The 121896-nt window shown below is 41.8% G+C and overlaps 2 protein-coding genes, 1 long non-coding RNA gene and 2 pseudogenes across 5 annotated transcripts; 2 read left to right on the plus strand and 3 right to left on the minus strand.

Moving 5' to 3' along the window:
* The first annotated feature begins 890 nt into the window (after positions 1-890).
* On the plus strand, positions 891-4601 carry six3a (SIX homeobox 3a). Its single transcript, XM_029685320.2, has 2 exons — positions 891-1729; positions 3185-4601. The coding sequence occupies exons 1-2, from the start codon at positions 1038-1040 to the stop codon at positions 3375-3377; spliced, it is 885 nt and encodes a 294-aa protein (XP_029541180.2). The 5' UTR covers positions 891-1037; the 3' UTR covers positions 3378-4601.
* Positions 4602-35438: 30837 nt separating this feature from the next.
* six2a (SIX homeobox 2a) lies at positions 35439-38720 on the minus strand. 2 transcript variants are annotated; one of them, XM_029685322.2, is made up of 2 exons: positions 37668-38720; positions 35439-36235 (listed from the first exon to the last, which is right to left on the minus strand). In XM_029685322.2, the coding sequence occupies exons 1-2, from the start codon at positions 38225-38227 to the stop codon at positions 35932-35934; spliced, it is 864 nt and encodes a 287-aa protein (XP_029541182.1). In that variant the 5' UTR covers positions 38228-38720; the 3' UTR covers positions 35439-35931. The 2 variants fall into 2 exon arrangements, with proteins under 2 accessions (XP_029541182.1, XP_029541181.1); XM_029685321.2 differs by having other exon boundaries at positions 37662-38720.
* LOC115144360 (uncharacterized) lies at positions 37962-83767 on the plus strand. 2 transcript variants are annotated; one of them, XR_010459337.1, is made up of 4 exons: positions 37962-38247; positions 42045-42143; positions 79557-79655; positions 83169-83767. It is a non-coding gene; the product is annotated as an uncharacterized LOC115144360 (long non-coding RNA). The 2 variants fall into 2 exon arrangements; XR_003865807.2 differs by lacking the exon at positions 37962-38247 and adding an exon at positions 39435-39638.
* Positions 83768-86524: 2757 nt separating this feature from the next.
* Positions 86525-87645, minus strand: LOC115144496 (immunoglobulin superfamily member 10-like; annotated as a pseudogene).
* Positions 87646-88325: 680 nt separating this feature from the next.
* LOC115144497 (uncharacterized) lies at positions 88326-118964 on the minus strand (annotated as a pseudogene).
* Between the last annotated feature and the right edge of the window lie 2932 nt (positions 118965-121896).

Genomic DNA, 121896 nt, shown 5'->3' on the forward strand with positions numbered 1-121896 from the left:
TGGCAGACTAATTATTCTCACCATAATGATATAAACTGATACATGGTCGTCAAAACTACTAGGCCTATAGCGAAAGAGCTGCATCAAAGAAAATAACATTGGAAAAACGTTCTTAATTGAAATGGTCCGGTTGATCAGCATTTAATTATTACAATGCACCCCATCGATATTCATTTGACATGAAAACAATGTTTGGAAACACCCGCGCTGGGCAGTGGGCCAGGGTTGCACCGCTGCGTAATACCAGCCGAGGCCAAAATCGACTAGAGGGTGAGCCACTGCTCATTACACCCACACCAGCCCCGGTCTGCTGGTCTCTTGAGCAAAGCTAGTGCCCAGACCCTGTCACGAAAATATTGACATATAGCATTTCCCGATTCATCTCCGGAAGTAAAAGTCAGACAGACATATCAAACGGTAACAAATTGCCAATACTATGTTTCAGTGGTTTAAGATATATATATATTTTTACATATGTTGCGCAATATAGCCTAGCCTATTGTGAGAAAACCCTACCCGAAAATAATTGACTCTGTTATAAGCACATTTTTTCAAAGGTGTATTCCGGTGTGCCCCCCCCCCCCCCCAAGCATCTCTACCCTACATATCTTCTTTAGCTTTAACGAGCCTCGTTAAGATCGCAATAATATTCCACCCACTAATTGCTCATTCCATTCAACAAATAGGCGAGCGTTGGCTTCTACTTCACGAGAGCCGTGCAGTGGGAGGGTGGTGTTGAGATTGGAGTTTGTGATAACCCCCTGTGCTTGCAACAGAAGTGGTGAAAGCCCTAGTCTACGTAGTGGCTAATGATTGGCACGCTTGACAGTGATTGGCAGGGCTGCCATGACAACCTCACAACGACACCAAGAAGACCAATAGAAAAGCGAAACAAAATGTTTCAATGCTACACTCACGGTGGATTTAGGGGGAGATATTATGAGGCTGGTGTCATTATAGGCGATAGCTATTGAATCATACAATCTTTACTCGTCGTTCTTTTTCTTGATAATTTTCTTTCTCTCTCAGGTCATTCCATGGTTTTCAGATCCCCTTTAGAGCTTTATCCCTCCCATTTCTTCCTGCCAAACTTCGCTGAGCGCCCTGTGCTCTTGGCGAGCAGCACTCCCAGCACCAGGTCTCCAGAAGACTTGTCAATGTTTGCGCTACCGACCCTCAACTTCTCTCCGGAGCAAGTGGCGAGCGTCTGCGAGACGCTGGAGGAAACCGGAGACATTGAACGGCTGGGACGATTCCTGTGGTCCCTGCCGGTGGCACCCGGAGCATGCGAACAGATCAACAAGCATGAGTCGATCCTGCGAGCTCGCGCAGTGGTTGCTTTCCACACGGGGAATTTCCGAGACCTGTACCACATCTTGGAGAACCACAAGTTTACCAAGGATTCCCACGGCAAACTGCAGGCCATGTGGCTGGAGGCACACTACCAGGAGGCCGAAAAGCTGCGCGGTCGCCCATTAGGACCGGTTGACAAGTACAGGGTACGGAAGAAGTTCCCCCTGCCCAGGACCATCTGGGACGGTGAGCAGAAGACGCACTGTTTCAAAGAGAGGACGCGCGGTCTGTTAAGGGAGTGGTACCTCCAGGACCCATATCCAAATCCCAGCAAGAAAAGGGAACTGGCACAAGCCACTGGACTCACTCCTACACAGGTCGGAAATTGGTTTAAAAACCGGAGGCAACGAGACAGAGCCGCCGCAGCAAAAAACAGGTCAGTACGCTGTTCATTTGTCATAGTATATGCTACATAGCACAATAATTCCTTTAATCGAAATGCAAATATACCATGTAAATGTTCAACTTCATCGTAATAATACACAAGGTTATAGAGGGGTTACAAATGAGCAAGTTGGGTGTATAGTTAGGGGTGGGGAGGGAGCACGACGACATTTTACTTTTTGATCTCATAGGCCTATGCAATCATTGCCTAAAGAAAAATATAACTATTATTGTTTTCCAAAATAATCCCCAAAATAGTATACTGCGTAAAACATTTTCGTGCGTAAAGCTAAGCTTGTAGGCTTCAGGCTACGCTGGTATGCCAGTATCCCTGATAAGCAAACTAAAAACACCAAGGTATGCGTTAGATAACAAAACAGGAAATACACACAAAGAAAATCATCAACAATGTACATTTGAATTTGTCCTATATTCCAGACAATAACGCAAATAATTATTGATGAAGTCTGTTAAACTTTGAATACAGCATATTATGATGATACTACAACAGTGCACGTTTTCGATTATCATCTTGTATCCCAAAGAGAGTGTTGTTATCTTCAACAAGTGAACGTTTTTGTCTGGAAACATCACATACACTGCAGGGGTGGTATAGATATGGATCCCAAACAGGAAACAAAACACCTACGATCAAATACTGTAGGTTATTGGTTATTTGTTTCATCAAAATAATATTATATGCCTATATATTCAAAGGTTGCACCTGTAAAATGACACTGTAGACTAAGATAGGCCTACAACCAAATGCTAATGTTAAAACACACAAAAAGATGGGGTAGTTTTGCTATATTAATATGAGTTCAGTTACCAATTTTACATTTTTATTCGTGGTGCTTTTTACACATAAGAAACGCATACATTAGGCTATAGACGTTTGGAAATGATTGATGCATAACACTCTTGATATAAATCAACATAAACATAAATACAAAATAATTATTCTACAATTATGGCCTGTTTTCGATTCAGTGTGTAGCCTATTATTTATTTGCAATGCAATAATTTATTACAAATTGGTGAACTGAACAAGCCAACTGAATAAAAACAGTTGGTGGTAAAAACAGCTATATTTCTTCATCTGCATTTTCTCAGTGATAAAAGAGTACATCATGGATTAATTCATTTAGTAAATCAAAACAAATCATAAAAATTAATCAATCTTTCATTCATTTGGATAGGCCTTGGCCATGATTTAAGTAGCTAACAACACGCCTGTTACTTTAACATAGACTGTTATATTTCTCCCACATGTAGTATTTGTATCTGTTTTGCTTTAGCCAATTCTTACCCCCATTATGTGTAGGCTACAGAGCTGCATTTGCTAAAGGCTTGTCAGCGAATGAATGACAAGCAGGCTGAACGCTATTTTGCGGAGCAACACTGTGTTTAATTGCTATGTTATTTTCCCTTTCTTTTATTTCTCCAGGCTTCAGCACCAGGGAATAGGACAGAACGGTATGCGGTCCCTTTCAGAATCCGGGTGCACTCCACGCAGCTCGGCGGAATCGCGGTCGACCGCGGCCAGTCCTACTACCAGCATCTCCAGTATGACAGAGCGAGTTGATACTGGAACGTCCATTCTTTCAGTAACCTCCAGTGACTCCGAGTGTGACGTATGATATAAAAAAAGAGAAATATTTACAGGAAATATGGACCTGAAAAAAAAAACTATGAAATATCGGGATGAAAAAAGGACCAATTGATTTAAATATTTAAAAAAATATAAAAGCACGTCTTTTTTAAGCGCTTTCAATGGACCCACCAAGCCTTCCCCTACCCCCCACCACTACCTGCATGATGTTTTTTGGTATCTGGGGAACATACCCTGTTCAATATTTCTACAAGGATAATCGAGAAGAGGGAATTACCAGAGGGTGTTTATCGCCTTTTCATCTCTGTTTTAGTCCAAGTGATGATGCCGCTCAGCCAAGATGCAATCCTGTTTTACTTTATGTTCATCAGACAATCATTTACGTCGTAAGCACCTTTTTACTATACACTTCTGTCACTGCCTGTGTGGGGTAGGCCTACATGGTCAAATGTGGAACCCAATCGTTATGACTGTATCAGATTTTTATTTTTATTTTAAGATTTTATATTGAATTATGTATATCTCAAATAATGCCATCATTCTCCCGCGGTCTGTAATATCCTATATGTGTAGATATGCTTGTACATAATATTGCTCTCCCATCTCCATCCTCTTTTCTATCCCTGTTCTTGACTTGGTGTTCCTATACATAAAATATTTGTCAAAACGTAAAAAAAGTGCTCTAGGCGTTTCTTTGTTTGTTTGTTTTGATAGACTACCTAACATGGGATAATGACGCTATATAAACGTGTTATCGGTCACATTTATGCAAAGGTATATAATATAAACATTGGAATACTCTTCAACAATTCAAGTCCTATACTTCCCCGTGCATCACCTAAAGCGCTTATTATTCCATGTTAATTTCTTGCGTGTTTATGTTAATGTACATTTCTAAATCAAATACAGTATTCCATTTTCTTATATATTCTGCATTAAGTCTCTCTTTTAAGTGAGTGTTCATTATCCACCATCAAGCGTTTATGAGCATCTAGGCCTATGTTGAGAAGTGGTTATGTTTATGCTCATGCAAGCATAATGATTCTGATACACATGCTGTGGTCCTTTTACGAAACTACACATAGGTTGTAGCCTACGATGTTAAAAAAAGTATTTTGCCCCTAAATATATGCATGTGTTATGGTAAATGTCAACGTCATAGTCTCTTAAACGAGAGTCCAGTTTCTCCTTTTGTTTATGGTTGCCAGTGAATACAGAAATTAAGTAAACGCGCCATTAAATGGACTAATCATGGTGGACTCCTCCCCTGCCTCAATCTCTCATTGTGGTTCGGTGAAAGAGCCTTTCTTCACCCAGGGATGAGCATTCCCTACAGAAAAGCTTTCCCCGGGCGATTTATCCTAAAATCAAAACCAATCGTAATAACCCTTATACTTACAAGGGAACTGAAAATAATTATTATGGTAGATTATTATTGTTCCTCGACAGAGTTCCCGTTCTCTAAAACCTTACCAACATGTTTTATAGCTGTGAAAAATAAACGGTATAGTTTCAATGTAACTGTGAGGACAGGACGTCTCCTTTGAAAGGAGGAAAAAGTAGGCCAGGGAGGCTACAACTGTTTTACTCTGGGCTCAGGGAGGCTACAACTGTTTTACTCTGGGTTCAGGGAGGCTACAACTGTTTTACTCTGGGCTCAGGGAGGCTACAACTGTTTTACTCTGGGTTCAGGGAGGCTACAACTTTTTACTCTATGTTGGTGGAATAATAACTAACTGCTCAATTCAACAGTTAAACATCATTCACTTTTAAGACACACAACAGAATGCGTGTACATGCATGCAGTGTATCAATTCTATTGGCATTGGAATTGACATATATCGTTGACACTCGAGATATCTTAATGAGATGCAATCCAAAAACAAAGTCTAGGAAACATCTATTGTACATATCTTGAAAGTGTTGATCATTACCCTTAGTCCAACCAAAGGAGCTAAAGGACATTGACCTAAAGTGAAACGCATAAACGAACATGCTGACAAAGGAATACATTCCGCCGCCAAGATCCTCATTGCTTTGACATCGGAATGTCCGTAGACAAAAATATGGGTATTTTTTTCGACAATATCCCAACCCAGAATTTTCACATGGCAACAACTTAAACTAACTGCAAAGTTCACCAATAACCCACTTGTAAAACAATGTTACTCGTTGACTTAACTCGGCAACTGTGTGTGTTGTTTTTCTTCTCACCTTTATTTAACCAGGTAGGACAGTTGAGAACAAGTTCTCATTAACAACTGCGACCTGGCCAAGGTAAAGCAAAACACATTAACAAACGTACAGTCAATAACACAATAGAAAAATCTATGTACAGTGTGTGCAAATGTGTGTGTGTGTGGGTTGTGTGTGTGTGTGTTACTGAGAAGCTGTCTCCATTTGATGGGCAAGAATGCAAGGTCTCCTAAAATTGAGAAACGAGCATAATTCGAATTTTACGCATAGGCTTAACCCCTTTAATGTAAAGTTCTCAAGATCTTATTCGGTCTTATTCATGAGTCGCTACATCAGTTTTCACTAAGGCTACCTAGGCAACCTAAGCTACTCATATAGTTTTTCTCGTCGTGAGATGAATAGGAAAACAACCACTAAACAAACACTAAACATAGCCTAGTGCAATATCGATTAAAAAAAATAACTTGGCCCTAATGCAAACTAGGTGCAGAAAAACAAATATGAACTGATTAGAGTGCACTCATTGGGAGTTGTGGTTGTGGTAAATCTGCATTTAAGCCCGTTTTAACTGGTAAATCCATCTGCAGGAGAAAGATAGGGCCTATCACCCGCACCGGGCAGTGGAAACCATAGCTGATCTGTATCACCGCAGCAGACCCTCTCAGACCACATTAGTTTATTGGCGACGACAAGTCCCAGCCATGATTAAGATTACATTAATCGGAAACTGAAGAGCATTTTTATCAATAAAAAGGATATGGGGGATTAACTATAACGCAGATGTCCGCTATAACAATCATAGTAGGCCTAGGATAGAGCCTCAATGAAAGTGATTTGCATATTTTCCGATACTTAAAGCCGGACCATACGATTTGTAAAGATAATTTAAACGGAAGTTAAATAAACTGTATGTATTATTTCTAAATTTAATCAGCAAATAAAACTTTGTAGTAGTAGCTTAACTAAGAATAACTTTAAACAAATAGCTTATGTATTAAAACAAATGTAAATGTACATTTTGCAGGTGGTTGACATTTTGCAGATGGCATTATAGGCCTATATATAACATAGGACATATATTACCTCTAACCATTAAGTAGACGAGGTCTTTTGTTTCATCAGGGATCATTACTGGTGCAGCGTTTTGTTCGTGATCTGTCAAGTCATATATCATGAGACAAAATAACTTTGCCAGGAGTAGTCGCCGTCTCTGATACTCACATCTAAATACGTACAGAAAGTAAACGAGAATGTGAGACGAGCGCAGCAACAATGGACGGGCATGTTTTTCTTCTTCACTCCATATCTGTGCCTGGTCTATAGTGCGTGCGTCAAACAAACAGAATAATGGATTATTTGTCCTATTCCCATAACCTTGCGAGCGAGGCAGCCCACAACTATTTGGCCATGGTCCGCAGTGAGAAAGGCTTGCACTGCCCCGTTTTTTCTCTGATTTCATCGGTTAACTGAACACAACTTTTCTATTCGTGTGTATTCATGCAGCTCTCAAAGAGCGGGCAGTTCCCTCTGACCCGGATTCTGCGCGTGTAGCAGTGGCGCAGCCTCACAGTGCACAGTGCAGGCGTTCTTGTCAGGACCGGGTCTTTTGGTTTTAAAAAAGCAGGCCTTGAAAAAGGTAAGACGTCGGACAAACAGTTAGTAGACTATATTCTTATTGTTGGAGAAAGCTACCGGCCTACTGCACCATACTAACAGCATTTTAGAGAGGTAACTAATTGACAGGATTTTATTTTTTACAATTTAGGGTGTAGGTCTATTCAATTGCCATTTGGAAACTACAGCTGGATATATCATTTTTTATTTGAGGAATTCCAGGCATATGTTGGATTTCAAAGGATCATATGAGAAAAGGTAGGAAGGCGGACGGACTATAGGTTTGCACAAAAATGTGTGTGTGCGTGTGTGTTTAGTAAGAGAGAGAGAGAGAGAGAGAGAGAGAGAGAGAAGGGAATTTCCATGCAGTTCAAAACTAAAAAGGGAGCAGTCTATGACTTGTTCTCAGAATGCCACAAAGCACCTGTCTGATGTAGTCTCCATGGCATGCAGGGCCCGTGATAAACATTCTTCCCTCTCTAAAACTACTGGGATTTAAAACTGTAATTCTATTAAATAGTAATTGAAGGGTCACGAGAAGCTATGATACAGGATCAGTGGTGTATAAGCCAACCGTTTGAACTTTAATTTGGAACCATAGGCAGATGGGATCATAGCTCCTCTGATGCTTACCGTTTTAAAACTGGTCAGCACAGGGGAAAATGGTTTAATGGCGATTAGTACCATTCCATAACCCCTTTTAAACAAGCACAACATGAAAGCAACTCAACTTTAGCTTGTTCATCCGAAACACACCTCTCTACTACTCAATGGAGGGTGTGAGGTGCTGGGCATAGCTCTGATCTCGCGCCTTCTGCACACTGGGCAGCTGTGTTTTCAACAGCTATTCTCATGCCATGGTAGATGGGATTAGAAATTAAATAGTTCATTCTATTTATATGGTTCTATTTCTAAGGGCATTGCTGTATGCACTATAAATAGAAAACACAAACACATGGAGAGAAATAGGACTATAAAATTAGTTTGTGAAAACCTGTGCACAATACGATTTTCATAGTTTAGTATGATTCATTATATGATCTTTAAATAATTTCATTTTTTTTCAAGATGACTAAACACAATAAACTTTTACCAAAATATAAAATATCTTACACACATTTACACATCCGCATTTGCTATCGACTTGCTTATTAGCCTCTTGATTAGTACCATTTTTAAAATAGACACATTATTATTTCATAGCAGTTTGCTTAATGTCCCTCAGATTCAATCTTAGATCATCTGGCCTACGTTTTAAGACATTTTTTTATTTGAAACGAAATAACCGCTTTCAATTGATATTAAGGATATAATGCTACCCAAAACTACTCCATATTTCCAATTATTTTGACATAGTGGCGTAGTCCTGTAAAATAAGTTGCGATGAAAATTAAGCGTTAGCACGATCGTACCAGATGCATCGTTATTTACGAGGCACACTTTTAAGAGCGTTTCCCAAACAAGCACGTAGTGAGAAAGTGCGTCGTTAGTGTGTCGATATTGATAGATGGGATTGAAATAAAAGCAAGCTCCACTTAAATATTTAACATTAGAATTCTTCCACAATACTGACGACGTTTCAGCTCATATAGAGATATTACCACCTATGGCTGCACATATTGAGTCCCGTTTATTATGATAACCCAATAATAATGCACTAAATCACAGATTGGGCACATCTTGTCACACATCATGAAACATATTGAGGCACAAATTACAAACAGTAGCCTAGTGGCAAAATACAACTTAATATGATTTCAATAGAATTTAAATATAGGCCTCTAGGCCCATGTAGCCTATTTATCTTTTAATTCAATCATCTCTGTTTTCATCCGAAGCATCGTTTTGTCTTTCACTTGTTTGTAACATATGCAAATACTTGGTAACTTTGTACCTATGAATTTAGTTCTGAAGTTATCAGCGGTCAGACAGATACCTAGCATAACATCTTTATTCTATGTTTATTGGAGATCTTCAGTGAATAAAGTGACGCTGAAGGGCGAAAAACATCTAAAGATGCACTTTGGCTGAACGTTTTTAAGAGCAACATTACTAACAAAGGCTCTGGGAAACAGATCGGCTACTAAAGATAGGCCTATATCATAAAATGGTTCTAACGATGATCTTAACGCTACGAAGGATCTGGGAAACGAGGCCCAGTCTAGTTTCAGAAGCAAGAAATGTCCACTTCATTAATATAGATATTGTCAGGAGGATGTGAATTGGTAAAACATATATAAGTAAACTGAGCAGAGAAAGAGAGAGGAAGAAAGAGAGAGAGATTGATGAAGTTTGGTCTCATATCTCATATCTCCTGACAGGATGCTGAAGTCGTCCCCTGGCTCCGCGTGCTCAATTAGCGCCGCTGCTTGCGGAGCCCTGCTGCGCCGGAGAGGTCAGCACCGAGCCACCAATAGTCTCCCGCGCCTCCTACGGCGACTCTGCCCAACAATCATGAAACCGTTTAGAAATTGACTCATTTTGTAAATAATCTTTGACTTCCCAACAAAGACATCATTCGAGAGGGGTTTATTAGCAAGAAACCATTTACACGAATGTCATGTAAACTGGAATTTGGCGATTTGGTGACATCTCCCTTATGAATTGGCGATTGTTCCATGGTCTGTCAGTGAACGTTCGGCTCTATTGTTTGACCAGAGGGAGAGTTCTAGGCGAAACGAGTCCCTTCACTAGCAGTAGCATTGAAAGGACCGGATGGACTCGGCCACACACCCAAACCTGCTCAGCCGAGGACGAATAACGAGCGACAGATTGGCCGCCAGTTGAAGCCAGTAAACACCTTTTCATCCTCTCTTCGTCTATCCTCGGGATTTGACACCTACTGACCATTTCTGAACTGGCTTAGAAATGGCAATGAATGGAAGGAACAACGCAACAAGTCTGTAGCCTACGTCCACGTGTAAAAACAGCTAAAAACACAGAATTACATATAGCTTCTAAAAAATACTTTTTATTTATTATAAATATGCCCGGATAAATTAAAAAACGTTGTTATTTTTTTTTAGGCCAAATGGTTCAAAATGTATTTTATAAACGTTCACAAAACATTTATGAAACACCTTGTATTATTTTAAACAAACACATTTGGGAACTATTCGTCTACAACTATGACTATCATAGACATATTAGTGTACATTGTATTTGTTGTTTTCACCTAACACATCCTATCATATTATATTTGTTGGCATTGATAACATACAACTACAGTTAGGCTATATATATTTAGAAATATTTTGTGTTTTGGTTCAAATAGCCTAGGTCAACAGGTAGGACACAACGAATTACCACCAATAATCACTGCCTATAAATTATCTGAATGGGATGAAGCTAAATAAAGACTGACAGCAAGATTTCATAATTTGAAATTAATCAGTACAGGTTTTTAGAGAGATTCATGTTACTAAAAATAACGTTCTTATCCAAGGGACCATACATAAGCAAAATCCTGATCCTTACTCCAGCACCCTTTCCAAAATGACTTCCAACAAAAATATGACTGTCAGGGCACATTTGAGAATTATTCAAATAAAGCAAAATCATTTTTAGTTTATGTACATATGTGGAGCACACCTATAGTGTCATAAGCAGCCTATAAACCCAGCCTGCATTTAACAAAAGGTTGGAGATTGACTCGAGCCTGGTTGCCCTTATCAATTTAACCTCCGTTTAGCCCAGTAGAATGGATTACCCACGGATCTGAGCTCGGGCTCACAAACAACCCCTGACAGTGTCGATTCCGAGCACAGCGTTTCTGCACAAAACCATGTGCATTGACACAAGTTCAACCTGCCACCATTACACGTGCTGTTACTGCCATCTACCGGAATTTGCTTGAAGTAAAACAATAACAGAGATGTGATATAGGCCTACAAGATACTGACTCACTGTTGGTTGCAAGATGGATAACAGGCATCGAAATATTTTTAACTGCGTGGGCTATCCAAATGTCGTCATCGTTGAAGAATAAGCCGATTTGAGGTCAGCACACATCTAGTTGATTATGAGTTTACATGTAGTATTTTAGACTACAGTGAACAAGCAGGCAGTGAGGCTTATGATAGCCTTTACTCTGGAGGGTGAGGGTCAATAGCACATAGATATCTAAATAAATGGAAAGGCATGGCATCTTGTCCTGCTTGGTCCCAAGGTTATTATAGTTTTGTGTTTTTATATAGTTTTTTTATTTCTATTAGTTCCAGTTAGTTTTCAGATCCCCTTTACTAGTTTTTATTTTGTTTAAATTGTTTTTTCGTTTTAGTTTTAGGACTGGTTTTCTGGACACAGATTAAGCCTAGTGTTGGAATAAAAAGCATGCTCAATAGAGAATCTCAATTGAAATAGCTTTTTAGTCCAGCACTACACTTAAACTGTGTCCGGAAAACCAGCCCTTAGTGTTAGGGACAAAAGTAGCCATTTATGTGTTGTATAGTTTTTGTGTATTTGGGGATGTCACTTCTTGCCACTGTGGGGCAGTAATGCATAAGGTTTTGGGTCAGGTCACATAGGTTAGGTTAGGTTAAAAGGTAGACTCAGCGAGATGATGTAGATGAAAAAAGCAAACCGTAGTAATGGGTCAATTGTGGTTAAACTTCTACTGGGTTTTGGTCCCATAGCTACCACGCTGTAGCAGCGTGAAGCTTACCCATACACATGCTCTGATACTCAGTGTGACTGTGAGCGCAAAGTCTTGCATCATGCTCATCTCAGTGGGTGTGTTCAAGCACATCACCTTTGTCAAGTTGGTGATAACGCATTTGAAAGTGTGTTGCATTCTGGGGAAAAAAATTGTCAGACTTCTGCCTACATGTCAACTGCATGTCAACTTACCAAAATCATGTGATCGAAGGTCATGAGGTTTTCACTGCAGTCAACTGCAAGTTTGTGCAGTTGCTCTTCACCAACTTCCTCCTGCAGCCACTGTGGGAGGCTCTACTGTCAACCAATCATGAGGGTGTTTTTATTTGACCCACACAAACTTAAACAAAGACATGACTGAAACAGGAACCAATTTGCGTGGATTTATGTGTACAGTGGATATATACAAATAAATGTGATATTTTAGGTTCTTTCTCACTAAGTGATTGTACAATGTACACACATGATATTATGATTTCAGTTTGTGAGTGTGTGATATTGGGGTTAGAGACATGTTTTATAAACAATGGCAATACTGCCATGTTGATCTGAGCCTTGCTGTAGGAAAAACACATTAGTGTCCGACTTTGGACTGTTGCAGATGCACCTCCCTGACTTCACTTCTCCACTTTTATCTACAGTCGGTTGCTTTAGCCTTACCACTCAAACTCGCCCGAAAGCTGCAGTGCTGCTTCTGGCAACTTCATCTAGCCGAGTCCACCTTTCAATTATAAACTTCATCTCAATTCAACCTGCAATCTAGAAAACCCATTAGATTTTCATTTTGGTTTCAGTTTTAGTTTACTATGACAACCTTGCTTGGCCCACTGTGACCAAAACAATCATGTTTAGAGGGGGGGGTGGGGGGGTTGGAGGCCCCCAGAGAGGTCATAAGCCATGGCAAAAACATTGAATTACAGGAAGTTAGCTGTAAAACTTGTAAATGTTCTCTCAGCCTCATGGCAAAATGTGTAGAATAGCAAGAGGTTAGCTATAAAACTGCACATTTTTCTTACTGCCCCATGGCAATGTGTAGATTTGCAGGAAATTATACAGAACATAAATAGAAATGCAACATGCAACAATTTCAAATATTTAACTGAACTACAGTTTATTTAAGGAAATCAGTCAATTGAAATAAATTCATTAGGCCCTAATCTATGGATTCCACATGACTGGGAATACAGATATGCATCTGTTGGTGACAGAATGTAAAAAAAAAGGTGCAGACATAGATGTGGACATAAACCAGTCAGTATCTGGTGTGATCATGCAGCGCGATTCATCTCCTTCAGGCTGTTGATTGTGGCCTGTGGAATGTTGTCCCACTCCTCTTCAATGGCTTTCTAAAGTTGCTGAATATTGTCAGGAACTGGAAAACGCTGTCATACACATCGATCCGAGCATCCCAAACATGCTCAATTGGTGACATGCCTGGTGAGAATGTAGGCCATGGAAGAAGTGGGACATTTTCAGCTTCCAGGAACTGTGTACAGATCCTTGCGACATGAGGCTGCATATCATGCTGAAACATGAGGTGACGGTGGTGGACAAATGGCATGACAATGGGCCTCAGGATCTCAGCACGGTATCTTTGTGCATTCAAATTGCCATTGATAAAATGTGTTCATTGTCCATAGCATATGCCTGCCTATACCATAACCCCACCGCCACCATGGGGCATTCTGTTCACAACGTTAACATCAGTAAGCCGCTCGCCCACACGACGCCATACACATGGTCTGCGGTTGAGAGGCAGGTTGCCAAATTCTCTAAAATTAAGTTGGAGGCAGCTTTTGGTAAAGAAATTAACATTTTGTTCTCTGGCAACAGCTCTGGTCGACATTCCTGCAGTCAGCATGACAATTGCACGCTCCCTCAAAACTTGAGACATCTATGGCATTGTGTTGTGTGAGAAAACTGCACATTTTAGAGTGGGCTTTATTGTCCCCAGCAAATCGAATCAAATTCACATGCGCCGAATACAACAGGTGTAGTAGAAATGCTTTACTTACAAGCCCTTAAACAACAATGCAGCTTTAAGAAAAATAAGAGTTAAGAAAATATTTACTAAATAAACTAAAGTACAAGGTGCACCAGTATAATGATCGTGCTGTTTAATCAGCTTCTTGATATGCCACACCTGTCAGGTGGATGGATTATCTTGGGAAAGGAGAAATGCTCACTAACAGGGATGTAAACAAATTTGTGCACCAAATTTGAGAGAAATAAGCTTTTTGTGCGTATGGAAAATTTGGGGGATCTTTTATTTCAGCTCATATTTTTGTTCAGTGTAGCTTTAAAAATACAACATTTTCTCAGCCTCATTGCAAAATGTGTTTAATGGCATGAGATGAGCTATAAAACTGCATATTTTCCTAGTTGCCCCATGGCAATGTGTGTAGAATTGCTGGAAATCAGCTTTAGAAATACAAAATTCACTCAGCCTCATTGCAAAATGTGTATAATAGCATGAGATTAGCTATAAAACTGTTTTTTTTTCTGCCCTATGGCAATGTGTGTAGAATTGCAGGAAATTGGCTTCAAAACAGCATAATTTTCTCGCAGCCTCATGACAAAATGTGTAAAATAGCATAAGATTATATATAAAACTGCACATTTTTCTCTCTGCCCTATGGCAATATGTGTAGAATTGCTTAGGCCTACCGTCTGGCCCGTTTCGCTGCAGCTTCTCGTGCTTCAGTTAATGCTCAGCACCATGGGGACAGCCGCCGAACAAGCTCGCGCATTAAAGTTTTATCATATGAAAGTCAAATGATGTTGGAACACTGAACTGGATTTCCATTTGTGATAGATCAAGGATTCAGTCGGCAGCGAGTGTAATGGAATCTCGGCTCCCTAGTTAATTTTTCACTACTGATACCCAGAGTTTCCGAGCTTCCGATGAGACAATCTAATGGGCTCCGTTGGAGCGCTGCCTTTCAGAGTTAAACTCCGGTAAGAGCATGAGACCGAGATGGGCCGCTGTAAATGGACAGTAAAACACTGCTTATGGCTACAGGACAACCATTAATCGCAGTCCTGGAAGCAGCTTTGACGGTACTGCGGTATCAACTTTTACATTTCCACTTTATGGTCACTATACTCAAACAGTTATGATCCTATTTTCTTGCGTAAAGCATGCCGGAAATAGATACATCTCCGTCATGGGATGGATGTTGACAAATAGCCTACAAATAGGCCTACCATGTATGTATACAAGCTTATAGCCTATACATTTCTCCACAGTGTGTAAAACAAAGGCCTATCATGGTACACCTGAAACCCCACCTCTTTAAGGAATACCATGGATAGGATAAAGTAATCCTTCTCACCCCCCCCCCCCCCCTTAAAAGATTTAGATGCACTATTGTAAAGTGGCTGTTCCACTGGATGTCATAAGGTGAACGCACCAATTTGTAAGTCGCTCTGGATAAGAGCGTCTGCTAAATGACTTAAATGTAATGTAAATGTACAGTTGAAGTCGGGAGTTTACATACACTTAGGTTGGAGTCATTAAAACTAGTTTTTCAACCACTCCACAAATGTCTTGTTAAAAAACTATAGATTTGGCAAGTCAGTTAGGACATCTACTTTTTGCATGACACAAATAATTTCCAACAATTGTTTACAGACAGATTATTTCACTTATAATTCACTGTATCACAACACCAGTGGGTCAGAAGTTTACATACACTAAGTTGACTGTGCCTTTAAACAGTGTTGAAAATTCCAGAAAATGATGTCATGGCTTCTGATAGGCTAATTGACATCATTTGAGTCATTTGGAGGTGTACCTGTGGATGTATTTCAAGGCCTACCTTCAAACTCAGTGCCTCTTGCTTGACATCATGGGAAAATCAAAAGAAATCAGCCAAGACCTCAGAAAAATAATTGTAGACCTCCACAAGTCTGGTTCATCCTTGGGAGCAATTTCCAAATGCCTGAAGGTACAACGTTCATCTGTACAAACAATAGTACGTAAGTATAAACACGATGGGACCACGTAGCTGTCATACCGCTCAGGAAGGAGACGCGTTCTGTCTCCTAGAGATGAACATACTTTTGTGCGAAAAGTGCAAATCAATCACAGAACAACACCAGAGCACCTTGTGAAGATGCTGGAGGAAACAGGTACAAAAGGATCTATATCCACAGTAAAACGAGTCCTATATCGACATAACCTGAAAGGCCGCTCAGCAAGGAAGAAGCCACTGCTCCAAAACCGCCATAAAAAAGCCAGACTATGGTTTGCAATTGCACATGGGGACAAAGATTGTACTTTTTGGAGAAATGTCCTCTGGTCTGATGAAACAAAAATAGAACTGTTTGGCCATAATGACCATTGTTATGTTTGGAGGAAAAAGGGGGAGCAGGCAGAAGCAGAAGAACACCATCCCAACCGTGAAGAACGGGGATGGGGGGTGCTTTGCTGCAGGAGGGGCTGGTGCACTTCACAAAATAGGTGGCAGGAAAATTACGTGGATATATTGAAGCAACATCTCAAGACATCAATCAGGAAGTTAAAGCTTGGTCGCAAATGGATCTTTCAAATGGACAATGACCTCAAGCATACTTCCAAAGTTGTGCAAAATGGCTTAAGGACAACAAAGTCAAGGTATTGGAGTGGCCATCACAAAGCCCTGACCTCAATCCTATAGAAAATTTGTGGGCAGAACTGAAAAAGCATGTGCGAGCAAGGAGGCCTACAAACATGACTCAGTTACACCAGTTCTGTCAGGAGGAATGGGCCAAAATGCACCCAACTTATTGTGGGAAGCTTGTGGAAGGCTAACCGAAACGTTTGACTCAAGTTAAACAATTTAAAGGCAATGCTACCAAATACCAATTGAGTGTATGTACATTTCTGACCACTGGGAATGTGATAACTATTATTCTGACATTTCACATTCTTAAAATAAAGTTGTGATCCTAACTGACCTAAGACAGGGAATTTTTACATGGATTAAATGTCAGGAATTGTGAAAAACTGAGTTTAAATCTATTTGGCTAAGGTGTATGTAAACTTCTGACTTCAACTGTATATTACTGTCTGATTAAAAGACTAGTTTTTAAAACAAGATAGGCCAACTACCTTAAAACAAGATATATGCTAGCTAACCAAATAGGCCTGCATAAGTGTAGTGAACATGCACACCACATCTAAACATACTATAGTTCCTCGGAATGGCCAAATATCTTTGTAGAAACCCCTATAAAAAAAGATCATCCTCATGTTTTCTATTTTCCCTGAGCAGGCCAATCCACAGCATCCCAGTGATTTATCTTTGACTCCCAACAAATCACACAATCTAAATCCAGACATGAGGACAAAATATCCACCAAGTGTCTGAAGCACCAGCGACCCACTAATCCACACAAACACTTTGAGGTGGGGCTCTTCAGGCCTCATTCAGAGGAGCCTGGGTGGAATTGAACGCTGGACTGCATCTACTATTTGATGTTTTTCACATGAGGTGACTCACTGGATTTTTAAACCAAACTCTGTAAAAAGGCATCTGCCCCAAGGTTCCCCTCCTCGTGCATTTTTAAAGGGTGCACTGTTCCATCCACTTTGCTCTCTCTTCGAGCCGAGTTCAGCAGCAGAGCTCCAACCAGAGAAGAGGGGAAGTAGATTCAACTCTACTGTGGGGACTGCTCTGCTGTCCTGACCGACTGCAGTTGATGTGATGTGTTATCACTGCCTCGCCTCATCCCACCTCGCCACTACAGGTCCAGATACAGATGATGTCAGTTAGACTAAATGCAGCAGCCGTCCTGGGAATATATGCACACGCACTGAATATGGTGTTATTATACAACTGTAATGTGACACACTGGTGCGTGTGGGACTGGCTTTACGAGGCAGCAATTCAACAATTCTGGTTTTTCAAGACCAATTTGAAACCGTTGATTTATTGAGATCATTATGGGATTGCATTGTGAACATGGTGTAATTACACATTTATAAAGGTTTATTTACACATTTTTTATATTTAGTTTCATAAATCAGTACCACTCAGGATTTCAAAATCACATAAGACAGTATTAAGTAAATGGTCATAGCCACTACAATGGTAACTGCATCAAGGTTGAAAGTTTCAGGAGGGTGAATATTTATATGAACTTAATTAAAGTGATGCAACACACACTCACTATATCTTAGGATGGAATGACAACATCCATGGTCAAGAACCATATATACGTTCAGAATGTCAAACTCTGGCTAATGACTGAACCATATAACTATTTTTCTGTCTGTATCTATGTCTGTATCTATGCAGTGTATTGTACCATGCACCTTAAGGGACCACAATGAAAATACGTCATTTATTTTCATGTGTTGTCCCTGTCAAGTTTTGAAAATGTATGTACTATTTGTGCGTATGTATTTTTTAAACTGTCAAATAAAATCAATCAGTCACAAGCATAGCCAACCATACAACTACCATGGACACACACACAACAAAATGTATCTCTATATGAAGGGCCCACAACTGTCACAGAGATCTCAACCCCAGACATAAACTGGTGCACCTGGGCTATGAGCCGAAAGGATGCCATGTCATTCCTTAAGTGCTTCATCACAACCCCCCCTCTTTTCACAGGTTTCTGCATTCATCAGTCAGTTTACTGGATCCAATGAGCACACATTTCATAAATACAGTGTGAGAAATGTCTGAGGGAGGGCAAAGTGGAATCTGTGCTCTGAAATTGATATCATAAGTACAGAACAAATATACTCATTGTTTTTTTCTAGGGGTGACTGGTGCTGGGGATAACAGTTGGGAAAGCAAAACAAGTTGCCCATTGACATTCTAAACCAAAGAGAGGGACCTCCAGTCAAGCCGTTCGACCGTTTCTTTCTAGATGACCTCAAATGTCACGCTCGTGCAATATCGTCCTCTAACATCTCCCAGTGAGGTCCACAGTGTTGACAGACAATTCTGTTAGAATAGACTATCATTCTGTGAGAAGTGTTTTGTAAAAATTTGTTCACGTAACAGTGCAGAGCAATTGCACATCCTCTGAAGTAGTCCAGTATTTGGTCAGACCTACTTATTGTTTAATGGTGCCATCTACTGGACACGCCAGAGTTCCAGGTGACTTTTTTACAGATGGTTATAGTGATTGTCTTACAATACTAAAATAAAAGTAATTTCCTCATTGCCCTTCTCTCCAGACAGACCATTTGAAATCTATAGTTTGTATTATGTCATCAAAAAAGGGAAAGGGGGAGACCTAGTCAGTTGTACAACTGAAAGCCTTCAACTGAAATGTGTCTTTCGCATTTAATCCAACCCCTCTGAATCAGAGAGGTGCAAGGGTCTGCCATTATCAACATCCACATCTTCGGTGTCCGGGGAACAGTGGGTTAACTGCCTTGCTCAGGGGAACAGTGGGTTAACTGCCTTGCTCAGGGGAACAGTGGGTTAACTGCCTTGCTCAGGGGAACAGTGGGTTAACTGCCTTGCTCAGGGGAACAGTGGGTTAACTGCCTTGCTCAGGGGAACAGTGGGTTAACTGCCTTGCTCAGGGGAACAGTGGGTTAACTGCCTTGCTCAGTGGCAGAACGACAGATTTTTACCTTGTCAGCTCGGTGATTAGATCCAGCAACCTTCCATCAAGCATGATAGGAAGGAACCACTAATGACACATGAGCCTAAATTCATTAACCATCAGTGTGGAAATAATATGATGAAGTGTAAACACTAACCTTCACCTGATACTTGCTAGTGTTATCTTCCTTTTCCTCACCCACATCTTCATTGTCTCCTGTTCAAATAAAGGTTACATCAAATGAAATACAGTATATAGGCCTGTGACGGTACCTAATTCATTTTGATCAGGTCAACCTTGGACATGATAAACATAGGACAGAGTTTAAGCAATAGGGGGTGTAAAAAAATGTGCAATTTGACAGGACTTTTATGTTTGAAAGAACTGTACTACTGTATTATAACACAAGGTCTGAATACACATTTATAATGGAGAAAAACTAAGCTAGCATTCTGTTCCTATTCCATTTGATAATTATAGTTATGGTTAAAGGTGATCCTACATGTATGTACTCTACTGTATCCTGAATTAAATCAGACCAAGCAGCTAAATTGTTCATGAAAAAACTTCATAGCCTACATCATTTTATCAACTCAACAATCCCACCCTCATTTTGAACCCTCCACCTTCCAAATTTGAATTTGAGCCATTCTGTACAGGCACACAAAAGGCAACGTTCCATGTGTCAACTGAACTATGCATTACCAGTGCAATGGCTTAAGGTCACTGACAAATACTCTGACTATCCCTCTCTCTTTCTCTTTCCATCCTCAGTTCTGTGGAGGAAAATTATACCCATGGCATGTTTTCAGCATCTCTCAGTCACTACACAATTGTTCACCATTCTTGCGGGTGCCTGGAAGCTAAATGGAGAACTAAATCAAGCAGCAACTGAATGCCAACAAAACAAGAAAGACTTCAAACGGCTGCCACTGTAAAATTTGAGAAGACCTCAGCTTGGAAACCAGTCTGGTGTAAGTTATCGGAAGGGAAGGAGGGAGAGAAACAACAGAGCCTGTGAAATTGTGAAATTGGGGGAGGGGAAGGATAGTGAGAGGGAAATAAAACAGAGGGAGGGAGAGAAAGAGAGAGAGAGCAATCTGGTTTGCCAGCAGCTACTGTGCAGAGCAGCTGAGCCACGAGTACTAGAGTGTGAATGAGATGTTCAGTTGTTCATTCAGAAAAGCATGTGTGTATGACACTAGAACCCTTTTCACACTATTACGTGACCCAAACTGTACTGTGCTGCCAGCCACCAATTTGTCTCTGTTCCCTTTCAGTCAGTCAACTTCAGTACATACTATGGGGAGTATGTACTTGGCGTGGGGTATGTGGTGGCTGCCTGGGCGTGGGGTATGTGGTGTCTCCTGGGCGTGGGGTGTGTGGTGTCTCCTGGGCGTGGGGTATGTGGTATCTGCCTGGGCGTGGGGTATGTGGTGTATCCTGGGTGTGGGGTATGTGGTGTCTCCTGGGCGTGGGGTGTGTGGTGTCTGCCTGGGCGTGGGGTATGCGGTGTCTCCTGGGCGTGGGGTATGTGGTGTCTGCCTGGGCGTGGGGTGTGTGGTGTCTCCTGGGAGTGGGGTATGTGGTGGCTCCTGGGCATGGGGTAGTTGTGTCTCCTGGGTGTGGGGTATGTGGTGGCTGCTTGGGAGTGTGGTATGTGGTGTCTCCTGGGCGTGGGGTATGTGGTGTCTGCCTGGGTGTGGGGTATGTGGTGGCTGCCTGGGTGTGGGTTTGTGGTATCTCCTGGGAGTGGGGTATGTGGTGGCTCCTGGGCGTGGGGTAGTGGTGTCTCCTGGGTGTGGGGTATGTGGTGTCTGCCTGGGTGTGGGGTATGTGGTGGCTGCCTGGGTGTGGGTTTGTGGTGGCTGCCTGGGTGTGGGTTTGTGGTGGCTGCCTGGGTGTGGGGTATGTGGTAGCTGCCTGGGTGTGGGTTTGTGGTATCTCCTGGCTAAAGCCTCCTGGCTAACATCGGCTAACATGCTTAACTTCCGGAGAGTGAAACTTACTATCTTTCCTCCAGCGTTATGGTAACCCCATTCCTATTTTCAGTTTCTGGAGTTGGAGGGAGTGAAGGAAACAAGGTTTGTGTGCACCTCCAATGAAGAATCAGCCCCCCGAGCACTTGGCTGGGGTAACTCCCTGAACAAGGGGCCTTGGCACAGGTCTGAGTGACCAGTGCACCCCTCCGCAAAAACATTACTGTGACAACAGTAATCAGCCATTGCCAGAGCCCCCTGTGCCCATAAAGGGGCCGGGCTTCATGCACGCTATACAGTCTCACAACGTATGTTGGAAGCAGGGGGCAAGCAGTGTTACACACATCCATGCTACTGTCCCATATTCAGTCTCTAGGCGTCATAAGAAACCAGAAAAAGAGCTATCTGCCTACATCTCAGCGCATTCTGTCTCTAGGTCTCGAGCTATGCTCGCTCACGTATCGCTCATTTCTATCCCCTCTGAGGGTGTCCGGGTTCCAGTTCTGCTTAGACAAATTTCAGCTTGGTCACAGAGTGTTTTAGCCTGTGCCTATGCCTACGGGGGAGGATGTCTTCTATGATGAAAGCCGTTCCTGTGGGGCTATTGTTGATACGGCCCTTCCAGTGCTGAGTGCTAGCCACTCACTTGGATGCATCTCACAGCCTAATAAGTCGGTGGCTTCAGGTGTCCCTGTCAGACCTACGGGCCATGGCACAGTGGTGAGACCCTCTGCTAATGTCACGGGACTCCCATGTGCTGAGTTGTATCCTGCAAGGTGATCACGACAGACGCATCCCCCCAAGGGATTCAGGGGGTATGGACACCGGAGCGGAGCGCACTGCATGTCAATTACCCAAAGTATCTGGCACTCAGGCATGCTTGTGCTGGTCAGAACCAACAATATGTCAGTGGTGGTGTGCATCAACAGATGGGGAGAGACTGTATCTCTCCCTCGTAACCTTGGCTTGTTCCCTATTGCTGGGGAGCAGTGCGCATATGCTTTCACTTTGGGAGACGCATATCCTCGGTTGCCTTAACTTGGGTGCAGATATTTTATCCAGGTAGACCCTCTCTTGCAGGAGTGGAATCTCTCCCAGGTATGGGACATTTTAGTCAGGGCGCATTGCGAGGAAGCCTTGGTTTGCTGAGATCTTTCGCCTTTTAGGCGAGGATCCGTGGAAAATTCCGTTGTGGGACCTGTTGTCCCAGGCGCATGGGCAGGTTTGGCAAGCGAGGCCGGAGATATGGTTCCTATGGGCCTTGTCACTAACAAGGTCAATCTGAAGGCTAAAGCTATCATTCAATCTGCAAGGGCTGTATGCGTATAAGTGGCAAGCGTTTGAGCTCTGGTGAATCATAAAGGACTTGTTCCTTTCAGTGCTTTGTGAGGGACATCCTTATGTTCCTACAGAAGCTTTTCAAGTATTCTCCACTTTAAAAGTGTACATGGCCGCTGTCTCAGCGTGTCATGTGGGAATTGATGGAACCTCACCCGGGGTTCACCCCCTGGTGGTGCGGTTCCTGAAACGTGTATGTCATCTCAGAAGGTCTCTAAAACTATTGCGCCCACATGGGACTTGCTTCTGGTTTTGGAGGCACTGTGTGCGGCCCCCTTTGAGCCTCTGGAGTCAGTAGATCTGAAGATCCTTTCATACAAAACCTCCCTGCTCATTGCTTTGACTTTGGTTAAACGTGTTGGGGACCTCCATGCGTTATCCGTACACCCTTCCTCTACTCAGTTCTCCCCTGGCGACTCTAAGGTGATGTTGCGTCCAAATGCAGCCTTCGCCCTGAAAGTGATGACTATGTCCTACAGGTCCTTAGCTGTTGAGCTATTTCCCTTTTCACCTCCTCCTTTTGGTACTGAAAAGCAACAGAAGTTACATGCCCTGTATCAAGTGCAAGCTTTACACATGTACATACGGACCGGGACATCCGGTTATGTGACCAACATTTTGTCTGTTTTGATAATCCAGCTGGTCGCAGGTCGCTCTCTTAGCAGCGTCACTCCCACTGGATTGTGGAGGCTATCTTCCTTGCATATAGCAAGCAGCAAGGGGCAATGGTTACTTAGCGGTGTACGAGCCCCCTCCACCAGGGATCTGGCAGAGTCTTGGGCGATGTTTAAAGGGTTGACTAAAGGAGATATTTGTGCTGCAGCGAGTCGGGCATCACCACATACTGGGGTGAGGTTTTATCGCTTGGATGTCACTGCTCCCGGTATAACACACAGTGTGCTTACGGCTGGGACAGGGGAACGTCACTAGGCAGCACACAGTATGCTTACGGCTGGGACAGGGGAACGTCACTAGGCAGCACACAGTATGCTTACGGCTGGGACAGGGGAACGTCACTAGGCAGCACACAGTATGCTTACGGCTGGGACAGGGGAACATCACTAGGCAGCACACAGTATGCTTATGGCTGGGATAGGAGAACGTCACTAGGCAGCACACAGTATGCTTATGGCTGGGACAGGAGAACGTCACTAGGCAGCACACAGTATGCTTACGGCTGGGACAGGGGAACGTCACTAGGCAGCACACAGTATGCTTACGGCTGGGACAGGAGAACGTCACTAGGCAGCACACAGTATGCTTACGGCTGGGACAGGGGAACGTCACTAGGCAGCACACAGTATGCTTATGGCTGGGATAGGAGAACGTCACTAGGCAGCACACAGTATGCTTACGGCTGGGACAGGGGAACATCACTAGGCAGCACACAGTATGCTTACGGCTGGGACAGGAGAACGTCACTAGGCAGCACACAGTATGCTTATGGCTGGGATAGGAGAACGTCACTAGTCAGCACACAGTATGCTTATGGCTGGGACAGGAGAACGTCACTAGGCAGCACACAGTATGCTTATGGCTGGGACAGGGGAACGTCACTAGGCAGCACACAGTATGCTTATGGCTGGGACAGGGGAACGTCACTAGGCAGCACACAGTATGCTTATGGCTGGGACAGGGGAACGTCACTAGGCAGCACACAGTATGCTTATGGCTGGGATAGGAGAACGTCACTAGGCAGCACACAGTATGCTTATGGCTGGGACAGGAGAACGTCACTAGGCAGCACACAGTATGCTTATGGCTGGGACAGGGGAACGTCACTAGGCACTAGGCAAACCGTATGCGCAACACCCAGACTGTCGCATCTGGCGGGGTCAGGTCTGGGTGGCCTGCCATGGGCCGTTTCATCTAGTATCCATTGGGGTCGGCTTGGGGCACGATTATATTTCTCCAAAGTAGGTTGTACCGAAGTTGACTGACTGAAAGGGAACATCACATTATGACTCTAACTACACTTCCCTGAAGGACGGAAATTAGGTACAACCCCTATTTGGCCCCGCATCCTCCATTCCTGGGCTCGGTGAAGAGCGGTATTAAATTGAAGGAACGAATCCGGGCCTCATGCTTATCACCTTGGGAAGGCGGGGCTTCCAGCAAGGCACAGATTTCATTGGCCTTGTCAGGCGTGATTGTTAATCCTTCAACCTATGTCGCAAGATTGTGACTCCCCATAGTAAGTTGTACCTCATTTCCCTCCTTCATGGAACAGTAGTTATAGTAATAAAGTTATGTTCAGTAGTGTGAAAAGGACTGCTTTTAAATGGATTCTAACCACTTCAAAAGCAAGGGAAATGAGTGACCATGTGAGAACAAGAAAAAGGTCATTGTATCTATATATATTTATATTGGACTTTGCACGATATAGATTCAGTCATTTATCCTGTAAAGTCTTGTGCATAACAAAACCTCCCTATCAACAGATACTGTATTGCGATGTAAAGTAATGTATTGGATTATGGGTGCTGGTTAAGCTTCTTTCCTCTAGAGGGTGCAAGTGTTCAATGCATCACTGCCAGGATGGCTGCAAGCGACTCACCTTTGAATAAAATATGGTATTTTGTCAACATTAGACTAGAGGGTGCTGTTACTCAACTGTGTGTGTGTGTGTGTGTGTGTGTGTGTGTGTGTGTGTGTGTGTGTGTGTGTGTGTGTGTGTGTGTGTGTGTGTGTGTGTGTGTGTGTGTGTTAGAGTGTGTGCTTATTAAGGATTCCACACTTGTCTGCAGTGTTGAGGTGTAGTTGTTCTGGTTTCCATTGCAGCAGGAAGACAGACACACATGCATCCTCCTCCTCATCGTCTTAGGTTGACCCTGGTTCACTTACACAGTCACCCTGTTTAGGCTACCACAGTTTCCTCCTTGTCAGAGTAGGGAGGGACTAGCTGTATCTAAACCTAGACCATATTATTTACCAATGTTGAAGATGAACTGCATCTCACTAGGTTACCTTATAATTACCCAGCCCTCGTTTATGGAGCCAACTCAGACATTTCATAAATTCACTACAGACCCTAAGTGACACGTATCCATCCTCAATGATAGTTTATATTTATGTTATTAGCATTACAAAGTGCTCTGCGCAAATGCACAGACCACTCTTTCAGGTGTTAAAGATGGTCATCCTCTCTTTATATCTTTGAAAACTTGCCTTTAAAGCACCTAAAGCCAAGTACACTGTATATCAACATAATACACTCATATATATTTTATTTCCAAAACCAAGCCAACCAACATTGTTTTTGAGTGACAGTGCATTTGATGAGGAACACAGTTGTTCTGGGCATCAGTTTGACTTACTCAGTCTACCTAGTAATACCTGTTTGGCTGTTTAGCTGGAAACAAATAAGAGCCAACTGTACACAAAAACTATAATGCTCAGTGATCTGTGATGGAATAGTAGCTATTCCACCTGTTTGTCTAGTAGTATCAAGGCTGTAAGGGATGTTGTGATGTCATAATGAGGTGGAAAATGGATTCTATATTGATTTAGAATCCTATTGTCTATTATGCATAACAATAGGAACACTATGATGAGTATTAGACATTCTGGTCTATGGTGTCACAGACTACAGTCATACATTCTAGCTGATCTCACACTTTGGCATGTGACTTGTTCTATCACAAGAACCTATCATCATCCCCACCCTTATGACACTTTGTGTGTGACATCGAATAAAAATTATATATTCTATGAAGTGTAAAAATATAAATCATATGATATACTGAACATTCTGGACTATCCTGTCTATCACAGACTACTGTGATATTTTCTATTTGATTTCAAATGTGAGTTGTGATATCACGAGAACCTACCATTATTACCCCTTTGTCCAGCCATGACAACCATCTATAGAGAGGCTGTAAAAACCAAACAGCATCTTCGACAGTTTAGTAAGATACTGTGGATGACATTTTGAAAGCAGCATCGGTTAGATGATGCCATAGATTGTTTGTCACTATAAATGCAATAAGTATAATCAGAGTAACTAGCACCCTTCCTTACGTTATCAAAAGGGCCCCTATTACAGAGACTGATTAGACCACAAAGACGGGAACGGTACACCTAATACTGACACACTCAACGTTAAACCCGAACTAAAAATGTTTATAAAATGTTCATTCAAATGTTTTGGGTCTGACAGTAATTTCAGGATAGTCCTAACATAGGCCTATGAAGAATAATTGGACCTAGCTGCTGAGTGTAGATGTAAAACATGGTTATGCTGCCAGTTGATATATGACATCAAAACATCAGCTAAATCCGTTTGAAATATTTTTACTTTCCAATGTAGAAAATACTGTGTGCTATACTTAAAGGTCTGTGAATGATTTAACCTGTCCATTGTGTTCCAAAGAATGGTGTAGTTATTCTCTGGAGTGGAATGATTTTATGGTAGGGTGTCATATGACACCTCTGGAAAAACTATTGCTGCTGAACTTCATGGATTCAACATGACCAGCGACATCTGAATTTCTAAATTTACAATTTACATGAGATGGAGTAGTTTTTCATACAACCAGTTTTTCATACAGCCAGTTCAACTTCCACTCCACTCGTGACAGGGTTCCCATTGTGTCGCAATAAGACTCAGGAGGAGTAGGCCTGAACAGTGACCTTTTACTCAAGCAAAGGTCAGTGTCTGTGACAGGCAACAGAGGTGTACTGTAACTGTATGCGTCCGGTACGGGGGAGTTCGGTGCATTAATGCTTAGCCTCTGGTTATAGCCTACTCCCCTGCTCTTTGTTGACCGTAACACAACACCGTCCGTTTCCCCCCCCCACGGGTTTCATTTGTTTTATGGGATGCACCTGATACACTCAAACTGCATTATAAGCCAAGAAATGTTGTAATCAATGTGTCCATCAATACACATCCCTCTGTACCTCACTCCATGGAACGGTTCTCAACTCTGCACAAAACATTCCATCACACCTATGTAACGGGTAGTTATTAATGAATGTTGATGACTAGTAGACTAGGACAATAAAAATTAAAAAGTATAATTAATATTATAAACCTGGTAGTTTGGGTCCTGGATGCTGACTGACTGAAAACCGTGGGGTACCAGACAATATACCACAGGTATGAAGCACATGACTTGTTTATTGTTCTAATTATGTTGGTAACAAGTTGATAATAGCAATAAGGCACCTCGGGGGTTTGTGGTATATGGCCAATATGCAGCTACGGGCTGTATCCGGGCACTCCGCTTCACATTGTGCCTATGAACAGCCCTTAGCCGTGGTATATTGGCAATATAACACAACCCCTCAGTCCTTATTGCTAAATATATAATGACAGCAAGAAAAACAATGGATTATTAAAACAAATATTACTACTATCACTACTACGACTACTATCACTACCAAGACTACTATCACTACTACAACTACTATTACTATCACTACTACAATCACTACTACTACTACTACTACTACTACTACTACTACTACTACTACTACTATCACTACAACTTTTACTATCACTACTACTACTACTACTACTACTACTACTACTACTACTACTACTACGACTACTATCACTACCAAGACTACTATCAGTACTATGTCTACTACTACAACTACTATTACTATCACTACTACTACTACTACTACTACTACTACTATCACTACCAAGACTACCATCACTACTACGTCTACTACTACAACTACTATCACTACTACTACTACAACCACTACTACTACTACTACTACTACTATTACTATCACTACTACTACTACTACTACTACTACTACTAATACTACTATCACTACTACGACTACAATCACTACCAAGACTACTATTACATTTACATTACATTTAAGTCATTTAGCAGACGCTCTTATCCAGAGCGACTTACAAATTGGTGCATTCACCTTAAGACATCCAGTGGAACAGCCACTTTACAATAGTGCATCTAAATCTTTTAAGGGGGGGGATACTATCACTACTATGTCTACTACTATCACTACTACTACTACTACCACTACTACTACTACTACCACTACTACTACTACTACTACTACTACTATCACTACTACTACTACTACTACTATCACTAATACTACTACTACTACTACTACTACTACTATCACTACTACTACTACTACTACTACTATCACTACCAAGACTGCTATCACTACTACATCTACTACTACAACTACTATTACTATCACTACTACTATCACTAGTACTACTACTAGCACTACTACTACTACTATCACTACTACTAATACTACTACTACTACTATCACTACCAAGACTACAACCACTACTACTACAACTACTATTACTATCACTTCTACTATCACTACTACTACTACTACCACTATCACTACTACTACTACTATCACTACTACTACTACTATTACTAGTACTACTACTACTACTACTACTACTACTATCACTACCAAGACTACTATCACTACTACGTATACTACTACAACTACTATTATGATCACTACTACTACTACTGCTACTACTACTAGCACTACTACTACTACTATCACCACTACGTCTATTACTACAACTACTATTACTATCACTACTACTATCACTACTACTACTACTACTACTATCACTACCAAGACTACTATCACTACTACGTCTACTACTACAACTACTATTATGATCACTACTACTACTACTGCTACTACTACTATCACTACCAAGACTACTATCACCACTACGTCTATTACTACAACTACTATTACTATCACTACTACTATCACTACTACTACTATTACTACTATTACTACTACTACTACTATCACTACTACTACTATCACTACTACTAATAATACTACTATTACTACTACTAATATCACTACTACTACTATTACTATCACTACTATCAATACTACGACTACTATCACTACTACGACTACTATTACTATCACTACTATCAATACTACGACTACTATCACTACTATGACTATGACTACTATCACTACTACTACTACTATGACTACTACTCCTAATATTACTATCACTACTACTATCACTACTACTACTACTACTATTACGGTTACTACTATCACTATTACAACTACTACTACTACTACTACTATTATCACTACTAATACTATCGCTACTAATACTATCACTTCTACTACTACTACTACTACTATCACAACTATCACAACTACTACTATTACTTTCACTAGTACTACAACTACAATCACTACTACTACTTCTACTATCACTGCGCCTACTACTATAACTACTGTTATCACCACTACTACTACTTCTATTACTACTACCACTACTACTACTTCTATTACTACTACCACTACCACTACTATTATCACTACTACTACTACTACTTCTACTACAACTACTACTAATAATAATAACAATAATAACAACAACAATAATAATAATGAATAATAATAATGAATAATAATAATAATAATAATAATAATAATAATAAAAATAATCATTCTAATAATAATAATCATCATCATTCTTTTGGCGTTTCTTAGTCAATGTAAAAGGACATATTTATATAGCCTGGAAGTTTTGGGGGATTAGAATATTCCTTAGTTGTCTTGAATATAATTGGATGTTCTCCTTTGTCAACAGAAGTCCCATCTGTGTGACTTTATAGTCCAATAACTATAGGAACAACGACTGAAAATAAACTGAACAGTTGAAATTCCATCCGTCTTGTGCCTAACGTTATCTAGCTAGTATACTCTGGTGACTGGAGTCTGTCAACATGCATATAAACAAACATTTGTGAGTTTAGTATCAGAACACTGTCTCAATTGTACTATAGAAATAGGTAGGCCTAGCTATAGGTCATGTAACATCCTCAAATTCCTATATGTCAGAGAAAAAAATGAAAGGCAACACCTTCAAATAACTTTTGGTGAAGATTTCAGTGATGATTGTAAAAATCTCTATGTTCTAAATGAGTTTACAGGTAATAGGTTGCCTTTAATCCGTTGACGGCCATGGAGTGTGGCTATATTGGGAGTTTCTTCCATTCTTCTTTGCTGATCCTCTCAAGCTCCTTCAGGTTGGACCGGGAGCGTCGCTGCACAGCTATTTTTAGGTCTCCAGAGATGTTTGATCGTGTTCAGGTCCGGACTCTGGCTTGGCTCAAGGACATTCAGAGACTTGTCCTGAAGCCACTCTTGCATTGTCTTGACTGTGCGCTTAGGGTTGTTGTCCTGAGCGCTCTAGAGTAGATTTTCATCAAGGATCTCTCTGTACTTTGCTCAGTTAATCTTTCCCTCGATCCTGACTAGTCTCCCAGTCCCCGCTGCTGAAAAACATCCCAACAGCATGATGCTGCCACCACCATTCTTCACTGTGGGGATGGTACCAGGTTTCCTCCAGACTGAACCTGGCATTCAGGTTCAATCTTGGTTTCATTAGATCAGAGAATCTTGTTTCTCATGGTCTGAGAGTTCTTTAGGTCCCTTTTGGTGTCATGTGCCTTTTACTGAGTAGTGGCTTCCGTCTGGCCACTCTACCATAAAGGCCTGATTGGTGGAGTGCTGCAGAGATGGTTGTCCTTCTGGAAGGTTCCCCCATCTCCACAGAGGAACTCTGGAGCTCTGTCAGAGTGACCATCGGGTTCTTGGTCACCTCCCCGATCAAGGCCCTTCTCCCCAAATTGCTCAGTTTGGCCGAGTCTTGGTGGTTCCAAACTTTTTCCATTTAAGAATGATGAAGGAAATTGTTTTCTTGGTGACCTTCAATGCTACAGAAATGTTTGGGTACCCTTCCCTAGACCTGTGCCTTGATACAATCCTGTCTCGGAGCTCTACGGACAATTCCTTCTCACTCATGGCTTGGTTTTTGCTCTGACATGCACTGTCAACTGTGGGACCTTATATAGACAGGTGTGTGCCTTTCCAAATCATGTCCAATCAATTAAATATACCACAGGCGGACTCCAATCAAGTTGTAGAAACATTTCAAGTATGATCAATGGAAACAGGATGCACCTGAACTCAATTTCGAGTCTTATAGCAAAGGGTCTGAATATTTATCTAAATAAGGTATTTCTGTTTTTTATTTTTTATAAATGTGCAAATATGTCTTCAAACCTGTTTTCACTTTGTCATTATGGGGTATTGTGTGTAGATTGATGACGAAAATAACAAAATGTTGAAAAAGTCAAGGGGTCTGAATACTTCCCGAATGCACTGTACATGCCTAGAAATCAATACTGTCTATGCTTATTAACCCCTATCATTTATTCACGTGTAATTAAAAGCTAGCTACGGGTGAATTATACCAACATGTCAGAAAAGGTTTTAAGTGAACATGTTGCTTGGTTAGGAGACTAGCCCAATCACAATCAATAGCATTTTACAAAACAACAGCTTTGTTTCCATAAAAATCTAGTCCTTAGTCTGTAATTGATATTTTGTTAAAATCTCAATTTTATCAGGAAAACTATATCAGATTAAATTACAAAACAAAAATAAAACCATGAGAAAAATGTCATCCCCAAATCTTGATGAGCACTATGTTGTCTAGAATTACATTTCAATTGACTAAAATATTGCATTTAAATACATATCGGACATACATAATTAGTCATATTTGACAATTACAGAACAATGCAAATGTCAATCAATCCTGAATATGAGTAATTTGACGCGTGGGCATGAACAGAAGAATTGGGCCTACAGACTAATCACATATTCCAATCATTTCCACGATAAAGGCCAGGCTAAACCCATAGTTAAAGTATAAGGGCCCACAATATATTACCTGGTGTAAGGTCTAACAGCAGGCTACACCAGTGCCTGTGTGAGCGAGCTTTCCGTTTGCGTAGAAAGACATTCGCCACTGGACCTGGTGTGGCCATTGACCCATAAAAAATATTAATCTGTCAACATTCCTTGGTGGAAATAGAATAGTCTCACTTGGTATATACGCCATAATGTTATACAATATTGGCAAAGGGGTGCACAAAGATAACCTATGCGTAAATATTGCATTGCGTAAAGCATGCGTTGGTGTCGATGTGATATATGCGCTAAAGTAATGCGTGACTCAACCTTGAACTGAATAGTCATTCTATTTATGATTATTGACATTCTCATTTACTAATTAAGCACTTATTAACTGGCTACTTGGAGTAGGCTCACGTGACCTATAGTGCTTTTATCTACAGGACAGTCAAAGCCATTGCGCAAGTCCCTGTGTATAATATTTTAACAATGAAAAACGGATGGCTAAACTTGTACTATTACAAGTACTGCAAGGCTGTTATCTGCACCAATTTAGTCGTAATTGTTACAGTCAATATAGGCCTAATACCACAAAGAGAAAATTGCTTACTAACCACAGCCACAGAAATTACACCAGCCTGTCTTACGCAGCTTTGGAAAATTCGAGAGAGAAAGAGAAACAGTGGAATGTGCAAAAATGCACTATTGTTTATTCTGTTTCCATTACTTTTCGTCGTTGCAGTTTGAGTAATGTTCCTATAAACTGGCTTCCCAGCATTAAATCAACATGTTGCATTGCATTTATAACCAAGGGGTCTGGTTAGCCCAGCTCATGCCGAAAGAGTTTTGTAACATTTTATGCCCAAAAGTTGAACAACCTCTCTGCCACTCTTAAGGCACACATGCTGCACTCACACAAACGAGTTCAAATTCAGATTTCAGCTGTTGGAGAAAGAGAGAGAAAGTCAAGAGCAGAACCTTGCACTTCCCAGGAATTAAAATATTTGTCTTGTGAGAACCAAGGTATTTGGTGTTACGCCTATACCCAAACACAGACGGTATTATGGGGCATGGTTGTTTTGAGTATCCACTGAAATGTTTGCTAATTATAAAGTGAGAGGGCTGAATACCAGCGTCAATAACTTCATGGTCCATAAGCCAACAAGGTGTGATGCTCACCACTCAATACAAACGTTTGGTTATATAGCCACAATTATACGAATGCTATGTACAACCTATAAATGCACACTTTAAGCTAGCATCTTGCATATATCTGAATACGTAGTCCAAGGCCACAAAGCAGCAACAACAAAAATATTGTAAAGATCATATTCAGTACATGGAATTGGGTCCATAGGGCATACATTCAATTCAACGTATAATTGCGTAAGGTATCCATGCCTAGGACTCATGGAAGGGGACTGATTTAAATAAAGAGATACAACTATCATAAACTATGTAAGGACTAAAACATTGAATATAAAATACCGACAATTCCTGAAAAGAGGAATGAATGTCAATGTTGTTTTAGAAATATTCTACAAGACTTTGAAAGTAGAAGAGATTGGATAACGGCAGGTTGTGGGTTGAAATTCTTCACACAGTTCTTCACACACGTTTCTAGTTTTGTGTTTGTCTCCGTGAACACCGCAATTTTGTTCTCATCGACAAGAAGAAGGAAAAGTGTCATCACATGAACATCAACCTCCGTTATGGTCTAAATAATTTGTGTCAGATTTTATTGATAATTGCCAATGCACTCTTCAGTCCTGTTTTTAAAGAATGCCATAGAATGACAGCCGTAGTCAGGTTAATACTTTAATTCTATTCCATAGGCATATGACATAGTACTGTAAAATATCGTAGTGTAAGAAATATTATCTTTAGATGAGACATAGATGAGTAGGCAGAACTGACCTGACACGCATAATAATAAAAAACGCTAGACCCTACCCACTGGGCACACACTGGTTGAATCAATAGGGTTTCCACGTCATTTCAATGAAATTACCTTGAACCAAAGTGGGACAGACGTTGAATTGAGGTCTGTGCCCAGTGGGTATCTACACCATACTGCAGTCCATGCATGTAGTTAACACACACAATGGACAATGTCCAATTTCAGCAAGTTGCAAAATGTCAATAGAGTTTTCATTATCTTTAGCCTATATTGGAAGGGGGGGGGGGGTAATATGTCACGAAATCACAGCACATCAGTAGGCCTAGAATATAGGCCTACAGAAAACCTTTGGGTAAAAGTGTAATACGCATAGGCACTGGGGTTTTGGGCCTATACGCGCCATACACCTTCATCATATATCTTCAAACACGAAAATAACAAGACAAGGAAAGCGCAAAAAAACATATAGGCTATAAGAAAATATATATCTTACGTTTTCAAAGACTTTGTAGGCTACTTTGAAATGTTGTCTGGTCACATTACATTTCGAGAAATGACATACACCCAGGTCTAGGCCTACAGCAAGAAAGAAAAAAGAAAACACAGGTCTCATATAGCCCGATATGAGACCTGTGTTTTCTTTTTTTTTCTTAGGTCAAGTCCCAGGTCTAGGCCTACAGTAAGATGCCTTTGCATCCGGTTTAATGGCTACCTTAGCCCACTTGATAGCCCAATGTTGCAACACGATTACTATCGAAATCGGAATCATAACGCGGAGACGTAACACAGATGGACACAGATTTCAGGTTAGACATTCTGTCGCCTTTCCAAAATAATGAATCAACGAAAATCATGCTCATCCTATGCTACTTTACGCACTGGTTGACATTATGGTCAACAATATAGTTTAAAATGTGAGTGTGGTTCTAAAGCGTTTTGCAAAAAATCACAAGTGGTGTTTTCCATCGTATGAAATATATCTTAATGTGCAAAAACAAACTCCACACAAAAAATGAATTGCCATTTTTCAAATAAAAAGCTGAAATAATATAAATCAAACAAGTTCTCATTTTAAATGAATGCATTTCTTTTTTTATTGTAAAGGGTATATGAAACTATAGTGAGATCGATTTGTTTATGTTTTATTATTCATCGCAGAGTTAACATGCAGTCGCTTTCCAAATGAAAATACAAATAATAAGATATTATAATCTTTAATCGTTCACATACGGCTCTCATGATAGTAAAACACTTTAAGCGATAATACCCCAAAACAAAATCAAACTGAATATGGCTCTCTTGGAAAACCTATGTGTAAACAAAAGGTCATGGGGTACCTGACTTTGAGTTTACGCATCTGTTGATATCTATCCCCTAAAATAATAACGATAATAGTAACAAGAATTAAGACATTTTATTGTTATTGTTTTCAACAATATAACATGTTATTACATTCCGGTAAAATACCTTTCAGCTAAACGCCTACCATCTCACCTCTCACCGTGTGAGCCACATTTTCCTGACTGTCCTTTCGCCTTTGCACCTCGCCTCAGGTGCCTGAAGCTTTTCTCAAACATCCACGTAACTCAGAAAGTCCCCTTCCAACCAGGGTCTCGTGTTTAAGAGCCGAGGTCGACCAGGTTAGACGACATAGGGTTCAGTATAGTATCGTGCAATGAGTGATGATGGTGCACAGAGTCATGGCTGGACACTGGCATGGCGCTAGGCCCGGGTGGAGGCGCTAGGCCGTGCATCTGCAGCCCCGAGTTTGAAGCGATGAGCATTGCCGGAGTCGACGAGGTGTTATCCGGAGTCCCTGAAGGCGTTTTGTCGTCGTCTGAGCTCCCCAAAAGTGTTTTATTTCCATTCATGGAAGAAGTCAATGGGTTGTGGCTGTTGGTGTTGGAGTTTTCGTTGTTTTCCCTGTGGAAAGGAAATATGATAATATGGTAAGTAATAATGAACCCTATATTAGCCCATATTGTCAGGTAGCCTATACAAACATGCATTCGCTTGCAAACAACACATAGTCTTATCATAATTATACCGAGCTATGTTTGGATGAACAATTTAGTACAGATTTTAATATACAACTTTTAGGAACTGGTCAATGGGCCGTGGGGGATATTTCGTCACCGCCATTGGTCTCTCCAGTATTTTTAATAAGAAGTTCTCATAGTCTATGCAAGTTAAACAACAATGTGTGAAATTCATGAGACAAGGCCTATGTGAACTAGTAACAATGTTACATTTTCGTGCATCATCTAGTTTCATTGTGCAGATCTTGTTTGCCCGCATAATAAAAACGGGAGAATCTAAGTTCAGGAAATACATACAGGGTTATTTATACCTATGCATTTGAGTGTGCATGCAACTTATTTTTGAATTCACACAGACGCAAACGACACACCCCTAAACAGAAATGCAATGTGTGTAAGATTTATATTAGTACCTTTACTGTTGCTGTATAATTTATATAATTAAATTATTATTAGAAATTTGCAGTGGATTTAACCGTTTCTAAACACATTTGTATCAATCACCACCCTACCCTTAATGAGGACGAATAGTCGAATTTGTCACTACTGTATTTCACCAAGTCAATGTTAGAAAAAAAATATGTTTAAGCCATTTGAACTATATCTAAACTGGTGTAGGCTATTAGTTTGGACCTATGGGTATGAAGGCATAATGGCAAACCTTAACTGTGTACACACAAGCTGGCAGGCGCAAATGACAGGCCTAATTATTGCTAAACGTGTATTAGGCATACATTTACAGTCTGAATCGCAATGACTCATGGTTTTAAAGTGGAAAGACATGATTTACGCAGTGGTTTCAGTTTGAATTAGTCGCCAGCGGGAGAAAGCAGACACCCTCCGAGTGAACACCTGACTAAATACATATTAAAGCTCTTCTGTACAGTATAATTTCGAAACTTGAAATGTAGGCATACAAACAGCTCATTAAGCAATAGCAAAATAACTACCACCCTCAAGCAGAATAAACACGTCTTGACATTCAAGGAACTTTTTTGAAACTAAATATATTATCTACATTTACATAAATTCAGATGTGATCATGAAGCCAGAGTTAATATTTGGCATCCGTTGATTATGGATAGTTGAAATGGCAAAATAAAAGCATGATATTAGTTTGCTTTTGCTTTTGCTAGAATGATTATCAATGGTAGCTTATAATAAATTATACTATAGTTTACCGTACCCTGATTTGAAATGAGAGGTTAGCATGTATAAATCAATATTTCCTAACAAATAATCCAAGTTAAAATCAGCGTCCAGACTTTTACGCACACAAGCAATAAGACAAGGAGTAAACATTCACTTACTCGTACCTTTCCTTCGCTTCTGCCGCGCGGTCTCTTTGCCGTCTGTTTTTGAACCAGTTACTGACTTGCGTAGTTGTTAACCCGGTGCCTTCGGCGAGCTCCCTCTTCTCTCGCGGGGAAGGGTAGGGGTTATGTGTGTACCATTCTCTGAGTACGCTCCGGCTTTTCTCTTTGAAACAGTAACTTGTCTCCTCGCCGTCCCAGATAGACCGAGGCAGGGGGAACTTTCTGCGAACGCGGTACTTTCCCACAGCCCCGAGAGGGCGGCCTCGGAGCTTCTCCGCCTCGACGTAGTGCGCTTTGAGCCATAGCTGCTGCAGCTTCGGGTGATTGTGAGGGGAAAATTGGTGGCTCTCAAGGATCTTATAAAGCTCTCTGAAATTTCCTCTGTGGAATGCGACCACAGCTTTAGCTTTGAGAACACTTTCATTTTTGTGGAGGTGCTCACACGCGGGTAAAGACCACAAAAAGCGCCCGAGCCGTTCAATGTTTCCACCCTGTTGGAGGACCTCGCAGACGCAAGCAACTTGCTCTTGCGTAAAGCCAAAAGTTGGAAGCATAGACATGGTTGCAAGTTAATAAACAGGTATGTTTTTCTCTACTTACACGTCCCCTTTTATGGCTAAGACATTAAAGCAAGTAACCGACACTGTAAGTCCACAAATGACCATGAAAGTCTCCAAAAGTAGGCTGTATCAAAAATGACGAGGATAAAATCCAATCGAAAAGAAAAAATGAAAGTCCCGTTTATGAATAGCAGTACAAAATGCACAGCATTCCCCTCAAGGTACACCGAGAGAGAGTGTTTACTCCTTCCACAGTCGTTCTCCACCTTTTCTATGTCGTTTCAACATTACCTACTCCTGAAGACCAGGCTCGCTCGCTTGTTTTAATAATATTATTCTAAACTGGCAAGAAAAGCGATTATGTGAACTGTGATTGGTTGGTTATCTGACCCGGGGATGGTGAGGATAAGACAATAGTTTTAGTCAAATTATTTGCCATGGTTACGCTGTCATTCAATGTAACCCGATATGGTTTGAGGTGGCTCCCTGGCCTCACTGACTGATTGTTCCCTTCTATTCAAGCCCTCCAACCAATAGAAATATTGCCCAGATTTTTTCCTGTAAATGGGATTTTTTTCTCTCTGATGTTTGACAGACACTCGAGGCAGCCAAAGAGCGCAAGGCTGTGTAGCAGTGATCCCTCTTTCTGGGGAGGATGGCGCCAGAGCGTGCGACAGATCATGCTACCCAATGTTCATGTCCATAACGAGGAACCACATGTGTATGCACAGTTTCCACAATAACTGCTTATTCATTATATGTCATCTAACGCTTATTACATTGTAATAAGGAATTGTATGGAGGCCTAATTCACCTGGAACATCATGGTATATAAATGATATTTAAACTATAGGCTAGGCGTGAATAACATTGCTGGGGGACAATACCTATAGTTTCACCACATATTTTGCATTATTTGCCATGTTTTGACACAGTAACAAAAATCTATAGATACAGTATATCTCCAAGTATGAATAACTTGGGCAATCTTGGGCCACTGTTGACACGTGTTCCAGGAATGGGAGACAGTTGAATTAAATAGATTTCTGTTAAAATAAAATCATAGAAAAGTGCCCAGTTTTGAAGACAGTTCCCTCACCTTCAAATCCTAGTTTAACTCCTGTTAGATCATGTGCGCATTGATAACCTCTGGTGTAATTAACCATGCATTGTAGAGTATTTAATGCACATGCGGATATGACAAATTAACAAGGCAGGCAGGCAGGCATCCCGTGGGCACACATCCCCGGGAACTGTACAATGTGGAATACTGTAACATTAGAGCAAACGCTCAAGGTGCCTGAATAACAAAACAAAGGTTGAGAGAGGTGTCTTCTGCTATGAGAGCGCGGAGAGCTCGCGCTCTCTATGGCTTTCTGAGGGGAACGAGAGCTCCTACTTGATGCTGCCGGTAAGACAAATTAACCTCTTGTTTGGAGATGATATAAGACATATATTAGATGTTAATAATTAAATATGCCCATGATGTCTTTTTAAACTACCAATAATAATAATTGTTCTGAGTGAGAGTGCCATAGCTACCTGTTGTGAAGATGTACTTTTGTATTGACCGGTGGAGTGAAGAATTGACCAGTTGATAGATTTATATTGCATCACAGAGGGACCTCTTCATTAAGTACATTTACACTCACTAGTATCATATCACACGAGGCCAGGTCTCTTTCCATCCACAGATCTTAAACGCATCTCTGGTATCTGCTTTCTGTAAAATATAACGCAAAAACCTGTTTCAGCTTTCATCCGAAAAGCTTTTTGATCTAACTTAATAACACCTCAGACCACAAGAAAGCTTAGCAAAATTACATTTTGTGTGAAATTATAGAATCGCTGACGCTTGTAGTATAAATGGAAAGGGTGGTAATATGGCAAGAGATGAAAACGTGTTCTGCTCTGTGTTGTTATCCCTTCAATGAAAATGGACCTCGGTTGCCTTCCCTCTTTCAGGCGAGCTCGAGCTGCTCCAACCTGTGGGTCAGTGATCACAGGGTAGCCTGGCGCGGCGCGGGTGCAGCCTGGCGGGGCTCCTACATAGGTTTCGAACAAAAGTGTAGGCAACTCGTCTAGTCAACAAATTAGATGCGTGGGCCTATATTTTTGGGTAGAGAAAAATTGTCAACGACGAATGTTTCCTCGCATCAATTACTTTTTGATGTTAAGATTGATTGCAACTAGGCCAATGGGCCTACTTCGAATTTAGGTAGGCTAATCACGCATCCAAAATCATTTGGATATATTTGTTCAAAAAGCTATAATATTTATGGTAGCCTTTGTCTCTATTTCTCTTTAATATTGTAGCCTAGTTTAGTTTACTCTTAATTCAGACCTATGTGCTCTAAATAAGACCCAGGAAACCGAGCCACTTAATTGCAAGAAAATCAGTCCTTAGTGAAAGGACAGTGGTCTGTCTCGTATGCACCTGTAGGTTAAAATGCATGCATAATGTGTAGCCTATAGTCATACACGAAATCATGCATTTTAACATGCCGATCGAAGGAAGAGGTGTTAAACAAATGAAAAACGCACACTGACTATTTTCCATTTTATCATTAAGATGAATTATCTTGTAAGAAGACCCTTATCCGTTTTCATGTTGTGTTTTCACTCGCAAAATGAACGTGTTTAATAAATTGACTTGGGTTTCGCCTGAAGCCAGTTTGCAGAGTGGTATTTCGGCATTAGCTTGACTGATGCTAATCATCAGGGGACAAGGCTGCTGAGATGGGTATTAATAAAAACAACGCTTCGATTTAATCGTGTAAACGAGTAGCCTATATGAAAAATTCATAATTTAACCATATTAGACTGAGCATTAATGAGTTATATATTCCCCGTCTTCGTCCACTTAAAAATAAATTCTCACAAAGGGAATGTAATAATAATAATAATATTAGGCTAATAGGCTATATGCGTGTAATAATTAAACAATTATTATCATAAATCCAAGGCTACAAGATGAAAGGGAAAATGTGTAATAAATATTTAATAACTATGTTTAAAAAATAACCATTGCATATAACTTCCAATTGCCTATATCAAATGTATAAGTTCAATCAATGACACGAAATAGTGCTTCAAGACGGATCTAAAGGAGGGGTTAAGAAAACCCTTTTCATGGAGCAAAAGTGAGAACCCAAACGTTGTTTGACAGACCAGCCACTTCGAGCGCTTTTAAATTCGCGTATCTTCTCTAACGATCTAGAAGAAACAGCTAAATGTCTCCGAATTGAACCATAACATGCATAAAGCTCCCAAATCGTTTATGATAACTTTTGCGATGACCGTGACAATGGTCGTCTGTCCCCCCCTTTTTAGCACCATGTCTGATAATGACTGCTTGTGGGTAGACTATTTGACTATTGAGAAACGTTATTTTATGATCGTGTCTAATAGGTCATAGACTGTATAGGCATATAAATACCTAGGCCAATTGCTCTAGCCACCATATAAAATAATATTTCATGAAATCCATTTGAAATTCTGATCTGACATATAGGCATTATACATTAGCCCATGTGAAAATAGTTTGAGTTATTAGGCCTAGCTATATGCTACTAAAAATAGTAATTTCACGAAAATCACATCAATCAATACGTCATTCTGTTTGCTAGGGTCTTTGGGGATCATGAACTGAAAATGCTAAGAGCCAACTAGGCGTAGGCTACACATGGCTACAGTACAACTACAGAATAGGCCTTTGGCCTATTGTTCCAGCTCCTTGTCAACAGCAACGCAATGTCATATACAGGCCTAGTGCTCCTTGCAGCTAAAGATGCGCCTATTAATTTATTCCTTGCAGGCGGAAAGTGCGCGCTGCAGGGCGACGGCGCAGTCACATGCGTCCATCAAAGTCTCTGCTGCAAGCGGGAGGAACCTGGCAGTGACAGGCCGAATCAAGGTACCCGTCTCGCCTTGACAGTGTTTGTAAACCTCTTGTTTCCATGGATCATTTTGATCAGAGCTTCGCTGGGCCCGCGTGGCTCGTCAGAGCGGTGATTATTACAATGCTGATGAATGGGGATCGCGTTTCTTCTAATAGCCGCCCCCTATTTTCACAACCTCCCACCGCTAACCCGAGAGCTCTCTGCCACGACCTCCACTAATTGGACTGATTATTGCAAGATGTTTTGGGGGAGCGCAGGGTGGCTGCGGGACGTGGCTTTTCCGTGGCCTACCCCGAGACAGGCCCGACGCGGGTTGATGAGTTACATTCTTTCAGACATGTCATGTTGGGCAGACAGAGAGAACGAATTAAACCCAGGCGTTTGGTGTCTCTGCTGTTTAAGGATCTATGAATGAGGGCCTATGCAATAATTAAATGTTTATATCTACCTTGTTACCCAATAGGCCTACACAGGAAGGAGTACTGGAAGGACTGAGGAGATCTTGTCTTAATGTACAGACAGACCAGGAGGCAAAGTTGGTCAAATATGGTTCACGGAGTAGATGATAGGCTATCAATAACTCAGACCTAGCTGATTTTTAGAGCTGTTTTGAAATAAGACCTACGCTACTCACGAATATGCCAGGATATTCTATATTCTCATTAAGAAACACATATCGAACAATTGATTATGAGTTTACCCTATCCATATAGGCTATGTAGCGTAAGATTTAGGCTACTCTGATTTACAGAATTACGCATGGACATTCTCTTGGGCATTGTGTACAAATTTAAATCACAGATTAGATTTGCGCCCAACGCAGGTGTGAGCGATCACTCTAGCAACAAGTGGCTTTCTTCAACCTTTCCACAGGGGCTGGAGTGTGGGCCCTGGGCCGCTACTGAGACTAATTATTTCAATCAATCATTTGATTTGATTCCTGTTTATTTTCAGTGCTCGCTTAGTTACTTCACCCGTACACTGAATCTATTATGCATTTTCCCTTCACATCCATAGCACGAACTATAATTTGAAGTGGAGTGCTACTCCAGCACCCCTGATACTTCACGCTTGGTAACCTTTATTGTCCCCGGAGACCCAGGCTGCGCGTGACATCTCATGGGCTGCCTCTTGTCAAGGCGCTAGGTGAAAGCGCAAGTAGCTGTGTGGATACAGCTACCTTATGTAAAGCGTGTGCAGTTTTGGAGACCAATTTAGGCCCATTAACTCTAGTCTTATAGGCCTACATACACAGACAAAATATAGCCTATTCCAGAGCCTCTCAAAGTGTGATATTATTATTTGTATTATAGGCCAGCGTCTGCGTAAATTGCATTTAAAAAAATGTTTAACAACAAACACCGTCTGAACCGCGGGCGTCACTGTTTTGCCAGGAAGAAGACCTTTGAAGAGAGGAGAGCACCTGCGGTCTGTATTTTTCCCTGTTGATAGGCCTATCTTCTCCAAAACAGCCAAAAGGGTTTTAAGTTGTTTAATAAGAAAACAAACTATTGTCCACATAGATTCTCACAAGGGCTAGGGTAGTCTTTATAGTTTATACTCACAGTAAGTGCAAAGTAGAGTGAAACATGTAAAAAAAATTATCAAACATTTTAGGTTAGGCTTAAATGAACTTGCCACTACGCTATAGAAACAACGGGTCAACTATCGGTGATTTATACAAAAATATTTGATGATAGAGATAATGAAGGAAAAAAAGAAATTATTATTATTATTTAGATGGTTGGTTATACAAAGTGACGAATTAATTATAGCAGTAGTCACTAGCATTAGTACAACTCAGTAGCCTATTCAAATTGTGTTGTTTTGCAGGTAGGTCTATTGCTAATCAGAACATGTAATTCTGATGACACTGCAGAAGGCAGCACTGAGGCAACATGGCCCATAGAGCGAAACATCAAACCTCCTGAAACCATGTCCCACCCAGCCACTGTATAACATTTCTCAGGACCAATGCACTTTATTGAAATCGTTGCTTGTGATTTGATTGTCAGCTTGTTTTGTCTATTGACCTCTCTCACCCTTCATGGCATCCTTGTTCTTTAAGATGTGAGACTAATGATATACACACTATAGATGATGAATCTGGACACAAATGTTAAATTCCCGGAAATATTGGTAAATAAACACGATTTTCTATTTCGTTCAAGAAAACCAAGCAAACACTTTTTTAGAATTACTGAAAAAGTCTGCTTCAGACTTCTCCCATTTAGTCAAATTGTATTTCAGCATTATCTGCCAACCTTTCTTACTAAGCTGTACATTTATTTTCTCAGCGTTTTGCCATAGACTCAATGACTATTTTAATAATTTTAGTATTATTTTTGAATGATCATGTAATTATTTAACCCTTATCCAAAACATCATCCATTCAGATTCTCAAACAAGGAACAGGCAAGTTGGAGATACATCCTATAGCTCGTTTCAGTGCTTATTAGAATTTCACATTCAGATTCAAATTCAGAACAAGAAAATCAAAAATGTATCTATTTTCCTCCTGAGTTGATGTTATTGTTCAATGAGCATTAGACTAGATGAATACACTGGGCGATAGGGAAGGGTTTCTTTACAGTGCCCTCATTACCTCTGCTTCCCCATATGGGCATCGGATAGGCTGGATAGGTGTACTGCACTCATCTGCTGTGTGGGACAGAGAAAAGGCTTTTACCTGGCCACCTAACAAGGAGTGTAGGGTCAGCTAAGATGGCTTCTACCGCAGAGGATGTTGCTACAATCTGATACCTCTCATCAACGAGCTTGTGCTCTTTTCTCAATCCCTCCTCTCACATATACTATGACTACAATGGCCTGTTACAGTCTGGGAGGGTATCTCTTTACGTATACTGTAATGCAGTTCGCTCTCTGGTCATAGAAACCTGCAACATCGCTTAATGTTTTCCCCTTATGCAAGGTTCCTTTTATAGCACATGGACTTTATATGTCAGGAAAGATTTTATTAACATTGATCCACAGTAATTAGTTATGTGCTAATGCTGAGTTTGTATCCATTCCTGTCCTCTGGATTTTTACTGCGATTTGTGGTTTCACTTGAAACTAGGAGTTCATGGGGTGTCACAAGCCACATGGCCAGTTAATACTTCCACGATACAGTCAGTTGTAGTAATGTATGATACTGCTGCACCATATAAGTACAGTACAGAATGCAGGACATACTGTAGGCCTACATGTTTTTGTCATATACAGACCATTGACCAATTGATCTTGACTCATTGCTAGCTATTATCATGTCATGCTTTACTGTACTTTGAAGGACTGTTTTATGTTTTTGCGTGCAGCATTAAAACATGTTCACCTCCTTCCAGTACAGTAAGTTCATGAGTTCAAGCAGTGTTTCCCCTAGGATTTTTTCCAGCAGCGATGGGGGCTTCCCCGACCAAAATATTTAAAGGCCCTCCTCTTGGCCCCGGAGACAAAATGTTGCTGTTTTGAAGCTAGTTTCCTGCAGTTCTACACATTCTGTCAAGGCTTATGCAGTGTTTGTATGCTATCTGAGTGACTCAAACATGACAAAATCAATGGAGGCCCCATGCCATGCTATTCTTGGAATTTTAGATTCTCTCTGACTGTCTAGTTTTTATTTTGGTAATTGTTAGTTCTCAAATATGTTCTTATTAACAAATATATAGCTCCATTATATTTTCTACATACTATATTTCTGGTTTTAGTCTTTTAAGTTTACACTGAAAACGTTTAGCATCCTGAATTATTAATATTTATTTGAGTGGCAGCAATGATTTTATGAACATAGGGGGAACACTGAGTTCAAGACAATGGCAGTTCTTGCCTAGTTTTCTCTATGTATAGCAGAATAGCGTACATTAGAATCAATACATTAGAACTTCTATAGTGTCTTACACCAATCCAAACTATGGCTGATCCATCCTTCTGAACATGTGTCTTTAGCATCAGAAAGAAAACTCTATAATTGTATTCTTTTCATAATTATGAGTTCCTTCTCAAGATCTCAGATTGTCAATCAAGCATGTCAGTATTTAAAGTGGAGTGCCTTTAATTGTGTTATATAAAAACATGTATAGATTAGCCAAGAGATATTTGATTTGTAAATAAACGTATACATACTTGTTTTTATATGGAGGAGTGGAATTTCATGATTGTTTTTTAATTCGGCCAGTCTGGCAAATTAAACGCCTGCAAAATTCAGGAAGCTAACAATTACAATCAATTTGAGTGTGCAACCACAGTATACACCAGGAAATGGCCCATATGTGTCATTACAGATCCAGTAGTTTTCCTTTCTACTGCTGCTTTTGCTAATGTTAACATGGAAATTAATCATTTTCCTGTTGACCAAAACATTAGATATTTTTTAACACAACTCATTTAGATGAATTCCAAGAACGGATCCTTCTTTGTAACAAACTATTCGATTCATCAAAATGGACTTAAACTTTTCCCATAAAAGTTCAGATGTTCTGAGTCAATTATGTAAGATTTCTTCACCTTGTTTCTTCCAAAGTAATAACATATGGCTCTGTAACTGACCTCAGATATTTCACTTGTTTCTCACTTCTGCAAGTCAGTATCACGTTCAATCATCATTGAGCTGGCATAATGTGTCAGATTGTGCGCTTAATAGTCAGTCGGCCTTTCAATGTGGATAAAACTCAACACACTGGTGTGTGGTTCTGGGGTGAAATACCATGACAAGTTTTATTATGATATTTTAAGAATGTTACTCATTTTACATTTGATAATATTGACATTATATTGTTATTCTTCACCTTGTGTTATTCAAACTCTGATTGTCAATGAGCAGTATGAAAGAAAATTACATTTACATTAGTTGAAGGTCAATAAATGATACTGTACTGAAAATGAATTCTTAAATGGTTCTTTCTCAGCTCTTAATGTTCCTTGGAGAACTCTTGCCCAACAAATAACCGTTGAGTGAAGTGTGGGGTTCTTGATGTGGCATCTACGGTTCTTGAAATGTATGGAAGCCTGGAGATGTGTCCCTTTCATAGGACACTGAAAATTGGCCAGTGTTAAATAGTGTTGAGTTTTCAGTGTAACATTTCTACTGTTGATTCAAGAGTTAAAATAACACCGTAAAGAGTTAAATTAACACTCAGTGGTGTAAAATAACCCCAGGGTTGGTGTTAATAACCAGAGTTGAACCAAAACTACAGTCATCATTATCATATTTCCCAGCATGCTCTATTGCCGGTATATTTTTTTAAATTGTTTTTTCAATATCAATGTTTTTGCATGTACATTGATTGGTTAATTCATCGTATGCATCTCAAATATAAATAACAAGCACTTTTCTGAAATATTCCAATCTGTTACTTGGCTTATTGCACCTGATCCTGAAATGGTTGTTCCAGTTGAGATGTTTAAGGTCTCATATCTTAGTCTTTCCAAGCCTGGCAGTCATTCTTGATGCAGGTTGCGAGTGAATAAAAATTCTAAATAATATGACTTGCAGGCCTGATGTGGCCTGTGAACTATGAGTTTCAGGCCACTATATTAGGGTCAAACTAGACCCTCAAAAGAAGGCCTTGTAAAATGTGCTGAGTGTACAAAACATTAGGAACACCTGCTCTTTCCATGACAGACTGACCAGGTGAATCCAGGTGAAAGCTATGCTCCCTTATTGATGTCACTTGTTGAATACACTTTATTACGTGTAGATGAAGGGGAGGAGATAATTGAGACCTGGATTGTGTATGTGTGCCATTCAGAGGGTGAATGGGCATGATAAAATATTTAAGTGCCTTTGAACAGGGTATGTTAGTAGGTGCCAGGCGCAATGATTTAAGTGTGTCAAGAACTGCAACGCTGCTGTGTTTTTCACGCTCAACAGTTTCCTGTGTGTATCAAGAATGGTCCACTACTCAAATGACATCCAGCCAACTTGACACAACTGTGGAAAGCATTGGAGTCAACATGAGCCAGCATCCCTGTGGAATGCTTGACACCTTGTAGAGTCCATGTCCCAATGAATTGAGGCTGTTCTGAGGGCAAAAAGGGGGTGTGCAACTCCACATTAGGAAGGTGTTCTTAATGTTTGGTATACTCAGTGTATGTATTGTATTGTCTTAAATAATTACATTTCAATTACAACATATTCACTTAGGATCTCACTTGGTGAAGGTCACAGGACTGAAAATGAATGAATGCAACAACCATGTCTTTGTCACAAGCAAACACAGTCATGGGTGGTACTGGTATCTAAACTCCACTCGAATGGCACACTGGGGAATATGCGAAAATGGCCCTACAGCAGGGCTATTCAATTCTGGTCCTATTTTGTATGGGGCTTCAGAGACCCTAAAATGGTTATCCTATGGCATCGCTCTCAAGAACCTTATATGGTTCCAACTTGCACCTTTATTTTTAACAGTGTGATATGAAGGCAATGCTAACTTTTTTTAAATGGTTTGTTTCTTAAAGACTATTTTCAGCATTATTCAGTTAAAATCAGACAAACCTGTTTTAGCAAACATATTTATGTATAATTAATATCTCAGTAGAAAGCCCTTCAGTATTTCAAAAACAGGGATAGTTTATTAGGCCCAAAAGGAAACGATATTGAACTATGATTATTTCCTAGAAAAAAAGAACACACATACAACTTCCGAATGTGTAACAACATCTAACAGCACAAAAATGTAGGTGTATCTGTTTCTGACGTTTTAATGGGATTGATTAATAGTTCAAAAACGTCTATTGTAAGCATGTCTCTAGCTGTCTACAGCAGAGCCATACATTTTAATATATGTCTTTGGTCTATAGTATATACAGTATCATGGTCTGTACATGAAGTACATATAACGGGGGAGTATACATTTTTTGTAGGATGAGGTTTACTGAAGACATGCTTCCCTGCATGCAGAGGAAAATATGGCCTTCACTGGGAGAGGGGGATTACTGTCAGTTGCTCACAAATTGCAATAATACCCGGAGCTCGGCCACCCACACACGTGTTGAGAGACAAGTGATAAATTGCTACATGTGTCCATTCCACATTGGCAACTCGTGACCCTTAAACGGGCAACACTATATCCATTCTTTTCACTGACACTTAGAAAAAGCATGTGTGAATTACCAACCCCTCTGAAACCTGTTTATTTATAATTGGTTATAACATGTATGAAAATAATGAAATATATTTTTCTTTCATTTAATGTATTTATTTATAAGATGACTTTGTATATGTACTGTATACCATCTAATGGGTATCTTTAATGAGTATAAACAGCTTCAGGGGAGCAAAAACACTGATCAGGCTACCATACATGTACAGTAACATCCCCACTCCTCTCCTCTGTTCACTCTTCTCCCTCACACCCACCAGATGGCTAATCGAGTAACAGAATTTAATGAGCACTGCTGAAAGTAATAATGAATTATGGCCCTTTTGTCTTCATATTGACATCTTAACTGTCAGGACCTGCATCCATTCAGCATATAATATTAATCATCTAGGAAATGGGGAAGCTTATACCATATTCATATTTATTTCCTGTCTTGGCTAGTGGAAATGCACCGTTTTCAAATTGTATCTCCCCTCAGTGCATCAGTGAAGGAATGGAGTGTGGGTGGACTGCATCTGTGGGGAGGGGGGCTCTTTAGCTCCAGTAGTGAAGACAGTAGAGAATTCAATGCTCAGGCATTAAAGCTGACTTAACACCCTCAGGTCAGGGCACATGAAAGACCTAATCACTGGGAGTAAGATCCGTCTGTCTGCACACACTCTGCAGCTGGCGCAGGAGGAGAGGCAAGGCGGCAGGCTATGTGTGTGTGTGTGTGTGTGTGTGTGTGTGTGTGTGTGTGTGTGAGAGAGAGAGAGAGAGAGAGAGAGAGAGAGAGAGAGAGAGAGAGAGAGAGAGAAAATGACTGAGCCTCCCCGTGCTACAGAGCATGTGTGCAGTACACTGTACCGACCAACAGTACACACGGTGTCTTTAGGAAGTATTCACACCCATTGACTTTTTCCACATTTTGTTGTGTTTAAGCCTGAATTTAAAATGGATTAAATTGCGATTTTGTGTCACTGATCTACACACAATACCCAATAATGTCAAAGTTGAATTTTGTTTGTAGAACAGTTTATAAAAAAATAAAAAATAAAAGCTGAAATGTCTTGATTCAAAACACACTTCACTCCCGCATATACATAGAGTGATGCTTGTGCTGCTGGTGCTGAAGAACTGAAGTAATTCATACAATCTGGCCAGGTTAATATCAAGATTTTAATTTGGTAACATCGCACAGTGTGACGTGATAATCGTAAAATACTGAATCCGATGTACAGTCTGCAAAGGCCTTTAACAAATTGCATAATAAGTTGCATGGACTCATTCCGTGTTCAATAATAGTGGTTAACATGATTTTTGATTGACTATCCCATCTTTGTATCCCACACATACAATTATCTGTAAGGTCTCTCAATCGAGTAGTACATTTCTAGCACAGATTCAACAACAAAGACCAGGGAGGTTTTTCAATACCTCAAAACAAAGGCATTCAAAATGCCTTGATAGATGTGAAAAAAAGCAGAAAAAAAAGCAGACGTGGAATATCCCTTTGAGCATGTTGACGTCATTAATTGGGCTTTGGAAGCTGTATCAATATACCCAGTCACCACAAAGATACAGGCGTCATTCCTAAGGTGATTTTTTAAATGGCTGTGATAGGAGAAAACTGAGGATGGATCAACAACTTTGTAGTTACTTCACAATACTAACCTAAACGACAGAGAGAAAAGGAAGCCTGTACAAAATAAAACATTTCCAAAACATTCATCCTGTTTGCAACAAGAGACTTAAGTAAAAAATGTAGCAAAGAAATACACTTTTTGTCCTGAATAGAAAGCATTATGTTTAGGGCAAATCCACATCACTGAGTACCACTCTTCATATTTTCAAGCATGGTGGTGGCTGCATCATGTTATGGGTATGGTTGTCATCGGCAAGGACTAAGGAGTTTTTTAGGATAAAAAGAAACAGAATACAGCTATAAGCAAAGGCAAAATCCTAGAGGAAAACCTGGTTCAGTCTGCTTTCCACCATACACTGGGAGACAAATTCACCATTCAGCAGGACAATAACCCAAAACACAAGGCCAAATCTACACTGGAGTTGCTTACCAAGATGACATTAAATGTTCCCAGAGTGACCTAGTTACAGTTTTGACTTTAATCCGCTTGAAAATCTATTGCAAGACATGAAAATAGCTGTCTAGCAATGATCAACAATCAACTTGACAGAGCTTGAATAATTTTTAAATAATAATGGGCAAATATTGTACAATCCAGGTGTGCAAAGCCCTTAGAGACTTACCCAAAAATACTTACAGCTGTAGTCACTGCCAAAGGTGCTTCTACAAAGTATTGACTCAGGGATGTGAATACTTATTTAAATGCGATATTTCTGTATTTCATTTTCAAAACATTTGTAAAAATGTCTAAAAACATGTTTAATTTCAGGCTGTAACACAACAAAACGTGGAATAAGTACAAGGGTATGAATACTTTCTGAAGTCACTGCCCTTTCAACTCTCTAGTAGCAAATGAAGCCTGCAGCCCCATGATACGGTTCTGTGTGAAGTTATGGCCCAAAATAAAATAAAATCAATCTATAAAGCAGTACAAAACCTTTGTCAAAAAAGCAGGAGGATATTTATTATGGCGAAAGTCACTTATGCGCTTCCTGCAAGCAGCAGCCTGTGCTGTGTGCTCCACCTCGGGGAGCTGTGCGCGGGGGTCAGGGTTTGGTTTGCAGGCCAGCCTCGACCCACGCTGAGGAGGAAGGCCACCGCAGTCATATTTACATCAAGTACTGTAATATTATCAATAAAAGCCTGGAGCCAGGCACCTTGCTGTAACTCACAGCAGACAATTGGCTGTGCAGCTGTTCTGGCCTCATCCTCCTCAGGGCAACGGGGGGAGGACGCTAGGTCGGTGAGGAGGAGAGTAGGGAGGAGGGAGGATGGAGGTGAAAAGGGGAGGGAAGGGGAGAGGAGGGGGTGAAAGACGGGCGTCCCAGCTAAGACTGTGCACGAATCTAATCCTCAGGTCAAATTGTGGCTTGTTGTCCTTTGTGTGAGATTTGGCAACACGTCCAGGGAGTTGGGGAATATTAATGAGAAGATATACAGTAGTGACAACAAGTGAATTTGTGAGTTTATTTGGTTATAATGAGGCAAAACAGTTGTACTGATCTCATTGTGTATTTGATGAATTCATCATTAGTTGAAATTATTGGATAACAAACAGACAGTAGCTTTAAAATCAAAAGTAGAAATATTATTTTACATCATACTGCAGTGACGTTCCACTCTGTCCCTGGTAGACACTGTTACTTGGCTTCCAGCAGCTGGTTATCTATATGACCTCATTACATGACCTCATCAGCCAGAGATAACAGCAGGCCTCAGTCCACCTGAGCTGGACCAAATGAAGAGCATGAATAATAACCAGTCTCCTTGTCTCCCTATCTGAAAACACACCCCTGGTACTGTAACACCGCATTGTAAACAGATCATTTTTCAAATAGTTCCACGAAGTGAACATAAGGATACATATACAAATATTTAATGAACAAATAGATTTCATGAATAAATATTTGTGAGACAATTCAGAGAAAAAGTTTGGTAGCGAGTTTGGTTGAAATTCTCACCAAGTTGGAGGAATTGGGGTGGGAAGGTTGAGTGTGTATCATTTACATGTTGCGAGGGGAAGTGGCATGAGATACTTAAAGACTAAAATTGCCCCACTTAGCCAAACAAACTGCCCTGCGTTAACCTAAGCTCTCTAATGGCCAATAAAACCAGGATGTTCGTCTCCCTCCTTGGTCTTGCAAAAACGAGGCAGAAATTAGCCAGCGTAAATAAATTCCAGTGGAGGTCGAGTTAATGACTGCTTATTTCTGGACGTCTCGTGAAGGTCAATAAGGTCTGGAACAGATAGGATGTACATAATAGGCCTAACATGCCTTTTATAAGCCCTCACTCGTTTGAACTTAAAACCACTGGGAGAGAACACAGACCCTCACATAAAAACACACTGAATTTTGAACGTCGACTTTGAAGTTTTCTGTCTGACCTCTCTGTTACAGGCACGTCTTCCCCCCTCTCCCTCTCCATCCCAAATTCCCCCTGATTCGCATTCAAATGATCATCCAGTGTCACTCAGTAAATTCACTTTCCTTGAAAAGTGTTTGAACTTCACATTTTCCCCTTTTTGTCTAGATACACAGATCTCAGTCGTTCTAAGTTGACGAATAATGTAGTTTATTGGGGTGGTGGTTGAGGTGGGGATTGGGGTGTGGGGTGTGGGGGTCTGGGTGTCCTTCTAATGGTTTCTTTGGAAACCATATGTCCTTCATGTCAGCTCTACAGTTACAGTTTAGGCTAGAGTGAAAGACAGACAAGTTGTAAAATAAGAGGCCTTAGGGCTTTTTAAAACAGATCTCACTGTATTTCGTTACCGTCAATAAATTTAGCCCTGCAATAGTGCTGATATAACTTAGGGGTCCTGTTCAGCTGTAACTATACATCCCAAGGTGTCATTGTTGCAGCGGCTCCGCGTCTCACTGCACACTCACACATTGGGTAATTAGAGGGCCACTTCTCCAGCCAGTGCCTTTTCTCTCTGGGTCACTGATAGCAAAGGGGTCTTAAACTTTATATTCCCTGATGGAGCGGAAAAGCTAGCGCAACCTTACAGTTTGATGTTTTGGTAAAATCTCATTACGGGCCCTTTCTTTTTTAGGGCGTAGAGTGTTTAACTGGAGTGGAAGGGGTAATTGTAAGATCCAGGGTGTCGTTTCCATGTGCCGGCCAAGTTTGAGGGCCTCATAAATGCTAACAGATACTGCAAACCCAATTTAGACTCAATGTAAAACTTGACACTGTACATGTAAAAGGATGCGAGGGAAAATGTTTGTTGTATTACCCAGACTGTTCTTATTGTTCACAGCAGGCCTGTTTCCCCTGTATATTCACATAGACAAATACAGTGACGGGATAAATACAAACCCATTTAGATAAATATATAGTCTGTTCATCTCTATGATTAACCACCCTTATGTTTAAACATTTATAAAATACACGTACACATTTTATTGTATTGAAATAATATTTATTAAAGTGAATAAGTCATATATTATTTTATCATAAACATAACTATTGTTATTATTAATAGCATTAGTAGTCATAGCCGTTGCAGTAGTCAAATTTGTATAAGCAAATATTTCTACTCTAATAGCTATCAAAGCTACAGTGTACATCTTCAGTGAATCTCCTGGAATACTTTTTTAAAGCTATTTTCTTAGTGGGAGAGGATAAATGTGGCACTTAGTTTTACAGGATCCACTGAGTGAAAACTGCCCATGAGCAGTAATTTCCATTCAAAAATGCTCTCTCTGTGAATTACCAGATAGGCAGCTTTGAAAGCTTATCTTGTGCATCTCAGCATATTTGAAGACTTTTTTCATATGTAATCTTGGAAGTAATTTAATAAATTCAGTCAGCCCCGTGTGGGATTAGAAGATGTTGGCTCAGTCGGCGAAGGCTTTTATGGAAAGACATTCTAGCCAGAGTCAATGCTAATTGAATGAGCCGACACATTTACCTGTGTCTCACCTTTCCTGTTTGTAGCCACACTCCAAACTGCACTTATGAAAGACCCCATCCAGTTTGTTTTCACAATCTATTTATTTTTTCCCTCGAAAATGAAATATTCTGTGTTCGTTTAAGCCGTTTCTTGCCAGGACGAGAACTTCTCATTGGAAACGGGGGTTAAGCTTTCGACAGACAGAGCAAGGAAAACCTTTTGAAAGAGAGATCCAAGAGAAATAGAAAACACTCGCTTTTGGCTCTGTGGTCAAACATGGGTGTAGAGGACAGGCTGGCACTTGGCCCGGAGAGTGTGAGCGCCCCTGCCCTCTCCGAGACTAAACCGGGCCAGCAGTCACACTGAACAAGTGGGCACAGAGGCACAGGAAGAGAGACAGACAGACAGACAGACAGACAGACAGACAGACAGACAGACAGACAGACAGACAGACAGACAGACAGACAGACAGACAGACAGACAGACAGACAGACAGACAGACAGACAGACAGACAGACAGACAGACAGACAGACAGACAGACAGACAGACAGACAGACAGACAGACAGACAGACAGACAGACAGACAGACAGACAGACAGACATGGAATGGTGGAACAGGAAATGATACGGGATCCTCTTATTTCCCAAATGTTTTCTGCTGCTGCAACTAGAACGGTAAGGCCTGCCTGCTCTGACTGACAGTGGTGCGGAGGGAAGCTGACATTGTTGAAGTATAAATTTCACAGTTTGTATTTTGGGAAAAACAGTGAGTCAGATCAGTCCCTCTCGATTGGGGAGATGGGCCTGACCCGCAGTCGACCTGGCGGTGGAGGCCTTTTTTTTTATTGGCCAGTCAAGTTAAATTTATAAAGGCAACGCAACTCAATTCATGGTTTCTCAAAACTACAGTCCCACGTTTAGGGTTTAGTGCACACACACCACTGTCCATATTTTTCACTGTCTCTGGCACTTTTGACTTTGATGTAAAAATCCCATGAACGTTTCCTAAATAGTACCGGCGAATAATCTGAAGTCTTGGGTTATATGTCTAGCTACACATAGACTAGATTATAGAATAAAGTCTAAACAAATAGTGTATGCTCAGAGAAGTGTGAAAATTACACAACAGGGGCACAACCCATACACACAACTCCACCTCCACCTCTACCCACACCTCCACCCACACCTCCAGCCACACCTCCACACACACACGCACACACACACACACACACACACACACACACACACACACACACACACACACACACACACACACACACACACACACACACACACACACACACAGCCAAGGTGTCCTCTAAAGGACCTTCTCCTGAACCCTCCACAAGGGAAGAGCTCTGAGGTATTGCGACAACCCTTGTGATTGATGGGTAAAACAAAACCTTCCTGTAATAAAAGGAAACACTGTGCAACAAAAGATGGCATTCTAAAAATCCTCTATCAATATCCAAATATGGATCACTTTAGTATGAGGAGAAAAGAAAGGAAAACTATACGGTATTGTGTGAATTCATCTGGTGAATGGACCAGGTCAGTGCAGGATTATTAAGTGGAGGACAGATTCCTTTTCAGGACTAGAAAACCAAAGTCTGGAATCAATCTGTGATGATACCCCTTGAGCCACCCCATGCTATTTTACAGCCTCCCAAGTTTATGCCTTCTGTTGTTTTATCAGTTGTGGATGATACATTTTTTTTCACTCTACCTGCTCACAAGTTCTTTACCAGAGAGCTGAAACATTATAGCGGTAATAAATACTGAAAGGGGTGTAGCTCTCTGCCCCTAACTCGTCCCTCGGCCCCTCTCTGTCCCATGGGACTTGGGCTGATATGCATCAGTCTCGTCCTACCCTCGGACGCACATCAAACTCCCACACACTTCTTCTCTTTCTTCCACTCTGACTCTTTCCCTCTTTCACTCTCTCTCCCTCTCTCAGATAACTTAGCCTATTGAATCATGTCTCAGTTCAGTAGTTGAGCAAGTGCAACAACACCTATGTTGGGCCAGAATCTATCCAGCAGGGTTTTATGGTCAAGGAAGAGGCTGGATTTATAGAGCGAACAGACTCGCCGGCTGGCTTCAAGTTCTGACCGCAGCTCCTTGAACAGACAGACGGCTCATTGTTCCTCAGTGACTCGCCCGGTGCGCTTAATTAAAGCTAAATTGAGGGAATGCCCCGCGACTTTGGAGCACAGGCCCTCTCCATCCACCAAGGATTGGGCTTCCTCTAGCTCTGCTCTGAGGATGTCTGGATTCTGTCTTTTATCAACTTGTTCGGGAAATTAGAGCCACCCCTACCGCACTCAACCCCTATGGAGTTACATACACACGCACACACAAACACCAGAAAGGCAGCATGCATGCACCACACACACACAAATTAAGAGAGTTAATTCAGGTAAATTGGTCATGCATGTGGGATGTCTGTTCCCTACTGGCCTGCTTGAGGGTTGTGGTAGGATATGGGTTATAGCACATCAGCCTTGAAAACAAGAACAGAATTAGAATAGAAGTGAGTCGTTCCATGTCATTTCAGCAAGCCATGACACCCACCATTTCAGGTAGTTATGACATTGTTTCTGTAGTTAGAAACAGGTAAGATTCACATTCCTGAAACATTATTTTGTTGAAATTAAATTGTATCTTTGAGAAATGAAGCTTGCACCCAAATTGGCCATTTTAATTTATAGGATTTAGAAAATATTAAATAAAGAAAGTACCCAACATTCGATTTGGACCAAACTTCTTCCTACCAATGAGAAAGACATGAGGAATCTCAAAAAATGGTCAAAAGCCACCCCCGGACCCCCCACACCCCAAGAACCAGTATACAGTATTGGTTCTCTATGTTTGACAAGTAGTATGAAGCTGTGGCTTGGAGTATTGCTTTTCTATACTATGTAATGTATTCCCTATGAATCTAGTGATGTTTTTTTCCCCTCTTCAGAGAAATTTGTCATTGAAGTTGCTTGCATAATTTACCATAAAGTAGTGTGAAAGCACCAGGTTTTGACCACTAGATACCACTATTCCTGCTATACCGCCACACTATTTTATCCATTTTTCTGTTCTCTTGTGTTTATTGAATAGATCACAACATTTCCTTCGCAACATTGAGTAGAAAACCAATAGATTTCGCTCATGATGAAAATTAATTGTTTGGTCATCCTCACAATTCAAGTCAGTCTTTCATGAAAGCAATTCAGTTTGTCTTTCTTTAACTTAATCCGTGTCAAGGAAACGGCCCCTTCATGTGTGGTTTATTCCCATCAAAAAGGTCTGGATTATTTCCTGGTGAACAAGCAAACCATTAGGCTATAGCAGTGGTTTCAATGTTATTGTCTCTATTGGTCTTCAATGCTCCCAAAGACACACTGTATAGAGTTCTGCCATTTTAATGGTATTGGTTTAGACTGGGTTTAATGGCAAATGTCACTAATCACAATACAACTGTTTCCTAATAATACTTTTTTAAACCATGACTGCCATGCAATTAATTATTTTATTAGGGCTGTCACAACATTTTAGTCCCTACCCAATTTGTCCATCAAAGTTTTGGGCTTGTAGGAAAAGTATTCATATGAGAATGGCACCATAGGGATAGCCCTCTCAGAGAGTGGCCACTCGTTGGACTATTCAAGGAGTTGAGCTGAGGCATTAGGTTGCTAAGAGAAGGGCAAACTGTATTGCTTTTGCGGAGGACTGGCTTGGTACATGGTACATTCACACTACATGGTAAATAATACTAGCAACTTCAATGACTCATTTCTCTGAACAGGGGAAAACAACCATCACCAGATTCACATGGAATACATTACATACTATGGAGAAGCAATACTCCAAGCCACAGGTTCATACTACTTGTCAAACATAGGAAACTGATACTGTATACTGGTTATTGGGGCGGGATTGGCATGAATTATGGGGGGACCGTGAGTGTTTTTTTGGACAATTTTATGGTATTGGTAGGAAGAAATTTGGTCCAAATCAGATGCTAGGTAATATATTTATTGAAAATGATCTGAATCCTATACATTAAAATTGACAATTTGTGTGCATTCAATTAGCTTAATTTCTCAGAAATCTAATTATATTTCAAACAAAACAATGTTTCAGGAACGCTAATCGCTAATCTGTTACTAACGACAGAAACAATGTCAGAACAATCTGAGATGGTGGGTGTCGAAAGCCTCTTTCTTTTACTTTTTCAGGTGGAATGACCCTAGTGAAACAGAGGTTAGCGAGAGAGAGTTGTGTGGCAGGTATAATCAGGAGAGTGATTACTCATCACCTCCTCAGGCTATGGGCTGGCCACACACTTATGTATGTGTTCTAGTTCGAGCCACTGTCTGAGGTTAACCGTATAACCTTAACCATGAAACTTGACAGAATGCTAGATTAGAGGAGTAATTACATAATTATTTCCCAATTGGCGAGTCACAGCTTAAAGGGTCAATCTGCAGTTTCTACATACATTTTTCGACGTATAAATGAATGATATGTACCCATTGATTCTTGAAGAATATAACATATATGCCTCATGAGCTCGGTTCAACTGTCGTACCACGTCAGAACCCAAAATGTAGCTTGTTTTACTCCAATGTTTGTAAACAAAATAAATATAAACAAACGATCTATAGCCTCAAAATATGGTTAAAACTATATTTTGATATCATGAATGGTCAGTCCTTGCATCCATAGCTCTGTCTATTTCTCCAGCCTCATCCCTCAGCTTTTTACAGAAACAGTGGCAGGGAAAACGCTTCATTAATGTTTCAACTTCGGATTGCCCCTTTAAGACAAGACAATGGTTTTATGTACTTGGTGGGTCACAAGAAATGTCGCCAAATCTTTAGCTGGGTGCAGGTGTTCAAAACATTTAGGGGCCACTGTTCTCAATCTAGTGGCATTGTACCTGTCTGACTGTACTTTCACGCAATTGTTTATTTTTCAGTCACTCTCCTACTTCTCTTGTTCACTGTCTCCCTGTTGGAGTCTTTGTTGTCTATCTCTCCCAGGATAGAACATCCCTGTCCTGCTGTCGAGGATATCTTATCAGTTGTGGATAGGCTTTAGTGATCCCCTCCTCACAGTGAGTGAATTGAGTTATTGTAAAGTGATCAGACATGGCCAGCCATAGGTCACAGAGATAACATTTGGGAGGCCACCTGCTGTTAGTGTCAGCTTCCTGGCTGAGAAGTCTCATCTGACGCTGTACCAACAGGAGACGTGTGTCCGTTTGTATACCTTCAGCCAAGAGGGGAACCTGTCCTCTCAAAAGCCAAACAGCAGGGTTTGATTACTTAAACTGTTATAGCAGTACACACACACACACACACACACACACACACACACACACACGCACGCACGCACGCACGCACGCACGCACGCACGCACGCACGCACGCACGCACGCACACACACACACACACATTATACTACTCCATCTGGCAATCTATAGTGTAGGGCAAGTCCAGCTATGGCCTGTCTGGCCTACCCCACTGGCCATTGGTTAGTGAGGCAGGCTGTGGCCAGCACTAGTGTACACTTATTAAAATGGACATTAACAAGGTTGTGTACCAGCCAAAAGCCTTGTAACTTGCTGGAGCAAGGTGTCGAGATCATTAATTTTAACAAGGAAAGCTGATATAATCTCAGCGGAGCGCCTATTTCACAGACGTCCTGCTCTGTTGTTGGTGTACTACAGAGCTCTGGGACATAGAGGAGGAAACACAAACACACTGAAGCCCCTGAGACAACACAGCCTGGATGCATAACCCATCAGTGTTAGTTTAAGCTCTATTACTGAGAGACAGCACTTAAAGCAAAGGAATCCGCAACTCGCTGCTTCAATGCTGCGGCAGGGGCAGCCACCATCGGAATTTTAATTGTCTGAGACAAAGGAGGTTTTAATTTTCCCCATCTATCTTTCACTCTGGTCCTTTTTCCCCCTGCCTTCCATGAAACAATCAAATTGTCTGGCCCTAAGTTATGGAGATCTTTTGAAGTGCTGGAGGAGCCCGTAAATTTCGCGGGCACCTTTGGGAGCCGGTGCAGTGGTGCGGCCTACCTCTATTTCATAGTCATGCTGATTTGTGGTCGTCTGCATCCGGGTTTCCGAGGCACAGTAAATCTTGGGGCCTGGACGGCTGTCATTAGGGGTGGGGGTTGGTGGAGGGAGGGCCATTTCTCTTCTCATGGGCTAACACTTTCGGTCATTTTACTCCTTGGCCCATTTTAGGGGAGCTACAGTATTCTCCACCCCCCCAGACTATCCGACCCCGCCCGCCCGCCAGCCGCTGTCAGACAGTTTGCCCACGCGGCTGTCTGTCTGGGTCTCTGCTGGGTCTTCAGGCATTCCGCTAGTGCAGACCTGGTTGTCCTACATGCTCGTAAAATACCATATTCCTATTAAGTTATAAAGGTTTTGTAACAAATGCACAGTTTCATGGGCTTGAAAGAGTGGGGAAATGTCAGAGGAGGGATAAAACTGAGTTATTGTTTCCAGTTTCACAAAGCACAGCAACAAGTTACGGGTGAAAAGAACAGGGTACATACAGAGAGATAGAAGAGGGGAGAAAGATGCAGGAGGGCAATGCGTTATCTCCTAACCTCTTTCTCTCACCCTCTCTCTCCCTCTCTTCCATAGACACCTGTGCGAGTCTAATGTTTCAGCGAGCCCCTGAAAAATAAACGCATGTCTCCAATCTCTTAATCTGAGTGGCTCTGTCGAGCGTGGTCACATGATACGGTCTGGGGCTGGGGGGGGTAGCTTAATATTTTTTAATTCAAATCAAGGAGGTCCCTGGTGGGGCGCTGGGAAGATACCCTATCCGCTGCAATCAGGCTGACCTCCACTCTGAACAGCGCTCTAAATGATTAATGGAGCTGCCTCCCCGCCCGTCGCCATGGCAACAGGAAATCCGATAGCTCTCAGGAATTTGCTGCTCGTCCCAAAGTGTGTGTGTGTTTTGCCAGGATAGAGCTGGGTGGGTGGTTTTAGTGGAGAAAGAGGGCACTTCATGGAGGGTTGGCAAGGAGAGAGGGTAACTATTGGGAATCATTCACCCCAGACCACTAACTAGTCTGGGGGTAAGGATGTAGACAGGGTTTGGAAAGAGAAGGAGCATTTCTGGTGAGGTTTAGGTAAGGCTGATGTGTTCCGGGACAAATAGCGTGAGAGAGAATGGATGGTACAGAGAGCTGCATTGGCTACTGATGCTCTGAGGCCTTTATAGGAAGGTGAGCGGTGGAGTTTCCAGACAAGCAGAAAGAACACCTACTGTTTTCAGTCAGACTGCATGTTATTGGCAATGGGTGTACAACTAGAAAGTGTATCTCATGCAACAGAGTAACAAATAAGTATGGCAGATGATATATCAATCTGTCACAATCGCCAATAAAAGTTCACTTCCATACCTACTGTAGCTGATACAGTCAAGACAAATACAGAAGTCCACTTCCATACCTACTGTAGCTAATACAGTCAAGACAAATACAGAAGTCCACTTCCATACCTACTGTAGTTGATACAGTCAAGACAAATACAGAAGTCCACTTCCATACCTACTGTAGCTGATACAGTCAAGACAAATACAGAAGTCCTCTTCCATACCTACTGTAGTTGATACAGTCAAGACAAATACAGAAGTCCACTTCCATACCTACTGTAGCTGATACAGTCAATACAAATACAGAAGTCCACTTCCATACCTACTGTAGCTGATACAGTCAAGACAAATACAGAAGTCCACTTCCATACCTACTGTAGCTGATACAGTCAAGACAAATACAGAAGTCCACTTCCATACCTACTGTAGTTGATACAGTCAAGACAAATACAGAAGTCCACTTCCATACCTACTGTAGCTGATACAGTCAAGACAAATACAGAAGTCCACTTCCATACCTACTGTAGTTGATACAGTCAAGGCAAATACAGAAGTCCACTTCCATACCTACTGTAGCTGATACAGTCAAGACAAATACAGAAGTCCACTTCCATACCTACTGTAGCTAATACAGTCAAGACAAATACAGAAGTCCACTTCCATACCTACTGTAGCTGATACAGTCAAGACAAATACAGAAGCTACAGCTATTACTGTGACTAGCTGCCAAAAATACAGCCACTGTTACCCCTCTGTTTGAGCGCACTCAGACCTGCCGTCCAGACAGTGTGGAGGATCCTGATTGGGGGCCAGTCCCGTCCAGTGTGGAGGACCCTGATTGGGGGCCAGTCCCGTCCAGTGTGGAGGACCCTGATTGGGGGCCAGTCCCGTCCAGTGTGGAGGACCCTGATTGGTGGCCAGTCCCGTCCAGTGTGGAGGACCCTGATTGGTGGCCAGTCCCGTCCAGTGTGGAGGACCCTGATTGGTGGCCAGTCCCATCCAGTGTGGAGGACCCTGATTGGGGGCCAGTCCTGTCCAGTGTGGAAGACCCTGATTGGGGGCCAGTCCCTTCCAGTGTGGAAGACCCTGATTGGTGGCCTGGCCCGTCCAGTGTGGAGGACCCTGATTGCTGGCCTGGCCCGTCCACTGTGGAGGACCGTGAAATAGTGGCCTGGCCTGTCCAGTGTGGAGGACACTGATTGGTGGCTTGGCCCGTCCAGTGTGGAGGACCCTGATTGGCGTCCTGGTCTTAAATAGTAGGTCAGTCAGCCCCTCTGTCCATTGGTCCAGAGAGCCACTGATGAGGAAATCTATGTTAACAAGATGGGACCTCTTGGGCTCAAGTGCCCCTGTGTCAGTTAAGAGGCAGGGTGGGGATTGCTACTTACGGCCCACATTGATCAGAGTGTCTGGGGTATTTGAGTGAGGCCTATGTCTATCGGCAGGAGAAAGGAAACTACAGCCCCTGAGTCGATAGCAGCCCGATTCAGGATTGAGTTTGGTGGCCCGAAAATACATCAGAGCTACAGTTAAATTCAATACTTGCAGCCGGCATAGACTTCTGTGGGTGTCAATGGGCAGCAGATAGCACTCATCTAACAGCCAGCCTCCCACACATCGGTGAAGTCAGCCTGGGCCACATGGAATGAGCGCTAAAGGACCCTTTCCTGTGTTCGCTCATATTCTGTATTATTTTGTCATAAAAGTGAAAGCACATATTGTGAAAATTTCACACCTAAGACATGCGTGCATTATATTATGCCAAAAAAGCTGTGTGTGAGCGTGAGTATGTATGTGTGTTGGTAGGTATCGTGTATCAGGCCCATTGTGGCAGTTGAATGATGAATCAACTGCTTGGCTTTCACAGGAAACCACACAGACAGCTCACTGAAAACTCCATGCTGTCCAGGCTGTGGATTGAAATACCATCCTGTGTGTGTGTGTGTGTGTGTGTGTGTGTGTGTGTGTGTGTGCGTGCGTGCGTGCGTGCGTGCGTGCGTGTGTATGTGTGTGTGTGTTTGTGTGCGTTCCCTCTTGTATCTAAATACCATTCGATATCCCCTTCAGGTATTGAATATTTGCTTTCACCACAACAGCATGTAAACCTCTGGTACTTCCACAACTCTGCTCTTTGTTCGACAGGGTTTCTTTTAGGGGGAAACAACAAAAAACATAACTTTTTCTCCTGTTCTTGTGGGAAATGCTATCCTTTGGTACAGCTCCAAAGTCTGTAACAAAGCACTCTGAATCCATTCAACCTGTTTACACGCAATCAGCATTGTGTTGTAGTCTTGGTGTTCATAAAGATTAGTTTTATAGGAACAAACCAATGAAATAATTGATATACTATGACTAGAATTAGTTAGAGACCACAATCACCACATTGCATCAGGGAATCATCAAAAGAAATAGGGGTGAAATGGAAAGGAAAATGGCCAACTAATATTGAAGGAATGAACAGAGCTGGCTTTCTCAAAGTACTTTATCTGTCTGTCTGACTGGCAGATACCAATTATCTCTGTGTATGTGTCTGTGTCACTTCTGTGTGTGTGTGTGTGTGTGTGTGTGTGCCCGCATCCATGTGTGCATGTGTGTGTCGAGTGACAGACGCTATGGGGATATCGGTGACAAAGTGACAGGCATATAAACCCAGTCTGACCTGGTCCGCTCCGGCCCCTGGGTCCCACACACTCCAGACTCTGGTTTCCCCACTTCCTGTGTTCTGACACCAGCAATTAGAAACCTGGGCAAGACCCTGCCGAACCAACCAGCAAGCGTGTGACATACCTCTCAGTCATGGCCCCACCTTGGCGAAACCACAGTGAGGCCAGTCCTACCCCCTGACTCACTTAGGCTTACACTGGACTCACAGAACACAATGCAGCTACAGTCAGTCAGTCAGTACCTGAAGGTCAGCTTGGTTGGCCCAGTTCCAATAGCGTTCTACTCTCAGATGATTCAGTAGAGTGCTGTCTGTGCCCTTAACCCCACTAGGTACAAACCGCTGCTCTAGCTCTGAGATCTAATTAGACAAGAAGATCAGGCCTTTTTTCCATGTTCCCAGGGTGCTGTGTTTACGTTCATAAACAAACCAGCCAACAGGGGAAATGAAGACAAATTCCCAGTGAAACGCCACCACCGCAGCAGCAGAAATATTTAGTCATAGTGGAACTTCTGAAAAATGTGTAGAGCAGAAAAAGAGCAGGAGGCCTGTTGGGCGGAGAGGGGTGGTGTGGGGTGGGCTTGAATGTCGAGCACTAAGCCAATTAGCCATAGAAGACGAAGCAGAGCGATTTATTAGAGGTAAACACAGCAAGGGGAATGTTTACAGTGAGATGCCTCATGGGAAATGGGCTTGTAGGGGGCTCTGAACGATGTCGCCGTATACCGTTTGTCCTAACCACAAGACAGACACTACACACATGGGACACAGCCCGTCAACATAATGTCACAGTGGTAGACAGTGTTTAGGGCCCTAGAAAATCCACGTTGCGTAGAATGTGGACGGAATCACAGAATCCAGACGTAAAAATGGAATTCAACAATATTAAATAATTTATTGAAATTAGTAGGAAATCAACTAAATGTATTGAACTTGAATTAGAAATGTCATTAATGTGCCCAAGTTAATCATAAGACATGAACAAAATGCATTAGTGATACGTATTTTCCTGCAACTTTCTGAAATGGCACAGGAATGCCCCTGCCTGTGTGTGTGTGTGTGTGTGTGTGTGTGTGTGTGTGTGTGCGCGGTGCACGCGTTATGTCTACACTTTGTGTAGCCATTAGCATGATGTTAATGATAACCTCCTACTGGTGGAGATGGAAAGGTTGTCCCAAAAACCTTCTCAATTAAATGTTATCTACAAAGTAGCCTATGCAAGATATGATTATTTGCATCAATTCGGTGGCCATTTGCTTCATAAACTCCGCAACCAGATGAGTGCTACAGAAACATCACTAACCAAACAACAGTCTCTTGCTGGTGTATATTTGCATTAAAGGGTAACTACACAAAAAAATCAAAATGTCTTATATTTTTCCCAGACCTCAAAAGTGGTCTCATGGTGTTGTTTAAGCATTGTTGTGGACATCCAATTTGGTTGTTTTTCTATACATAAAAAAACGTGATTCTGAGAGCGAAAACCTGAAGAAATTGGGATGAACGTAAATCTGGAAAAACAAAACAGAGAATTTGGGAAATTTGGGCCCTAATTCTTAGTATCCCGTCTGTCCATATGTGGTCATGGTAGTCATACAAGCTCCACCTTCGCTAACGATTCATTATTTTTTTTACCGACTCGAGAGTCATGATGAATTTTTCTGAGTGACTCGTTCATTTCAGTCATTGGTTTGACCTGCTGGTCACAATGACAAGGTCTACAGCAGGATTAACACTCGCTCCTCCAGCTCAGTGGCTCCGGAGACGTGCTCCGATCATGAAGGCAGCATAGATAGACGAAAAGTCATTGCTTAACTGCCATGAGGGTGATGAGCACCTGCCATGAGGGTGATGAGCACCTGCCATGAGGGTGATGAGCACCTGCCATGAGGGTGATGAGCACCTGCCATGAGGGTGCTCATAACCCTTATGGTAGTCAAGCAATGCATTCCGCCAAGAATCGTTCACAATCTAGTCCGGTTATGGCCACAACTAGACCTCGTTTCAAATGTATCAAGATTCAATAAATAATCTTATTTGTATTCCAAACAATCAACAAATATACATTATTTAAAGCACACTTTTACAAGTCTCAGTCACAAATGACAGCTCCAATAAGCCCCTTATGGTGAACAACATGTGAACAAGAGGCTTGTAGAATCATGAATCTTTTGAGTTTTCAGTTCATCGTTCCCCCGGTAGGGGGTCCTGCGTGCTATATGCATTGCTGACTCAAATTAACGAAATTAGTCAAAAGATTTGTTCTTTTGACTGAACGAGTCAAAAAGATCAGAGTTAGTAAAAATAGGCAAACTTCCCATCACAACCCCCAAAAGATTTGCTCCACAGCAGAACCCAAAGCATTGCATTCTCATAGCCTGTGTACCCCTATTTTGGTTCTTGAATATTCAGTTCCCCCTTCAATCTTTTGAAGGACAGTCTCTCTCCTGTTCGCTTCTACCAACCATATCTCTGAGCATAGGCTACAATTAGTCATACAGTAATGCAACTGCCTGGGCAATATTTCCTCGAAACTCAAAAAAAAAAAGGATCATACAGCTGCAATCATTCCCAACCGCAACGACATCAGAGGCCGCTCGTCCTCCAGAGTTTACACGGTGCCTGGCGCAGGGAAAAGAAAGAGGTCTGACAGGCCAAATGCAACGCAGAGGCCGCTCGTCCTCCAGAGTTTACACGGTGCCTGGCGCAGGGAAAAGAAAGAGGTCTGACAGGCCAAATGCAACGCAGAGGCCGCTCGTCCTCCAGAGTTTACGGTGCCTGGCGCAGGGAAAAGAAAGAGGTCTGACAGGCCAAATGCAACGCAGAGGCCGCTCGTCCTCCAGAGTTTACGGTGCCTGGCCAGGAAAAGAAAGAGGTCTGACAGGCCAAATGCAACGCAGAGGCCGCTCGTCCTCCAGAGTTTACGGTGCCTGGCGCAGGGAAAAGAAAGAGGTCTGACAGGCCAAATGCAACGCAGAGGCAGAGAGGGACAGCGTAAATCGGGTTACATGATTAATGATAGGGGGAAATGGGGTCATGTTGTATTAAGAAAATGTGTGTTTAAACCCAAAACCAGCGCATATCAGCAGACTAATGCATCAGCTATCGACTGGACACCTGAGAGCTAGAGGCTGTTAGCACAGTCCCAACGGTGAGCAGATCGATCCTAGGCAACCTCTCCTTTCCTCTCCCCCTCTATTTTACTCCATTGTCCCCCCCCCCCCCCCCTCTCTCTCTCTCTCTCTCTCTCTCTCTCCTTACTCCCCCTCTCTATTTCTCCCTCTCTCACCACTACTGTAAACTCCTCTGTGGGTGTGTACACACAGCACAATAGCCTCTGTGTTTTTGTGTCTGGTTTTGACCCAGGTTCATTTTTGGCACAAGCATGATTGCCAACACTCAATCCCTTCTGAATCCCAACACTAGACAGTCATTTAATCCCTTTGGCTTGTTAGGGGTACAGTAGCGCTGTGCTGCCTCGGGGGCAGTAGGAGGGTGTGCTGCTGGTGTTTGTCTCACTACAGGCCAGCCAGTGTGCCAGAGTGTGCTAGTGTAATTGGTTAAGTATGTGGCTAAATTGATTCTGGAATATTCAGAAAAATTATCTGCTATTCAAAATATATTGATGTACATATGTAAGTATATTTCACATACGGTACAGAAATAGGTACTGGGTACTACTGTATGTTGCAAGCATGTTTTAGTTTAAAAAAAGGGTATTCTCGTGTACGAACACACACGTGCGTGTGTCCCAGAGGAAAGGTTACGGTGATTTTCAGGATGAGCAGTCTGCTTTTGCTTTGCTCAACTGAACCATCATTTTCATCAATAAATAGAGATGATATCAGGAGGCAGGGCAGTCAAATGAACGCAAAATAAACCAAAACACGTCCTAAAGATATAGAAATGAAACCTGCAGCATATATATTGTGCCTTCAGAAAGTATTCCATTTTTGAAAATTAAATACAGGTAATATCTAATTGCCATAAGTATTCACACCCCTGAGTCGATACATGTTAGAATTACCTTTGACAGCTGTGAGTCTTTCTGGGTAAGTCTCTAAGAGCTTTGCACACCTGGACTGTACAATATTTGTACATTATTATTTTTAAAATATTCATGCTCTGTCAAGTTGGTTGTTGATCATTGCTAGACAGCCATTTTAAAGTATTTTCAAGACAATTTAAGTCAAAACTGTACCCAGGCCACTCAGGGACATTCAATGACGTGTTGGTAAGCAAGTCCAGTGTATATTTGGCTTGTCTTTTAGGTTATTGTCCAGTTGAAAGGTTAATTTGTCTGTTAGAAAGCAGACTGAACCAAGTTTTCCTCTAGGATTTTGCCTGTGCTTAGCTCTATTCCGTTTATTTTTATCCTAAAAAACTCCTAGTCACCTCCATGCTTGAAAATATGAAGAGTGGTTACACAGTGATGTGCTGTGTTGGATTTGCCCAGAACATAACACCTTGTATTCCCTTGATAAAGTACATTTCTTTGCCACAGTGTTACTTTAGTGCCTTATTGCAAACATGATGCATGCTTTGCAATATTTTTATTCTGTACAGGCTTCCTTCTTTTCACTCTTTCATTTAGGTTAGTATTGTGGAGTAACTATATTCTTGTTGATCCATCCTCCTTTTCTCCTATCACAGCCATTAAACTCTGTAACTGTTTTAAAGTCACCATTGGCCTCATGGTGAAATCTCTGACTGGTTTCCTTCCTCTCTGGCAACTGAGTTAGGAAGGACGCCTGTATCTTTGTAGTGACTGGGGGTATTGTTACACCATCCAAAGTGTAATTAATAACTTCACCATGTTCAATGGGATATTCAATGTCTGCTTTTTTAGATTTTGACCCATCTACCAGTAGGGGCCCTTCTTTGCGAGGCATTGCAAAACCTCCCTGGTCTTTGTGGTTAAATCTTTGTTTGAAATACACTGCTCGACAGAAGGGCTTTACAGATAATTGTATGTGTGGGGTACAGAGATGAGGTAGTCATTCAAAAATCATGTTAAACACAATTATTGCACACAGAGTGAGTACAGACACCTTATTATGTGACTTGTTGAGCAACTTCTTACTCATGAACTTATTTGCCATAACAAAGGGGATGAACACTTCTAAAAACATAATTCCACTTCGACATTATGGGGTATTGAGTGTAGGCCAGCGATATACATTTGTAAAAAAAAATATTTGGGCTGTAACACAAAAAAATGTAAAGAATTCAAGGGGTGTGAATACCTTCTGAAGGCACTGAAGCTCATAACAGTATGCACCAAACATTTGCTAATTTCGCACACATTTTCCGAGAGGAAAAACATTCATAAATGTTTTGCATTTATGAACAGGTCATATTTAAAATGTTCCACTGTGTTATATTTTTCTCCGCTGTTAAACAAATTAAAAAAACTAAAACCAAGTTGAGCCTGCAGGACAGGGTCAGTTTTTCCAGAGTGGGTTTCACAAACAACCTCTATGTAGGAAGATGACATGGCCTGTTTGTGTGTGACTCTATCCTTCTGGCCAAAGAGCAACAGGGATGTTTTAAGGCACATGCATAGTTACAGTGTCCCAAACAGGTCACAATTTGCTCCAGTTTCTGACAGAATGAAAGAATTAAGAATATATTTGCAAGGAGGATAAAAGTAATGTAATGCTTTCATTTCCATTGTACTGTTCTCAATACCTCAACACTTAGTATTATATACATTATTCTAACTATATTTACTGTATATCTAATGAACATTATGGGAACTACTGGAAACAAAGAAATACTGGTAACTACTAGAAACAAAGAAACAATCTTAAGGAAGGTTTTCACTCATAGAAACTGCACATGTAATAATCTGTTTGCGATGCGTGCAGGACAGCAGAAATGTGATCTGGGGGTAAAGGTCATGGGTTAGACAGCAGAACTATAGCACACATGACTATACCAGACACAAAACTAATAGTCTATGTATTATTTCCTGGGTTTTGTTCTCCAATAGTCCTGTCATTACAGTGTTCAATAATTGTGGCAATACTGTATATTGAAAAATAAGTTATATGAAAGAAAACATATTTTGTCTCATTACTTTTCTTTATGATAGAGGGCAGAGTTAAGAGTGTGCTGCCGCAAAATAAGTCACTCACTGAAATCTGTGAAATTTGAGTCAAATGTCCCATTGATTTTCTCAAAGCCATTTTTTCTCTGAGCCAAAAGGTGGTGTTTCCCCTCCATTAAAAGCCTGTATTACTGTACATTAGCTAAGGGCCTAGATTAAAAATAAACGGCATTGAAACTTTATTCAATACCACAATGTCCGCAGAAATGTTTTGTTACACATTGGAAACAGGAGGAGCATTTGTTTGCACTCAGTGATTCCTTTCAAAGTAAAAGGCTTTCCACTAGATGTTGGAACATTGCTGCAGAGACTTGCTTCCATTCAGCCACAAGAGCATTAGTGAGGTTGGGCACTGATGTTAAGCGATTAGGCCAATTCATCCCAAAGGTGTTTGATGGGGTTGAGGTCAGGGCTCTGTGCAGGCCAGTCAAGTTCTTCCACACTGATCTCAACAAACCATTTCTGTATGGCACTCGCTTTGTACACTGGGGCAGGAAAGGGCCTTCCTCAAAATGTTGACACAAAGTCGGAAGTACAGAATCGTCTAGAATGTCATTTTTTGCTGTAGCGTTAAGGTTTCCCTTCACTGGAACTAAGCGGCCTAGCCCGAACCATGAAAAACCGCCCCAAACCATTATTCCTCATCCACCAAATGTTACAGTTGGCACTATGCATTCTGACGGGTAGCGTTCTCCTGGCATATGCCAAACCCAGATTCGTCCGTCGGACTGCCAGATGGTGAAGCGTGATTCATTACTCCAGAGAACACGTTTCCACTACTCCATAGTCCAATGGCGGCAACTCCAGTCGACACTTGGCATTACGCTTGGTGATTTTAGGCTTGTGTGTGGCTGCTCGGCCACGGAAACCCATTTCATGAAGCTCCCAATGAACAGTTATTGTGCTGACGTTGCTTCCAGAGGCAGTTTGGAACTCGGTAGTGAGTGTTGCAACTGAGGAGAGACGATTTTTACGCACAACAGTCGTTGTTGCTCCTAGACATTTCCACCTCACAAAAACAGCACTTACAGTTTACCAGGGCAGCTCTAGCAGGGCAGACATTTGACAAACTGACTTGTTGGAAATGTGACATCCTATGAAGGTCATTGAGCTCTTCAGTAAGGCCATTCTACTGCCAATGTTTGTCTATTTTATTTATTTATTTTACCTTTATTTAACTAGGCAAGTCAGTTAAGAACAAATTCTTATTTTCAATGACGGCCTAGGAACAGTGGGTTAACTGCCTGTTCAGGGGTAGAACGACAGATTTGTATCTTGTCAGCTTGGGGATTTGAACTTGCAACCTTTCGGTAACTAGTCCAACTCTCTAACCACTAGGCTACCCTGCCGCCCCAGGGATGGAGATCGCATGGCTGTGTGCTCAATTTTATACAACTGTCAGCAATGGGTGTGGCTGAAATAGCCAAATCCACTCATTTGAATGGGTGTCCACATACTTTGTATATATAGTGTATATATACAATTACTCCAAAGTTGTTCTTTTAAAAAGCTAATATACAATAAAAAATGTAAAAGTATATTTTAAATTCTTTGTAATTTTGTACATAAATTCTAATCTATAGTCAAACTGACATTAGTATGAACAGTGTAAAATCTAATGCAATATGGGACTTCTAATCATCTAGTCGAACAGAAGTATGCATTTCATGACAGGAGAGATTGAGTCTGCACTGCAGATGTTTCTCAAATGGGATATTTGGCTTGTGTTTTTAGTCAATGTAAATATACCATGGATTATATGTGTATTGCTACTGCAAATGAATGTGAAATGCAATGAAAAATGTAATGTATAATGTATAATGTATTATGTAATTCAAAAATATAATAATTTATCGAAATAGAAAAAAGAATACATGCTAAAATGTATGTTGTTTGACTTTGACGTAAGACATTGTTTCTTATTTTATGAAATAATATGTTATCAAACTTCTTTACCCATGTGTTGGGGGTGTGTTGGGGTTTACTGTAACCCCCGGAGATATTGCATTGCGTAGACTGTCAGAGTGTATCAGATAATGTACAGATTAACAGCGGACCGACCCCGCACACAAACAGGATGTAATGCGAGATTCCGTTGGCTGCATTTTTTCTTCTGTTGTCATCAGTCATTGGGGTCAAAGGTCACACGATTAATCAAAACTGTTTCTGCGGTGTGAGATACACAAATGAGCCTCTTAGGATTACCCATGGCTGAAGATGGCCCCGTCTGTTTATATCTGTCAGACCGCAGGGTTACATTAAACTCCCCATTTCCATCCTGGTGTGAACTAATCAGCCATTCCATTTGAGTGACTTTACTCTGTCCTCCATTTCTTATTCTGCTGTCACAATGGGCTTCGTATGGGCCTCGTATGAGGTCCTGCTGGTTACATTAGCTGGTGTTTGGACATCTGTAGGGGCTTGGCTCAATGAGGAGGCCTGTCAACGTGGCTTTTGTAAATCGAGGGATTGTCCAAACACTCGGACACGCGGTAATAAAAACAAGCCCCTGTTCCCTGCATTAGCTCTGCATTAGTGGAGAGGGATGGGTCTGAGCGATGCATCATACATGTCTGTTACAGGAAAATTATTGTCCTCCTCAACTTTGTGTCAATTAGTAGGATTGTTGGTTATGGTCTGTATAAAGCAGATTGTATACATTTTATATAAAAAATGCTGAATTTTGTTGACTTTTAATGAAGTGTATTAAATTATAAATTGGGCCATAAAACAACAGAGGGGCACATGGAGCGATAAGTTTGATACTCTGCGGTAGCCCTTTACACTCTTACCCGAATACAGGTTGACAATGGCAGACATGGGTACTAATAAGCGCCTAAATTGGAACGTAGTACCATGCTATACATGACGTCAGAGCTCTGGCTCTGCGCTTCACAGCTCTGTATGGGTTTTGACTAACAGCCGTTCTGAACTTGAGCACTGCATTCAACAAGAAGTTGCCCCCATCCCTCCCGCTAATTGAGCAACTTTTTTGTTGTCTGAGTGAGGAAAATGCTGTACATTAAGAGGACTCTATGTATTCAGAAAGATGAGGCGTTGAGGATTATAATAAATACCGCTTTGATGTCATACAAGCCAAACATGCGTGAGTCCAAATGTGCACTTCACATTTCCATATCATAAAACTCAGGTCATATACAATGTCAATGTTTGTGATCACTATGTTTGATGTACAGTTACAAGATGACAAGGCGTCATATCCTAGGTTGTTCTGAACAGAATGAGCCTGCACCTGAATGCACTGATGATGACTCCTTTCTATGACTCCTTCCTGTGACTCCTTTCAATGCACACCAAAATGACGGTCTCTTTCTCTGATTCGCCTTGTGAAAGCCTAACACTGTAAGATCGTATTTTATAATGTAGCTAGTCATGTTGGTAATAGAACAAGCCCACCCGACCCAGATTGCGATTTATAAAGGACAATTTTGGGATTTCGTAAACAACAACAGTAATTGTGTGATGGCGGGGATGCAGGGTTGTGTTCCAAACAAAACAACTACAAGTGTGCTTGTTCTAATTCCTCAACGGCACAGTTAGGAAAGCGAAAGAAAGTACCTTGTAGTTGAAGACTCTTTTTTGAGTCATAAAAATGCATTGAAATTACTTAGGAACTGTGCACACTTTGGAGTGGTGTGTGGCCACTTGGGGACATCAGTTAGTCCTGTCACTCAAACCCTGGTCATTAAAAAAAACTTTTGTTGCACCTACCCCACATTTTCCAGGATCATTCTTATCATATTACTGAATGTATCCAGAGTATTTCAGATTTCGTTATCAACAAATGCGGCGAAATGTACAGTAAATGTAAAATGCACATAAAATCAACAATCAGTCTTATGTCAGGTGAACCTTGGTTTAATCATTTTCCCATTATCTCCAAACTGTTCCCTGTGCTTTTTATAATTATTCTCCATAAAACATTTACATTTAGCCCTATCCATTTAGGCCAATTCCCACGAGTGTAAAGGGTTAATATATCATAATAATGATTATAATAATATATGCCATTTAGCAGACGCTTTTAACAAAGCAATTTACAGTACAGTCATGTGTGCATACATTTTACGTATGGGTGGCCCCAGAAGCAATCAAACCTACTACCCTTGGTGTTGCTATCTAATTTACTGCCTTTGAACTAGTGTCATATGAGATGATACAATTTATTTTTTATCACATGGGAAATATGAACTGCTCAGAATTTTGGGGGGGTAACATAAAAAGCGAAATATCCCAATAAGTAATGACCATTATAACAGCTTCCTTTTGATTTTATGCCACAGCGATCTCTGGAAGCTTTCAATTATGCCCTGCTTTATTTTCAGAGGAAAGGCTGAATTAGCAGAGTTTAGCTAACAGCCTAAATAATGGGCCTTATGGGAGATTTGAATAGCTGTGGAGAAATGTGAGAAGCGAGAGCTCTGGTGTCTGTTGCTTCGTGATCGGCTATTCCTATCCAATAGGCTACTACATGTTTCTATGTGTTTTCAGGACCAATGGGTAGCATTGGTTATATAGATTGGTCATGGGTATAAAAAGTCATGTTCTGGGCATGACATTTATTACCTTCAACAAATAATGTAGCAATTATTTTGCAAGCATGGAAAATAAAATCACCTCATTTCCTTTGTATAACTTTTGGTTCGCAGAAAGTTTTTCGAGGTGAATTAAGGGAAATGTTGCACTACATTAAATCATTTATTTACATAGGAAAATGACATTTTCCAAGGGTGACCAACTGTGTAAGTTCTTAAACACACTGTAATCCATTTATACAGTTGGTTAGAATTTGGGCAAGTGAGGTCAGAGACGTAACTCAAAGTAACTATATTAGATTTATGTTCCACATAGGGTTTCAGTGCTACATTGTGTTTAAGTTATTCTTTCCTTTGCTTTCTGCTCCTCATAGAATAGGTTGACCCATATAATCTCTGGTCCCAAATCAGTAATGCAAAAGCCAATGATAGGCGATGATGAGCAGTGTCCCTCCTCACCGAGAAAGATGTTGTATTACCTCTCTAATGGAGGCTGCTCACTTAGGAGCTGTTCAACCCTCCTCACTTCTAAACAAGTGTTTTTGTGTGTGTGCGCGTGCGTGTGTGTGTGTGTGTGCGTGTGTAATTCAGGACAAATTACAATAATATCATAGCATAGCATAATAAATAATTCAGCACACCTCATTCAATTTTTTCAGTGGTTTCCTTTCTGCATGTCTTAGTCACACCGTCTTAGATGTCGTTTCATCCGCTGTGAAAACCTGTAATAACAACATAAATAACAATAACTGTTAGAAAGGGAAGATAATGTCATCAGATTGCATTTTCAGTCCCAGAGGAGAGGGATGGCAGGCCACACGTGGCAATAGCCGAGTGTGAGATGGAATTGATCTTTTATTAAAAATGGTTTCTGACTCAGAGTGAATTCATTATCAGTCTATTATCTCAGAATATAGTAAATATGGAGTCGAGGAGGCACCAACACCTCCCTCAGGCAACTCTCTGTCTGTTATTCTGATGTGAAATCACAGTTCATAAAATGCCAGTTAATAAGGGATTGTGAGACAAAGATTCTACTCTCTTCCCTCAACACACACACACACACACACACACACACACACACACACACACACACACACACACACACACACATAATTTATCAGCAGAGCAGATGTTTATTTTAGGAACAGAGAGCTTTGGTGAAGTGCAGCTCATCCTCATCTCGGCCAAGCCAGGATTCAGTGTCTTCACAGGCAGAAGAGCCCAACTCACGCCCACCACTGGCTTATCTACTGCCACTTTATTGGGTACTCTGTCTACATTGAGTTGTTTTTCAAGACATCTAAACCCTGCAAAAAGCTTTCTGTCTGTAGCCTATTCCTCAACTCAGAAGGAGACAGGGGATGAAACTCCACGAGAGAAAGAACGAGGAATTAAATACTGAAAGACTAAAATAAGGGATTACCCTTTATAAATGTCAACTTGTCACAAAGAAATCCACCATATGGAGAGAGGAAAGACAATGGCATTCATTATTTGTATCCATTGCAATGCATGCTGCAATCTACTGTGGTAGCCTACTAAGACAGTGCATCAAATGGCCAAAAACTGGGAACAAACATTTTAACTACACCTTCTTGAATAATGTGCATGACTACCTGTGCAGAAGCTTCTAGTCCATGCATGCTCAGTGCATAGTCTGTCCGTTGACTTTCACTCAAAAAAAAATGTACAGTATAACCTACATTCATAGTTCTATTCTTAAAACTACATTGGCCTTAGATAAAGATGAGTCTGTTTCAAGTTTAATTGATTTGACACAGTAGAAAGGCTATTTTAAATCGACCAGACACTCAAGAACACAACCTGTAGCCTATGCTTCAGACCACATTATGCTTATTTTTGGGACCATGTGCGTACCACAATGCGTAGATTTTCATGCTTAATTTAGCCTCATTATAATATTTTTTTCTCCCTTCAAAGTGATAGACAGTAGCTAGGCTTCCATCCAATTGCCCGAGAGATGTTCATGTGAATATTCTAAAATCTTTTCCCACTAGAGATGTGTTTCAACTAGATGTGTTTAAATTAAATTGACTTGTTGCGGATAACAGTCTGTGCGTGATGACGTAGGGCACATAAAAATAACATTTGCAGGTAAATTTAAATGGGTTTCAATCGCATTTTGAACTCTACTAATGGTTTTCTAAGAAGAAATCTTGCTGTAGAGAATCAGTGGTCTATCAGCGCTCTATAGCCAACAGCTCGCAGATACCGTGTGGTTAGGCTACCTACATGATGAGAGCGAGATGTCAAACGGAGGCCAAACATCGCTCATCATGTCACCACAATAAGACCGTAGATATTTATTGGAAAGGAGCATCAAGCTCATCACAATGCACTTTCATCACCCTGTGAAGTTTATCATAACTTATTTAATCTAGCCTAATAAACTGCATGTTTTTCCGAGTCTTTAGTGGGAGGACAACATAATATCTTCGCGTAACTCCAAGTCTAATTCGATATGATGGTTATTATAGCCTATCAATATTTTCGCATAATGGCGTTTCCATCGCCATTTCTCTCATCCTTAAATATCCCACCTTTGTTTTGTCAACATTTGGAAAGTTTACTGACAAATGTTCTGTTTCCATCAGTCCTGTCTTGTCATGTGTTATCCAACATTGATACGTTTTCATCCTTTTGTACGGTTCTTTCAAGTTGCAGCGTCGACCTCGATACTGGCTGGCTAGAGCCATGAGTTAATTCAAAGGCGAGGTGAGTAGACACGACTTCCCGCCTGCCCTGGTGGACAATCAGGCTATGCATTTCAAATATTCTACAGAGATGTTCTTTTTTGCCCATCACAAACAACATCTAGAGTTTTTATGAGAGTAAAGTCAAACAGGAAGTTTCGGTACAATTTTATAAATGCCAACAGATAATTGTTCATTTGACATGGTGCGATTTTTTTGTGTCGTAAAATGTATTATGCGAGAAATAGCGGTGGAAACTCCTTTATGCGAAAATATTGATATAATAACCATCATATCGAAGACAATTTGGAGTCATGCGATGAAATGGTGTGTAGTCCTCCCACTAGAACTTGGGAAACAATGCAGTTTATTAGGCTACATATGAAATAAATAATGATGAACTTCACAATATGGTGAATGTGCTCGAGGGTTATCGTGATGCTCCTTTCCAATAAATATAGAGGATCTTATTCTAGTGATATGATGATTGATGCTTAACTGCCATTTGACAAAGACAAATATTCTCGCTCAATATCCATATTAATCTCATCATGTAGACTAGCCTGCCGGCACAGCCTAACAGACTACCCGTACTGTATCTGCCAGCTGTTTGCTAGAGCGCACATTCCAAGACCAGAGTAGGCACATTTTCTACTTGACGCAACAGTTTTTGAGATAAACTATTGCATTGGAAACATATTAAACTTCAGATTTTTATTCGGTACATGAAAACTTAAGCGAAAAAGTACATTTTGTGTGCACTACGTCATAACGCAGTGTTTTTTCCCCAAAAAAATATTTTGACGGAAACACATATCTGTTGGAAAAATGCGCATACTGTTTTTATGCTGATTCAAGAATATTCGCATGAAAATCTGTCCCCAATTGGATAGAAACCTTGCTACTTGGGTAAATAATGTTGTAGCCTAATATATATCTACTTCAGGCTTTATATTATTCCAATCATGGCATTCGAATGATTTGGCAGACTAGACAATAGGCCTGTTTCCATGCAGGCATATATATATAAAATAGAGAGAATTTGATCACTCACTGCATAAAAAAGGCAAAGCAATGTAGCCTAGCTCATTAACCCATTTGCCTACATTGGTCTGCTAAAGGCATAAACTCCTAGGTTTTTAGATGGGCATAGGTCTAGGTTACAGTAAATATAGGCCTACACCAATTGATATGATGCTGCAGGAAATAGGATTAGGCTACTGATGACTTTTTTGTGTTGTTGAACAATAATAATTGCTAATATTATGTCAAATATTAGGGTCTCTTTATTTCAATGTGATATGGCCCTCACTTGACTTGTATGTTCTCTGTTTCCATGGCAGCTGGCAGCAGAGAGAGGCCACCTTGGGCATAAGAGGTGAGGCCTACTCTTAACATCACACCTCCAGCTAACCCCACCCCCAATCTCCAGCTTCAGCCAGGTATTTATTGTTCTCTGCACTGATCCAGCTTCCTCTATGGAACACCTTAGTCTCTCGTCCTCTTCCTCCACTGTTTTACTCATGGCTTGGAAGTGAAAAAAGTTTGGTTTTACCAGGTGCATTCAACTTACTATAAAAAACTAAACAGTGATGTAAAGATTAGTAATGGGTTTTCATGTATTGTCATTAGATTTGTTACTTAGACCAATTGTTGATGATCAGACTTGCTTGGTTTGTCAGGGTATCTTTTGTCTCTGTATAACATACATAGATTTTGACACAAGTAAACATTCAATTGTTTTTTTTTAGCTGAATGAATCAACCATACGACTTGATCGTATGGTTGATGAACTAACCATTTGAACTGGATCTTTAAAGTTAGCCTAAAGCAGATCTAGAAGTAAGATGTTGTATCTGATTGTAACAGTAAAACATGCTAAGAGGCCAATCAGAATCTGTTTCACAATATACAATAGTTCTAGGATATTTAGGTTATATTACAGGGAATACTTTCCCTTCAACAGAAGTAAACATGTACAGAAACAGTTGAACATGAATATGCAATGTAGGCTATGTAATCGAAAACCGCAAAGGAATAGTTGAACGTTTGTTACATTGACTAAATGGCTTAGTGGAATGGTAACTGATCATTTTACGTGAGCCGTGATACATTTGAAATCTGTGGCTATGCAGGGCAATACTTAAAAAAATATTTTACTTCAGAGTTGCAATGTTGGCTTCTATGGTGTGATTGAGATATTTTACAAATAGGCCTAATGATTTCTTCTTTCAAAGTAAAATTGCCTCACGATAGTCCAGACAGAAAGCAAATCTGTCATATTACGTCTCTTGAACAATGTATGAGACTGTTTTTATGTATCTTTTAATTTCACAGAAATTGGCCTACCACCTCAGTGGATATGGACAGAGAAAGCTGCGATTTAGCAGGTTTCTTGGCAAGGACAAGACCTAGCGAGCGGATTGCCTATCCGTGTTTTGGGGCGATTAGAACCAGATGGGTCAGGTTGTGCCCTCCCGCCAGGCTAGGGCAGTGGAGTGACTGTCACTCAGACCCATCGGGGGGGGGGGGGGGGCATGTTATGGCACTGGGGGTGTAAGTGTAAACAGTCTCCGGTATATGACTGACACTCAGTTTTGGTGGTAGACCTGACATCCTCCATTTGACACAGAAACATAGAGGAATACAGCTAGAGCCAGCTAGAGAGAAAGGGAAACATGCTGGAGAGGGACTGGAGAAGAGAAACATAATGATTTTTGAAAATTAGCACCCAGGGTAGTGAGATGGCAGGAAGAAGGGAAATACACATTTAGAAGAGTTCCTTTAAAGATGATCATGAAACATAGATGCATTTTAGCTTTGTCTGATGAGGTTTAAAGATAAGCACACATGGAAAGAGAAGGGGGAAGGAGCTGCAGTGGTGACTCTTCTCCTTCCTTTCATTCTTTCATTCCGCCACTCTCTGCTGATCAGGTTTCTCCCGGTCTATCAGCTGAGTGGTCGTATGGGGTTTGATCAATGGCAGGAAACCAGCAGATCAAATGGTAATTTATCTGAAAAAGATAGGCCAGTATCTACACAACCATGCCTCTGAGCTACAAGCTCTCACAGTCTCACGCCAGAATTAAATGGTCATGATTTTCACATTTAGAAGTTGTTCCAATTCACCTTTTGGCATTATCTTCGAATTCTTAAGGTTAGGCATTAACTCAGAAAGGTTAAGGTAAGGTTTGGAATAGGATTAAAACAAAAATATAAAAAACAACTTTCTATTGCTGGTGGTTCTCCTTGTGTTGTGGGGGTTGTGTGTAGTGTTTTTCCCCATAGTACACAGTAATGCTGAGGGTGGATGCATACAGCACACCTAGGGGGTTATTTAATATGCACAATTATTACTCACTCACTCTCCACCAGCTGTATGCAAATATACAACATATTGCCTTGGGTCTCTGTGGAGAACCTCACTACTCGCTCAGACTCACCATAGGCTTTTATCTGTAATTAAACTACACACTAAATTCATCTCTAGGTTTATTGATTTTGATATTTTGTATTACCATTGTTCAACAATGCGCAATAAGGGATTGCAGTGGTGTTTCCATTTGGCAGTTGTTTGCTGTAATTCTGAAATAGTTTAAACCACTTGATTGTATTATGCATTTTAAATACATGTTATGATCTGATATTGGATTAATTGCCCACATTCTCAGAATGTTATATTTTTTTATATATTAAAGTACTTAAATAGGATACGTTTGCTCACGTATAATGGATTTCAGCAGACAATGGACCCCCTTCTTGTGAATTAGAATCGGCCCCAAGGGCAAAACTCTAACTGAACTACAATGGGATATTGCTACAATGCTTTCCAAGAAATAAGACAATATTTAGTATTTATTAGGATCCCCATTAGCTACAGCCAAGGCAGCAGCTACTCTTCCTGGGGTCCAAATATGAATAATAACTGTTGCATCTAAACAAAACAACCGCCTACATCATAAATATAACTATATATCATACAATACATTATTACATCTTTACTTGAATATTACACATTTACAATATAAAATGTACAATACTACAATAATACAATATTACAATGTGTGTGTGTCTAGTGTGTGTTAGAGTGTGTGTATGCGTGTGTTTGTCTGTGTCTCTTCACAGTCCGCGTTGTGCCGTGAGGTATTGTTTTATCCGTTTTTTAAATCTGATTTTACCGTGCGTTTCCCAGAGTTTTTTTATGGACTTGGGGACTGTGAAGAGACCCCTGGTGGCATTTCTTGTGGGGTATGTATGGGTGTCTGAGCAGTGTGCTAGTAGTTTAAACAGACCCCTGGTGGCATGTCTTGTGGGGTATCTATGGGTGTCTGAGCAGTGTGTTAGCTGTTTGAACGGACGGACTGTGAAGAGACCCCTGGTGGCATGTCTTGTGGGGTATGTATGGGTGTCTGAGCAGTGTGTTAGCTGTTTGAACGGACGGACTGTGAAGAGACCCCTGGTGGCATGTCTTGTGGGGTATGTATGGGTGTCTGAGCTGTGTGTTAGCTGTTTGAACGGACGGACTGTGAAGAGACCCCTGGTGGCATGTCTTGTGGGGTATGTATGGGTGTCTGAGCAGTGTGTTAGCTGTTTGAACGGACCGTTTGGTGCTTTCAATATGTGAATTGCTCTCACAAAAACAAGTGATGAAGTCAATCTGTCCTCTACTTTGAGCCAGGAGAGATTGACTTCATGTTATTGATATTAGCCTTCCAATATTAGCCCAAATACTGTATTTCTATGGCATATCTGGAAACACTTAATTGACACCACAATGCCTTTACAGTAATGATTTGTATCTAATCTACTAACTGAGCTGAGGTATTTCTTCTTTCGTGAGGAGAGGGGTGTTCCTAATCTGAGCCCGATACAATGTGGTGCTGTGTTCCTAATCTGGGACCCTTACAGTAGGTTCTCCTGCCACCCCTTGTAACTCTTTGCTTCTGTCAAAATAGACATTCTCAAATTGAATTAAGGTCCTGTTCTGTGCTGCAACCCCACGGACCCCTTCGAGAGCCCTCCTGAACCCCCTTGGCCCGGTCCTGTTCCCCTCATCCAGCCGCCTCGGACTAATTAAAACCGATGTGGCCTTGTCTTCGCTGGATTACCCCTAACGAGGATTCACTGACTCCACCAGCATGTGCCTCTTGATGAGAGAAAGAGAGAGAGAGACAGAGACAGGGATAGACAGAAAAAGAAATGGGAGGATTTGTCCAGGCAACCTTAGCCTTGAAACCCAACACTTAATTCACTACAGATGATACAGAAAAGGTGGAAGAGAGAGAGAGAGAAAGAGACAAATATACTTATGTTGATAGTTTAAATCACTAGTGTGTGTAGTGTTTTAAAAACTGTTAGTGAAACAATTGAAACGTGGCCTTATTGTGAAAAGAGTCATAAAATGGACCTCTGGTCAGCCCTCTATGAATCCATACAGAGAGATGAATGCCAATTCTCTTTCTTTCTTTGTGTGTGTGTGTGCGTGCGTGCCAGGGGCAGAGAAAAAATACATTCTCTGTCTTTGATAATGCATTAATAATAAAATGCAATGTTAAAACAATTCTCCAAGTGTGAGTCTCATTAATCATAATGGTTGACAACTGTTCTGGCGAGTGTCTGCATAATGACAGTAATGTGTAGCAGGGTTTGGTTGTCGGTAGCTGAAGTCATGGTGTTTGAGAATCATACTTTTTCCCAGAGGTTGTAAAGTTAATCAATGCAACAATATTTTTTATAGTATCAACAGATAATTATTTTTATAAAATGATGTAGCATATTTTGATATGAACACAAGGTTCCATTATTACAAATCAATGGCTACTCTTTTTATATCATAGCTCTTAGCTAATGTAAAAATAGAGTTATATATGTGATAAGACATTTATTTTTGATAAACACATTTCTACACACATCACCAACTGAAGAAACACAATATTTTGGCCATTACAGTCATCATACAGTTGCTCTTGCATGGGTCTACCTGAGTTACCCGTGGCCCTAAAATGAATTCTCTGGCTGTCACAGTTAAACGAATTCGTGAATGAAGTGTTCAAGTCCAGATAGTGAACAAGGTGTATGAGACAGATCCTTTGCGGTGACTATTCACTCACTGCTGCATGCCTTCTTAACCATCATCCTTTAAACCCTGCTAACGACATATTTCACATCCCGGTGTCATGAAATCTCCATGTTTTTGCTATATTGACACTGAAGTTTACACGAATTAAATTTCAAAATATATTGTATAACCATAGATGCGACGGTAAACTAATCTAGCGCACAATAAAATATGCAATTATTTCAAACGAAGTTGTGCACTTGAATTATATTCACTTAGAACAATTCGGCTACCAATTTAATAAAAAACAAACGTCAGTAATACATCAGGGTATATTGGATTAAAAATTTAAAATAAATACTTTATTTTGCTAAATGTTTAGATTAACCTTTTAAATGGGAAAAAAGTGTGATATTAATTCGAAACGAAGGAAGAAGGATGCATGTATATGTTGATCTAAACATGCTGAACAATGTATTTTTATCACGATAATAAAATTCACAGTTTTAATGAGTTATAACATTCAAGGTCGTGTCTTCCCAGAGAAGCAGAAACATCTGAATATGACAGCAACAATTACACAACCATAACAATTTTATAATTAGAGTATAATAACATTAATTACATTATTATTGTTATTATTATTATCTTTCCCACAATAATAATAATAATTATTAGCATTATTTTTCATATAATAATAATAGTAATGATTATTATTTACTACTACTAATAATAATAATAATAATTATTAATATTCTGGAACGAGATGGGAATTACTGTAGCAGGTCAAGTACTGATCTTTAAAGTGGTTGTGACTTGTGAGCATGATATACTGGCCTAAATGTGTCCCTACTGTATGTCAATGCTAAGGTTTCTAATAGTGTGAATATGTTTAGCAGTACATGTTCCTGACTGTCTCAGTGTTGGTCATTAGGTTTGATTGGTGTGTGCCATGTCTCTCAGGGTTACCCCAGAGGAGAATAATTGTTTGTTGGGATATTGTAATGAAGCCCTCAGCTTCTCTTCAAGGTAATTACCCACTCTGCCTGCCTCTCTGCTTTGGTTAATCAGGCCTCCTGCTCAGTGCTCACTCAAGTCATCATAAAAGACACCAGGGGTGCAACTTTGGATTTAGAAGTGGAGGGGATATTTTTATTTTATTTTTTAAAATCCAGTCAGATGAACATTCCAAACAGACTTCTCCTACCCATCCACTCGGAGGCGTCCTCATGGTCCTAAAGCACACCGCTGCCTCGTTTTGCATCACATTCCAATGATAAAACTGGTGGGGGACAAAAATACCATTTCGGAATGTGTGTGGGGGAGGGGGGAGGGGGGACGACATGTCCCAAGTCAAATGTGCACCTCTGAAAGACACACTGAGCCTTCCTCTCGCATGTATCCATTCTATCCTAGTGTCAGTTGTCAGACCGCTGGGCTGTAGGGGCTTCTGCCACCATGGCCAGCAATACACACATTCCCCTGTGTTACTGTAAAGAAGAATTTGACCCTGTCCATTGGCGGCAGTAGTGGGATGGAATCCATAGTGGGGGTCATATAGATGGACAGCCACTCTGCTGAGGAAGCTGCTTCCTGTCCTTCCTGGGGAAGGCATTCCAAGCATGTGGCGGATTCCCCTCTACATGGTAAATAATGGAGGCGTTATACAGTACGACATGCCAAGGTTCAAGCTGTGCTCCTGTGCCACACGTCTAGTTGGCCTTCTCTCCCAAATAAAATTTGACCTCTTTACTAATATGAAAATTAGCCTGTGATAAATAGTTTATTTTACACATTTGTGTGTCTGTGGTTGTGTTTCTTTATTCAAAACCTATATAAGAATACCTAATAAAATGAAATGAATTAATGAATGACTTTCAGCAGATGAGGAATCTTGCCTCGGAGCAAACATCATCCACCGCGGGTGATGTGGCCGAGGGTCAGCAGGTAGTCCCTGGCCAGCAGGTAGTCCCTGGCCAGCAGGTAGTCCCTGGCCAGCGGATGGAGCAGGACCACTAGCATGAAGAGGAACAGGCCCAGGGAGGTGCAGAGGAACAGGACACAGCCCATGTTCAGCCTCTGAGTATCTATTCAAGTTTTGGATAACATTTTCGTTCTTGCATGTTAGCTCTGCCTCCCCAAGGTGATATAAGGTGACCTAGACATGTCTCTGTCCTTGGACCCAAGGGACCAGCCATGAGTTGTCACAGCTGCAGTGAAGGTAGAATAGCTGGGACCCCAGGCTGCAGGGGCTCAGCTCTCTATCACACTGAACTCTTCTAGAGATTCCACCATTAGCTGCCTGAGGGAGTGAATGTCTCTGCTCAGCTCCTCCTCCAGAGTTAGGATTCTGCAGGAGATCAGATTATCCAGACAGGTCAGGTTGTGGAACATGGTGGCCAGCCCTGGTTGCATAATGAAGTCCACTCCCTTCAGCTTCAGAAACCTCAGCTGCACAAGCATGTTCAGGTCAGACATGTCCACAGACTCTGCTGAGACATGTGACTGGAAGTCAAAGTACTCCAGGGAGGTGAGGTACCTTCCAGCAATGGGGTGGCAGGGTAGCCTAGTGGTTAGAGCGTTGGACTAGTAACCAGAAGGTTGTGAGTTCAAATCCCCGAGCTGACAAGGTACAAATCTGTCGTTCTGCCCCTGAACAGGCAGTTTCCTAGGCTGTCATTGAAAATAAGAATTTGTTCTTAACTGACTTGCCTAGTTAAATACATTTTTTAAATGTGATGCCCACATAGAAGTTGATCCATTTTGACCGTGAGGCTGACGACAGACTGGAAGAATGGCCTCCAGCAGTCCTGGAAGGATAAAGTTTGAGCATGGAGCTGAAGGGCGAGGCCTGGTTTTATTTAGGGTGCTGTTGCTGCCAATGATGATGGTAAGGGGGTATCTAATGGAGAAAATGTTCAAATGGGTCAGCCCTTGAGGGAAGGAACCAAATATAAATCTCAAATCACGCTGGTCTCGACCTCACTGGGAGGAGGGAGAAAGTCTCATAAATGTACGCTCTTCAGCGAAGTGAGGTGGATGAATGCAGATGTGGTGATATGTACAAGGGGGTTGGTTCTCTTGTAACATTAGGGTCTCCAAGCTGTTCAGGCCAAGGAAGCTATTGTCTGTAATGTAAGAGATCATGTTTAATGTTACGTCTAAGAAACTCAATTTACCCAGTACCTTAAATGTTAAGTCTACAATAGTGGTTAAGCCATTGCTTCCTAAGTCTAGCCACTCCAGATTTCTCAAGCAACTGAAATGCTCTGAGGTGATGTTTGGGATGAGACATGCAAGGACAATCTCTTCAGCCATGGGACAGGACTGCTCTGAGTGTCACAAAGTAAAATGAAGTGAGGGATACGTTTCATAGATACGTTTGAAAGAACTGTAACATCAGTGAGATTCTTCAAATAATGGATCTACTGTAGCCCTACTTGATGCTGTCACTATCTCTAGCAAAAATGGTGAGCTCCTTTATCCCCTGACAGTTCTCCCTGCAGACAGTGAGTAGTTGCCAAGTTTATGGTTCCTTAAATCAAGTTTTGTTATTGAGAGTTTGTGTACTGTCGCACAAACAGAACCAAATGAAAAGCTTTTCTCATGGAAATCAAAAGAACGCAATCTACTGATCCCCGACTGCAGAAGCTGTGTCTGTCAGGCATCAATGTCAGGCAAAATCAGAGCTGTGATGTTTTCAAAGTGTCTGAATGCACCTTTTACTATATGACATGCTCATGACAAAGTCTACTTCTTGCAGATGATAGAAATAAGGAAATTCAAGAACAGCTCTGGTGTCTCAAAATGACTATTTCCTCTGAGTGAAAGGCTTGTTAATGACCAGGAGCACAACGTTCACTGGGGATGGGGAGGGCATGTCCCCCCACATTTTGAAATAGCATTTTTGTCCCCCCCAGTTTTATCATTGGAATGTGATACAAAACGAGGCAGCGGTGTGCTTTAAGACCATGCGGATGCCTTCGAGCAGTCAGGTAGGCTGTTTGGAGTGTTTATCCAACAAAAAAATGATAATAATAAAAATTGTAAAAAATTATTTCCCTCTGATATTGACTATCCTACATAGTAAATCAGACATCTCCTGTGTACATTGGTAGACTGTGAGTTCCTTCAAAAGAGGGATCCCTCCCAAAGCATCCAGTGCCATCACAGAAAGCCTGTAGTTCTCAATGGACAATGTCTCCAGATTAGTCAGGTCACTGAATGTGTTGGATGAAAGGGATGAATTGTAACACTTATTGGACTCACAGGACAGGTAGAAGGTCCTGACATGGGAGAGCCCCTTGAAGGTCCCAGGGAGAATCCTGGGCAGACAGCCCCCTTTGTAAAGGCTGTCGAGGGCATGGAATGGAGAGAGAGCGCCAGCCTGCAGCATGGATCCACTTCTAGAGGTTTTGGTAGTGAGACAGGACGATGGACAGGTTCAGTTTGAGGTCACATACATCCCATCAAGCGGCACTGAAGTTGATGTAAGAATAGGCCATTTTAATAGTTGTCCAATACTGATTGTCTTCTCATAAAGGATGCATTTGTTACTCAACCAACCCCATGATCCCAAAACCAAACCGCACAAAATCCCAAACAGAGCAAAGACCAACCTCAGTAGTAGAGACACTTGCAGATGATGTTATGGTTGTTTTGTTTTTCCAAGGGAAATAATTTCAGGAATTGATTTCAGTTTCTGCTTCTATTCAGTTTAGTTTCATTTTATCCAGTGAAGGTCAGTTTATTCAATGACTGCAATAGCTCATTGACAAGCAGAATGCTTTATCCAATGGCATGAGACCCTGAACTATAGGTAACTGTAGGTAACTGTAGGCCCAGAACTATAGGTAACTATAGCCCCAGAACTATAGGTAACTATAGGCCCAGAACTATAGGTAGCTGTAGGCCCAGAACTATAGGTAACTGTAGGCCCAGAACTATAGGTAGCTGTAGGCCCAGAACTATAGGTAACTGTAGGCCCAGAACTATAGGTAACTATAGGCCCAGAACTATAGGTAACTATAGGCCCAGAACTATAGGTAACTATAGGCCCAGAACTATAGGTAACTATAGGCCCAGAACTATAGGTAGCTGTAGGCCCAGAACTATATGTAACTGTAGGCCCAGAACTATAGGTAACTGTAGGCCCAGAACTATAGGTAACTATAGGCCCAGAACTATAGCTGTAGGCCCAGAACTATAGGTAACTGTAGGCCCAGAACTATAGGTAGCTGTAGGCCCATAACTATAGGTAACTGTAGGCCCAGAACTATAGGTAAGGCCCAGAACTATAGGTAACTATAGGCCCAGAACTATAGGTAGCTGTAGGACCAGAACTATAGGTAACTGTAGGCCCAGAACTATAGGTAGCTGTAGGCCCAGAACTATAGGTAACTGTAGGCCCAGAACTATAGGTAACTATAGGCCCAGAACTATAGGTAACTATAGGCCCAGAACTATAGGTAACTGTAGGCCCAGTACTATAGGTAGCTGTAGGCCCAGAACTATACGTAAGTGTAGGCCCAGAACTATAGGTAACTGTAGGCCCAGAACTATATGTAACTGTAGGCCCAGAACTATAGGTAACTTTAAGCCCAGAACTATAGGTAACTATAGCCCCAGAACTATAGGTAACTATAGGCCCAGAACTATGTGTAGCTGTAGGCCCAGAACTATAGGTAACTGTAGGCCCAGAACTATAGGTTGCTGTAGGCCCAGAACTATAGGTAACTGTAGGCCCAGAACTATAGGTAACTATAGGCCCAGAACTATAGGTAACTATAGGCCCAGAACTATAGGTAACTGTAGGCCCAGTACTATAGGTAGCTGTAGGCCCATAACTATAGGTAACTATAGGCCCAGAACTATAGGTAACTGTTGGCCCAGAACTATAGGTAACTATAGGCCCAGAATTATAGGTAACTGTAGGCCTAGAACTATAGATAGCTGTAGGCCCAGAACTATAGGTAACGGTAGGCCCAGAACTATAGGTAACTGTAGGCCCAGAACTATAGGTAACTAAAAGCCCAGAACTATAGGTAACTGTAGGCCCAGAACTATAGGTAACTGTAGGCCCAGAACTATAGGTAACTGTAGGCCCAGAAATATAGGTAGCTGTAGGCCCAGAACTATAGGTAACTATAGGCCCAGAACTATAGGTAACTGTAGGCCCAGAACTATAGGCAACTATGGGCCCAGAACTATAGGCAACTATGGGCCCAGAACTATAGGTAATGGTAGGCCCAGAACTATAGGTAACTATAGGCCCAGAACTATAGGTAACTGTAGGCCCAGAACTATAGGTAACTGTAGGCCCAGAACTATAGGTAACTGTAGGCCCAGAACTATAGGTAACTATAGGCCCAGAACTATAGGTAACTATAGGCCCAGAACTATAGGTAACTGTAGGCCCAGAACTATAGGTAACTGTAGGCCCAGAACTATAGGTAACTATAGGTCCAGAACTATAGGTAACTGTAGGCCCAGAACTATAGGTAGCTGTAGGCCCAGAACTATAGGTAACTATAGGCCCAGAACTATAGGTAACTGTAGGCCCAGAACTATAGGTAGCTGTAGGCCCAGAACTATAGGTAACTATAGGCCCAGAACTATAGGTAACTGTAGGCCCAGAACTATAGGTAACTATAGGTCCAGAACTATAGGTAACTGTAGGCCCAGAACTATAGGTAACTATAGGCCCAGAACTATAGGTAACTGTAGGCCCAGAACTATAGGTAACTGTAGGCCCAGAACTACCATGTAATACCTTTTCAGTAAAGACACACATTAACAGAGAGGTTTAAGACAATAATTGTATCCATAGCTTAATTTTCCCATTCCATCCATATCCATATAATGTCAAAATAAATCTTTCCCAACTACATAATGTACAGTATGATTGCCTACATATTTGGTGAGCTTCAAACACAACGTTTTAAAGAAAAATGACATGAAAATAAAACAAACTAACATTGTATGGTGTTAATTAGGCCTAGGTGTTCAGCACTCTTGTGCAGCATGTGTTTTGCATGTGTATGATGATGATGATGACTATGATGATGATGATGATTGGTTAATTGCAGGCAGGTTGTGATTGTAGTAAAATAACTTGTGCTGTGTGAGTGTCCATATTTCACAAGCTGAATTGAGAGGGGAATGGACAAGGGTGCCGGTGAGAGGCGTGTAATATGTTTAACTACGGTAAAGTAGTGTTTTGAGAATTGGTAATTGCTTACATCCCTCTCTGGCAACGGGGACACTGTCCAGAACTCAAGGTACACACGCACACGCAAACGCACACACATGTATGTGTTCTTGTGTAGCGTGTTTCAGGGCCTTCATGGCATAGAGCCAAAGCGTCACTCTGACATTTCGAGGCATTGACTAACTGGCAAAAACAGTAGAAGAGAGGTTTTTCTGTTGCAGAGATAAATGCATTCAACACCACCAGCATCACCCAGTCCTCTGTTTTGGACTCTAGATTATGCTCATAATTGAATATTCCACCTCAGAGTGGAGAGTGAGACAGTCAGACACAACCACAATACCACTTTTTGCATAAGAGGAACTTTTCAAACTCATAATATTTATTTGATAATGTTTTGACGACGTGGCAAGTCAGAACTGTGAACCTCTCTCCAACATAGTAATTTAACGACAGAGTGGATAAGGTTTCTTTTACCCTCTTACTTTTTTTCAAATTTTCTTTGAATAAATAAGACAGCCTTCCAGGTCTTTCTATCTGAGCCATACCTTATGTGTGTCATAGGTTTGTGTACCATAACATGCTCACTTCTTAGAATCGTTCTTTGTTTCAAGGAAATGGACACAAAAATATACAGAATTCTGTGTAATTATATGCGAAAGTTTATTTAAGTTTTGAGGGAAAAATGAAGAGAAAAAAAATAGACAAGGGTCTATACGTGTTCACAAGGAGTGAGTGCCTGATGTTGTCTAGGGCAATCTAGCAGGCTGAATGGTTTGAATTTACTGCTCTACGACAGTAAAATTGTCCTAATCACTAGGTAAACAGATACTTCCCCTCCTATCAGAGCGCACCGGCAATTGGGGGAAAAAACGTTCTTTGTTAATTGTTGTTTTCCTACTTATTCTGGTTTAAAAACACCAGCATAATTATTTGTAAGTACCACTTTGATTTTGTGAATTTGTTTGAAAGAGACTTAAGGTGTTTCACTGAATTATTCACTTAGGTTTGGTTGTGAAGTTTGCTTGCAGCATTTTAAGTCACATTAGAAAGGAAAGCCGGGAGCTGGGTTGTGTTACATAGCTGTTGCTCTTTTTGAATTACCAGATTTTAATCTGACCTGACCTCCTGAAAACTTTTTCATTTTACCCTTACATAAAATAATATCTTTGAAAGCTATACCCACTCAATGAAATATATCAATTTATTTATTTATTCTACATTAACTATTTAATCACAATATTTAATCATGTATAATTTCATATAGTATATATAAAAAATGATTTCCCCCAAAATTATGGAAAAAAAATCTATAACATTCATTTAGATATTTTCTGCAACAATACTATGAATCTGAGGAAGAAGAAAAGACACCAGGGTTAGATGGGCCAGAAGAGAAGGAAGCAACACGACTCAACTACCTGTGAACAGTGGGCTGCTCTCTCCTCTCCAGTGCTGGCTCCAGTTGTTTCACTGCATGCCGGTGGTCCCGGGGTGGTGTGCTGCTCTGGGTGTCCCGGGGCCTGGGGGTCTGGGCCCAGGACTGGGTGTAGGTCTGGGACAGGCATGCCAGCTTCCACAGGTGCCTGGCTGGAGGACGGAGGATTGTTAGTAGGGAACATAGCAGGGCTTACTGGAAACAAGAAGACAGGCCACACTCATTAATTACACTGGAAACACTCAAAATTGCAGGCCATTGAATTTCTCCAGCTCATGTGCCCATAGATGTCAACACTCACACGCTTACTGAGACCTATTACAAATGGGTGGTGTTATGCATGTCAAATGGGTGGTGTTATGCATGTCAAATGGGTGGTGTTATGCATGTCAAATGGGTGGTGTTATGCATGTCAAATGGGTGGTGTTATGCATGTCAAATGGGTGGTGTTATGCATGTCAATTGGGTGGTGTTATGCATATCAAATGGGTGGTGTTATGCATATCAAATGGGTGGTGTTATGCATATCAAATGGGTGGTGTTATGCATATCAAATGGGTAGTGTTATGCATATCAAATGGGTGGTGTTATGCATATCAAATGGGTGGTGTTATGCATATCAAATGGGTGGTGTTATGCATATCACATGGGTGGTGTTATGCATATCAAATGGGTGGTGTTATGCATGTCAAATGGGTGGTGTTATGCATATCAAATGGGTGGTGTTATGCATATCAAATGGGTGGTGTTATGCATATCAAATGGGTGGTGTTATGCATATCAAATGGGTGGTGTAATGCATATCAAATGGGTGGTGTTATGCATATCACATGGGTGGTGTTATGCATATCAAATGGGTGGTGTTATGCATATCAAATGGGTAGTGTTATGCATATCAAATGGGTGGTGTTATGCATATCAAATGGGTAGTGTTATGCATATCAAATGGGTGGTGTAATGCATGTCTGAATATAGGCACAAAGTTACATGTACTCTGTCTCGCAGACTATTTCCAACCTCTGCAAGTAATGGCAGACATATGAATTAAATCTAGTCGGTTTCAATGATATGATGTTGCTTTTTAACACAAGTTAATGTTTGTTTGGAGGTCAAAATGGAATAAAAGTGTGCTTTCAAAAATGTCAATGTGATGATTTAAATGGCATAAATATATAGCAGGGGATATTAAAGAAGAACTATTACTACCTCCAGTGATACAGTATTTGTTTCCAACATTGAAATGAAATTCATCATTGATAATCACACATGTGATGTAGTATGTACTTCAGAATATTTTCTAATTAGGGGAAACATATTCAATGTCTGGTCTCCGCTGGTCATCAGTTAGACATCTACAGTATATCTTACATGAAAAGCATGAAGCAGCGTGTCTCAGCCTCAGTCTTGGCCTGGTAGTGTGTCCAAGTACTGGCCTGCATAGTGCAGGGTAAGTAAAAGTGATTTAATGTAGAGGGGTAGTGACTTTCTCTCAGAAACCAAATACTGGAGTATAGAGTTTCAGCCATATGGATTATAGTGTGTCTGTGTCTTGAACCTAATATCTGAGTATAGAGTATCCCGGTCAGTGCTAGAATACTGAAGTCTAGTGTGTCTCATCGTATGATCTGGTGTTAGAAAACATTTGTCTTATATTGTGCACAGGGATCTAATATTAGATTACACAGAGTTGAGATAGTCTGGTTTCAAAATATACTTACGTTATTAGTGCTTTGATTTAAGATCAAAACACTAATACTCGAAGGCTCAGTCCACCACAGGTGTCTGCATGTGGTGGACTGTGAAATGATTTGTATTAATTAGTACGGATAGGCTTTTAGAGTGTGTTTGTTTGTTTATTGGTTCATTAGGGATGGAGTTACACTAGAATGAGCTCTGGCGTTCAACTAATATAATTATTAGGAAGATAAACAAGTACCACTTGTAGGCTGTAATATCTTTCTCACCACCTTTCACTTTTTTCTTTGTCATCCTTTCTTTCTCTCTCTCTGGTTGTCCCTGTCGCTATCATTTTCTCTCTCTCTCTGGTTGTCCCTGTCGCTATCATTTTCTCTCTCTCTCTCTGGTTGTCCCTGTCGCTATCATTTTCTCTCTCTCTCTGGTTGTCTCTGTCGCTATCATTCTCTCTCTCTCTGGTTGTCCCTGTCGCTATAATTTTCTCTCTCTCTCTGGTTGTCTCTGTCGCTATCATTCTCTCTCTCTCTGGTTGTCCCTGTCGCTATCATTTTCTCTCTCTCTCTGGTTGTCTCTGTCGCTATCATTTTCTCTCTCTCTCTCTCTCTCTCTGGTTGTCTCTGTCGCTATCATTTTCTCTCTCTCTCTCTCTGGTTGTCTGTCGCTATCATTTTCTCTCTCTCTCTCTGGTTGTCTGTCGTTATAATTTTCTCTCTCTCTGGTTGTCTCTGTCGCTATCATTTTCTCTCTCTCTCTCTGGTTGTCTGTCGCTATCATTTTCTCTCTCTCTCTGGTTGTCTGTCGCTATCATTTTCTCTCTCTCTCTGGTTGTCTCTGTCGCTATCATTTTCTCTCTCTCTCTCTCTCTCTCTGGTTGTCCCTGTCGCTATCATTCTCTCTCTCTCGGGTTGTCCCTGTCGCTATCATTTTCTCTCTCTCTCTCTCTCTCTGGTTGTCCCTGTCGCTATCATTTTCTCTCTCCCTCTCTGGTTGTCTCTGTCGCTATCATTTTCTCTCTCTCTCTCTCTGGTTGTCTGTCGCTATCATTTTCTCTCTCTCTCTCTGGTTGTCTGTCGCTATCATTTTCTCTCTCTCTCTGGTTTTCTGTCGCTATCATTTTCTCTCTCTCTCTCTGGTTGTCTTTGTCGCTATCATTTTCTCTCTCTCTCTCTGGTTGTCTCTGTCGCTATCATTTTCTCTCTCTCTCTCTAGTTGTCTGTCGCTATCATTTTCTCTCTCTCTCTCTGGTTGTCTGTCACTATCATTTTCTCTCTCTCTCTCTCTGGTTGTCTGTCGCTATCATTTTCTCTCTCTCTCTCTGGTTGTCTCTGTCGCTATCATTTTTTCTCTCTCTCTCTCTGGTTGTCTGTCGCTATCATTTTCTCTCTCTGGTTGTCCCTGTCGCTATCATTCTCTCTCTCTCTGGTTGTCCCTGTCGCTATCATTCTCTCTCTCTCTGGTTGTCTGTCGCTATCATTTTCTCTCTCTCTCTCTCTGGTTGTCTGTCGCTATCATTTTCTCTCTCTCTCTCTGGTTGTCTCTGTCGCTATCATTTTCTCTCTCTCTTTCTCTGGTTGTTTGTCGCTATCATTTTCTCTCTCTCTCTCTCTGGTTGTCTGTCGCTATCATTTTCTCTCTCTCTCTCTCTCTCTCTGGTTGTCCCTGTCGCTATCATTCTCTCTCTCTCTGGTTGTCCCTGTCGCTATCATTTTCTCTCTCTCTCTCTCTGGTTGTCCCTGTCCCTATCATTTTCTCTCTCTCTCTCTCTGGTTGTCTGTCGCTATCATTTTTTCTCTCTCTCTCTCTGGTTGTCTCTGTCGCTATCATTTTCTCTCTCTCTCTCTCTGGTTGTCTGTCGCTATCATTCTCTCTCTCTCTGGTTGTCTGTCGCTATCATTTTCTCTCTCTCTCTCTCTGGTTGTCTGTCGCTATCATTTTCTTTCTCTCTCTCTCTCTGGTTGTCTGTCGCTATCATTTTCTCTCTCTCTCTGGTTGTCTCTGTCGCTATCATTTTCTCTCTCTCTCTCTGGTTGTCTCTGTCGCTATCATTTTCTCTCTTTGTTCTCTCTCTCTCTCTCTGGTTGTCTCTGTCGCTATCATTTTCTCTCTCTCTCTGGTTGTCTGTCATATTTTTTTCTCTCTCTCTCTGGTTGTCTCGCTATCATTTTCTCTCTCTCTCTCTGGTTGTCTCTGTCGCTATCATTTTCTCTCTCTCTCTGGTTGTCTCTGTCGCTATCATTTTCTCTTTCTCTCTGGTTGTCTGTCGCTATCATTTTCTCTCTCTCTCTGGTCTTGTCTGGTTGTCTGTCGCTATCATTTTCTCTCTCTCTCTCTGTTGTCTGTGCTATCATTCTCTCTCTCTCTGGTTGTCTGTCGCTATCATTTTCTCTCTCTCTCTGGTTGTCTCTGTCGCTATCATTTCTCTCTCTCTGGTTGTCTCTGTCGCTATCATTTTTCTCTCTCTCTCTGGTTGTCTGTCGCTATCATTTTTCTCTCTCTGGTTGTCTGTCGCTATCATTTTCTCTCTCTCTCTCTGGTCGCTATCATTTCTCTCTCTCTGGTTGTCTCTGTCGCTATCATTTTTCTCTCTCTCTGGTTGTTCTGTCGCTCTCTGTTGTTGTCTCTGGTTGTCGCTATCATTTTCTCTCTCTCTCTCTGGTTGTCTCTCTCTCTGGTTGTCTCTGTCGCTATCATTTTCTCTCTCTCTCTCTGGTTGTCTGTCGCTATCATTTTCTCTCTCTCTCTGGTTGTCTGTCGCTATCATTTTCTTTCTCTCTTTGGTTGTCTGTCGCTATCATTTTCTTCTCTCTCTCTCTGGTTGTCTCTGTCGCTATCATTTTCTCTCTCTCTCTGGTTGTCTTTGTCACTATCATTTTTCTCTCTCTCTCTCTGGTTGTGTCTGTCGCTATCATTTTTCTCTCTCTCTCTCTGGTTGTCTCTGTCTGCTATCATTTTTTCTCTCTCTCTCTCTGGTTGTCTGTCGCTATCATTTTTTCTCTCTCTCTCTGGTTGTCTCTGTCGCTATCTCTCTCTCTGGTTGTCTCTGTCGCTATCATTTCTCTCTCTCTCTGGTTGTCTGTCGCTATCATTTTCTCTCTCTCTCTCTGGTTGTCTGTTCTCTCTGGTTGTCTGTCGCTATCATTTTCTTTCTCTCTCTGGTTGTCTCTGTCGCTATCATTTTCTCTCTCTCTCTCTGTTGTTGTCTGGTTGTCTGTCGCTATCATTTTCTCTCTCTCTCTCTGGTTGTCCCTGTCGCTATCATTTCTCTCTCTCTCTCTCTGGTTGTCTGTCGCTATCATTTTCTCTCTCTCTCTGGTTGTCTGTTTCATTTTCTCTCTCTCTGGTTGTCTGTCGCTATTTGTCTCTTCTCATTTCTCTCTCTCTGGTTGTCTGTCGCTATCATTTTCTCTCTTCTCTCTCTCTGGTTTTTTCTATCTCTCTCTCTCTCTGGTTGTCTCTGTCGCTATCATTTTCTCTCTCTCCCTCTGGTTGTCTGTCGCTATCATTTTCTCTCTCTCTCTGGTTGTCTGTCGCTATCATTTTCTCTCTCTCTCTCTGGTTGTCTCTGTCGCTATCATTTTCTCTCTCTCTCTCTCTGGTTGTCTGTCGCTATCATTTTCTCTCTCTCTCTCTCTGGTTGTCCCTGTCGCTATCATTTTCTCTCTCTCTCTGGTTGTCTGTCGCTATCATTCTCTCTCTCTCTGGTTGTCTCTGTCGCTATCATTTTCTCTCTCTCTCTCTGGTTGTCTGTCGCTATCATTTTCTCTCTCTGGTTGTCTCTGTCGCTATCATTCTCTCTCTCTCTGGTTGTCTCTGTCGCTATCATTTTCTCTCTCTCTCTCTCTCTCTGGTTGTCTGTCGCTATCATTTTCTCTCTCTCTCTCTTTTTCTCTCTCTCTCTCTGGTTGTCTCTGTCGCTATCATTTTCTCTCTCTCTCTCTGGTTGTCTGTCGCTATCATTTTCTCTCTCTCTCTCTCTGGTTGTCTGTCGCTATCATTTTCTCTCTCTCTCTCTCTGGTTGTCTCTGTCGCTATAATTTTCTCTCTCTCTCTCTGGTTGTCTCTGTCGCTATCATTCTCTCTCTCTCTGGTTGTCTCTGTCGCTATCATTTTCTCTCTCTCTCTCTCTGGTTGTCTGTCGCTATCATTTTCTCTCTCTCTCTCTGGTTGTCTGTCGCTATCATTTTCTCTCTCTCTCTCTCTGGTTGTCTCTGTCGCTATCATTTTCTCTCTCTCTCTCTGGTTGTCTCTGTCGCTATCATTTTCTCTCTCTCTCTCTCTCTCTCTGGTTGTCTCTGTCGCTATCATTTTCTCTCTCTCTCTCTGGTTGTCTGTCGCTATCATTTTCTCTCTCTCTCTGGTTGTCTGTCGCTATCATTTTCTCTCTCTCTCTCTCTGGTTGTCTCTGTCGCTATCATTTTCTCTCTCTCTCTCTCTGGTTGTCTCTGTCGCTATCATTTTCTCTCTCTCTCTCTCTGGTTGTCTGTCGCTATCATTTTCTCTCTCTCTCTCTGGTTGTCTGTCGCTATCATTTTCTCTCTCTCTCTCTCTGGTTGTCTGTCGCTATCATTTTCTCTCTCTCTCTCTGGTTGTCTGTCGCTATCATTTTCTCTCTCTCTCTCTGGTTGTCTCTGTCGCTATCATTTTCTCTCTCTCTCTCTGGTTGTCACTGTCGCTATCATTTTCTCTCTCTCTCTCTCTGGTTGTCTGTCGCTATCATTTTCTCTCTCTCTCTCTGGTTGTCTGTCGCTATTATTTTCTCTCTCTCTGGTTGTCTGTCGCTATCATTTTCTCTTTTTCTCTCTCTGGTTGTCTGTTGCTATCATTTTCTCTCTCTCTCTGGTTGTCTCTGTCGCTATCATTTTCTCTCTCTCTCTCTGGTTGTCTGTCGCTATCATTTTCTCTCTCTCTCTGGTTGTCTGTCGCTATCATTTTCTCTCTCTCTCTCTGGTTGTCTCTGTCGCTATCATTTTCTCTCTCTCTCTCTCTGGTTGTCTGTCGCTATCATTTTCTCTCTCTCTCTCTCTGGTTGTCTGTCGCTATCATTTTCTCTCTCTCTCTCTCTGGTTGTCCCTGTCGCTATCATTTTCTCTCTCTCTCTGGTTGTCTGTCGCTATCATTCTCTCTCTCTCTCTCTCTCTCTCTCTCTCTCTCTCTCTCTCCCTCCCTCTCTCTCTCCCTCTCTCATTTTTTTCTCTATTTTCCGGTAGTAAAATGGTGCCAGCCTGACACATAAATGAAGAGGCCATGTAACTGAATCCTCCCCATTATACAGTAAAGATGCTGAGCGGCGCTCCCAGTTTGAGGAGAACATAAAACTGAGCAGCATGATAAGGAGTTAAAGAAAGACTTTGATATTTTTAAATGGCAAACATAAAAGGCAATCAAGATGGACATGGTCTCTATAAAGCTCTAATGGAGGATCAATTAAGAAGCCTGAGCTGCAAAGAGAGACGTTTACTGTGCCGATGCCGGCAAAGAACCAACCTGTCATCTCTGAAAACTCAAGGTTGGAACAAAAACAGAGAGGATTTTTCCTTCTCTCTGTACATCCTTTAGCCCAAACTAAACATTATGTTCTGTAAGAGGGGCAAAGGTCAAGCTGTGTTAGACATACCAGTTCTCTTTTAGTGTCCCCTGTTGGAGCGGAGGACCATCATGGAAATACTGCAATACTACTGTCTGATCATTAGTGGGGTTGAATGAACACTTAATGACCTATTTAGTACACAAACTAAAACAAATAGATTGACAATTTAGAAAGCTGGAAATTCCATGTCATACGTATGGTAAACCAGACATATGATGTCAATCCCAGTATTTATTGCGTGTTTGTTATTTTCCTGCCACAACATCCCTGGTGAACTGAATAACCGGAATGTCCCTCTTGGCAGGAACATAAAAGATGTAACACACAGTATATTTTTCCTATCGTCTTTGTGTTTATTTTCTGGTCGCTGCAGACATTTGTGTTTTCCTCTGTGCTTTATATTAGCATTGACATGAGTCCTTAAAGCAGTGTGTATTTGTGTTTCTCTAAAGGTGCTGACCACAGTCACCTTGATTTGCCCACCATATTTACTGAGCTCACTAATGAGAAGTTATTAAGGTGTAGGGCCTGAATTTTCTTTTCCATGCCCAATTTATTTTTGCAGGTACATATTCATATAATATCTGGACACTGAATGACAAATTAAATGATATTTGAAATACTTGACAACCCATCTGTCAAAAGGAGCCCTTTTCTAGTGTTTACAAAAGTCCTTTCTAAACTTCTCTTGACCTAGGGTGTTTATAAGCCATGTTTACGTTGTGAGCATTTCAAATGTCATCAAAACCACCTTGCTGGAGGGGTCTAAATTGGTTCCATTCGGCTGTTCGGGGAGCCGGTGGCTGCTGCTGTGCGAGCCGTGCGAAGGGAAAGTGGAGAGAGGCTGGAAAATCAGCATAGAAGAGGGACAGCATGGTCTTTCAGATGTCCTGGTGATGAGAACCAATCATAGAGGAGCAGCAGTGGAGAATGGCATGCCAGGCCTCAATCAGCCACCCATCCTCTGGGCCGGGGGGAGTGTGTCAATCAAACGACCTGCGGGTTGAGTGGGGCGAGTCGACCTTAGACTACAGTTTCACCTAAGGTCATTCTGGAGAGGGCATAGAGGGCAGACCAGGGCAATGAAGAGCAGAGATACAAGGGATCAAATGTAGACTCTTGTAGAGTTAGTCAAAACATTACATATTAAATAACAAAGAGTTTGAATTGGCACAATTATTATTTAGACTAGATTGTGTGAAGCTGCAGGCACAACATGTTCTTAACAAGCAATAACCTTTTTTCATGCAGGATATAAAGCAAATATGGTGGACATTTCATAATACTGTGAACCTGACTGTATAGCTTTTGTCAAATGCTCGAGACTCTATGAGAAACGACACAATAAAGCTTATTTTAACACACTGTCATTTTAGGTGCAATATACCGTAGGCTTACTGCCAAGATGGAGACGGATGTCTTTGTTTATGTTTAAGTATGGGTGACCATGTTTGTAAATGGACTGTATATTGTGAATGCATATAGTGTATGTTTGTTGGGGCTCTCTGGCCTGGGGTTAGTGTATGAGTGAGTATGTCCATGCACATGTCAGTATGAGAGTGTAGGAGTGAGCCTGGGTGTGGAAATGAGGCCTAGACACTTTCACGAAGGACAGAAAGCAGATGTTGGGAACGTGCTAAATGACTGTCTTGTTGATATTCAACCTGCTATTAGAGAGGTATGTAGCAGTAGTCCTGCAACTTGGAGAGGATTACATTCGTCAGATCCCTCCAGTGGACAAGTGGCTGCCTCACTCATAGAGGAAGTCAGACACACACACACACACATGTACGCACCCACGCACACAGACACACACAAACATTTGCACACACACACAAATTTCTTGACAAATGACTCTCCACTCGTGTCCTCTCCAGTGCCTCTGCAGAGTGCAGACTGCAGACCGAGTGTGTTCTGGGTAGAAATGTGTGTGTGTTTGGGCCGGCAGCTCAGGAGGTCCTGTAAACACAGCCTGAAGCGCTTCATTTGATTTCTAGCAAATCAGGGAGGGACACAATCTCCTAACCCAACACATGGAAATGAAGACCTGGGGATAAGGTAATAGGATTATCCTTTTTTTTATTTAGACATTTTAGTCATTTAGCAGACGCAACACCTATTCTCAACTTTCACAGGGCAGAGAGAGAGAGTGAGGGAGATAGAGAGAGAGAGAAGGAGGAAGGGGGCTGACAGAGAGAAAGATAAGGAGAGGGGGAAGTAGGAGGGAGGAAGGAGAGAGAGAGAGAGAGAGGGTGACGGAGATAGAGAGAGAGAAGGAGGAAGGGGGCTGACAGAGAGAAAGATAAGGAGAGAGGGAAGTAGGAGGGAGGAAGGAGAGAGAGAGAGAGGGTGAAGGAGAGAGAGAGAGAGAGAGAAGGAGGAAGGGGGCTGACAGAGAGAAAGATAAGGAGAGAGGGAAGTAGGAGGGAGGAAGGAGAGAGAGAGAGAGAGAGAAGGAGGAAGGGGGCTGACAGAGAGAAAGATAAGGAGAGAGGGAAGTAGGAGGGAGGAAGGAGAGAGAGAGAGAGAGAGAGAGAGAGAAGGAGGAAGGGGGCTGACAGAGAGAAAGATAAGGAGAGAGGGAAGTAGGAGGGAGGAAGGAGAGAGAGAGAGAGAGGGTGAGGGAGATAGAGAGAGAGAGAAGGAGGAAGGGGGCTTACAGAGAGAAAGATAATGAGAGGGGGAAGTAGGAGGGAGGAAGGAGAGAGAGAGAGAGAGAGAGAGAGAGAGAGAGAGAGAGAGAGAGAGGGAGAGAGAAAGAGAGAGGGGGAAAAAGGACTCCGGTTCTGGCTGCATTTGACCAGAAGCCAAGGTCTGAGACTTCCAGTTGTGGCCAGGCTCTAGTGAGACAGCTGCAACTTCTCATGGCTCCAACTCAGCAAATTTCCATCAGCCACCACTGCCAGAGACCACAAAACGCTTTCAAACAACGGCTCACTTCAAGAATTTTTGTCTCGGTGAGGGAAAAAAATGGGTCAGAAATGTGTCTTGGTGTTGCTGAGTGAGCGCTGTGCATTAGGTTAGCAGATTAATGAAAATGTCTCACTGGCAGAGGAGGGTGATTGCCATCACAGGCAAAATTGCTTGCAGATTCAAGGGGGACTTAGGAGGGAGTGGCTGGGGGTTGGGGTGTGTGTGTGTGGCGGGGGGGGCTAACGAGGCGAGGACAGCGTGTTTCGTCTCAAAACCCTCTCCCCATACATTAACACTTGTCAGCATTGGCCATTAGACTCAAATCCGGTGCAGGAATTTAATTACCAAACCATTTATTTAATTGAAAGAAAAATAAATCTCTGAATGCATCAGGGTAGGGTGCGGATGTTTTCTGGAGAGGTTGATAACACCAAGGACCCCCAAATGACACAAGCCTAGTGGCTGAAAATAATGTTGCTTTTACTTGAGACAAGGAGCTCTCTTTCTCTATTAGAACCAGCTGCCCCACATAAGTCATTCTTGATTTAAGTTGAAATTAAAAGAACAACTGATTTAATGAAGAAGGCTATTTATAGGTGCTGGCTACTCATCCGTACCGGCCATTGACAAAGAGGGGGGGAGGAAAGAGAAGAGGGGTGGCTGTCTCAATAAACCAGTGGGTTTACACAGTGCGCTTGTAAAAACAACTGGGCCCAATCGAATCGTGACCGGGAGGGACGACTACAGACAGCCTTTGTCATGTGCAGCCTGGTACAGGTAACAGAGGACTAAGGGGGAGAAACACAAATTGACAGCTCTCTTTAATGAAGGGGCACCAGGCCGGATTGAGAGGAAGTAGGTAGCTGATTTGGACTGGAGAGAGAGAAGGTTGTATGTGCTCTACGGGGCTGAGCCATCATGAAATCAGATGGAGAACCCACTCCCTCTTTTTACCAAAGGGACCAAAATTGAAACTCAAGGAAAAATGACTGAGGAAATCACTTGTTAAAGCAATGTCCATGTCCTCTCTCTCTCTCTCTCTCTCTCTCCCTCTCTCTCAAATATCTCTCTCCCCTCTCTCTCTCTCAAATATCCCCCTCTCTCTCTCTCTCTCAAATCTCTCTCTCTCTCTCTCTCTCTCTCTCTCTCTCTCTCTCTGTTCTCTCTGCCTTGTTCCAGGTCCAGTTATAATACTGGTCTTTCGAACCAGGGAGGTTTGTTTGAAGTCTGGGCTGTAGAAGGGCTGCATCAGTAAAGGGACTCCCCTGCCTTCCTCTGGCCATATAAATGACAGTTAGTGAAACTAGATATACCGATATCTGCACCGCCCTCTACGTTAATCAAATTCGCCGTAATTGTCATCTGCAGATTTTTAAAGACACGGAGTGGAAATAACAACTTGACCTGTGACCCCTTCCTTGGGGTCTTCTGAGAGTTTGTATATAGTCATGCTCCACTGTGCATTACTGTCTGCAAGGCCTTTGGGTTTCTGGGAGGGAGTCTGTGTCCTCCTCATATCTCTCTCTCTCTCTCTCTCTCTCTCTCTCTCTCTCTCTCTCTCTCTCTCTCTCTCTCTCTCTCTCTCTCTCTCTCTCTCTCTCTCTCTCTCTCTCTCTCTCTCTCTCTCTCTCTCTCTCTCTCTCTCTCTCTCTCTCTCTCTCTCTCTCTCTCTCTCTCTCTCTCTCTCTCTCTCTCTCTCTCTCCCTCTCTCTCTCTCTCTCTCTCTCTCTCTCTCTCTCTCCCCCTCCCTCCCTCCTCAACTGTCTTCCCTTTCACCCCATAACCATTGCATCACTAGAACACAATTTGGGCCTCTGCGTCAAACACTATGCACTACGTCAAACACACTCATGATACCTCTCTACTCACTTGACTCTGGTTGTGCAAGTGACTACAACCAGCCCAGCCCACACCAGTCTACCCACCCCTGCCAGCCCATCCTAACCCAAACTGGCCATCTGTACTCTACTGGTTCCAGTGGGAGGAGTAGCAGGACTAGCTGGAGAGACAGGATGCTGTCTGGTAGAGTTCTGTGGGTTACTGAGTTATGACAGGTTGGGTGTGTTGACTGACATTCCCTGACTACGCCACTCCCCTAATTCCAGGGAGGGAAGATGGAACAAGACGATATTAGAAAGAGAGTATTATGAAGGTGGAGAGAACAGCAGCAGAAGCTCCAAATTCTGTGACACTGAGAAGACAACCCCTGTATATAGATGACAGATGACTGACCATAAAAATCCTGCAGTTAGTTGCTATTTTTGTGTATTACTTGCAATGACAGTGACACATGGTTGTATTACTTATTTCTGATGAATGCGCTAGTTGTACGATTCTCTGAGTCTGAGTAAGAACATCTGCTACATGACTAATATGTAATGTCATGTATGTAAGTGATAGGCACCACGGTTACTGCAGTGAGGGTGGCCCCTTCACCTGACACCACCGTCACAGGTGTCCCATCACGCGGGCAGCCGCTGGCCAAGCCGACTCCTCTGGCTTAATTCAGGTTGACACGTTCAACTCGCCAAATATGAGAGCCATCTGAGGCATGGAGCAAGGGAGTGCAGGGGAGCATGGGGAAGGAGGATGAAATCTGAAACAGTCCAATCGTAAAGGCTTGAGAACTTATGAGGGATTTATGTTAAAAAATAAGGGCAACAGCATCAGTAAATCTTAAGCCCCTGGAAATAGATTGTACCAAAATGGAGCCGATTGCTCACATATAACTGCGGTTCAGAGTTTTAGAGGCATAAAATGTCAAAGCGAATTTTCATATAAAATATTCCCCCATGACACCAACCTTCAGGATGTGTGTTCAGAAATGTAATATTCTGTTTGTAGATCAAGTTTGTTTGCTTTCCTGATTCCATATAAATTGGTATTTGTTGATATTTGTTTAGCCTGTGGTGTTATGGGTCATGGATTCCATGGAGACGTAGTGTGAAGCTGTTGAGGGTAAATAAACAACTATTTTGTCTTGTATCACCAAGTAAGTCAGCTACCAGCACACATACAGATACAGACCTTTCATCTTATTCACAGCTGAATAGCAGCCAAACTGGCTCTGAGCTTTCATTTAGAACAGGCATAGAAGGGAGGTGCAGAGAGAGTCAAAATCTGACCCTGAGTCTGTCTCTCCTTCTCTTATTATGTCTGCTGACAGTAACTTTGGCTGTGGTTTTCATTTCTCTCCCTACTTGGAAGAGGACAGTATCCGCGCTGGTTCGGCTCCAGTCCGACATGTGGCACCTCCATTGTGTTCTGAGTAGCTCTTTATTGTGGAGAGAGTTTCATGGGGAAATGAACCATATTACAGCACTGAGCAAATATGCACTTTATCGCCTCCGACTAAACGAGCACGTTTGATTTCGGTTACACTCCATTTCAATTGACATACACTGCTCTAGAGGTTTCATTGAGGTGGACAGGCCCCTGGCCATGTGAACACCACAGCAGGGCTATGTGTGTGTGTGTATATGTGCGTGCATGTGCTTGTGTGTGTCTGTAGGTGGGTACATACGTTTGTATGTGTGTATCTGCGTACATGCTTCCACGTGTGTGACCGTGCATACATGCAGTATGCGTGTGCTCAGCACTGTGTGGGTGTATTAGTGTTAGTGTACATGTACCCTGCCTACAGGTTTTAACAAGCAGGCTTTTCTGTGATACAGAGAGCTGAAGTGTTTACCCAGTACTGTGACCTTCTATCTGTGACACTTTCACTGCTGATATAAATACCTGCGCCTCTTTAAATCACCCAGCAGTCACACAGGTAACGTGATCCTTATGCTCCACGGGCCCTCCTATTGGTCAAGCTCACACATATGGGCCCAATCTGAACCAATGGAATTTCAGAACGTATATTGCCGAAGGATATTTTTATACAGTGTAAAAATTGTGTTAGGGTGACTGGGTGTTGGGTTGCACATTAAAACCAGATAGCACGAAAGTCCAAAAGTATGCTAATTAAGAGGTGATAACGTGCTGATGCCAGTTAGAAGGAAGCCCCTGCTATTCCCAGAGCTGCAGAAATGTTATATCAAGTATATGGAGTGTATGCCAGGTCGGGTGATGCAAGGCCAATACCAGACACTGGAACCAGACGGTCACATATCACATGGGCAAAGCATGGCGACCCCCAGCCTGATGGGCAGGGATGGCTGGACAGGGTGTGCTGCTGTTCCCTCAGTGAATAATAGCCTAACCCATGTCATGGTGAGTCAGCAGTTCATGTCTTTCACAAAAAAACGCTAGGCTACATGTAGTAGTACTTAGTGGTGGGACTCAAGACAACATTGGAATAAAAAAATGGTCATTTATCATGTATAAAAGTAAAAGAAAAAGGCCAGAACACTTTAAATAGTGGCAGTTGATACTTGGGACGAGAGATATGTTTTTAGAGAGTTGACCACTGAGATTTCTGTTAAGGTGCATTTACATAAAACGTTCATTTTCTATGGTAGCCATGTTAGCGCCTCATTAACATTACGCACATGACTAGAACACCATCGCTACGTTTGCTGATGACACTACAGTGGTAGGCCTGATCACCCACGACAATGAGACAGCCTTTCCCTCAATCAGCATGACAAAAAAGCTGATTGTGGACTACAGGAAACGGAGGGCCGAGCACGCCCCTATTCACATCGACGGTGCTGTAGTGGAGCGGGTTGAGAGCTTCAAGTTCCTCGGTGTCCACATCACTAAGGAATTATCATGGTCCACTCAGAACAAAACAGTCATGAAGAAGGCATGACAATGCCTCTGCCCCCTCAGGAGGCTGAAAAGATGCAGCATGGGCCCTTAGATCCTTAAAAAGTTCTATAGCTGCACCATTGAGAGCATCTTGACAGGCTGCATCACCACTTGATAAGGCAATTACTTGGCATCCGACCGCAAGGCCCTACAGAGGGTAGTGCGTACAGCCCAGTACATCACTGGGGCCGAGCGCCCTGCCATCCATCGAACTCTATACAAGGCAGTGTCAGAGGAATTGCCTGCTGCTACTGCTTATTATCTATCCTGTTACCTATTCACTTTACCCCTACCTATATGTACATATCTACCTCAATGACCTCGTACCCCGGCACATCGACTCAGTACTGGTACCCTGCGTATACAGCCAAGTTATCATTGACTCAGTACTGGTACCCTGTGTATACAGCCAGGTTATCATTGACTCAGTACTGGTACCCTGCGTATACAGCCAGGTTATCGTTGACTCAGTACTGGTACCCTGTGTATACAGCCAAGTTATCATTGACTCAGTACTGGTACCCTGTGTATACAGCCAGGTTATCGTTGACTCAGTACTGGTACCCTGTGTATACAGCCAAGTTATCATTGACTCAGTACTGGTACCCTGTGTATACAGCCAGGTTATCATTGACTCAGTACTGGTACCCTGCGTATACAGCCAGGTTATCGTTGACTCAGTACTGGTACCCTGTGTATACAGCCAAGTTATCATTGACTCAGTACTGGTACCCTGCGTATACAGCCAAGTTATCATTGACTCAGTACTGGTACCCTGTGTATACAGCCAAGTTATCATTGACTCAGTACTGGTACCCTGCGTATACAGCCAAGTTATCATTGACTCAGTACTGGTACCCTGCGTATACAGCCAAGTTATCATTGACTCAGTACTGGTACCCTGTGTAAACAGCCAAGTTATCATTGACTCAGTACTGGTACCCTGCATATATAGCCAAGTTATCATTGACTCAGTACTGGTACCCCGTGTATACAGCCAAGTTATCATTGACTCAGTATGGGTACCCTGTGTATACAGCCAAGTTATCATCGACTCAGTACTGGTACCCTGCTTATACAGCCAAGTTATCATTGACTCAGTACTGGTACCCTGCGTATACAGCCAAGTTATCATTGACTCAGTACTGGTACCCTGTGTATATAGCCAAGTTATCATTGACTCAGTACTGGTACCCTGTGTATACAGCCAGGTTATCATTGACTCAGTACTGGTACCCTGTGTATACAGCCAAGTTATCATTGACTCAGTACTGGTACCCTGTGTATACAGCCAAGTTATCATTGACTCAGTACTGGTACCCTGTGTATACAGCCAAGTTATCATTGACTCAGTACTGGTACCCTGTGTATACAGCCAAGTTATCATTATTCATTGTGTATTTATTCCTTGTGTTATTATCTTTCTATAACTGCTCTATTTTCTCTCTGCATTGTAGGGAAGGGCCCGTAAATAAGCATTTCACTGTTAGTCTACAACTATGAAGCATGTGACAAATAACATTTGATTTGATTAGACGTTTTGACATGGGGAATATTTAAATAATGTAACTGAATCAGAATGACAATATAAACAATAAAAACATGATGGCACAACTCTCTAAATACATGGCTCTAGTTGGGACTGTTGGCTTCTACCCCTTTGAAGGTGTAGAGTTGAGCATGTTGCCCCTTTATCCTCATGGTTTACTGTCACAATGACCCAGATACAGAACGGTCATGTGTACTCCAGATAGAGAGATAGAGATCAGGGGTTACCCTGTAGCAGGCCGGGCTTGGTCATGTGAGATGGGTTAGTACATCTAACATGGGATACTCTAACTGTCTGGTCCATTGACTGAGACTGAGAGACTGAAATTGTAACAACTGCGGGCGGAACTGTACCAGCAGCTGTTGTAAGCTGTGTGGAAACCTATGGAAATATGTGGCGGTTTTGCAAGGTTTCATATTTAAAGTAATTTCCTTTTCATGTTTTCGGATTACGCTCAGAATTTCCACCCTGGAATTTTTAACGCTGAGAAAGAAAGTAGCAGAAAGGGAAGAGCAGAATTGGTCATTTCTTCTTCCTGTGGAGAAGCCTAACCGTTCCCACGACAACTTCATTTCCTCCAGCATGTATATTTACAGCACTCAGGATTCTTTATAAAGCAACTCAAAGTTTTGCTTTTCTATTTTAAATCCACCATCCGTGCTCTGCCCAGGTTCCTCTCTCCAATACTGTGTGCTCTAACCAAATCTGAAGTGTCCCCGAAGCTGGTAGGATACAGCCATGGCACACCTCAGTTTCTAGGGATGACATTGGAGTCACACCTTGTACCAGAGATAAAACTATGATTTATATCAATGGTACACAAAACCAGACCTGGGATCATAGGGTACATAGTTGAATCCCCAGAGCTCCCATCCACAACCACTGACATGTCTCTATTTCACCTCTGGAATCAGATGGATCAGACCTCTCCACCTCTCCCCTCCCTCAGCCCTGGAAGCCCAGCCCGGTGGATGTAAGCAGACACCACACCCTGCTCTACCACACTGCCAACCAGCAAGCCTCAGGATCTCACCCCAGACTACAGACCCAGATCTAGGACCCAGTACCCAGGGCCCAAAGTCTCAGCCCATGAGCAGATGGAGGAGGCCTGGCCTCCCTGGCCCCATCCTGGGTGGGCATGGTGGCCACAGACTCAGACTCCCGAGGGAGAGAGGGACGGGCGGGCCCTGCTGCAGCTGCCTGCCTGCCTGAGCTTACAGCCCCCTTTACCCAAATTCAATTACGGACATTAACCACAGCCATTCAACCCCATAGAAAATATTGTTTTGTGCCAATTAAGGTTAGTACTAAATGTACAACAGGGAGAGGGAGTGTGAAAATGTTATCCGTTTTTGAAATTGTTACATTTTAAAAGTTGTTTACTGGCCTATGTAACAGGTATACCAAGCCCAGGCTTTAAAAATATTATCCCCGACGTTGGCGACGATCACATTCACAGTAAACGATGCGCGTTAAATGTCAAGCTCGCTATAATGCAGATCTAGCGTTCCAAAAAGCCGACTTTATCAAACAAAAAACATTAGTGCTCCTTCAGTGATATCTTGGACATGCACAGACAGCACTTCCCATAATTCATTGCCTTCAGCTACAAAGGTCAACTATGAACATGCAAGGCAATGTGAGAAAGGAGCTCTGTTCCGCTGCAGTTCACTGTTTATTGATGGCTAATGGATTTTCTGCAGTTAGTTCATTTATTTTCTCTGTAATCCAATCTGCACATTGTTTATAGCTGGGCTTCAAAATAGAAGCATGACTCTGACCCCACTGAACACGACTGTTTGTGACCCAACACCCGTCTCAGATTGCAGTGAGGAAAGTGGAGGAGGTAGATGGTTGTGGTGGCTAGGCCAGTGAAGTGGGGGTGGAGGGAGAAAAGGGACTGACCTAAGCAAAGGGAAAGGGAAAAAAATACAGATTTCAGTCCAGATTGTGTCAGTCCCATTTTTCTCACACCCTCACCTCTACTGGTCACAAAAAGCATAAACAAGGTTTCAGTAGGACCGATCAAAAGTCCACCTTTCACCTCCACATCTGGATCTGACCCTGTCATGGACCCGCTACAGATAGGACACACAGACCGACTGACAAACACAGACACGTATAGAGTCCAGGCAGTCAGAAAGACACAGGCAGGGAGACAGACAGATTGGCGAACTATCAGACAGAAAGCAGCTTCAAGTGGCCGACCAGGTGACCGAATGACCGACAGACAGACACACACAGACACACACAGAGAGACAGACACAGACACTCAGAGTTTCTGATTAAGAGTGCTTTCCCAGACCGAGGGGCTCCAGCAGTAGTGAGTCATGACAGGGTGTCTGTGGTACAGTACCTGTAGACCTTCCCAGGGGGCATTCCTCATACTTACTAACCACATGAAAAGGAAACCATATGAGAACTAGGAATTATGACGGGGATTTCAATTGAGCTCTCTATAAAATAAAGTATCTGACGACTACATTGAGTTGTAAAAGTAGGTTAATGGGGACAGTAAGTGAGATGAAATCCTGTACTCTAAAAGAACTAGGACTGAATACTCAAGCATGTGACTGTACTGTGGTATCTGACTGTGTACTGTGCTGTAATGTAGTTATACTTTTGGGCAGGACAGGCTTTCAAAAGTATTGGACAACTCTGCAGTAATCTCCAGACGTTGGAGTAATAGCTTTCAAAGACCAGGACTGAGAATGTCTGAACAAAAGCTCACCCTTTAGGATTTATTTTAATAGGGTCTCCAGATACAGTGTTTAATCACTGTGTGTGATGGTTTAGAAAGGCTGTCTCCAAAACATAACCTTGTCTCTATAATCTAAGTTGAATAACCATATAGATACTTTGACCTGTGAGTAGAGTGGGTGGGTAGAGTGAGTAGTCTGACATTAGCAGAGACAGGTCACACCTTGTTTGGCTTCAACGTCTCTGAATTGACTGTGACCGTGGAATAGAGGAGACCTACCTCCCGGTCCACAATGTTTTAATCTCTCGATTTCTCATAGGAATCAGGAGAGATGATCGTCAGAGTTTAGCAGCAGTGTGATTCACAGTGGAGCGTTCCAGCAGTGAACTCTCTGAACACTCTGCAGTCTGTGCCAGCAGCACCGACCTTCTGGCATTGTTCTCCGGGAAAGAAAGGAGATGGATCGTCTTACCTTTTCAGGAAGATAGAAAAAAACACTACAACCTAAAACCCTCCAGAACACAGGAAAAAAGGGGAAGCAGTTGAGAGAGAGAGAGCTGGCATGGCGTGCCACAAAATCAGGGCTTTACATCTGTCTTCCAATCTGTCTTTCGGTCTGTCTGTCCATCTGTCTTTCGGTCTGTCCATCTGTCGGCTGGAGTCCCTTCCTGTCCCTTGATTGTGAGACTAATATCTGAAGAGTTAATTACTGCACCAACAAGTTGATGGTAACAGCACTCACTGTTGCCCCTAGTGGCTGGTTTCCAGGTCACCTCCTGACGTCCTCAGATGGAGATTGGACGTCGAATACTGACTTAAATCACGGGTGACCTGCCTGACTGCACGCCCTGTATTGATCCTTACAACGGAAAATGACTTTGACTTAAAACTCCAACAGTTGCCTCGGCTGGTCACTTTCTCTAAGTAACCTGACATCTGGAGTGACAGAGTGATGGCTGTGTGTGTGTGTGTGTGTGTGTGTGTGTGTGTGTGTGTGGCTCTGCCCTGTTCTCATTATGTCCTTTCCAATCTCAGCCATCACACTACTGTCCAGGGACCACAGGTTCCCACAGATTGTAACCTACTGTAAGTCAATACACACATCATACACCAGTTTGAGGCTGCTGAGGGAAGGACAGCTCATAATAACGGCTGGAGCAGAGCAAATGGAATTGGCATCAAACACATGGAAACCATGGAAACCATGTGTTTGATGTATTTGGTACCATTCCACTTATTCCGCTCCAGCCATTACCACGAGCCCGTCCTCCCCAATTAAGGTGTCACCAACCTCCTGTGTTATACACTTGACACTCCAGAATGCTGAAGTATCACATACAAACAGAAATATGCACGACCGTTCACAATAATGCACATACTTGGCACAACAGCAACCATTCCCCTCCATGCCAGTGTGACCTAGTCTCACAACAATGCCATGAGTGATTCATGACATAAATTATTACAGATGGTGCTAAATGCTTTTAATAATCTCATAATTATCACGATCACTGTCATCAACTGTCACTGGTGCCATTGTGAGGCCTGTCTCTGGGGCCTCCCTGCCTCTTGGCTGTTTCTTGGGGATTTTTTGGTAAGCTGAGATCTTTAAGACACCAACAGGATCTTATCAGACGGATCAGGTATGTATGGGAAAGCGATACAGAGACTCACTTGCCCCCTAGATAAGGAGGTACAAGGTTCCAGTTTGCGCTGCAGGCGTTTCCTGTTACTAATACTGATCCGCTTTTGTTGCTCTTCCCCCAGGACCAGGAACATCAACTTCCACCCTCGCCCCGGTCTCTCTTACCCCCTAGTCTCCAAGCTCCACCCATTCCCCAATCACATACACGCACACACACGCAGGGTGTATATTGTAAATTAACCATTAAAAACGACTAAAAGTCATACAAATATAGAGTGATTGTGTAAGGTTTGGCCTATTTCAATCTGTCTTGACTCCCCCAGTTAGAGGCATGCAGAGACAGGTGCGACTCAGCTGCTTCTGACAGGGTCAAAGGTCATAGAAGGATGAGCAGGGTCATGTGAATTTGCCCGTTAATCTTCTTCATTCTTCTGACCTCTGACCTTACTTTCAGCTCAGTTCATCCACCTGTTTATCCTGCTACCCCCTACTGCCCCGGAGATTCACCTGAGCAGGTAAACACCTACACTAATGAGTACATGCATTGCACACACACAAGCCTATGTCACACACACAACATACACACACACTATATGATGAACTTTAACAGTAGTGTCAGTTTTTATTTATTCTTTCTAGGGCTGTCAAACGATAAATATTTTAATTGAGTTAATTACAGGATTTGCTGTGATGAATCACAATTTGCTGTGATGAATCACAATCACAATAAGAAATTGATCAATTTGAGCTGTAATTTAAGATTTTTTATACAAAAAGTATTGCAACAATTTTGACGCTTGATTTTTCCCCCAAAAATCTGGTAAATTGATAAAGCACACTTTGTTTAACCTCAACGCCAACTTGTTTTGACATTGCATTGTTGTTCTTAGCCGTATACTGTAGATGTATTTTGGATGTAGTAGTAGTAATAATAGTAGTACAGTAGTAGCAGTAGTAGTAGTAGTAGCAGTAGTAGTAGTAGTACAGTAGTAATAGTACAGTAGTACTAGTAGTAGTACCAGCAGTAGTAGTAGTAGTAGCAGTAGTACAGTAGTAGTAGTAGTAGCAGTAGTACAGTAGTAGTAGTACAGTAGTAATAGTACAGTAGTACTAGTAGTAGTAGCAACAGTAGTAGTAGTAGTAGCAGTAGTAGTAGTAGCAGCAGTAGTAGTAGTACAGTAGTAGTAGTACAGCAGTAGTAGTAGTACAGTAGTAGTAGTACAGTAGTAGTAGCAGTTGTAGTAGCAGCAGTAGTAGTAGCAGCAGTAGTGGTAGTACAGTACTAGTAGTAGCAGTAGTACAGTAGTAGTAGTACAGCAGTAGTAGTAGCAGCAGTAGTAGAGGTAGTAGCAGTAGTACTACTAGTAGTAGCAGTAGTAGTAGTAGCAGTAGTAATAGTACAGTAGTAGTAGTAGTAGCAGTAGTAGTAGCAGAGTAGTAGTAGTAGTAGCAGCAGTAGTGGTAGTAGCAGTAGTACAATAGTAATACGATAGCAGTACAGCAGTAGTAGTAGTAGTAGTAGTAGTAGTACAGCAGTAGTAGTAGTAGTATTAGTAGTAGCAGTAGTAGTAGTACAGTAGTAGTAGTACAGTAGCAGTAGTAGTAGTAGCAGCAGTAGTGGTAGTAGCAGTAGTACAATAGTAATATGATAGCAGTACAGTAGTAGTAGTAGTATTAGTAGTAGTAGTACAGTAGTAGTAGTAGCAGTAGTAGTAGTAGTACAGTAGTAGAAGTAGTAGTAGCAGCAGTAGTGGTAGTAGCAGTAGTACAATAGTAATACGATAGCAGTACAGCAGTAGTAGTTGTAGTAGTAGTAGCAGTAGTCATAGTACAGTAGTAGTAGTAGTAGTAGTAGCAGCAGTAGTGGCAGTAGCAGTAGTACAATAGTAATACGATAGCAGTACAGCAGTAGTAGAAGTAGTAGTAGTAGTAATAGTAGTACAGCAGTAGTAGTACAGTAGTAGTAGGAGTAGTACAGTGGGAGTAGTAGTACAGTAGTAGTAGTAGTAGTAGCAGCAGTAGTGGTAGTAGCAGTAGACAATAGTAATACTATAGCAGTACAGCAGTATCAGTAGTAGTAGTAGCAGTAGTAGTAGTACAGTAGTAGTAGTAGTAGTAGCAGTAGTAGTAATACAGTAGTAGTAGTAGTAGCAGCAGCAGTAGTGGTAGTAGCAGTAGTAGTAGTACAGTAGTAGTAGCAGTAGTAGTAGTACAGTAGTAGTAGGAGTAGTAGCAGCAGTAGTGGTAGTAGCAGTAGTAATAGTACAGTAGTAGTAGTAGTAGATAGTAGTAAAGTAGTAGTAGTACAGTAGTAGTAGTAGTAGTAGTACAGTAGTAGTAGTATAGTAGCAGTAGTACAGTAGTAGCAGTACAGTAGTAGTAGTAGTAGCAGTAGTAGTAGCAGAGTAGTAGCAGAGTAGTAGTAGTAGTAGCAGCAGTAGTACAATAGTAATACGATAGCAGTACAGCAGTAGTAGTAGTAGTAGTAGTAGTAGTAGTAGTAGTAGTACAGTAGTAGTAGTAGCAGCAGTAGTGGTAGTAGCAGTACTACAATAGTAATACGATAGCAGTACATCAGTAGTAGTAGTAGTAGTAGTAGCAGTAGTAGTAGTACAGTAGTAGTAGTACAGTAGCAGTAGTAGTAGCAGTAGTAGTAGTAGTACAGTAGTAGTAGTAGTAGTAGCAGCAGTAGTGGTAGTAGCAGTAGTACAATAGTAATACGATAGCAGTACAGCAGTAGTAGTAGTAGTAGTAGTAGTACAGCATTAGTAGTACAGTAGTAGTAGTAGTAGTAGTACAGTAGTAGTAGTAGTACAGTAGTAGTAGTAGTAGCAGCAGTAGTGGTAGTAGCAGCAGTACAATAGTAATACGATATCAGTACAGCAGTAGCAGTAGTAGTACTAGCAGTAGTAGCAGTAGTAGTAGTACAGTAGTAGTAGTAATAGTAGCAGTAGTAGTAATACAGTGGTAGTAGTAGTAGCAGCAGTAGTGGTAGTAGCAGTAGTAGCAGTAGTAGTAGTACAGTAGTAGTAGTAGTAGTACAGTAGTAGTAGTACAGTAGTAGTAGTAGTAGTGGTAGGAGTAGTAGTAGTACAGTAGTAGTAGTACAGTAGTAGCAGTAGTAGCAGTAGTAGTAGTAGTACAGTAGTAGTAGTAGCAGAAGCAGTAGTGGTAGAAGCAGTAGTACAATAGTAATACGATAGCAGTGCAGTAGTAGTAGTAGTAGTAGTACAGTAGTAGTAGTAGTAGTGGTAGGAGTAGTAGTAGTACAGTAGTAGTAGTAGCAGAAGCAGTAGTGGTAGAAGCAGTAGTACAATAGTAATACGATAGCAGTGCAGTAGTAGTAGTAGTAGTAGTAGTAGTACAGTAGTAGTAGTAGTAGTAGTAGCAGCAGTAGTGGTAGTACAGTAGTGGTACAGTAGTAGTAGTAGTAGTAGCAGCAGTAGAGGTAGTAGCAGTAGTAGTAGTAGTAGTAATAGTTGTACAGTAGTAGTAGCAGCAGTAGTGGTAGTAGTAGTAGTAGTAGTAGTAGTAGTAGTACAGTAGTAGTAGCAGTAGTGGTAGTACAGTAGAAGTAGTAGTAGTAGTAGTACAGTAGTAGTAGCAGTAGTAGTAGTACAGTAGTAGCAGCAGTAGTAGTAGTACAGTAGTAGTAGTAGTACAGTAGTAGTAGTAGTAGTAGTAGCAGTAGTGGTAGTACAGTACTAGTAGTAGCGGTAGTAGTAGTACAGTGGTAGTAGTAGCAGCAGTAGCGGTAGTACAGTAGTAGTAGTAGTAGTAGTAGCAGCAGTAATGGTAGTACAGTACTAGTAGTAGCAGTAGTAGTAGTACAGTGGTAGCAGTAGCAGCAGTAGCGGTAGTACAGTAGTAGTAGTAGTAGTAGTAGTAGTAGTAGTAGTAGTAGCAGCAGTAGTGGTAGAACAGTAGTAGTAGTACAGTAGTACAGTGGCAGTAGCAGCAGTAGTGGTAGTACAGTAGTAGTAGTAGTAGTAGTAGTAGTAGTAATAGCAGCAGTAGTGGTAGTACAGTAGTAGTAGCAGCAGTAGTGGTAGTACAGTAGTAGCAGTAGTAGTAGTAGTTGTAGTAGTACAGTAGTAGTAGCAGTAGCAGCAGTAGTGGTTGTAGCAGTAGTACAATAGTAATACGATAGCAGTACAGCAGTAGTAGTAATAGCAGTCGTAGTAGTACAGTAGCAGTAGTACAACAGTAGTAGTAGCAGTAGTAGAAGTACAGTAGTAGTAGTAGTAGTATTAGTACAGTAGTAGTAGAGGTAAAAAAAAAAAAAAAATCATGCTCTTGGCCCAGTCTGTAAGAGTTCCTGCTGTTACATTTTAATTTCCATTTATTCTGTAATCCCATAAATTTTTAGAAGATAATAGAAAATTCTTTTTGAGTTTAGTACAACTTTCTTACTTTTTAATAACCCTTAAATCTGTGGTCAATTTATACCTAGGACAACCACTTTGTCTTTGCTTGCCTTTATTTGAAATGTAATGTTTTTAAAGAACTAATTGTAGAAAAATGGGAGTGTTGTGCGTGTGCGTGCGTGCATGTGTGTTCCTCCCTCCATCCTATTCCTTTTTGATGAGATCAGAGATGTAATCACTGCAGATGTCCCATCTGTGAATCTGAAAGTGAAAAAAAGGTTTAGTACATCCACAGTAGCATGGTACCTGGAGTCCATTCAATCTCAATTTAATTCTGTCTAGAGTCCATTCAATCGCAATTGAATAGTGGCTCTGGCTACATACATTCAAGCTAATTCTACTGATTAGTAGCTGTGGCAATAGAGGCACCTGTATCGTATGCTGTAGGACAATTACAGAAGGTCTCCTCCGCTCTCTCACACCACTCTCTCACACCACTCTCTCAATTCACTCTCTCACACCACTCTCTCAATCCACTCTCTCACACCACTCTCTCAATCCACTCTCTCACACCACTCTCTCAATCCACTCTCTCACACCGCTCTCTCAATCCACTCTCTCACACCGCTCTCTCACACCACTCTCTCACACCACTCTCTCAATCCACTCTCTCACACCGCTCTCTCAATCCACTCTCTCACACCGCTCTCTCAATCCACTCTCTCACACTCTCTTTCCCTCCTCACTTCCTTCACCGCCTTCTCCTTCTCCAGCTTCATCTTCTCCACCTCCTTCTTAAACATCTCCTCCTTTTCTTTCATCTTCTCCATCACTCCTTCCAACTCCTCTCGTCCACATCCTCTCTCTTACAGTCAAACTAATTTCTCTCGTTTATCTTCTCTTCCACAATCAACTATATCACTCTCTCCATTTTGGTCTTCCAATTTTCCTCCATCTTTACCTTCATAAGCTTCAACCTCTCTACCTCCATTTTCAGCTTCTCCTCCATTTCCAGCTTCACACGCTCCACCTCCTCTTCCTTCCTCTTCTCAAACTCCTCCATCTCCATTTCTCTCTCTCTCCATCTCTTTTCCCTCTTTAATCTTCTTCTCCAATCCCTCCAACTCTTCTTTCACTTTCTTCACCTCCATCTTTGCCTTCTCTTCCACATCTATTTTCATTCTGTCCATCTCCTTCCTTCTTTTTAATAATCTCTCCTGTTCTTGTAGTTTTCTTCAGTCTCTCATCCACATCCAGGTTCAACCTTTCCATTATCATCTTCTTCTTCTCCTCCGACATCTCTTTCTCCTTTTCCAACTCCAACTTTCTCCAATATTTTCAGCTTATTACTCTTCTTCTCCAGTTTCTATTTCTGTCTATCCAGCCCCTTGTCTTTCATCTCTACCTCCTCCCTCTGCTTCTCCAGTTTCTCTTTCTGTCTATCCAGCCCCTTGTCTTTCATCTCTACCTCCTCCCTCTGCTTCTTCAGTTTCTCTTTCTGTCTATCCAGCCCCTTGTCTTTCATCTCTACCTCCTCCCTCTGCTTCTTCAGTTTCTCTTTCTGTCTATCCAGCCCCTTGTCTTTCATCTCTACCTCCTCCCTCTGCTTCTTCAGTTTCTCTTTCTGTCTATCCAGCCCCTTGTCTTTCATCTCTACCTCCTCCCTCTGCTTCTCCAGTTTCTCTTTCTGTCTATCCAGCCCCTTGTCTTTCATCTCTACCTCCTCCCTCTGCTTCTCCACTTTCTCTTTCTGTCTATCCAGCCCCTTGTCTTTCATCTCTACCTCCTCCCTCTGCTTCTCCCTCTTTCTCCCTCTGCTTCTCCAGTTTCTCTTTCTGTCTATCCAGCCCCTTGTCTTGCATCTCTACCTCCTCCCTCTGCTTCTTCAGTTTCTCTTTCTGTCTATCCAGCCCCTTGTCTTTCATCTCTACTTCCCCCCTCTGCTTCTCCACTTTCTCTTTCTGTCTATCCAGCCCCTTGTCTTTCATCTCTACCTCCTCCCTCTGCTTCTCCACTTTCTCTTTCTGTCTATCCAGCCCCTTGTCTTTCATCTCTACCTCCTCCCTCTGCTTCTCCAGTTTCTCTTTCTGTCTATCCAGCCCCTTGTCTTTCATCTCTACCTCCTCCCTCTGCTTCTCCAGTTTCTCTTTCTGTCTATCCAGCCCCTTGTCTTTCATCTCTAGCTCCTCCCTCTGCTTCTCCAGTTTCTCTTTCTGTCTATCCAGCCCCTTGTCTTGCATCTCTACCTCCTCCCTCTGCTTCTTCAGTTTCTCTTTCTGTCTATCCAGCCCCTTGTCTTTCATCTCTACCTCCTCCCTCTGCTTCTCCAGTTTCTCTTTCTGTCTATCCAGCCCCTTGTCTTTCATCTCTACCTCCTCCCTCTGTTTCTCCAGTTTCTCTTTCTGTCTATCCAGCCCCTTGTCTTTCATCTCTACCTCCTCCCTCTTCTTCTCCAGTTTCTCTTTCTGTCTATCCAGCCCCTTGTCTTTCATCTCTACCTCCTCCCTCTGCTTCTTCAGTTTCTCTTTCTGTCTATCCAGCCCCTTGTCTTTCATCTCTACTTCCTCCCTCTGCTTCTCCACTTTCTCTTTCTGTCTATCCAGCCCCTTGTCTTTCATCTCTACTTCCTCCCTCTGCTTCTCCACTTTCTCTTTCTGTCTATCCAGCCCCTTGTCTTTCATCTCTACCTCCTCCCTCTGCTTCTCCAGTTTCTCTTTCTGTCTATCCAGCCCCTTGTCTTTCATCTCTACCTCCTTCCTCTGCTTCTCCACTTTTTTCTTCTATTTGTCGCCCTCTGCTTCTCCTTCTCCACCACATCTCCCTGCCTGGCCACCTCAGTCTTCTTCCTCTCTACCTCTTCCCTCCTCGACTTCAGTGCCTCTTTTGCGCACTCCACTCCCTTCTCCAACAGCTTCTCCTTTATTTCCACCTTCTCTCTTTTCTTCTGGATCTTCTCCAGCAGCTCATAGAGAACCTCCACAGTGCCTTCCTTCATCTCTGCATCCACACTCTCCTTAACTCTCTCGATCCCCCTCTCCATCTTTCTCCTCCAGCCCTCTTGCACCATCTGAGGAGCTGGCTGGGAAAGAAAATGTGAAATAGAATATAACATTTATATTAAACTGTAGGGGTTAGTGGTAGCTTTGAAGGAAGAGGCACGTTATTATCGGGGGGCGATCTGGTGCACCTGATCTGAGGAATTCCAAGTCTGGGTGAAGAATATCTAGCAAACTGTGATCTGCTCAATCAGAGGGCTGTTGGCAGGAATATCTCCGGTGCCACCTGTTGTTGTGCCTTGGAGCACTAAACCCCTACAGAGCTCTGCTCTGGGGCTGGTTCTCACTCTACGGTGTCAGCTCGGTTAGGTACTGGGAAAGCAAAACACATTTTCCAGTGAACAATAATTATGGGTCTCACTCAGGACAATAGGTCGCTGATAGGTTTGCATTCTGCTCTGTTCTAAGTGTACAGCATAATTTATTAGTGCAACAAACTGCAACATCTACTACTACTATCGGGTATGTTGTCATGACAAGAGCATTATGATGCTCCAGAATGTTGGCCCCGGAGTTCCGATACTGTCATTGTAACGGTTCTCTTGTAGTGAAGGAGAGTCGGACCAAAATGCGGCGTGTAGATTGTGATCCATGTTTAATAAACAAACGTAAAACACGAATCAATACAAAACAAAGAACGTAATGAACGTAACGAAAACCGAAACAGCCTATACTTGTGTAAACTAACACAGAGACAGGAACAAGG

The sequence above is a fragment of the Oncorhynchus nerka genome, linkage group LG16 (genome assembly GCF_034236695.1).
Source record: "Oncorhynchus nerka isolate Pitt River linkage group LG16, Oner_Uvic_2.0, whole genome shotgun sequence".
NCBI lineage: Eukaryota > Metazoa > Chordata > Actinopteri > Salmoniformes > Salmonidae > Oncorhynchus > Oncorhynchus nerka.

Coding starts and splice junctions, on each gene's coding strand:
- six3a (XM_029685320.2), top strand. CDS start 1,038: ATGGTTTTCAGATCCCCTTTAGAGCTTTATCCCTCCCATTTCTTCCTG. Junction 1,730..3,184: donor GCCGCCGCAGCAAAAAACAG/GTCAGTACGCTG, acceptor TTATTTCTCCAG/GCTTCAGCACCAGGGAATAG.
- six2a (XM_029685321.2), bottom strand. CDS start 38,227: ATGTCTATGCTTCCAACTTTTGGCTTTACGCAAGAGCAAGTTGCTTGC. Junction 36,236..37,661: donor GAAGCGAAGGAAAGGTACGA/GTAAGTGAATGT, acceptor TCCTTTCCACAG/GGAAAACAACGAAAACTCCA.